The sequence below is a fragment of the Anomalospiza imberbis genome, chromosome 2 (genome assembly GCF_031753505.1).
Source record: "Anomalospiza imberbis isolate Cuckoo-Finch-1a 21T00152 chromosome 2, ASM3175350v1, whole genome shotgun sequence".
NCBI classification, from domain to species: Eukaryota; Metazoa; Chordata; class Aves; order Passeriformes; family Viduidae; genus Anomalospiza; species Anomalospiza imberbis.
In genome coordinates, this window is record NC_089682.1 from 7,074,521 (window position 1) to 7,218,699 (window position 144,179).

At 42.5% G+C, this 144,179-nt stretch overlaps 2 protein-coding genes across 3 annotated transcripts; one reads left to right on the forward strand and one right to left on the reverse strand.

Annotated features, from left to right (window-relative positions):
• Window positions 1-1,676: 1,676 nt before the first annotated feature.
• Window positions 1,677-47,827, forward strand: MAOB (monoamine oxidase B). Of its 2 annotated transcripts, none has more exons than XM_068179707.1 (15): window positions 1,677-1,817; window positions 19,136-19,230; window positions 20,084-20,221; window positions 31,135-31,239; window positions 31,729-31,820; window positions 35,086-35,227; window positions 36,491-36,640; window positions 37,221-37,380; window positions 38,127-38,223; window positions 38,975-39,028; window positions 43,083-43,140; window positions 44,057-44,154; window positions 45,235-45,346; window positions 46,915-46,977; window positions 47,379-47,827. In XM_068179707.1, exons 1-15 carry the CDS (start codon window positions 1,772-1,774, stop codon window positions 47,532-47,534), a joined length of 1,566 nt encoding a protein of 521 aa, XP_068035808.1. In that variant the 5' UTR covers window positions 1,677-1,771; the 3' UTR covers window positions 47,535-47,827. The 2 variants fall into 2 exon arrangements, with proteins under 2 accessions (XP_068035808.1, XP_068035809.1); XM_068179708.1 differs by lacking the exon at window positions 1,677-1,817 and adding an exon at window positions 18,458-18,485.
• Window positions 47,828-60,709: 12,882 nt separating this feature from the next.
• Window positions 60,710-94,911, reverse strand: LOC137468227 (amine oxidase [flavin-containing] A-like). Its single transcript, XM_068179709.1, has 15 exons — window positions 94,767-94,911; window positions 84,608-84,702; window positions 83,165-83,302; window positions 76,007-76,111; window positions 74,679-74,770; window positions 72,205-72,346; window positions 70,525-70,674; window positions 69,401-69,560; window positions 68,042-68,138; window positions 66,650-66,703; window positions 65,661-65,718; window positions 65,136-65,233; window positions 63,860-63,971; window positions 62,506-62,568; window positions 60,710-62,025 (listed from the first exon to the last, which is right to left on the reverse strand). The coding sequence occupies exons 1-15, from the start codon at window positions 94,810-94,812 to the stop codon at window positions 61,870-61,872; spliced, it is 1,566 nt and encodes a 521-aa protein (XP_068035810.1). The 5' UTR covers window positions 94,813-94,911; the 3' UTR covers window positions 60,710-61,869.
• Window positions 94,912-144,179: the final 49,268 nt, after the last annotated feature.

Consider the following 144,179-nt stretch of genomic DNA (forward strand, 5'->3'; position numbering starts at 1 on the left):
TCGGCAAATGTGTATCCCAATATTTGAGGATCTTGAAGTGCTTGACAAGCACCACAACATTGCAAACAGAAAAGCAAAGAGGGGAATACAGAACCTGTTTAAATGTACCATGGTGTGCTAGCTTTTGTACTGGCTGGGGTTACCATCACAAAGGGTGCAAACATTTCAGAAGCAGAAGCTACTGAGACAAAAAAAAGGATTTTTGAACCAGATTTATTGCAGGAGAGAGGAGGGAAAAAACACCAAACCTGGCTTTGGGAGAGGTTTGGCCTGCTCTAGACAGTGCTGGATTTATTCACTAGCAGGATTATATAATGTGTCCATGAACATACAGAAACAGACTTAATGACACAGATGTTTGCTCTGTTGTGTCTTAACAGGAGCCCTTTGAGGGCTTTGTGCCCTCCAACACTCCCATGGACCTTCATAGGACGTGCACCATATACCCTCAAATGCAAGCAACACAGCCTTCTGTTTCAAACACACCTATTAAAAATAAATAAAAAAAGATACTGATTCTTAGAGCAATAGGAAGAGAAAAATAGGAACCGGAAGAATCCCAGGAACAAGTGTTATATATTGGGAACATTAGGAGGTTGTGGCACTAGCATTAAATATGTAAATATAACCATAGCTACCCTTGACAAGAGTCCATAAAATTTCCCACTTCTGCTTCTGGAATAGCCTTCCCCAATTTTCAGTGTTTCATATGGGATTTGAAATGTCTCTGCAACCATTATTTCTGATAATTTGATAATTGTGTCTCTCTCAGAGGTCTTGGAGATTGATTTAATCAGACAGATTCTTTTAATCAGAGTAAGAATATGTATTTCTATTTTTATTCTGTTTCCTGCTCCTTTAATTTTCTTCCCTCCCATTTTGCCTACAAATGCAGAACTGTACCCATTGTAGTCAATATTTGTACTTCCATCACAGATGCTCCTGCCTCTGAACTCCATAAACTCTCACTTGAGGGGTTATGGAAGAGGGACAGGGAGCCCTCTCCAGACTCTCATGGCCTGCTTTTTGCAATGTACAGCTCCAGAACATGGAGAATGACAGAAACTGAACAAGTCTCTCTGGCTCAGAGGATGTCCTGGAGCTGGGAACCCTCTGCCTTGACTCTGCCGGGTGTGGGAGGTCGGGTATGGCTGGCACGACTGCTGGATGGGATCCCTACAGAGACACCAGGCTAAACATATTTCCGTGCTTTGACCATCCCCAAAGTGCCACCGGTGCCACCCTCACAGTAAAACAGACACCTGAGCAGCGCAAAGCCCTGCTGGGTGTGTAGGGGACCAGCCTAGAGCATCCCGGCGGATTTGATGACACTGTCGCTTCTCGACGAGCCGGTCTTTGCGCTGTGGGTGAGCCCCTCGGGGGTCACACTCAGCTCTGTGCTCGGAGGCCGGTCTGCAGGCGCACTGACACATGTCAGAGTCCCCGCCTCGGCAGCCGCAGGTCCCCTCTGGCAGCCCCAGGGCGGCTGCACAAGTGGATTCCAACAGAACCAAGCAGAGAGCCCGGACCGCCGCGCCTTGGGAGCCGCGCTGCTCCACCACGGCCAGACCGCCTCCGCGACCCGTGCGGGAGGCAGGAGAGACGCCCAGCCCGGCCGTGCCAGCGGCGGCTCGGCGCCCCGCGGCCGCGGCAGCGGCAGCTCCGCTCCGCCCGGCCCGGCCGGGCCCCGCAGCGGGGGCGGCGCCAGCGCGGGGCGGGACCGGCACAGCCCGGCCGGAGCCGCCGCGGGAGCAGCAGCGCCCGCAGCGCCATGGCCGAGAGATGCGACGTGGTCGTGGTCGGGGGCGGCATCTCAGGTGGGTGCGGGGGCGGCGGGGACGGGGCAGCGGCAGCGCGGCGGGGGATGCGCGACCCCCGCCCGGCCCGAGCGCATCCCCTCCGGCTCGGTAAAGCCGGCTGAGCACGGCCCCACGGGTCGAGAGGAGTGCCGTATGGTGCAGGCAGTGCTTTATTATCATAAACTATTAATCATGTTAATTGTAGTGTTATTTTAGTTGTTTTTATCTTATTTTTGTTTTATAATTTACTTCGTCTTTGGTATTATTATTAATATTTATTATTAATTTTATCATTAATTATTATTAATTATTAATTAATAAAATAATAATAATTATTATTTCTTTCCATCATTATTTATTTCCATTCTTATTTATTTTATTGTATTTTTATAATAATTTATTTTTTATTATCGTTTATATTCATTACCGTTCATTTTTACTACTACTGTTCATTTTATTTAATTTTTTTTTTAAATTCAATTTTATTTTATGGATTTACGTTTTATTTTTCTGGTTCTTCCACTGTCCAGTCCTGGCATCCCTGGAACATGTGCAATTCTTCCAGTACTCCTGGATCTTTTGGACAAGCGAGGCTAGAAGCACTCAGCATCCTCTGCACCCAGTCCAGGGGTGTGAGGTAGAGGCCCTCGGTCACATGTGATTAATTTGAATCCTTGGCTGCCTTTTGTTCAGTGCAGGTAGAGGCATAAAGGAAAAATGCCTGAAATCAGCTGGGTGGATAGGAAGTTTCCAGGTGCCCTTTCAGCACAGGTATGGGTTTGAGAGCATGAGCAGCCTGGCAGAATGGACAGACAGCACTGGGGCCCCGGAGCCTTCTTGCACTTGAGTGACAATCAGCTGGTTTTAACCCAGTCTGGGCTAGAAAACCTCTGTGCCTGCCCACAGTGAATCTCTGCCCTGTGCATTTTGTTCCGAGATATATGTGCCAAACAAATTGTGCATGGGCAGTAGATTTTTTCTTTCCCATGCCTTTGGCCTATCAATAATTGCTTTTTGGCCCCTTAGCACAGGGAGGTATGGAGTGATAGCTCCTGTCCCGCTGGTGATCTCCTCAGAGCATGAGGAGTGTGCACACATCCACAGATCCAGCAGTATCTCCTGCCAAACCACAAACAATTACTTGAGATTTGTTACAAAATGTGAGTTTGTCCATCCATTTTTCACATGCCTTTTAATTTCCACTGCTTACTTATATATAATTGTAGATGTCTGTTTAACCATCATGTTAAGGTGTGTAGCACGCAATTTGAATGATATACGAAATGCAGAGACAAAATCATGGGCATTTTTTCCTAAGGATGATTCTCTGATAACAAACTGCTGAATAATGTTTGAATGTTTCAAGTATGTTTATACAAAAAGCAAAAATTAACCATTGCTTTTTATAAAGCACAGTGAATTCTGAACGCTGTGCTACGGCTAATTTTTAACTTACACCGTGTGTCACAGTGAACCTCAATTAAGGTAATTAGCCCGTGGTAAATGTCTGTTCATGCCTTGTAAACAAAAACATTTCCAGTGGCTGGTTTTCTACAGCAGTAGTGCTACATTCCCTCTGTTGAATGAGTTGGAGTGCGACTCAGTGTAACATCTTTTAAACTACCCTTGTTATCCATGGTTGCCATGGGAATATTTTCGTGGCAGGCCTGCACAGCCCACTTAGGTTTTTCTGGAAGAGCATCAGAGCAGAGGAGCAGTGCTAAGCTCTGGTCAATCATGTGCTTTGTTCTTTGCCACCTGTAGACAGCAGCCAGTGGCAGGGGGAACCAGTTTTCTATTTACTTCTCTTTACACTAAATATCCACCAAAATGCTCCTGTTGCTGTAGCAACTTTTCTACTGTCTCCCCACAAAGGCTGGAAAATTACACAGGTACAAAAAGTGCTATTGACTGAGTACCCCTCTTCAGTCCCTTTCCTTTAGCTGTTGTGTACAGCTCCTGCTCACCTCCGATCCACACTTGTCTGTAAACCATTGAACTTGCAGCCAGGGGATGGACCTGTGGTTTTGGATCTCCTTACACTCATCTAAAACCCCTCCTAACATGCACAGCTGCTGCAGAGATCTCTTCTCCTGTCCACCAGGGAGTGAAGTGTGTGATTTTTAGATTGAGGCACCCCTTGGAGACAGGGGTTGTTGCTGCTCCACAATTCCTGTGTTCCTTCAGAAAGTCTCCGGATCTCTTCTGACCGAGGCTCCGTGGCTGCTGCCCGTGAAAACAGAAGAAGGTTTTTGTCACGTAGGTGGCTCGAGCCACCTGCTCCAGCCCCCAGCAAAGCAGGGAATTGCAGAGCAAACAATTGCAGAGCAAACAAAGGCTTGCTGTGCCAGCAGGAGGATGCACACAAACAAGTGTCACGGAGCTGCCACTTGGCCATTTCCTTTCTCTTTGTTTCTGCAGGTAAAACAAGCTGTGCATTTGCAGGCTCAGACCCTCTTTGGCAGCAGCTCTGCCTGTCTTTTTATCCAGATGTCATTAGTAGGGTTTAAAACGTAAAGACTGAAAACCTGATCACGAAATAATAGTGCAGGGGCCTTCACAACCCTGGCAGTCTCTGTTTATTTATCTGAAGATGCCACTTCCTTTGCTGAATCATTTTTAGTGTCCTTTACTGCAGGCTTGAGGAAAGGGAAGAATAAAACTAAGGAACTGGCCAATTTAAGTTTTATGTAATGAAAATCTACTCAAAATTAGTCTTCATTTCTTTCAAGTCAAAGTAATGGTCTGTGGCTTTTCCAGAGATGCCGTGTGATCTCAGTACTGATGATAATTAAGACTTTTGAGGACTAGGAGGATTTACTAAGGGTAGATTCTATTTTATGGGTAAAACTTCAGCAAAAGTTTTTGAAATTTTTGCAAATGGTGCAGATTAAAAAGAAATCCTTTAAAAGAAAATTTCCCAGAGTCAAAAAGCATATATGAAAATGCTTAGCCACACATTGCATGCAGTATGCCTGGTACTAAAGAATATTTAGATCAGAAGCATGACAGACCCTGTTAGAGCTGAAATGTGCATCGTGGCAGATTCTTCTCTTTGCTTGGAGTCCTGTCTTTTACTTTGAAGGGCTCCTCTAGCATGAGGGTCAAAACAACTATGAGAAAACTATAAAGTTGCATCATCAAACTTGTTTATCTTGATTGAGACACCAATGACTTCAAATAAAATCTTGAAATCTGTTCAGAGATTTTGGTTACAGACATTCTCCTTTTGTTTTCAAAAGTGTCTTCTTGTCCCTGCTTTTGCTTTGGGAACTACTTTCCTTGTTTGGTCTTCAAGTAAATTATCAGATTTAATCCTAATCTTACGCCAGTCATATTTAAGAAAATGCTTCTCTTAAATCCTGGTGCACAGATTTTACAATCAAAGTGAGGTTAATTGAATTTTTTCTTTCCTCAAATGTGAAGTCTTTTCTTAATTATAGTGTTATTTGAAGTATGCTTGGTGTTTTGCTGTTCACAAGCAACCTGCCATGTTCCTGTAAGCTTAGAACCAAAACATACTGTAAGATAAAGTAACTCTATTGTTATATTGGATTTTAAAAAATTTCCATGCCTATTCTTGCATTATATTGATGCCACTGTGCTCTCTACTCTTCTTAAACATCACTTTTAATTTGTGTGACAATTTAATGTGCTGTATAATTACAGTAGCTATCACTGCATCTGTGAACCACTGTCAAGTTACTTTAAAAATAAAAACGAAACCAAAACATCCCAAAGCAGACCAGGTGTTTTGAGGGCTGTTATCTGATTGTATTCTATCTGTTTAAAAATAGACTGATGCAGAGGGCAAAATTATTTTTTAAAACAAACCTGGGACACATTGTAAGAAAACTATAGATGAAGTACATAATTTTCAGTAGATACTTGTTTCTTTTTGCCCTCTGGTAGTAAATTACAATGTCCTAATACTCCTCCACTGAAAAGATGGTTTACCAAACAAACAAGGTTTTTGGAGAGCATTACTAGTCTGGGAGTCCTATGCTAGATGTCCATTTGGAAAAGAAAGAAACCCCACAAAACCAAAATGGGGGCATGGATGAAACAGCTGTTCATGAAGAACCAGATTGGTTTGGTCAGTGGGAGGACTCTGACCCTCTCCAGGGAATGTCACCCTCTCTGGGATGCACTCTGGCAAAGGGAATCCAGGACATTTTCCTGTCAGTTGGCATGAGGAAGCTCTTGGTTCACATTTTCAGTCACCTGTCTCTGTATCTGACAGCAGGAATTTATTCCTTTTGTACTCAACCTCTCTCATGGCTAAAGTAGTATGAGCCAGTTAGATGGAATCTGCATTTGACTTCTAGACATTTCACATAAAAAAAAAACTTGGCAATGCACAGTAAACAGAACAGAAAGCAGCTGCATAATGTTGTGAAATGGCTTGGTAGCCTAGGCAGCAGGGACAGCTCTTGTAATTCACTGTCTGAGACCTCCTAATTGGTCTGAGAGTTGATTTGATAAGAAGCTTTCCAGCCTACCTGCAGGACCCATCTCATCTCACAAGGCTCAGGGTGGCGCATCATTAAGGAAAGGTTTTTCATTAGCTTATTTAACCATTATGAAAGGGAAAGTTCATTCAGTCTGTTCAGCAAAATGTGAAAATTACTATGGAAGGGGGAAAAAGGTAAGTTAGGATGGCAAAACTTTGGGAAAGGAATTGCTGTTGTATCTATTATGGGAAATATGTTAAGCTATTAAGGGAAATGACTGTTAGGGAACCAAAGTTCATGTGCAGCATTGGGTGTTAAAGTTACAAGCTGGAGAGTCCATAGGATTTTCTTATCTGTGCTGCTAAATAGCTTTTTTTTTTTTTTTTTTGGACGAACAAGATTTTCAGGAGAGACTGAAAGCTCTTTGTAAGCAAGTTCTGTGCATTGTTTTCTTGGACAACCACCTGCAGTGGTGCTTTTAGTAGATGAGATTTTTCAGAGCTTGGTCTAGCACTTGACTAGAGCATAATCACACTAGAGGTGGTGATGGGTGTTTGTCTGCACTAGGGAGTTGGTTCAGATCAAGTGTTTGATGCTCTGCACCATTTTTTCACATAAACATTTCTAGCTGGTTGTCTTGGGAAACTTAGTTTCCCTGATGAAAGATAGTGACATGGAAAGAGTAAGTATTTCAATTTTGTGCTCTTCTTCCTTCCATGAAGACATAGTTAAAATGTATTTACTTGGTCATCTTGACCAGAGATGTGCACCTGCATGCTCTATGTCCATCCTCTGGCTGTTTTCTCCTTGCCTACTTCTCTTTCTTTCATTTTCTTGTAGCACCAAGAGGTTGCCAAAAGATCGCATTCTATGTACTTATGAATCATGATTTGCTCGTTTTACTCCCTGACAGCATCAAGTTCAGGAGTTATTTTAGAGAAATGCAATTCATTGTGCTTCCCCTGCTGTAAGGAGTGTACAGTATCAGTCTCCAGCAAGCAACACCATGTCAGACACCACAGTGACACAGGTCTGGGTCAAACCCTGGTGCCTGTGGTCCCAGTGGCTGTGATGAGCAGCCCTCTGCTCTGCCTCCATCCTGGGGTGTTCAGGCTGTCTAAGATTATCTCAGGAGTGTGTTGACAAGATGCTGTTGACTACTGGAGGTACTGTTGCTGGTGTGTGTTTGCAGTCTTATCCAAAGCTGGAGAGATGTGCCAAAAAGCTGTGTATTCGTGTTTGCAGCCTGAGCAGTGTGGGCTTTCACAGCCCTGATAGTCCCAGAGGTAAACTTCCAATGCTGCTTGTATTATTATAAACCAGCAGAGAGTTTGCTCTATATTCACTTAGCTTACACAGCAGCTAATGACAAAGAATTAGGCCTTACACTTAATTTAATCAATTCAGAAGGCTTTTCTTCTTCAGAAGTTATTATTCTGTATGTAAACAATCTGGGGGATTTTGGCACATTTCCCACTGCCACAGTTTCCTTCTCCATAGCACAACTGACAACTGTAATGAAATAGTTATGTTATTTCATGATAAAAAGCAGTGTCGTCTCCCTGCCCTTTCCCAAAAGAGGAGTTGTTTGCCTTTGTGTTCTGTCTCTGTTCTGTAGCAGTTATTTCAGAGTGCACTGATACATCAGTGAAGTTTGTCATGCTTATAAGAGTTTACTGAGCAGGGTCCTAGATTATTGAAGACCTTCTTTTGCTGACAGTGTGTCTTGATGTACTTACAAACCACTCAGAGACGATTCTAAAATCAGTCATCATTCCTGAGGAACTGTAGTCATAGGACAGTTTGGGCTGGAAGGGACCTCTAAAGGTCATCTATTCCAACTGCCCTGCAATGAGCAGGGACATCTTCAGCTAGATCAGGTTGCTCAGAGCTCTGTCCAACCTGCCCTTGAGTGTTTCCACCACCTCTCCTGTCCAACCTGTTCCAGCTCTTCACCATCCTCATTGTAAGAAATTATTTTCTTTACATCTAATCTGAATCTACCCTCTTTTAGTCTAAAAATCATTATCCCTTGTCTTATTGTGACAGGCCCTACTAAGAATGTCATTCTCATCTTTCTGATAAACCTCTTTAGGCACTGGCAGCTATTATGTGGTCTTCCCTGAGCCCTCTCTTCTCCAAGCTGAGCAGCCCAAGTTCTCTCAGCCTTTCCTCGTAGGAAAAAGTGTTCCATCCCTTGGATCATCTTTGTGAGCCTCCTCTGGACTTGCTGCAATAGGTCCTTGTCATTTTTGTGGTGAGGACTCCAGGGTTTCAGCCAGGCTTTGGTTTCTTGGGGAAATTCCATGAATCTCATTAAAGTTTCCATAATTTAATTTTTATATAGCCATTTTTGAACTTAACGTGATTTTCCTTCTGGGCTGATAACCTATTTCATCTTTGTAAACTTATGTCAGATACTATTATTGTTACTGCCTTTAAGGATGGTTAAAATGTGATCATCCATCTAATCCACTAGTTTTTTTTTCCCTTGTAGACTGATTCATGTCTAAGGTTTATAATTTTGTAATGCTGCATTATTCTTGTTTAACATTTTTTGGCTGGTTTTAGTGATCAGTGAGGCTGCACTACAGGCCATTGGTATTTAAACCATGAGTGACAAGCATTCTTCTAAATAACCCACCCATAGTCTTGTATTTTGCACATCTTTCTCTGTCTTGTCAGCTTTCTGTTCAAACAGCTTTCTTAAAAGAAAAATCAGTATGAAGTCACTTGGAAAACTGTATTTTCTCTGCACACCATTATTTGGTTTGGGGCTGGAAAGGAAGAGAAAGAAGAATGGTCGTCAGGGTCTCATTTGGGGAGACCCTGGGTTCTGGATAAGTTAGTAATAAAAGAGGTGCTGAAAAGTGCCTGTCAAGCCAGAGAGGAATTGCATTGACCTAGTCAAGAAACAGTGATAATATTATTTATGGGAAGAGCAGGCTTCTGTCTGTGTGCCATCCACACCCCCACAGGACTCAAATGTGTGAGTTTTGTGGGCTCTTAACAGCATCAGGAGCAGCAGGAGCAGCGGATGGAGGGCAAGGAGCTGCCCAGGGAAACAGTGAGCATCAGGATTTTGTAGGGGGTCTGTGTGTGATTGTGTAAGGGAAAGGATGGGGGAAAGCAAAGTGAAAACCATCCCTAGAAGAATAGGTGGTCTAGTCTAGAAAGTCTGAAACCTTGTAGGTTACTTCCATTAGCTGGGACATCTGACAAAATAAATCACAGATGCATTAATTTTTACCACTGAAGAGTCTGCTGTGGCTCATTAGAGGCTTGGGCATCTTGGAAAGATTAAGTTATGGTGGTGTCCTGGCTTCTCTTGGCACTTCATTTTCCAGGTGTTTGCAAAGTTCCCTGAAGTTTTGATTCATTTTAAAGCAGCTCATCTTACAGATATTACTTTGTACTATTCAACTTCTTCATGCTTTTCAGTTTCACCCAGCTGGAAGTGAGGAGGGTGGAAGGAAAGATGCCCCTGTAGCCTCCTGCCTCCCAGGCAGCTGCTCTTTATCTTGATGGTAGAATTCATATATAAAACATTGAATTGAGTCTGTTCAGTTGACTGCACACAGCAACAGCTGATCAAACAGCAGGTTCATGCTGTGCACCATGATTACCTGGATTACTAGGATAAGCTTGAGTATAAACTGGGCTCATTTTTGCTTGAGTGATAAACCTGTGTTTGAATGTATTAAATATTGGAGCAAGACACCTCTTTTGTTCCAATATGAATTAATTTTTTATGAGGTAGCTTGGCCAGAGGCTGAATCATTGAGTTATGATAAATAAGGAGCGCAAATGAGGAAAGGGTGTAAATGCTTTTTTCCCCCCACTTTAGATATTTCTCTTTTCTTCTATGCTTCCTTCACCATTTTTGCCCCTACACATTCTATCAGAATAGTACAATTCTAGTGGTAGCATTTTTTCTTTCATAGCAGTGATGTTTTTATGAACTGTTTGGCTCAAACTTCCTCCTGCCTGCACTTAGAGATGGATGGATGGAAGTCACAAGTCATCTTATTTAGTGGCTCTCTTTTGGGCTTCTCTAGATGACATGTACATTCTCAGCCTTTGGTATCTCATCTGGGGAATGGTTTGGGCTTTCAGCAGGGTTCAGTTTAATTTTTTGGTTGTTCAAATAAATAAAATGTTCACAAATCCTTGTAGGCTTTACAATTTAGCCTCTGTGTGTGTGTGCACACCTACTTGTATTTGTGGGCTTTGATGATGATAGAAGTTTCCAAAGAGCCTCTGGGGGTGGCTGTTTGGAAGTGACACTGAGAGGTGCTCAATATAAATCTGTAATTATTATGTGCTATTTGTGTGGAAATCATTAACTGAAGATCAATTAAAATGTGAAACAAAATGGGTAGCCATGGAATGAGGACATGATGAGTCTGCTGAGCTTTGCTGTTGCCCAGCCTGGCCTAGGTGAACACCTGTGAGTCATTAGATACTTAGAAACCTGGGAAATTACATGTCAATCTTTAATGTCAAGATATGAGAATGTTATTCTGTTTAAGTTCCTTTCTACCAGTTGATTGTGTTTTTTGAGCATTTACTTTTCTCAGAGGACTAAAAAAAAATGAATTTGTTGCTTGAGAAGAAGCAAGACTTAGCAAAACAGATGACCATTTCTCTTCTGAGGCAACTGTTACATAATTTTGCAAAATTTTCCAGATGCAGCTTAGCCTTTTTTTTTCCCACATTGCTGTGTATGGAAAGCAAAACTCTTCTTCAGAGTAAATCTGGCTGGCATTTTATTTCTTTGTAGATCTCTTCATAATAGTAATGCCTAAAAGGATGCCTTTAGGAAACTGCCTGTGTAGACCCTCAGCCAGTTCACTGTGCTCAGCTTTATTTGATCCAGTGCTATGATCTGTTTGCTGTAGCACTTTCAGTTCTCTCTGTCCCCTTTTTCCCCCTCTATTGTGTGTGTTGTGTTTTGAGGCAGCCCAGATTGTAAACCAGCAGAAAGGCATGACCTAAGCTAAAGGAGGCCCTGGGACTGTGGGTGTGTGATAATATCAGAATATAAATTATAATTATATTATTATTAATATTAACTTTTTCAGTATATCCTGGAGCCATAACAAAGGACATGCAGAATGTGTTTGGCTTTGGTTTCTTTACCTGACTGAAGCCTAGAAGAAGACTTCTGACATTTTAAAGTGTGAGCTGGCCATGGCTGCTCATGACAAGTCCATTAAATGAAGAGAGCACAGTAAATGATTGATACTAGAAATACTCAACCTTTGAAAATCTGGAGTGGCCAGTTTTGTTAATATGAGGTTTCAAGGGGAACTTCAGATGTAAAAGTGAAGAGGGAAGCCTTGGGCAGAAGAGCTGTGCCTTCAGTGCTTAAGCCTGAGTACCACTGTACCAAAGGTGTTGAGTTTCCACCCAAATGCCACAAATTGTCTTCAACCCATGCTTGAAGGGCTTGAGCTTAACACCCCACAACTTTGGTCATCTCACTGATATCTGCTCAGGCTCTGTATCACTTAACCAGCTGCAATGCTTGGGGCAAGCGTAGGCTGAATGTTTGTAATTCTGGTTTTAAGAACTTAATAAATGCTGCTCCCTGCACCATGGATGGATCATCCAGGAGCTCTTGCAGGGAGATCACAGAAAGCTAGGACTAGAGTTTATTCTCCCATGAAATCCCATTAATTTATGAGAACGCTCATACTGACCTCGGTGACAAAATTACAGAATTAGAGCTCAGACAGAAAAACTCATTGCCTTGGCTAGACAATGAAATGCCAACAGAAATAAATTATATTTGCTCGTAGAGTGCTGTATCTTAGGTAGAAATGTTAGGTCCTTTGTAGAAATATTTTAAGTAAATGTACATTTTAAGCAGATAGGTTGATAATGTCTCTTTTCGCTCCTTGGGGTTTCTGAAACTGTAATTTTGTTGTTTTCCTAAACTCTGTAATGTTCTAGGTGACTGATACTAATTTTAATGGCATTAATTGCAGCATGGTGATACAATTTAGGAAAACAGAGTTATCTCCCCCCATGGCCAAAATACTTGGGTCAAAAAAGAGTTGCTTTGCTTGTTTTCACTGTAGTGTTTAGACATGAAGGTAAGGCGTGACTGAGAGTAACAACTTACATTGGCCCAGCTCTACCATGGTTTTTAGGTTCTGAACTATACTTTTTGAATTTTCTTTGGTAAGATTGAGTCAGATATCTAAATTACTATTGTTAAGACGGCCCAAATTAGAGAACTTAAAAGGTTACTTTCTTACTGAAGGCACAATATTCTTCACACGTGCAAAATTCCTCAACCTTTCCATAATGTGAGGAGCCTTACAAAACAATCCTGTACCACCTTAACTCACCCAGACCCTGGGTTTTGCTTTTTTGTTGCTGTTGTTGTCTTGGTTTTTGTTTAATTTACAATCCATATCTATAATGCCTTGCAGGCATTACTGTCTCAAGCCATTATTTCAATTAAAACATTTTAGCTGGCTGATGATGAGTGACAGAGCCAGGTTCAATCTCTCAGCGGTGGAGCAGTAATCGGATTGTGTTCATTAGAGCACAGACAAGACCAAGGCTATTAAATTGCAGTTTCTAGCACAGCAATGCAATAAAGAAGCTGTGGAGCACGAAGGAGAAATCCCACTGGTGCAAAATGGCTGCTTGGCTGTGGGTGAGGTCTTTTCCCTGCTCCTGCCCTCCGTCCCTCCAGGGTCACAGTGACATGGAAACTGTAACTCATGCTGGTGGCACTACAGGATGTTGTGGGGACATTTCTTAGAAGGAGGTCAGGGAGCCCTGAGTATAAACAAGGAGGGGTTTTGTTTGAATATTTGAGTAATTCGATTTAAACAACAGCAAACTGGATTCTTCCACTAACTGGTCTGATTTTTACATGCTAGAAACTTAATTCCTGATCAAGGGAGTGGTTTTATTTTTTTCTTTCTCCCACAATTTACCTCACCTGCCTGGGGTATGTTCCTCTCAGTTTCTTCTTATTGACCTCATTCACTGCAACTGTGTTGACCACGAATGGTGCTGTTCTCCCCAAATGTCCTTCTGCAGCATTAACAGATGGATTTTGTTTCTTTGGGTACAGTGCAGCAGTTTTGGCCAAATTCTTTTATTTGCTGTATGGATTTTGCAAGTATTCCTGAGCATCAAAGGTGATAGGTCAGGGATACTGTACAAAGACATCTAATAGCGAGGAAAGTTGATTTTCCATGTGATCCTACATCAACAGCAGCTTCTATAACTTTTTATAGGTTTTGACAGATTTCCTGTTTTTTTCTTAACATTTTAGATACTTCAGGTGGGGATTTTTAAATTTATTTATTTGGGTTTGGGTTTATTTTTAGTGGGTTTTTTTGTGGTTTTTTTTTTTTTTTTGAGACTCATCACTTAAGAAAATAAGTTAAATTCATGACATCTCTGGTCAAAATGAGACATATTCAAGATCAAGAAGAGGAATACAAAGATTACTAAAATAACAGCTTCAATGTGTTAAATATCCATGGACATCCATCTGTTGAGTAATTGAATAATTGTGTTAAAAATACTTGAGTTCATCCGCCTTAGACCCTGAACTGAAGTCTTACTTGTCTCTATATAATCAATTGCAATATGTTTCCTTTTTTTACTGTCAGTCTTGTGAAGCATTTCTGCATCCCACAGTTACTCCATTAACCCCAGGGCAGAGGACTGTGCTCGTTCTGCAGGCTGTTATCCCATTTCCAAGGTGCATTTTTGGGCACATCCTGATGCTGATCCTGGTGCAGTGATTGTTCACTGCTCTGGACTGCACCAGGGCTGCTCTGCCCACTGGCTCTGTGCAAAGCAGTATCTGCTACCTGACATCTCTGCAGACTCATTTGGATGTGGCTGAACAGGTTGACAGCCAGGAAAAAAAAACATCCTTTGCAAACATATCTTTTGTGTCAAAATAAATACAGGGAGGAAGATGTTGGCAAATTCCATGAATTGGAGGAAGTTCTGCATTAAGACCTGCAAGTTAATACAGCGCAAGTACAATGACAGCATTTCTTCCTGCTCAGTGTACAATTTTAGTCAAAGGGAGGAATTTTTATGGTTATAAGGTGAACAATTTGTTTTTTGTGCCAGCCATTTTAGAAGCTGTTAATTGAATGCCTGTAGCTTAGAACTTTCTTTGCTCCCTCCTTGAATTAAAATTTAGAATTCGTAGATGATTTTTATAATTATATGAAAGAAGCAATTTTTTTCCTAGAAAGGAGATATTAATTATGGAGGAACATGATAAAGTAGTGAGTAATACAGAGAAAGTAAAACAGGAATGCTTTCAGAAATTTACAGCTTTTCAGTGGTGCAATTTCCAGTCATGTCCTTTCTAGTGTTTTTTTTCTGAAATGCTAAGATTAAAGGGTGTTTCAGTAAAACTGCTGATTCCAGGCAGAACCAAATGGTGTTATTAAATTTCATTTTTTTTAGAAAATATACTTTAAAATACTCTTTAGATAGTCAAAAATGTTTGATCATAGGGCTACATTATAGGGCACATGGGGGTCAGATGAAAAATGAGATTCTTCTCACATTTATCAATTCAAATATAAATATAATATATACAATATTTATATTATATATAATGCAAGTATATGGAATCCAAATATACACACACACATATATATATATAAGCAAACATGTATAATAAAGGTTGGACTCTGTGATCTTGGAAATATTTCTAAGCTTAATGATTCTATGATTCTATGAAATAGCAGTTTGGATTTTGCCCTAGCAAAAATATTTACAATTTTTCTGTTTTAAAAAAGAATTAAAAATCTGAACTAGTCATTCTCTCAGGGTAAGAAAACTGTTGATGTTAGGAAGTGAGGTTGTAATGAAGCTGTTTAGTGAAATGGTGCCGTTTAAGGTGTTTAGTAGGTACAGAGACATCAAACAAGAAAGAAAGAAGTTGGAACTGAAGATGAAATAATTACTGTGATGATTACATTTGAGTCCAATCTCTGTGAATGCAGAGTGCTGCACGATGGGGAAAGAAATGATTTTTGTGACTTGAACCTGTGTTATAAGATTCTGGGGGAGGCAATCTCCCACCAGCATCTCTGGGTGGCTGCTTTGGGTACCGGGTTGCCGTGGTAACAGATGGATGCTTGCCCAGTTAAGCATCCTCTAAACACGGTGGTATTTTCAGTCTAGGGCTTCAAATAATCATCTTTGCTTCTTTGTTGTTTGCATTAATTATCTGCCTATTGGTTCTTTGAGCACACCTGCAGGTGAGGCTGCATAACTGATTTCTGCTGTATCTCTCTCTATATATTTATATATGGCTCTCTGTGGCTCCTTGGAGAAAGCTGACCTGCCCTGGAAACTGCACCCAAATTTCTGTCTTCTGTGAAATGGTGGCAAAAGTGCCTGAGCCCTCATATTGCAATTCAGATCTGATTCTACTGAAATGCTCCTGGGGAGGAGGGAAAGCTGCCTCTGGGTGACAAAACACTGTGCATAGGAGCAGTAATAGCATCAGTCACAGTTTTGGATGGTTTTTGCATTTGAATGCAGCTCTCTGCCTTGCTTGTGAGGAATGGGGGCAATGTCAAAGATCTGCCTTTTGTTAGTGATGTGTTAAAGTGGCAGGTAAGCCAGAGGCAGTGCTGGAATGTGTAATGTGAAGGGTTAAACATAAAGGTCTTAAGAGGAGACCTTATATCACGTGTGACTGATTTTTCCAGGCTTTGCTTCACAGGTATTGTGGGTCTCTGTTTGCAGCAATCGAGGCACAGAGAGGCCACTCTGACTCTTACCCAGAAAAAAGGTTGTGGTTTGTGGGGTTTTCCGCAGCAGTTGTTAGTTTGTGAAATGCAAACCTCAATATTCACATTCTAGTGTTCATTTCCATTTTCATATGCTTTTGTTGCTCTTCCTGGTGCTTTCCCTGCCCTTGTACCACTTTGGCTCAGAGCTCTCCCTCCACAACATCCAGTCCCCTCACTGTTACTATAGTGGCAGTCCATGACTCCATTTGGGGCCTTGGGTCCAGCTCCAGGAACAGGTATGGAGTGATGTGGCACTCCTGGGATTCCCAATGTGTGAGGTACCAAAACCAGCAACATTCCCACCTGACACTTGCACTGTAATGTGGTATCTGTCACCAGCAGCCTTGAGTGTTCCTGTTCTGTGTGTGCTAAGAGACCTGCTTTGGTCCTTTGCTGTGCCCTCTGACCCTCCTGAGTCTCTGCCTTTGCTTCTTCCATCCTTTTCCTGTTATGTGTTTGTGATGATTTCTGCAGCAAACTTGGGACCAGAACAGAGCTGTGATGTGGCTGAGAGGAAAGGGGGGGCCACCAGCCCTTGAACTGATCAGATGATGCTCAGTTTGGGAACCCTGCAGACTGCATCTTCCAAGCCCCAGGGATCCATCCCTCCCCCTGCAGAGATTAGATCTGCTGGAGGATGGGCATGGATGGGCCAGTGAGATATAACGAGCCAGATCCTTCCCTCAGCACTCTTCTGGTTTTTGTTTTTGCTTCAGGAAAGAGGAATCTCTTGTTCATCTTTACCAGGTCCATGTGTGAATGTGGCAGGGGGTGGGGGAAATAAACATTGGGGAATAACTAGTGGGTAGGTGCAATCAGGTGGATGAAAGGCTCAGGAGGAAACGAGGAGGTGGTGCCTGGGCTGCCAGTCAGCTGCAGTTCAGTGGAATCTAGAGTTACCCTTTCACAAACTTCTCTGTTGGTTCAGCTCCTGGGAATAAACTGCTTTCGTTCCCAACTGCACTGAAATGTTTATTCATTAGATTTTAATAAAGAAAGTCAAATCTCATATCCTTTAATCAGTGTTGGTAACTGAATGCTATAATTGATTACTCAATACCTGTTAGCATGAAAAGCCAGCAGAGACCTTCAGTGACAACAGCCTTCAGTTAATGCATTCTTTCTGTAAATTATTAATAACTAATATTGATCCTCTCCCAACTGATGAAATATTTGTCTTTTTTTGAGAAATAGCTTCTTTTTCCTTTAACAGATAAGACAGATTTATTTAGGAGTTTTGTTGCTTATTTTTTCTCCAGGAGCCAATCTCTCCTTGCAAGTTGTTTGAAGGGGTTGTACATGTTTACATATCATGGCTGTTTCTGTATTATGTTCTTCCTTGGTATCTTCAAATATTTTTGAGTGTAGTCAAGGCCACGGATCCAGCCAGATGTTTTTGCAATATCATTTCCTCAGTAGGAAGTACAGAAAGACCTTTATCTGTTTCATTACTGGTTTTCTCACCAATACTTATGTGAAAACCCAAGATAAATAAGCCCATGAAACTAGGGAAAAAAAAAAAAAGCAAGAGGGTATGATGTTTTAGTGGAAACATCTGCAGCTGTTCTTCAGAAAATGTCAAATTCTTCAGATAGATAAGTCTACACTATTGTAACTTTTTTCCTTTTTTTAATTTTTTTTTTTTTCAGATGGGGAAAGAAAGAGCTTAACTACAGCACACTGCAGTAGTTTCACTTCAGGGCTAGGAACAGGACTGGGTTCTCCTACTCCCAGTCCACGAGTTGGTGACCAGAATGTTCTGTAGCCTCTCCCCAGGACTGCTATATTTTCTTCATTTTCATTTCATTCAGCTCTGCCATGTTAGCTTGGGCCATCTGTTTTTGCTGTCAGTTCTTTTTTGCCATTTCTTCCACGGCTGCTTTCTGCTTGGAACAATCTGTTTGGATGACAACTCAAAAACTGCATGTACTAGGACACACAGAGGGAGCTGATTGCATTCTCATGGTAACAAGGCAGGGAGCCAGAAAGAGTAGATAAATTATGATGTAGGAGTGTGGCTTCCAGCCTGGCCTCTTGCTGAACTTTATTCAACACATCCTGTTGGTTCAAAAGGATGATAAAACCTGCTAGGATATAACTCTTGTCCTACTAGAAATTCACATGTGGCCAAAGTAAGCACCTCGCTTTATTTAAATCTCAGCTTGTGTGCTGAAGTAGAAGGCAGAGATGATCTCGGGAAGTTGAGAGGTTGTGGGCTGGATCCCCTCCATGTACACCCTTTCTAGTTCTCTTCATTCCCACAGCAGCTTGACACACTTGCTGCAGGGCTTGACTCTGATATTTTCCACTGCAATTGTGAGGATTTGTGACATCACAACTAAAAAGAGATATTGCCTCCTCTGTTTTTACTGTTCCTCCACTTGAGTGTCTCAGCTTCAAGAGTTGCAAGATGGAAATAAAATGTATTTAAAAATGGATGAGAAAAAAACAATTTTTGGGGTTTTCTTACCCATACTTTTAATTTTTGTTGCCACACACAGCTGCACATTCTGTCTCTTAGCCAGATCACATGTTCTTCTGGATATGAAACCTCTGACCTGACTGTGTGGGAACTTTGCTACTGTACTTCAAAATATTCAGAACTGGAAAGCAGAGACATAGAACAAGTGTCAGGAAAACCTCACAAATTTAGGACAATCCTAATAATACTTCTTCCTTTTTTGTTGTTTTTGGGGTTATAAAAAAATTAAATGTTGGGGAGGACAGCTTTCTGTTTATGAGCAGTAAAGTTTGTAAGTTCTCTGCCTGGCTGGGTGACCATCATACCAAGTGCTGGCTGATGCATCAGAATTCCTGAGCATGTGGTGCAAAACTTGCTCAGCACATGTAAAATTGGACAACAAACTGTTTAATTATGTGTCTTCAGTTCCTTTTAATGATTATTGGGTTTTGAGGGTTTTAATTCCACCACCTCACCATTCTGGCATAGTGTTTGAATGAAAAAATCAGGATTTGGATGGACAGCTATGAGAGTATTTGCATATCAAGTCACAAGAGCTGTGCAGTGCATATACAGAAGTATTCTTTAATTGCTTTTTTTTTTCTCTTTTAGGTCTCTCAGCAGCCAAGCTACTGACTGAGTCAGGCTTGAATGTGGTGTTGCTGGAAGCCAATGACAGAGTTGGTGGAAGAACTTTCACCGTAAGGGTAATTATCCCCAGAGCCATTTATATACCACATACTCATGCTTACAGTATGTGCCATGTGGGGGAAAATTTCTAGGGTACCAGCAGGTGGGAAATTTCCTGATGTTTTACCAATAAGAGAAGGGAAAGATTGGCATGATGGTGGGGACAGAATATTTCTGTGATCTTTGGACTCTGGAGTCATCCATCTGGGAAGGAAAACACAATGAGCTAAGTTTCAAATTCATTTCCTGGGGAAAGACACTGCAGAAATCTCCATGGAAGAAACACCCACGAGGCCAACCATGCTATAAAGAGTCTTGAGCTGAACTGTGGCATGGCCCATGCAGAGTTGTGTAGAGCAGGGATGGTTGGGAACTAGAACAACTCCCTTCACTCCTTTCTTCTGCTCTGTCTTGATGTGGGACACCCCCCCTCACTCTCTGCCCATTAGAAAATCTTGCTTGTGCTGCTTCCTAGGATAGTGTGTTTTAAACTGGTCACTGGTGAGATGCCTGACTGAGCAAGAGCTGCACAGATGTCTCTGACTCTCTCCTCTCTCTGCCTGCCAGGCTCTTTCCTCTTTTTAAGGCTGTAATGTAACAATGGGTCACCTATTCTGGTTATGGACTCCAAATTATAATCAACATGCTGGTTTTGACCTCAGTAATCACCACACCAGAGCTCTAGCAAATAATTTCTTTTCCATGGGGAGAAGAATCTTGGCCAAAATGCTCTGGGAGTATTTAATTTCATTTCATTCCTCTGGATTGCTCTTTTAAATTGTGTGCTATTTACAAAGGGCTTATCTCTTTTGGTTTTGGTTTTTTTTTTTTTTCCCTTCCCTTTTGTGTGTGTTGTGTGTGATAAACCAGAATAAGCAAGTTAAATATGTGGACCTTGGAGGGGCTTACGTGGGGCCGACACAGAATCGTCTCCTGCGGCTCTCTAAAGAGTTGGGAATAGAGACGTACAAAGTGAATGAAGTTGAGCACCTGATTCACCATGTCAAGGTAAGAGATGCTCCCAAGCTGCTGCTGTAAACATGAACCTTGCAGTGCTGTCCTTTCTCCTTGTTTCCCACTCCTGCTGCAATGGATAATACCTGTTTGAGTATGCAGCATCTGAGTTTGTTGGTTAAAAAATAAGTGTGTTGATAATGAAATCACCAACAAGTTGCTATACTGGTACAAATTATGGCACACACACATATTTATGTGTGTACCCTGTGGGTGCATCCTGTTAGCTTATGCTGTGGTTCAGGTTAGATGAAAGCTCTCAAAAAACTTCCTTGTTTTTTTGAGAGTCACGGCAACTCTGACTCTTCTGTGCAGGTCAGCTCTGATATGCACTGCCCAAGGTATCTGAAAATCCCTTTGAAAAGTCCTGGATGTATCTCCAGGGGGGGCTGAAAGTCTCTCAGGATGGGCTTCCTAAACCAGTGACAGTAATTATGCCGATGAAAGAAACGTGAAAGCTGTGTCTGGTTGTGCTGATGGGGAGGCTTAACATGCAGAGTAGCAAAATAGTAACTGCAAAAGGCTCTGGGAATCAGACAGTCTTGTGGAGGCAGATCTGAGCCTCCACATGGTCTGAAATAGAACAGCTATGGCAAAGCTGTTAAAAAGCCCACGTATTCTCAGTAGTCATTCTCCAAAAGAGCATCCTTTCTCCTTTCCTGATATAGACCAATGCTGCACTTGCACAGAAAGGAAACTTTCCTTGTCAGACCCAAGGAAGTTAACTCTGGGTTTCATTATATGCTTAGGAAAAGCCATTGTGCAATGACTAGCAAAATATTTTAGTGGATGTTTGATCAAAGGTTAAAGACATTGACAGTTTTTAAAGCAGCAATAGAGAAAAGATGTCCTGTCATGTTTTCCATTATTTTTTTCCGCTCAATTGTTGTAAAAAAGAAGAGTGTTCTCAAAGTGACTGTCTATAATTACTGTGGTAGAACTAATGATACCTCCACACTGCTCTGTTTTGTGTGCCTCTGACATCGTCTTCAAAGCCAATTTTTCTGTTTGTTCACAGTATTTAGCCTTCAAATCCCTCCAACAGTGATAGGAGGTCATGCCACGAGGTGAAACACTTGACATGGCCAGTCAGGATGCCCAGCCTTTCAGGGCAACCTACTGTCCTAGCATGGTGGCATTCCAAAATACTGGCAGAAATCACTGTTTCTCGAGGTTGTTCCCAGTCAATTGTTAAAAGTCTCCAAGGAGAGAGATCCCAGCTGCTGGCTGAGTACTCCCAAACCATGCTAAGAGCCTAAAGGTTATATGGAAACAGTTTGTAGGCTCAATTGTCTGTAGGAGCTCCTGAAGAGAGGAGGGAGAGAACTGTGTGCCAGAACTCCCTGGTACCCAGGCAAGAGGTAAAGAGAAGAGATAATTCCACAGTCAACAGCACATCCTTTGCATTTCATGATTTCATTCATTTAAAGTCCTTTATTTCCATTTTTCTCCTGTGTTTATACAATTGTGGGGAATCATTAACATAGTTGAAGTATTACTCACAGTTAAATAATTGGCATGAGAGCACTATATAATAAACATATGCACTGGCTAAATCTTTAGCATTTCATGTATCTTCAACAAACCTTGCAGGGTTTTGAGCCATGTGACTTGTCCATGCTTTTCCTGAAAATGAGCAGTGCTCGTGTGCTCCTTGAAATCTGGGCAGTGCTCCCAAGTCGTGGATTCAAAGTACACAAAGGGCTGTGTCCCCTGTGTGAATTTGAATTCACATGCTGACCCAAGCTTTGTGACTGTGGTCAAATGTAATTAAATTCTGGACCACAAAATTATTTGAGCCCAGAGAGGCAATGAAACCTAAAGGTTTTAATTCTTCTTTTGCTGCACAAAAATCAGGCATCAGAGTGCATCTTGTAAAATCAGTCGCTGTTTTTACTTATACCCAAAGGCAAAATAAAGCCTTTCATAGTTAATTAAATTCATTTTAGAGGCTTTTTAATACAAGTAATATATGCAGCTTCTTTGTACTGCAAAATTAAAAGAATTCATTTTGTTGATCTCTGGGTGGGTCTCTGCTAATTAGGCTTTACCAACTTGATTGGGTTGCATGGTTCTTTTCTCCTTTAATCTTTTTTAATGCCAGGTTCTATTGTGAGATTATTTTTGGTCTTGCTTATATTACGTGTGATATCTTCACAGAAACTCAAAATTGTTTCTTGCCCTACATTTTTTTATTTTCCCTCCACTTGTTAAGCAGCCTTTTTCATGGTCTTTGAAAAGAGATTAGTATGTTCTTTTCATTTTTGTAAATACTGGTTCATCAGCCTTAGTGAGAAAATTAGTATAGCTCTGTAAGTAATATTTGGTAGGCAAATTGCTGCCTGAACACCATTGATTTTTCAATAGCCTAACTGAAATTAGGTTCATAAATCCAGATTTAAGAAGCAAAAGCAGAACTGCCTGAGAAGTCATCATCTCCTAACAGTTCTCCCAGTGGACAGGTAGGCAGATGTAAAATCTGTAAAAATGCTTCTTAAAATGAGATATCTGCCCAGGAGAGGATTCAGGGTCCTACCTTAGATATGCAAATTTGCAACTTTTGACTAGTGGTGTTTATTTTCCTCACCAAAATGACAGCTTTTGTCTTTTAAAAAAGCAAAGCTAAGAGCATATAGTCATGCTAATTTTTACCATGTAACAGTCTCTGGAAAGACTGAACTATGAAAACGTGCCAATTATTGTGGGGATTTAATTAACAAATTTTCTTTGTTAATTCAAGCTGTAATTCACTCCTGTGGAGTCTCATTAGCTGTGCCAACTTTCTGCATTTTAAAACGCAAATTTACCATGTTTTCAGTTGTAATGCAGGTTCATTCTCCAAGATAACTGTGGAACTGGTTTACTCTGCTATCCTAAATCTCTGTGAGGAAACATTTCTTTGTATGAATGGCTTGCCCAGTGAATGTTTTTACATGATTCCTTCATGTGTTGTGAGGATGATCCACTCTTTGTCCAGCTGTGGTGCCAACTGAACATCCTCTGATCCTATTTTCTGCCAGATCTTTTTATGGGATAATGCCATTGATGCTTCCTGCAAATTCCATATTACGAAAAATGGTAGAAACACTTGTTCCTTCTAATCTCTGTGTTGTCTCAGGGCATGCTGTGGATAGTGCCAACAGCTGGCTGAAGTAGCTGGCTATTTTCACAGCCTATTGCACCTGAAATATTCCTCATGTGGTTATAATTGAGTTGTTTCTTTAGCACCAAAAAGGCCCCATTGCCATGGTGGCATCCTGGGGGACTTTCAGGTTACGATGCTGGGGGAAACAGGAAGCATCCTCTCCCCAGTCACTGGAAGAGTTCTTGACAGCGACCTGCCACCACATCATGACCTCAGTTGAGTTTTCTGTAAGAGGATGGAGTTTCCTCATGCTCATCCCTCTGCCAGCAGCACTGGCTGGAGGTGTGTGAATGCATGACATGCCCACTTGAAGTTTGGCACCACTTTCACACAAAGATAAATAATTGACAGCTCTGGAGAGAGTGATAATGTGAACCCTGCCTGCAGCACCTCATGCAGGTGAATATTTAATCCTGTGCACAAAATACTTTTAACCAGGACCCCAAATTTGCACTGATTTTGCCAGGTTACCAACTGATCTATGGTAGACTTGCAGAACAAAATTTTACAGCCCTCTTGGGTGTCATTCATTTCCATCAGTATTGTGCTTATTAAAATGCACTTTGCAGTGGTCTTGTTCATGAATTAGAAATATGATGGTCACGTTATATTGGGATTTAATTAGCAGCTGGATAAGTGACTGCTGTGTCTAAAGCTACAGAATTTAATGGTGTTTCTTCTGTGATATCTGTGATACATGCACTGAAGCTAAGCAATATGATTTATTTAAGCTGCTCACCTGCCTTGTCTGCAAGTCTAAGGGCAGTATCTTCTGGCATAGTCTGTAATATAGAACATAACTGCTTAAATGCATTTTTGAATGACTAGATAAAAGTGCTTTCTTTGCTCTTTGTATATCTCAATTAGAGTGCAGTGAGAGAATGGAAAGACAGTGAGACTCAGTAGCTATCAGTTTAAATGAGGTGAAATAGCCTTGTGTTTTTTGTTTTCGCTCCTTTTTGGTGACAATTTGTGAACAAGAATTTGGGGAACTGGGAAGAAGGCATCTGAATGTTGAAGAAGCTGGGCATCTGGTGTCTTGAAAGGGAAGCCAAGTAAATTCAAAGACAATTAAATTGCTGCAGGGCCTTGATAGTGTCACGTGTCATTACTGGAACTCAGATCTATGTTCTTTTATCACTTTACTGGAGATGAGGATGCAGACATTCCTGCCACAAGATGCTGTGTCATTATCACACTCACCTGTAGCTTCAAAAGTGAGTCTGAGGTTGACCAGGCTTAAGTTGGTGAAAGCGTCTTCCAGACCCCCAGAAGGGATGTCCTCCAGATGGAGAATAAAGAGCAGCTTTTGGCAGGAGTATAGGAAAAGCTGGACCTGTTTGGTCTCACTGGACCTGCCCTGTAAATAGAGGGGCATCTTCCCTTTTCTCCAGATCAGCCAGCTAGCAGTATTTGCAAAAAGAAATCTCCTAATTAGGACTTTTTAAATTAAAATATAGATATTTGTATTAAAGCAGCTTAAAAGAAGCAATTATGGACAGCAAATCTGCAAAGTGATCTCTGTCAAGGGGGGCTGTAAAGCAAGGTCTTGCAAAGGGTGTTTATTGATCAAGAAGATTGAATGGAAGGCTGGAAGCTGTGACCTAATGGCAGCAAGAGGATGAAAGCAGTAAGAAGAAAAATGTACTGTGAATAAAGTATGCATTTCCTAATTAAATTTGAGGGGAAAAATTCTTCCTGAGTCTTAGCTTTCCCAGACTCCATGGGAAGTCTGTTCGTGAGGAGACAAGGAAAAGGACTCGTGCTTCCACCTAGATTATTTAATAGAGGCTGCTGGGAGAAAAGCTTCAATTCCATCTGATTGTAGAACTGATTTGTTTCCCTTGAGAAGCTGATTAATGTCTACAGGAAAACAGAATAAGGGAAATGTATACTTAATACTGGAACAACTGGCTGAGCATGCTGGGTTTCACATGGCTGTAAAATTTTATGTAAGCTTTCATATTTCTAGTGACCCCAAAGTCACGTTCTACGTAAACCCAGTGTTCTGGTTGTGGGACAGTGTGTCTACTCTGTGATACTGAGGGCAAATGCTCTTTTAAAGGCTTTCTTTCAAATGAATCCCCACTTTTCTTTTGTTTTCATTTTCATGCCCCATTTATCTGCTTTTTAGAAGGGAAGGAAAATTTTTCTTAAGACTAATTCTAGAAATACTGAATATTTTCTACTCCTTTTATCCATTTTGTTGACTGGTTTAATTCACGTGTTGAAAGCTCACATACAAGCTCAGTATCAAAGAGTATTTAGAAATAAAGTCCCTATATATCTGTTCTTCATAAGATACCTTAATGTTTTTTCTAAAGGTGTTTATAAATGTCTGAAAACAAAAAAATCTGATTCTAGTAGGAAGGCCAGTTGGTTAATTATTTTCAGAGCTGATTGGAACAAATAATCATGTATATATATAATTATATATGGACTTTAAATTCAGAGCAGATCCTCAAGATCCTCAGTTTCACTTTCCATATCACTTTGGTGGTGTTTCTCTAATTCTGCTTTTTTTCAAGTATGACAAGTATTTAACAGATTGCATGACCAGTGCAGCAGAGTGAAGATGGACTTTATTTCCATAATACAACAGAAACAAGTTGGTCCCAATTAGCTCCTTTCCTTTTCAAAATGTATATTTCAAGCCACTGTGTCTGGCTCTGCAGCACTTAAAATGGAATTAGTTTTCTTAATGAAATTCCCAAGACGTGTTGGCATCCACAGCTGATGAACTCAAATTAAATATTGAAATATATTTGGAGGACATTTTAGCATATCTTAATGTTCTAGCTTTGCACCATCAGTTGTAAGGTTTTTTTCTGCTGCAATTATATTTTCTAACCTATAGATCTTCTTACCTGTCAGTGTAGTAACCAGCCAAACATTTGAGATCCTGAACAGTTTTGCAATGACAGGAGATTTATTGAAGCTCAACTCTGTTACAGTTTCTAAGTAGGTTGTAAAATCCCTCTAATTTTGGTCCAGCTACTTGCCATTTTTTAATTGAGAATTATACATGAGGCTTAGTCTCAAAAATGTCTTGTTAGATGTTATGAATTAAAAACAAAAAAACCTCAAAAAACCAACAAACAGACACACACATCCCCCCAAAAAAAACCCAAAAAGTACCCCCAAAAAAACCAAACCAAAATTACGCTTTTCCATAAGGCAGCAGACGAAAAACAGCATCTGAGACAGGTACAGAGTTACAGCCTGAAGTGATGCTGTTCTGTTTCTGATTTTCCTTGTCACAGCTTGGGGTCTTATGATTCCTGAGCTTTGCATGAATGACATTACTGGGATTTTAAACTGAGAAAACAGTGTGTGTGCTGCACCAGTGCTGTGAATCAGCAGAGGGCACTACGTGCTAATAAACATGTGTGGCTGTGAATTAACATGCAGAGTGACAGTCTTGGTGAAGTGAGCATCAGTTAGTCCAAGGTTTAGATGGTTTAGCTGAGGGAATATCTGTGCTCAGCGAGAGCTGACTTTATTTATACGATGTTTATACTGTGCTATGAAAAATGCATGGATCATTGTCACCAGGGGCTTCAGTTCACAGTGCTGCATCTCACTCTGCCACTACCTGGGTACATAATGTTTAGGGGAGCCTGAAGTTGTCCTGGGCCTGCAAAAGCAGGTTTTCTCCTGAGAATCCCACTCTGCATTGAGATACTGATATTTCCTGGCAGTCCTTTCTCAGCCAAGTATTTTCTCACTGTCACCTTCACAGGAGAAGGCGTGTGAGATCTGGTCCCTGTGCCCCCCTGCGTGCTGGGGCTGATATTCAAGGAGCTACTGATATTCAGTTGTCATGTTATGGGATTTTTTCCCCCTTTAATAACCCATTTCTTATGTCAGCCATTTGAACTGAAAAAGACCTGATGTATAAAGAAATGTTATTTCTGCATGACTTGCACGGGTCCATTGTAACTCAGGCAAATGTTGGTTGACGTGAAGCAGATGGCTGAGGAAAATCTACTGGGAATTGTAAAGTTTGTGACAAACATTGGGTTTCTCATTTCCCTACTGGTTTATTCTTGGGACAGCTGGGTTGCATGAGTTTCCTCTCTTTAGTTTCATCTTCTTCAGTGAGCTTTAGCCCCCACTGCACCAACAGCATTTGTGGGCACCGAGTGGTCCCTGCAATGGCTGGTAGATCTGCAAGTGCTGATGCTGCTGTTGTGGCTTTTTTTGAAGAATTACAAGTGGCATCATGAAACCATTTCTAAAATTTTACATGCAAATAAAAAAGGTTAAGGAATACTTCTGAGCATCATAGAACTGGTGTTGAAATACCTTGTCAAATGATTGGAAGGGATGGTTATTGCTGGTGGTTTTATACAGCTCTGATTTAGGTATAAAAATCTTTGAAAAGGAAATGTTTTGTGTATCTTGGGGCATGCAAGTGCCTTGTTATTCTTTAGAGATTACACACCACCAGGAGGCACAGAGAATGCTATTCCCAGCAAATAAGAAAATTTTGCCTAAATATCAAAAAGGTTTTTGTGTTTGCAAAAATGAAAATTTAGCACAAGTGAAGCTGAAATGTTTTGGTTTCTTGGTAACTACTCAGAGCCATCTCTAGTCTTTCTTTGCTGCTGCTAATTTTGTTTCTGTGTAGAGCCTAGACTGGCAGTCTTTTCTCAAACAAAATTCTGATTGACAGCTCCTGGAGTTTTGTTTGTGAAAAATATAAGGATCAGGCCTTAGGAGCTCTTGAAAGTAACTTTGACAGGAAACTCACTAACTTTGATGGCTGCTTTTATTTTTTTCAGGTAGAAGTTTGTTCGTGTGCTTTATGAGACTTACCCCCCCAGATTCCTACACAAGAGACATATCCAAGGTTTTGCTTTTGGCAGTTCAAATGCAGTGAAATAGAAGAACAGTAAAACAGAAATATGGTTTGTGTGTCTCTTAGCCGTGCGCTCATGAGGAAGCACCGCAGGGAGTTCATAAGACTTGAGTTAACTCAGAGGGGATAACTGGGTTAGGGTTGCCTCTGGCAGACCAGGAAGCTCAGAACAAAATCAATAATTAGAATAACCCATTCTGATTCTATCCTGGTTTTCTTGAGCACAGCAGTATGTTTGTTTCATAAACCTAAATTTGGGACACAGATAAATTTTGAAACCAAACTGATAAGCTCTGGCTTTGGAATACTTACAGGATGCTGACACTAGTGAAGGCTCCAGAGTGCAGAAGAAGCCACAGTAAAACTGACTTTTTGAGCCATAGGGCCAGTTATGGAATTTTAATGGGCCCCAAATATCTAAAAGATAATTTCCAACATGGTTGAGATGTTATCACGTGGGACAGGAAGGCACTTGGTCTGAGAGGTTTTGTTCTTCTCTCACAGCCCTTTGGCAGCCAAGTATGAACTGATGTGTGTCCCAGTATAAATTGATTCCATGTGAAGAGACTCCATAGTAATACCCAGATGTTCATGCTGGCACCAAATGCCTCTGATGAAGCAAACTTTTTCTGTTCATCTCCATCTACAGGGATATATTTTCCTGATTCCAGATTTTGTTTTCCTGATTCCAATATTTTCATACGGTTGAGTACAAAAAATGTAGAAATGCACTTTGATTTCATGCTGAATGAAAAAGAAAAAAAAGACAACCCTTCATTTTCTGGGTGAACATGTGCCAAAATGTCCATCTTTAAATTGGAAGTGCTAGGTTTAGTGGAAGGTTTTCAGCCTTGGTGCCTCTGGCACATGACGTGACTGGAGATCTACTCTGGCTGTGACAAAACTTCTGGTTGAAAACTTCTAAAAATTTGATTTTGGCATTGTAAAAACCATAATTTGTCCCCCAAAGCACTGCAGAATTAAATTGTTGCCTTGTAGCTACTTCTTGTCCATTTATCAAAGAATTAAATCCTTTCATCTCCATTTTGCTTTCTTCCTAACTTGCATTGCCTTGGTGTTTTTGGCAATGATTCCATTAGGGTCTTCTGTCCATAAAGACTAGGTGAAAAACCAGTTTCTTCTTCACTTTCTCTGACCTATTTGGGAGTTTTGTAAACTAATTTTCTCTTATTCTTAGGTTTGATTTTTTTCTTACTGATTTTTTGAGTATCCTTCTCTTTGAATTGAAAGTCCTCAGAGTTATTAGCCATCATTTTTCAAAGTTATATCTCATTTTGTTACTTCTAGACCAGGTTTTGAGTGTTTCAGGATCCCTTTGTGCCCTTTTACTGTATCTTCTGGTGCTTGCAGACATCTGCAGATTTGAATAATGTGCTTTCTGTCCCTTCTTTCACAGTATTAATAAAGAGGCTAAATCAAATCAGGCCTGACATTTCTTTGAGTAAGTGGTCTTTGGTTATTTCATTTCAAAAAGACACTGTTGTTGTTGTTACCTGGTTATAAATATTAAATCTTGGTGCAGTATGATTTTGCTAAGCCAGTGTAAATACTTTTTAAATGATGGATTGGTGTGGCACTGCATCAAATATCTATAAAAATTAGCACTTCTCCTCTTTGACATTCATGCTCACGCAGTGCACACTTAAATACAAATTTAATATAAATTAATATAAATTTTGAAAAATAAGCTGTGGCCTGCAATATGGCTTTTATTATTTTTATATCTTATGGACTCCAGAATGCATTGTGAAAAAACAATATCCAAATAATGCTAATGATCCTTTCTTTGTAAATTTTTAAAGGTATTAGGCTGCCACCCATGTAGTCAGACAGGGAAATCCCATGCAAATAAAACAGCTCTACAAATTGCACATTGTCTTCCACTCTTAATTAAGCTAGACTTTCTGAACATCTAGTAATGGAGATTTAGATACCAAAAAATCTGACTATTAAACATGTAATTATGACATTGGTATTGGCAACACTGTCCCATTCTGTAATTTACAGCTAGGGGTCTTGGGCTGGAAGAATAAGTCTCATCAGTAAATGCTACATTTTCTGCAGTGCTGGTAATTTTTAGGTTAGCTGGGACTGTTTTTTCCCAGGAAGGTCTCTGAGCTATGATTTAGTATATAATAAAGCTTACCACAACTACTTTTGTCTGATTTTGAAAGGAAAAAAAAAAACCTAAACTGCTAAGTGCAATTAACAGTGAAATGTTTTCATGAACAGTTAGGAGGGAAAAATAATTAAAACAGATAAATAAATAAATAGATAAATAAACACATATATGTATCTCTCCTTTTCAGTAGCGAATAGCCAATTTTTCAACTCAGTCAAACAATGCTGTTTCATCTCATTTTTTTGGTCTGATATTTGTGGCTCTACTGCAGGGTGTTAGTTTGGTTGCCCAGAATTACCAAATGTGAAGCTTTGAAGGTAAAGTATCAGTTCTGCTCTGGCTTGCTAAAGTCTGACTTGCTAATTCAGCTGTGTATCACACTAAATTTCACGTGCAGAAGAACAGGAATAACAGAATAACCCCCTAGAGCTGGTTTCCAAGATCATGTTCAGGCAACCTTTGAGTATCTCCAATTGTGGAAGACACCACAACTTCTCTGGGCAATCAGTGCCATTGCTCAGGCACCCTCATGGTGAAAAAGCATTTCCTGAAGTTCAGAAGGAACCTCCTGTGTTTTTGTCCTGTGTCCTGCACACACAGACAGTGACCCATCAGAAGCTGCCACTTGGATTGATTAAATTTGTGCTTTTTGTGGACGCTTAACCTTTTGGTGCTGCTTCCCATGCATGGAACCCATGATTATGGTTATCTTTTGGGGTTTTTAATGATGTTTTTGTTTGGTTTTCATATTTTAGGGTAAATCTTACCCCTTTAAAGGCCCATTCCCTCCTATGTGGAATCCCTTGGCCTACCTGGACTACAACAACCTATGGAGGACCATGGATGAAATGGGAAAGGAGGTATGGCATGAGCATTGCAGCTGAATCAGCTCAACTTGTCTCCCTGAGGGGCAGAGGGAAGGGATCAGGGTGCAGACAGGCAAAGCTGCTCTGCCTTGAACAAACCCAGTGCTGGCAAGAGCAGCCACACATTTTGGTACCCACTGATGGCCAGAGCACATCTGAGAGTGGCCACCTGGAAGCTCTTCTGAATTCTGTGCTGCTGAGCTACAAAATTTAGAAGATGTTGCTCTTACTTGTCTAGATAAATGTGAGAGATATAGAATAACTTGGAGACATTTCTTAACTCTAAAACTGTTCTATATTTTTCAATCTAAAAAAAAAACCCAAGCAAACAAACAAATCCCTTCCCCCAAAAGCATTCTCTGTTAAGTTCAGTGTTGCCTGCCAGAAATTTGCAGGCTGAATTAGCATTTAAAGACAAGTTTATTTGTATTTCTTTGCCGTTCATTCACTAGCTGATAAATGCTTTTATTTATGTCTCCTTAGATTCCCAATGAAGCTCCATGGAAGGCTCCACGTGCAGAAGAATGGGACAAAATGACTATGCAAGATTTCATAGATAAAATATGCTGGACAAAGTAAGGAACTTTTTAATGTGAAATATTATGGTTTATATTTATATTCTTTAGAGCTCCAAATAAGCATTACTGCTTTGCAAACAGATATAGCAGTCACTAAAACACAACCCTTTTAAAGAAAAGGGGTGAGAAAATCCTGTAATAATGGGCTACGACACCTGTCAGCACACTCAGAAGATTCTGTTACATTTCCCTAACTTTTTAGACAAAAATAAAAAGAAAGAGAAATACATTTGAGAAGGCATGTTTCTGAAGAGATGGATTGCACCCTAATCTGTTATGTGCACTTTCCTGCTCTTTACTGTGTGTTTAGCCTTTCAGAGAAAAATGTTATGGTTACAGCAGGTTTTTGAATCAAACTGATGTGTGTTGATGGAACAACACACATTTATTCTGTGCTGGACCAGCTGATTCTACCAAAGTGCTATGAAGATAACATTTATCTTTCAGTAGTACTAAATCACTTTAGAACTCATCATTCTATTGTCTAGCTGTTGCACTATATGCCACGCAGGGAAACTGGAAATGCTTTCTGTTTTTATGTATACATCAAAGCAAGTTTTCTTTACTTGCCATTCAACAGCAGTTTGATTGTTTTTCTTCTCACTGTAGGGAAAAAAATCCCATTAATTCTGGTTGCTGTGGAGCAGATTGATTTCTACAGCAACCTCTTCAGAATTGCTGAGTACCCAACACATGGCTGCCGTGAGCTCGAGCTTGGTGAAGAAACATGTTAGTGCCCACTAGGGCTGGTGCTGTCACTGACATTTTTATGGGGCATTTCTATGGCTTCAGGCAGCCCCTAGAGAGCAACATGGCCTTTGCTGCTCGTGTTGGGCCTGTTGGAGTGAGTCCAGATGAGGCCACAAAGATAATCTGAGGGCTGGAGCACCTCTGCTGTGAAGATGGGCTTAGAGGATTGTTCAGCCTGGAGAAGAGAAGGCTCCAGAGAGACTTTAGAGCACCTTCCAGTGCCTAAAGGGGCTACAGGAGAACTGGAGAGGGACTGTGAATGAGGACATTAGTAACAGAACAAGGGGTTCTGGCTTAACACTGACCGAGGGCAGGGTTAAATTTGGTATTTGGAAGACTTTTTTTACCACGAGGTGATAAGGCATTGTCACAGGTTGCCCAGAGAAGCTGTGAGCTGTCCATCCAGGGAAGTGTCCAAGGGCAGGCTGGAAGCCACCTGGTCCAGTGGAAAGTGTCTCTGCTCATGACAGGGCAGTTGGAGCTGGAAGTGATAAAGGGCACTTTAAGTTCTTTCACCATTCTATAATTCTGTGGTTGTTAATGGGCAACAGGCTGTTGTCCAAAAACTTGGAATCTTCTGCTTCATGGTTTTGCTTTCACAAGAGTGACAATTGCACAGAAGCACATAGAAAACCTTTCTCCTTTGTGCCATGGTCCATATTGAGTAAAACCAAAGGGAAATGTGTGCTGACGGCTGTGCTGGCCCTCTGAGCCTTGGACAGGGTGAGGAACTGTGCAAGTGAGCAAAACACCACACACTGGTGCTCACTCAACATCCAATAGCTCCTGTGACTACAGTCATCTTTTTTCCAGCTCTGATGGAATGAGACTTGACATTTTACCTGAATATTGGCATAAACTGCAGATGCTTTTCAGATTTTATATGTGCATCTTGGCTTGATTTGCTTTGTTTGTTCAAGATCGAGGTAACAGGCTGCATAAACATCCCACCCTGGAAGGTAATGATCCAGAAGGGCAATCTTCTACTCTTTCCTCTTATCTAACAGACTGTACAGGTTTGCTTTTGGCTAGAGCTGCATGCTGGAAATATCCTGAGTGCTCTTGCTTGAAATCATACTGCCATTTCTAGATAAAACATCAGGAACTGAAAAGCAATGGGAGAAGGTGGCAGAATCCGGTGGAATGTAACCACCATGTAATAGTATCTGCTTATAAAGTATTAATAAATACATATACATTAGGCAAAATATCTCATAGAGTTGATAGTGTTTTACAGTATGTGTTTATACAGATGAAAAACTTACTGAAAATTCCTGTATTATTTTTGGCTGTCAGGAATGAATTCACAATGCACCCATATTTCAGAAAATGGACCAGTTTTGTACTTGAGTGGGACTCTGCATTTTTAGAAAGGAAAGAAGATTCCTTTTTATGTGTAGATCTAGTGTTCTATGAAGCAGTATGTTAGAGTTACTTTTTTTTTTTTTAAGCTTGAAGACTAAAAAAAAAATTAAAGAAGCAACCAGAAGGGGATTCTGCACTGGGTTTGATGCCTTGCATATGAAGTATCTATAGAATCTTCATCCCTATTAGTTACAATGCAGTTAAACTGAGAATCTCCTGGTCCTGTCCATGTCTCTTTAAACTCCTCCACAGAGTGAAGGCAGAGGGAAGTGTTTACTTGTAACAGGAGGAATATTTCCTTGAGTCTTAATTAATCCTCTTAGTGCACTTCAAAATCTTGTACAGGCTTATACAGTAATTTACAGTAGAGCTGCTATGAAAGAACAGCTTACAGGACATGAAGCAGTGATCCCTTTTCAGACACAGGTCAGTTTTCTGTGTTCATTGCCACTGGATACCAGGACACTGTTTAAAATACTGAGTTGAGCTACCAAAAGTATCCTTTCCTTTTTCTTGCCAGACTCTGACATGAATTCTGTCATTTCTGCTATGGCTTCCTACTTACATTTCTTTCCTTGTTGTGTTCCAGCTGCAAAACTCTCCCTGAGCAGAGGATTGGACAGTGAATGAATGCTGAATAATCCACCGATCTTAGATAATTAGCTTAGAAAAGACCTCTAACTTTTTTTACTATGGGTTTTGAATAATCTCTGTGCTGAGTTCTTGAGGGAACAGGCATTCAGCAGGGGCAGACAGGGATGCAGATCTGGTTTGTAACCCAGGAACTGTGGACAGGGTGGTTTTGGAGTCCAGTGAAGACAGGAGGGCTTCCTGTGCTTAATCCTGAAGCTAGGATGACAGGCTAACTTTGCATTAGTTGCATAAAGTGATATAATCTTGGTCTTTGTCTCTCAGTGTCCTAATTTTTATGGAATACAGGAGTGTTTCAGTAATATTTTTTGCAGGATTACTTGAAAAATGTTGCATAAAAGGAATTGATAATTCCTTACTTCAGCTGATGTTAAGGAATTCTTTTCCCCCACAGTGAAAGAAAAGGTTGCCAAAGAGAGGCTCCTGCCTACTCAAGAACAATCTTGTCAGCATTATTCTGTTTTTAAATTAACTAGCTTTCCTGTCTTTGTTGCAGAGCTGCCAAGAGTTTTGCAACTCTGTTTGTGAACGTGGATGTCACTTCTGAACCCCACGAGGTCTCTGCCCTTTGGTTTTTGTGGTACGTGAAGCAGTGTGGGGGCACAGCACGAATATTCTCAACGACCAACGGGGGCCAGGTACTGTCAGCCATCACCTCCTGCAGCTCTTGGCAGGCCTTGGTTTAATTTCATTCTTTTTCTGGTTTATTTTAGTCCAGAGACATCAATGACTTTTGAGCAAGTAGCACACTGATAACTAGTTTTATTAATTTACTCTTTAATCTGGATCTTGCAAAACTAGTGCTTAAGGTTGCTCCCTACTGATGGTATTGCCCCAGGGATCAGAAGATTTGTAGCTGGCTTTTTTTTTTTTTTGACCCAGATTAAAGCATTTGCTTTGCTTATCCTCATTGAAAAGAGAAAATTTTACTTATGCTTATTTGTGTCACGAGGCTGAAGCCATCCTAAGCACTGCAGAAGCACTTAATGGAGATGGCAGTGTCAGCTGCAAGTTAATACTAAAAATGTAGCCCTGAGCTGGGTTCCTAAGATGCAAATTTCCAAGCATTAACAACATTAAGATTTTAAGATCGGTCTAAAGAAAATTAACACCCCTGCTTAAATATGGTATTGCTTTGAAATGTTTGCAATCTGGTACATTAGAACTGCTTTTGCATTTGAAGAAAGTAAAGACTCTGTTAATGGTCTTCTACTTGAGAAGTGCAAATTTCACTAATTGTATTGGAAATGGCTATATTTTTAGAAATGCTAAATATTTTCTCATAAATAAAAATGCAAATACATTAACCATATTAAAATGCATAAATATGCATAGATAAGCAATTACTGTATATTATTTAAGTTAAATATGTTTAATTAAATATGATTTGAATTCTGTACTATGTTAGAGATTATTTGAGTTTAAGTTGGGTTGAATTATATAGTGCAGCAGACATTTTTGATGTGGGCTGTGTGACTTCTTACACCTTGTTATTTATTATGAAGATCAAGTTTCCTACTTCTGATACAAAGAGCTCTGCAGTGATGAGTGAGTCAGAGAAAGGTTTGAAGGTTTAAGCACTTTTCAGAAGTCTTGCAGATTCACACAGGGCTGTAGAATCTTTTTGGAGACCACATTTGGGGGAGGGATTTTCTTACAAGTCTACAATTACTTTTAGTTTTGACTAGAGTTCAAATGATGGTCAAATGTGGGAAGGATTTGTGAAGCTGATGGAAAAAGAAAGTAAAATGGGTGCATTTCCAGGTGAGACTGCAAAAATTCCCAAAAACGGTTCGATAACAATGGAAGAAGGGGGTTTGTTTTGAATGCTGAGAGAAATGCCTGCCATGGTACATGCTCCACAAGCGCTGCTCGGCTGAGCTGTCTTTTCTGTGCTTCAGGAGAGGAAGTTTGTTGGGGGCTCTGGGCAGATCAGTGAGAGGATGATGGAGCGCCTGGGGGGGCGGGTGCGGCTGCGGAAGCCGGTGGTGCGCATCGACCAGTCCGGGGACGGCGTCATCGTGGAGACCCTGGACCACGAGCTGTATGAGGTGATGGCATGTCCAGTAAGAAATCCTCAGTGGTGGGATGGGTGGCTACAAAACCTTTAGCTTTTCCTTTTTGGCCTGAAGTAACAGCAGTGTAGGAGCTTTAAAGTGCTGCCTAAAAGCAAAGTGTGGATTCAAACTTTTCCTTTCCTGGCATCTCTTTGTGTTCACTTGCCTTGTGAATTAGAGGGCAATTGTAAGGTGTAAAATGTAATTTAGCAACAAACTTTGAGTGAAAAACACTGCAAGCTTTGCTTCCAAGTTGTAACAGAGGAGTCCAGATGGAAGAGAGACCAGTGGACTCTTAGAGCACAGTGCTTTCTTTTAAACACCAGGGGAAGGGCAGCTGCCCATCATTTGAACAGATGGCTGTTTATGTAATGCTTGTTTGCTATTTAATGAGCACGATTTTGTGAGGGTTTAGTTTTGCAATTCTTATGCTAAATGCCAAAATTGCTTCACAAGATACACCCTGCTGCCTCCCCAGATGTCCTCCAAGACTATTAGAGCAGTACTAGAGCAGTACACACTTGGGCTGAAGTAGGGGAGAATGTATCTGGCTTATGGATAATTTCTTTTCCAGGGCAAATATGTGATCAGTGCCATTCCCCCAGCTCTTTGTTTGAAGATTCATTTCAACCCACCTTTGCCCCCAATGAGGAACCAGCTCATCAACAGAATCCCCATGGGCTCAGTCATCAAGTGCATCGTGTACTACAAGGAAACTTTCTGGAGGAAGAAGGGTATTGCATTTTAATGAAAGGAATATTAGTGACAGAGAGAGGGAAGAGAATACCTGGCTCTTTGTTCAGAGACAGACTCTTTGTTCAGAGCATGCTAAATCTTAGAAGGAGACTTCACGTTCTTCTATGCCTTTTTTGCCTTCCCCTGTGAGAGAAACTTGAGAGATCACTTGGGAAGAGAGGGTGGGTGAGGGAATGAAAAAAGGAGGTAGTCATGAAGGGAGAATTCATGCCTGTTGCTTATTGCCTTGGTTGTTCTGCTGTCCTCTCCTTGAGTGGCACTGGGTATGGGATGAGTCTCTCACTTGTGCAGGGCTGTAAAGGTACAAGTGATGTGTGATGGAAGGGTCTGCAAAAATTCTGCTTTCTGGATGGACTGGACAGCATTAATTGAAAGTGTCTGCACACAGACATCCCCAGCTGGGCTAGTCATCCTAGGCTTCTCTTACATGCTGAATGCTTCCATCATGACTCCTCTTTTGGAATTCACTGACTCCAAGGCGAACTGCAATGCAGCAACACCCACTTCTCATTAGTGGCTTTTATGAGCCCACATCTGTTTGCCTACAAATGTCATCCACCCCCCCACCTTTGTAAATGAACTTGGGAGTTCAGGATTCTGTCATGTTCTGGCTATTAGTCTTGGGATAGATCAGCAGGAGGTGACTGAGTATTTTACAACTTCTTGGAAGCTCCTGTGTTTTGATTCATGGATCATGGCTGCTTTTCCATCTTGTTCTCACCAGGGTATTGTGGTACCATGATAATTGAAGATGAGGAAGCTGCAATTGGTCTAACACTTGATGACACTAAGCCTGATGGCAGCTTTCCTGCCATAATAGGGTAAGGGACAAAGAAAGTGTCTTGTCTAGTTAATGCTTTTTATTTTGTCTTAGAGGTAACAATTGAAGTGGAAAATATGATACTTCTGAAAGAAAATTCTTGAAAATAATTAAAAGTTGACTTTCTCAGCACACGGTAATGTTCTATGATTGTTGTACTTCAGATTTTTCATCTATGATTTCATTGCTAATTTAAAAAAATTAAATCCTACTTAACTTTCTACTTTTTATCACTGTAATCTTTTGCCTTTGTGTGTGGCAAAGTACAAACTTGGAGAAGAGGAAAGGAAAGAGAAGAAAAAAGAGGATAATTACAAAAATGTAAAGTTTTCTCTAAGTACTTCAGTTCTTTAAATGAAAATTTGTTTTCTAGAATTAAATTTATTTTTTTCTGGTTATTTTAGCAACCAGAGAATATGATCAGTCTTAAAAGTTTTATTAAAAAATTATTTCCAGCTCAATCCCAGGTATAGTGTCATTGCTATATGCCTTCACCCAAGACTGTATAAAATTAAAGTAATTGGGAAACAGCTCATGCAAATATTCTAACATGAATTTCAGAGTGGTTCCTTCCTAAAAGAGTCTTGCAAGCAGCAGGTAGAGCATTATGCAGAAAGGTGAAATGGATGGTTTTATTTGAAACCCTGAAGCTATTACTGTGAATCACAGCATCTCATCATAAGTTATTGGCATTTTAAATAATGCAGGAGATGTAGCAGCATAATGGGAGTAAATTGTTTGTGGTCTTCCAGCTTCATTCTCGCTCGGAAGTGCAGAAGACTGACAGGTCTCACGAAAGAAGAAAGGTAAGTACAAACCTTGGAGATCTGTGTGGAATTCGAATCAAATTTTTTTTATAAGTGACCAGAGCAGGAAAAAAAATGCCCTGATTTGAAAGAAGTTGCCTGTAAGCTTGTGCCAGTAGGCAGACATTAAGTGGTTTTGGATGAAGGACCATTGAAGGACCATTACTTGCGTTTGGATGAAGGATCCATGGAATTCCCACATAGCTCTTGCCCTTTGGAAACTCTCTGGTCCTGGTTCTTATTTTCCCACAAGGCTTCTCTATTTATGTGACTCTTGCTAAGGAACAGCTCTAAGGTGCTCAATATGAAAGCAGTGTAGATATTCTGCTGGAAAGGGTCCAGGACCAGCCTCCTTTTCCTGCTCCTCCTCCCACTCCTGCCTCCCTGGCTTCCTGCAGGTGCCCTGAGCTCTTGGAAAGCTTGTCAGAAGGGAAAGGTTTGGCCTCTGCATTTGATTTTATCTTTATTTTCTGTTAACCCTGGAGGGTCCTTTCAGTGTCTGTAACTTAGTACAACTTGCACCTGTAGCTGCTATGAGCAAGCTTCAGCATCATGGAGGGATCAGAAATCTGCCTCCATCTCTGCAGCCTCAGTATGGGGAAAAATGCCCTTCAGGCACAGATGGAGGTCATTTTACTGTCTTCTTGAAACAAATCTCTGCATAGAGTAGTGCTCTTTGGTATATTACTAAAATGGAATTTATAAAGTAAAGAATTTTTATTTTCCATCCCACTGATTCACTGTATCTGATCAAATCAAAGCTGCACGTAGAAACTGGGGATTATGAGGAGAGCCTTGGTTTGACAGGGAGAAAATACATTTGATTTTAAGATATGATAAAGGAGCAGTGTGCCCAAGTAAACATTTTTACAGTTATAGCTGGTTTAACTAGAGAAGATGCAGTCATCTCAGGTAGTCTGGCAGTCTGGGGATAATGGGTCTCAATGGAGCTGTTCATGTCCCAGTCTTTTCAAATGACAGCCTGGTACCACTGAGCCCTTTTCATTTTGACAGGAATGGGCAAGCACTGAGGCTTAGAGATAGAGGCCCAGCAGGTGCCAGATGATAAAAGTCATGTAGGTGTTCTGAAACCCAGTGTGCCCAAAATTTTGAGCCATCCTAAACACCAAATGGTGTCTTACACTGTGTGTCAGTACCCTTGACACAAGTGAGCATTTGCAGTCCTTGAGAACAGCTTTTCTTTCTATGAAATTAGGGTCTGTCCTGGCTGTTTGCAAGGCACCATCCTTTTCCCTGGGCATTAAAAGCACTGGCACAATCATCTGACTCTGCTGCTGCCAGCAGCCAAGCTTCATACAGGAGTTTTGAACTCTTGTCTTTTGTGGACTAAACCTTAGACTAGGCAAGACTTTGCTTTGGCAAAGAATGGTTAAGGAATGTGCTGGCTGTACCCTGGAGCAGGGCTGCCTCTGGCTCCAGCAGTCTTGGCCACAGCCAGAAAAGACAGGAACAGCTCCTGTCCTCCCCAAGAGCACAGCTCTTCTTCCAGTGGAATTTGGGGTCCAAGAGCAGGCAGAAGATGAGCCCAGACGTTCTCCCAGTGTACACTCAGGGTGCAACCAGTTTGTATAAATTAGATGAGGGCTGTGGTGCTGCAGGGAGGGATCTCTTCTGAGCACAGGATTCTTGTGACACCCTGCAGAGGGTGAACCTTGCTGAGATGCTGTGCTTACCTACCAACACAACCTGGGCTCTCCCTTCATTGTGCTGAGGACAGGGTGAGGGTTTTGGTAATCCTTGGCTATGAAGAGTAGGGTGTAGAGTCTGTGGCAGCTATCCTAAATCACGACTTGGAAGCTGTGGGAGAGGATGGAAATCTTTTTACAGCTAAGCCAGACTGAAGGCAGTAAATTGCACTGCTGCCTCCCAGCTGGTCTTCCCAGGTCAGGTGCCAGTGGTGAGATTGTGCCCTGCCTTTCAGAGCTGTGCAGTGAAGGCCATGGCATCCCACACTGCTGGGGAGTAAGAGACCAGGAAAAGAGCTGAGTGCCTGCATGGGCACTTCTTCCACACTGGGCACAGTGTGACTCTCAACAGGAGCCTACCTTGGTAGCTCCAGGCATAACATTCCTCTTATTTAGTGCTTATAGCAATTTCACAGCTGAGCCCAAAGCTAAGAAATGAGGGTTTTACTCACTGCTATTCACGTAGTGCTATTATGTTCCATACTACCATTAACTATAAGTCCATTAATAAGAATTTCTTTTAACTTCTCTAGGACAAAAAGTACAGATCTAGCAGAGAGACCAGCAAGATGCAAAGATTGCTCTTATTAGGGTAATGTCCTCAGTGATTGGTTTGTGTTGATACAATTCAATCCTTTAGAAACTACTGGTTTGGTTTTTGGTTTTTTTTGTTCATTTGGGTTTTCTTTTCTTGTCAAATAATTCCTTTCAATGTCTACAGTTCTTAGGAGTCTGAAGATGCCCTTCACCTGAAGCTTAATATTTTCCTTTGCAGAGCTGTCTTAAGCTAACTAATCTGTTTGCAGTGTACTCAGCACACAGCTGTGAATTTGCACCTCCATGGAGCCCTGCAGTTGGCCACAAGTGACAATACCTACCTGTCACTGCTGTGCCATTTCCAGGCTCCCTGGAGGATCTGCAAGTCATTGTGGAAAAAGGACAGGGCACAGGTAGGTCTAGCAGGGTCTTTCTCATCCCTGCCATGGTGCTGGGAGGAGCAGATGGGTCTCAAGGTGATAACTGTCTTTCCTGTGAAGCCCTGTGGTGTTTCTGCTCTGAAAGGAGGAATTGATGGCATTTGTGAGACATCAGCAGAGGCTTGGCTGGATCCTGCTGTTAAAATGGTTTTGTTCTGTTCAGACAATGGGTAGGTGCTGGTGGTCTGCAGGGCACAGTGCTCACCTCACTTATGGAGAAATTGGGAATTCACTCTTTTCCTTATGGGTATTGATGGATTTGTGTCACCCCTGACTGCAGGGGAATGTTCATATTCAGGTCCTGGAGCTCTCTGAGCCTTCCTGGCCTGTCACTGCTTCTGGAGCAGGCTGATCCTTGTCCTGTGCCCCAGGCAAAAGGAAGGGGCTGTTTCCTTCCCCCTGCTGCTCCTGGGCTTGACACCAGCCAGCAGCAAAACCACCAGGAAGGCCACAGCTCTTCTGAACTGCAGCAACCTTCAATTTCTTGCTCAAGCTCCAACCTGCATGTGAGGACACCTTCAATGCCCTTCAAGTCATCCTGTTTCTCTTCATCCTCTTTCCATGGCATTCTTTGAGTTCAGCTGCTCATGGGTATAGCTGGGCTCCTGTAGAGCTGGGTTGCTTATTACAGCGATTATGTGTTTTCCTCAGAGCTTTTATAGCTGAAAGAGTAACCCTCACAGTTACAGAGCTGGGACTCCTGTGTTTCTGTGCCCAGCATGGCTTTTTGTGGAGCACTGGATTTTCTTCCAGAAGTAAATGTCTTTCCAGAGCTGTGTTTGCTTTCCATAATCGTTCTTTCATCCTGATCTTCTTGCTTTTGGGAATTGATGCAACGTGGATAAGAGTAAGACCCAAGGGCTTGTAGGAGCAAACTTAATTGCACTTGGGGTTTGCTACAGAATGAAGTATATTCAATGACTCATAGACTCATAAGCTTAAAACAGGAGGAAATTTTATATAAACAAAAATAAAGTGCTGATTCCCTGAGACCCGCAGTATATTGAGACCTGCATCTTTGTAGGAACAAACTGTAAGTTAGACTATGTGTGCCAAGACAAAAAACTGCAATGCCTTACTACTTTTTTTCCTGACAGGCTGGAGACCATTTGGGTAATTTGAGGGTTTGGCCTGCTGGAGTTATCTTAAGAGAATAGCTTGTAAAACTGATGGAAAACCAGCGCTTGTGCAGCACAGGAGCTCGGGTTATTTCTAGTGATCCAAAGGCTGATGAATTGGGATGGGTCCTAAAAAGCTGGAACCTCAAATTCAAGCAGATACAATACTTGTCTTCTTAGAAGCAGGGTATATTAGAAGTGATTTGTTTTCTCTTTCCTCACACTGAAGTCTTCTGTTGCTTTTCTCTCGCAGGAAGACGAGGCTGTGTGAGCTCTATGCAAAGGTTCTGGGATCAGAGGAAGCTTTACACGTAAGCACAAAATCTCTGGAAAGGTACCTTTGGGAAAGGTACCTGCTATGGGAGCACTTGCTGCCCTCACTAGAGGAGTAGAGAGAAGATTACAGCAAGCCTTGGGTTGGGTTTGACAGTGAGGATAAGAATGAGCTTTATGAACATTAATGAAACATTAAAAGGTGTTTTTGTTGATATATTCTTTGCAGCTCCATGGGTGGGATTCTCAGTGCTTGCCACCATAAACCTCAGCTGCTGTCATACATAACAGGCTTTCTTTGCTTTCTGTCCATGTTGTGTCTTCTCTCTTACTAGTTAAGATCCACTGCTGCATGTGTTGGGTTGTTTTTCTTTTGCCTTTCCCTTGCCTTCTCTTCCCTGTAAAGGTAAATGACTGTTAGGATTTGTGTGATCTCACACTTAGATTATGTGATTAATGCCACTTATACTTTTAAGAACAATTTTACAGAGCTAAAAGTGGCAGACACCAATCTGGGGAACACATGATTTTCAACACAATGATATTGTACACAGAACCATGCAAGTGCCACATTTTGCATTTTTAACAATGTATATTTGTACCCAATGCATACATTGCAAGTATTACAACTGTATACACTGGAGGTTAATTTTGCTTTATGTGGCTCAAAGTATGTGCACAAATCATAAATTAACATTGACAGATTAAGAGGATTATGCTCTACAATGGCCAGATTAGCTAGTTTTTTAGACAGTGCATTCCTGTTTTTTAAAAAATTAGGGCTTATTGTGTTGAGCTCATGCTGCATTAAGAGACTTGTTAAATGTGCTCATCTTGTCAGACGTTGACATGCAGCCAATGATAAACTGTTCTTCTCTGCTCTCTCCTCAGTTCTGTTATTAACTTCCTCGAGGCTTTGTCCTTTCCCTGAGTGAATTAATCTCTGTTTTACAGCCCGTGCACTATGAAGAGAAGAACTGGTGTGAAGAGCAGTATTCTGGGGGCTGCTACACAGCCTACTTCCCACCAGGCATAATGACTCAGTATGGAAGGTACAGTGTCTATTTATAGTGGGCTTTGGGGTGCTAAGATAAGACCAAGTTAATAATTATCCTCAGAAAGGATCATCAATCCTCTGTCACTGTTCGCTTCATACCTTTAAGATCACTGGGGGATGTTTTAAACAGATGGGATAACCTTCCACTTGTCTCTCTTGGGCTTTATGATGGATGAGTACAGTATCATTAGGGGCTTTTATCCATTGCTGTTTTTTGGTGAGTTCAGCTGAGGAGGTTCTGGGAAGGGAGTTGGGAAGCTTCCATACTCTGCTTACAAAAATGGCTTTGGGTATTTGAGATGTGTGTAGCCATTTCAAGCACACCTTTAGCTGATGATTTAAAAATACTGACAGAGACTTAGTTCTTGCTGACATTGATGGTAATGAGTGATTTCTTTGACCATTCCTTTCTTTTTAGCAGTGAAAGCTTAATATAGTGATCAGTGTGCCATTATATGCAGTCGTCTCCCACTTAAGTTTTTGCATGAAAATAAGGTTTACCAAGAAGAAAAAGACTTACTTCAGACTGGTGATTGGATTTAGATACACAGGTTTTAATGTGGTAGAAAAGCTGTATTTTTGAAGTTTAAGTTCTTATAATTTAAAAGTAACTTAGAGCAATAAAGCATTGTAACAAAGAGCTTATGGAAGCCTTAGTATTTGAAGTAATTAAAATTGTAATTGTTGCAGATTCTGGCAAAAATAGAGTTAAAACAATGCTTTTTGTTTATTATTGCTTCAAATATTATGGGGATGTATTTCAGAATGCTGCCCTGTGCCAGTAATGCCTGGCATTGGTACTTATGCCACAGGCTGGAACTGTGAGACAGTGTAAGTCTCATCCCAAAATAGTTTTACTTTTCACCTATGAACAGTGTAAACATTTAAAAAATGTGAACACTGGTGAACACTGTAAGAAATTAAATGCAACCCAGGCTCCTCCAGCTCCACTCACCCAGTGCTATTATCTTCAAGTGCTTGCTGTCATTTAAAACAATTTTATTCCAACATAAACCCAGGTATTTCAGTTCTTTCCTGATACAGCTGATGTGACTTTTTGCTTGTCCCCTTCCAGGGTCATTCGGCAGCCCGTTGGCAGGATCTATTTTGCTGGCACAGAGACAGCCACTGAGTGGAGTGGATACATGGAGGGAGCTGTCCAGGCTGGAGAAAGAGCAGCCAGAGAGGTACAGATGCTCAGGGGACATTGTAAAATGTCCTGTGGAAAATCAAAGATCTTGTGGTTGGAGGGGAAATGATAACTGAGTGTTGACAGCTTTGGGTGTTCTGAGTCTTGATGCAAATCCCTGCAAAGGGGATTGACTTCAAAAAGGATGAAGGTTTTGCACTTAGATTTGAAATGTTAGGAAGGGCTCTGGCTATTTTGTCAAACTCTCCCTTTGTTTCTAGGATTAAATTCTTTCTTCTTTTACAGAAGTCCCAGATTCTCCCTCAGTCATTTTTATCCCAAATCTGTTAATCATCATACTGAGAGATCCTGGCTGTTAGAGCATGGGAACAGCTCAGTCCTGCAGCTCTGCACACCAAGCCAGGCCCTTCCTCAATGTTTCCAACACAGTGATGTTCCACTGAGACAGCCTGAACAGAGTCACTAAACAAGGACTTAGATATTTTTCTTCTGAGAAAATGCCAATTGGCTGAGTATTTTCAGGAACATTACAGTTTATGGAGCAGCAAAAGGAATTTAATCTTTGTTTTATGAGGTGAAGGGAACCTTGTGGCTAGAAACTAGTCAAGGAACACAAATTGTCCTGGAAGGAATGTGGAGAGTTCATCTAGCCCATGCCCCTTCCCCAGGAGACAGAGATCAATTGTTCATAAATTATCCCATTTGAGAAAGTTATACCTAAGGTGATCCTGAAAAGATCCAGAGGTCTCATGACCTCTCTAATATAAGGACATTACTGCAGAGCCTGCTCAGCAGAGGACTAGATAGGTGCACTAGACTGGTAAAAATTCTGATGTTTTCTTTTCCTTATTTACTTATGAAAGGGAAATGTGTTGAAAATTCAGTGCTTCTCACTCTCCTGCATTGAAGGGTTGACAATGTCCATGAATCTTGTCTACACTAAAAGCCCCTTGTAAAAGATGTTAAATCTTAAATCTACAAGTGCCTGGAATAGAGAAAACATTATTATCACCATCTCCATCTTATTTCACTGTAGAAGAAGCTAATCTTGCTGCCTTCCCTGCACATAATTTCAAAGAGTCTTTGCTATCCTACTGATCTCTGCTGTCTTTGATACTTTGAACGGGATCTTCCCCATTGCAAAGGTTTTTGTTTTAGTTTTGCTTTTCTCTGGCTGAAAGTAGTGGTCTGTCATCACTCCCAGGATGCTGTTCCTCTTCCTACACCATGATAAAATTTGCAAAACAAGCTATTCCTTGTAGCTGGTGTCTTCATGCCTCACTTTGCCATGAGTGCCTGCTTAACTCTTAGTCATAATGACATTATCCTGTTCCCCTGGGACTTGCCAAATTCCAGTATCATGCATGGAGTAACTTAACATTAAGAGATTTTTCTGTTTCTATGTTCTGCTAGGGGGAGTGTCTTATAAAATATCAGCCCTCCCCAGAAATAAGTGTTAAAAGGTTGAGTTTTCTTCTAAAATTTGAATACTCTGTGATTTATGTGCTCAGTCATCATGCCATTTTTAAACAACAGTTGAAGCCAGCTTTTTTCTTCTGTCTGGAAGAATCAATTGTACTTATTGAGAATGTTATTTATTTTCAGATACTGTTTGCTATGAGGAAAATCCCAGACAGTGAAATTTGGAAGCCAGAACCTGAATCAGTTGTAAGTATTTATGTAGATAAAATGGATTGAGGGTTTTTTTTCTGCTGTTTTGCTGATAAGAGAATTTTTTTAGTCTCTTTTTATATAAGTTCACTGAATCAAAGCCACAATAAACTTCCCCTTATTCACCAAAATGTCCCTTCCCTAAAAAAGGAAGAGGATAGGAGCCCATCTGACAATCTTGTAAGGCAGGATTGGAAAGAGCTGCAGTTCTTAACTGGGCTCCAAATCCTTTCCATGTGTGTGTTCTTCCCTTTAACTGAGCAGAAAATCTGGATATACTGCTTCTTGATAAGATATTACTGCTTCAACCCAGCTCTGTTCCTGCTGCAAGAATCTCTTGATTTATATCCCTCCTCACAGTGGAGATGGTATGTGGATAATGGATGTTCTCCCCACAGGATGTGCCAGCTTTGCCCATCACTACAACCTTCTGGGAGAGGAACTTGCCATCTGTGCCAGGACTGCTAAAGCTGATTGGATTTTCCACTTTCTTCACCTCTGTGGCTGCAGCTGGGTTGTTTGCCTACAAAAAGGGACTTCTGGTTCGAAACTGAAAAAAAGGTGCCCAACTCAATGGCTCACAATTGAGGGATTTTCTCTTCTTCTTTTTTTTTTTTTCAGAGGTTATATTTTGTCATGTACTTTTCTGTCTCCAAAATCTGAGGAAGAGGTGAAAACAGTGGAGAAAATAGGCAAAAGGGAAAGGATATAGTAAAGGGATCCATATTGAAAACGAACCCCTAGGGTCCAGGCCTACTTCTAGCAGTAACTTTTTGGTTGTTGAATTTCTGGGGTACTAAGTGTTATCACCTTGAGGTTTTGATCCAGATCTCAGAACAGAAGTGACAAAATACCTCTCTGAAGCCTATTCTGATGAGATTTTTGACTGGTTTTACTCCTAATGTCGAACCAGACCCTGAGCCCCAAGTCTCCAGAGGACCCTATTTGTACTGTACTGTACAACAAAATCTCTAGTTGTGAACAAAGGATCTCTGCCTTCCTGTGGGGTAGACTGAGAAAAGAAGTCCACAGTTTACAGTTAGTGAAACTGTTAGTGTTTTTATTTCTTACCCAGATGTCCAGAGCCCAGGAAGCACCTAAGGGACAAGCCAGGCTAAATTTATCCATCTGAACGATGCAAGTGCAGCCACAGGTTGCTGGCATTTCCAGTGGCCTATATGTTCTACTGTGAGCTAAAGGACAGAAGTTCTGCTGTGTTTGGCAACGTGATGGAATTTCAGGCTCCCCAGATGTGTTCACAGCTGCCTGGCACAGCAGAGCTCCTGTCCAGTGGAGTCTGTCCCTGTGAGCACCTTGAGGCTGTCTCTTGCCTGCTAGGGCACAATGGGCTTGAAAATGTAGTGTTAGCATTAAACAAGCAAAATAAAAAACAAACAAAACAAAAAAAAACACCCCAACTTATCTGCCCCCAAACTCTTGCTTCATGCTGCACACAGATTTGCTGATTCTGAGTTCTGGTCTTTCCTAATAACCATATTGATGGGATTAGCACTTCCACTTCTGCCTGCTGTGCTGTGTTGCACTTACTGTGCACTTTTGATAACTAATAAAGGGTCTAAATGATAGTGAGATCAAAGAGAACTGTGGATTGGAGAGTCACATGCAAATGCTTCTGCTCTCCATAGCTTGGTATTGCTAAAAAAATAATAAAAAAAACCCAAAAACAATGAAAAGAGAGAAGATAGAAAGAAGACAGTATGCAGGGGTGTGGGGAAAAGTAAAAAAAATAAAATCCACCCACCAAAACTCAGTGCCGACTTGTCAGCATGTTGGTACCTTATTCTAGATATTTCTGCTGTGTTACCTGTGCACAAGATGAAAGAGGGAGACACAGGTATGGCTGAGAACAAGATCTGGTGCACATGAAGCTGGAGATGTCTGGAATTTTTCAGAGCCTGTTTGCTGCACTCCTCCCTTCAACGAGTAGCAATTTAAATTTTAAAAATACTGGGTTGCAGTAAAGAGGCATGGAGGGAAGTATAATAATAACTTCAGCAACTGGTGTGAGCAGACGGTGGAGGAGCTGTATCACCAGTCTCAGGCAGACTTTTTGGGCTAGCATCTGATCTTACTTGTGTAGAGCAGTACTTTGTTCTCCAAATAGTCCCATGGAAATGTACTGAACTACTTGGAAAGCTGTAATATTTGTGAGCAGCACCTCGCTTTCTGGCCCTTAGGTTTTGTTCTTTTTAACTTGATGTGCCTGTTAAACATCATCATGTAGCAGCAGCTTGGATTTTATCACAAATGGATAGCCTCATAACAGCCTTTTAAAATGCATGGGGGAACTTTTCAGGCATAAAGATCTTTAAGGCAGAAGAAGAGTGCAGCAGTGTGCATATGGCCTCTCTGGCTGTATCACATCGAGCTCTCATTTGCTGGGACATTTGCCTACTGCAGAGAGCTTCTATGTGGCTTTCTCTCCCTGTGATTTATTTACTGCATGAATTAGGAACTGAAAGCTGAATGGGAAGTTCAGAGCTTTGGCAATTCACACAATTCTCAGGCCAGAAATAAACACAGGAACCTAAATTTGGGAAGACATTTTTGAAGTCCTGGCCCCATTATTTGTAAGTGCTAGACAGTGAATACATATGTTAAATATAAATAGCTGATGTGTTTGCAGATGATTTTTCTGCCAAAACTGTTTGGAATTCAGGTCCTGCTTCTGCCGTAGAAATATTCCACATTCTCTAAACAGGAGAAAATTCATGAAACTAATGAGGATAAATTGGTTTTATTCACATCCAAAATATATTTCTTTCCTCTTTGCTCCTGAACCTGGTAGAAGTTTTTCCCAGTTTAACAAGATCATGTTGTGTGCCACAGGGGGAGAAATTTGGATCAAAACCAGAAATTAGGTAGTTAAAACTGAACTGAATAATAACTTAAGCTTTTCATGAGATTGGCCAATTAAAAAAAATATTGAGAAGTTTCTGTACTTATAAAAATTTCTTATTCTTAATTTCAACACAAAAGAAAAATGGAAAAAAAGCAATCCCACAAAGCATTTCTCATCTTATTCTGCAACAACTAAAGTAGGTGAGACAGGGATTTATTCAAAATAATTTATTAAAAATAAATTTGGATTCCCTGAGATTTCTAATCCAATCTGGTTGGAGCTGGGAGGTGTGAATTGTGACATTTGTATTAATACTATAAAATCTTTGTCTTCTTCCTTGCAGACTGCCAGAGCTTTTGGAAAGCTCTCTCTGTCTTTACAGCCATGTCTTGCTATGATTGTGCTGTGGACCTTACCACCACTATGGGGTTAAAAAAGGATTTGCCACTGTTTTCTCAACATTTCCACACAAAAGGAATACGTGGCACCTTGTGTACATGGATGCCAGCGTGATGAGGGAATTGACAAATGGAGGTAGAGAATCAAGCTGCTTCCCTGTGGGTAGAGGGAACTGTTAGTACTGGCTTACATTTTTGAAATTGAAATTCATGCCAACCCTTTGAAGAGAGGAATGAAGTCTGTTTTAATGGATAACCAGTCGTGCTGTATTCTTAATTTATTGACACATTTGATAAGACAACTGCTATCATGAAAGTTCCAAGGGTTTGCCAGCTTTGTAAAATGTACTATAGGAACAACCATGGAAATAACTGTATTTGTCTATTACAAACTGAACTGTGTTACCATGCATATTTTGTAATGCTCATAAGAGTTTACAAAAAAAAACCAAAAGAAATCTACTTTCTTGTACACTGTTCTGATAGCCACTGTACATTGCAAGGAATGAAGGGTCATGGCATAAAAATCTGTGTTAACCAAAGTACTTGAAATCTAATTGTACAAACTCCTCAACAATATCAAGGATGTGAGCAATCTGAGACACCCCCTTGTCTTCCCTTTAATTTGTGCGTTTTTTCCCCAGTGCAGCTCTTGATTCCAAATAGCACATCTGCTCTCAATATGAAGACATTAATCAAGTAAGTAACCTCCTCTCCGAGCATTGTCCATCACTGGAACCCATGGCCTGGACAAGAAACTATGGGGCTTAAGGAAATCTTTCTGTGTCCACAGTGGGACTATTGTTTCACTGAAGTAGGCTTTACAGATGTGCAGAAAGTTTAAGATTTTTCCCCCTTTTTTGAGACATGAAAAGGTAATATTTTTGAGGAAGAAGGAATTGTATGACCTCCAGAAATAATAGGGAGTCAAGATTAAATAACAGACCTGCCACTGCTCTTGGGCAAGAAGCAAACCCCCTCAAATCACAGGTGACAAACATTCACAAAAAAACCTATGTTCAAATGAACTAACATTCCCTCTCCTGTCTCCACCACCTTAAGACCACCCTGATCTTCCTTCTGTTGAAGAACAGAGTGTAAAAATGAGACAGCCAAAGCAGCCTGCCTTTCCAAGTGTCTCTCCAGTGAATTCGTTTAGGCGTTGTCATAGACTGCCGCTTATAGCGTGTCTGCTGTGGTCCTGTGCAGGTCAGTGCTCAGTGGTGCCTGCCTCTGTGTTTTGGAAAAAAAACAATTTAAAAGAGTGACTTCACTTTGCAGGAATATATATGCTGTGTGTGTGATGAATTTGTGCCTTTTATAACTGTAGCATTTTCTAAAGTGCCTCTGTGGTGACTGTCTCCCTTGGTTTCCCTCTTCAGCTCTCTTTTAAATAGGCTCTGCAGATATTTTTATCTGACAGCTGTGAAATTTTTTTAACCTTAATTAGAATCAATAAATATTGTCATGTCACTTGTGTTGTTTGAGGCTTTTCTTTTGTGGAAGCCCCTTTTGACTTGGTTGTGATATTACTTACTGGCACAGCATTTTGCACTGAAATCTGTGAGGTAACTTCAGCTTATCCTAGTAAAGAAAACTCTGTAAAGAAAAGGAGCGTATAAAAAAAAATACCAACCTACTCAAAACAGTGCAAAAAATCCCACTCACCCCCTTAAATACACAACTAGAAAAAAAAATCAAACCACATTTGATAGTAGTATAGATGACCAACTTTCTTACACTTAAGAATTAGTTTTTACTGTTAAAGGGCAGGTGGCTAAAACTGAACATAAGAAACAGACCTTGTAACAAATGCTGTGTGATGTAAACATAAAAACCCTAGAAGAAAAGAGGGACCAAAATCACTTAATTTCACCCACTAGCTCAGTGTCAGTGCTAGTGATAATGGAACTGAAGAACAAATTTGCTCTGGGGAAGGGACCTGTGTTGCACAAAACTGTTGGCCATGAATACTGGAGAAAGTGTAACCATCCATGTGAAAAACATCTAAAGTGTGCAGTGCTCTTTGTATAGGCTTAACTTTCAGCATTCCGAGTCATAAAGGAGCACAAGTACAATGAAAGCAAACACCCTCAACTAATCCTTCTCACACTCTCTAAAGCATCTGTCCCCTAAGAAACGTGTCAGAGCCAGCAATGCATTTCACAGCCCCCAAAGCAGCCAGCAAGTGGCTATGCCTCTAAAACACTGCTGCTGTGTGGGTTTGTACGGCCTGGTTTTGGGAGCAGGGGGGCTACGGGGGTGGCTTCTCCGAGAAGCTTCTGGAAGCTTCCCCCATGTCCAGCAGATCCAATCCCTGACAGCTCCAGGATGGGACCCGCTGCTGGCCAGGGTTAGAAAAGGTGGTATCACCTCTGGGATCACAAATTTAAGAAGGATAAAAAGTTGCAGTGCAGATGTAATTGCAGCCAGAGGAGAGCAGGGTGAGAACGTGTGAGAGGAAGAGCCCTGCAGACACCAAGGGCAGTGCAGAGGGAGGAGCAGGAGCTGCTCCAGGGGCTGGAGCTGGGATTCCCTGCAGCCCATGGTGACACCCTGGTGAGGCAGCTGTGCCCCTGCAGCCCAGGAGGGCACAGGGATGCAGAGATCACCTGCAGCCCCTGGAGGAGACCCAAAATGGGGCACGGGGATGCTGAGAGGAGGCTGGGAACCCATGGGAGACCCGTGAAGAGAGGAGCCCACCCTGGAGCAGGTTTCCTGGCAGGACTTGTGACCCTGTGGGGGACCCACACTGGAGCAGGCAGTGCCTGAAGGACTGACCCCGTGGAAGTGGGGCCCACGTTGGAGCAATTTCTGGAGAACTGTTGCCTGTGGGATGGACTCACCGTGCAGAAGTTCATGGAGAACTGTCTCCCGTGGGAGCGGTCCCACACTGGAGCAGGGGAAGGACTCCTCTCCCTGAGCAGTGGCGGGAACAACGTGTGATGAACTGACCATAACCCCATTCCCCATCTCCCTGTGCCACTGCGGGGAGGAGGGAGAGCTGGGGAGGAGGGAGGGGTGGAAGTTGTTTTTACAAATTATTTTTGCTTCTCATTATCCTGCTCTGATTTTATTACTAATAAATTCAATTAATATCCCCAAGTTGAGTCTGTTTTGTCTGTGATGGTTTTTGGAGAGTGATTTCTCCTGTCCTTAACTCATGAACCCATTCACTGTATTTTCTCTGCCTTTCCACCTGAGGAGGGGAGTGACAGAGTGGCTTTGGTGGGTGCCTGGCATCCAGCCAGGGTCAAGCCAGCACAGTGCTTTTGGTGCTGAAACCTGGGATCATGAGGATTTTGAGATAAGGATGGTGACTGGGGAAGTTTGGGCAAAGCGTGGACTGAGCAATGTCAGAGAGTAGAATATTCATGGTGAATTTTTGCTGTAACTGTGGTGAAAGCACAAGGGGTGGATTTTATGTGAATTGCCAATTTTTGTTCCGTGTTGTGATGATGTTATTTTGATTTTTGTGTGGGGAATTTTTCTCTTGCTTTGTTTGGTTGGTTTTGTTGATGTGAGTGCAGGTTGTGTGATGGATGTGGATTTTAATGATAATTCTAAAATAGTTAAATATGTGATTCACAGAGGTGAGGAGTAGAAAGTGGAGTCAGATTTGACCTACCTTTCTAACCCTTTGTTCAGACATATCCTGGAGCATCCCAAAGGACATAACTGAAATGGTATTATTATTAATTTAGTTATTTACAAAGCTTCAGTGTGCATTTCAAAGAGATTGTGTCAGCCAAGAGGTGCTTCATTATTTCCATCAGTCCAGCATACATAAAATTAATGTGGACAGATTAATACAGAAGAAATCCATTTTGTTTAACATCTATAAAAGATACAATTATGATTTCCCAAGGAACCAATTAGAAATCCCACTCATTGTTTAGAAGAGGATAGGATGTGGGTGCAAATTATTTGCCTAAATCATGCAAAACTCAGTGCTACTTCAGGAGCTGAGGATAATTTTTTCTTCTCATCTTGTTGTGTAATTATACCAATTGCTCATCTGAAGCAGATCCCAGAATGTTGGAGGGACTGATGAGTTTTGTCTTCTGGCTCAAGACAGGATAAATTCTCCCTCAGCCTGTGGAATTGCCTCAAAAAAAACCGAAAATCCAAGAATTATAGGCCTCAGGTGGTAGAACCAAAGTACAGTTTGGTATCTGCTGGAAAAAAGACACATTTTTTCTCAGGTTGGTCCTGCTCTGTGGTGTGGGTGTGGAATCTGCTGTTTGATCCCATGCAGGTGCTGTAGGACTTTCTCTGTGTCCATATAGGAGGGATGGATGGGATTTTGAAATTCAGTTATTGGATGGAATTTACTTGCATCTCACTTTTCCTGCAAAGAGCGCATATTTACCCACCTAGAGGGCAACTCATGAGCCAAAACTCAGTTGCTTTGTGCCTCTCAGACATTTGAGGCACCTTGTTCAGCCTCCAGCTGCTGCCCCAAAAGGAGGCAGCTCTTCCAGAGGCCCAAGGGAAACACATCCTAAACCAGCCCTGCCCTGTGGCACAGATAAACCTCTGGGTACCAAACTAGGCAGCTTCTACCAACTGCTGATGGCAATTAGGTACTTCTTGGGGCATTCAGCTTTGAAGAAATGCACCAGGGATGATGTGGGCTCTGTGAATCTAACACGTTGCATGTTAATAGGTAGCTGCACATATAATGTGTTAATACACAGCTGTCCTTCACCCAGGCAGGCTATAGATGAATTTGTTTATCACAGGAAACATATTCTAGTCATAATATTAGCAGAGTTTGCTAGAAAAGCCTTCAGTTAGCAGCTGAGTGCCAAGATAAGCTGTAAAAAAATACACCTGAGTAAGAGGCTTTGTAAGTTGATTTTAGTGTGCATGATTTGCACAGTTAGCAGCAATAAGCTATTCTGAAGCTAGGCTAGAAAAAGCTCAAAAATAATTTTAAAAAATAATCATAGAATAGTTTGGGTTGGAGGGGATGTAGAAAGGGGATCTTTCTAGGTCACATGGCCCAAACCCCCTGCCATGGGCAGGGACATTTTCAACTTGACCAGGGTGCTCAGAGCCCCATTCAGCCTGGCCTTGAACATTTCCAGGAATGGGTCATCCACAACTTCTCTGGGCAGCCAGTTCCCTTGTTTCACCCTATATCTAATCTAAATCTATCTTCTTGTATTGACCCTGTTGTTCTATCACAACGAGCCCTGCTAAAAAGTCCCTTTCCAGCCCTTTTAGGTACTGGAAAGTTGTCTGAGGTCTCCCCAGAGCCTTCTCTTCCCCAGGTTGAACAGCCCCACTTGTCTCAGCCTGTTCTTATGGGGGAGGTGCCCCAGTCCTGTCATCAGCTTAGTGACCCTCCGCTGGGCCCACTCCAGCAGGTCCATGTCTTTCCTGCTGTCAACATACCTGTGAAACACACACTGCTGCATCCTCTGGGACTGCACCCAGTGCCATGCTGGCTCATCCCAGTTCTCCATTCTTCCTGGCACTGCTGAAAGAGGCAAACCAAGTTGTTCTGAGTCCAAGCTGGTCTCACCCCATGTTTTGACAGAAGGTGAGTTGCTGTTTCTAATTTAGAAGCAAAAGGTATTAGCTTTCTTCCAGGGCTGTTTTTTTTTTTTGCTGTGTGCACAGTGAGTTTTCTGTTAGCAATGTTTCTAATCCTTTCTTAGCAGAACAGTCCTAACAAAATAATCCGTATCCATCCAGGTCCATTTACTCTGACATCTAGGTGGGAAGGCTGTGTAGATTCCTTCCCACCATCCCTCCAGCTTTATAGGGGAGAAAAATCCTCGTCCAAATCTAAGTGATCCATTCATCTGATCTACAGCAGAAAGGGGCTGAGCAAACACAGACCTGCCTCATCTGCCCAAGGGCATAATGTCATGGAACTTTAGCAGCATCTTTGAGAGGGGAAATGTCTCTGGGTCCCATTTCCCTGCAGCAGCAAAGACTCCAAGAAGCACTTGAGGAAGTGGTACCCAGCAGAAACACCAGCCTTTGGATGATTTGGTTTGCCAAGTGGCTCTGTTTGCCTCTCTGCCTACTGGGATTTAACACTGCACTTGAATATGCTCTGGTGCTTGGCTGGCAGGGAGCAGGGAAAAGGAAACATATCAATAATGCACTGAGGCATCCTTGTCAGCCCTCAGGCTGTGCCCAATTTGCATATGCTCCAAGCTGTAAGAAAACACTTTGCACAGCAGTGTTGCATTTAGCAGAAATTACATTATAATTTCAGATGTAGAAACTTCTATTCCAGGTCTGAGGCAGGGAGGTGTCCCATTGGGCTGTGCAGTCATTATCTTAAACAATTGAAATGCATGCTTGTACTTCATCAAAATCAAGGGAAGACATTACTCCAGCCTCTACTTGCCAATTCAGTCCAAAGTGGAACAAGACTATTTAACTAAATTAGAAACTATATTATTTCCCAATAATTCTTTATGAGATGGAGTTTGGCCAGAGCAATTTTTCAGAGTGTGCATATTTGAGCCAGCACCTCTATCCATCTCTGCAAAGCAAATTACCCCCACAGAAACTCCCTTCTTTGAGAAGGGGAATGCCTAGGTGCATTTAAGATCTGTGCTCACACTTTTCTTCCAGCTCCTTTATGCTGCCAAGCAGGAGACAGGACTCGAGTTGCCCTTTGGGGGAAGTTTTGCAGTGCTGGCAGGGGCTTGGTGCCTCGGCCATTTCACTGCCCTGATTTCTGTCAGGGACTTCACTGCCCTGATTTCTGCCAGGGACTGGCCAGGGCAGGAGGCAGAGGCTGCAGGGATGGAGCCTGCCCTTCTCTGCTTCCTCCAGTGTAGCACATCAGAGCTTGGAGATGGGTGAGAACTTATGCTTAAAGCTGGGGACTTGTATCATTTTCCTTTAGTGTGCTTCTCTTCCAGAGTTCAAAGGAAGGGTGAACACCAGTGCAGAAATGCCCACAGAGCCCTTTCTGCAAACCAAAGTGTAGAGCTCCTGATACATATTTTTTGGAAGGTGATAAAATACTGCTATGAGGTGGCCCAGAAGATGACAGCCTTTATTTCAGCCTGTGCCATGCTGCTGAGCTGGCCTTGCTTTGGCTCAGCTGCCTGCAGCTGATGTCTGCTGACAGAAGTCCTCTGCAAATGCCAGCCTCTGCCTTTTGGAATTCAGCCAGGTCTCCTGGATTTAACCAAGGTTTTGATGAAAATGATGGGGCTCAGGCTATAATCCAAGGAGTTTTCAAGTGGGTGATCTGGTCATGGAAGTCCAAATGCCAACACAAGCAATAATTACATCCTTTGCTTCATTTTCAATCTCATCTCAAGTGGCAGCTGCCCTCTTGTCCTGTGAGTGGCAAGCATATTTTATAAAGAACTGTAGGAAAATACAGATGGCAAAGGGTATCTGTCTTATATTTTCTTGTGCTTGGTAAGGTTAGAGACAGTGCAAATTCATGCCCCTGTCTGATCTGTTCATTATAGGCCAGGGAACACTACATCCCTGGGACTCTGGAAGAACAGATGTGTGGCTTGAAGGCACTGCTGATCTTCTCTGGCACCCAGCAAGGTGCCAGCACCACTGCTAAAGCTTCCCTCTCCTCTCATCTTTAATGGGCTCTTGCTTGGGAAACTTTTTTCCCTGCTCCTTCTATGTCTCCTGGGTTATTCTCTCCCTCTTATATAAGATGAGTCAAAAAAAAAAAAAAAAACAAAACCAAAACAAAGAGGGCAAGGAACAGGGAACAGAACCTGGAAAGCCAAGCACTACAAATAAAGAGCAGAATAGGAACTGCAGCTGGAGCCCGAAGCATTTGTTGCCAAGTGCAGGAGCTGAGTGGGAAAAGAAAAAGTTACAGTTCACTCACAAAGAGCACATTTTATTTCCCCTCCTGGATTTTCACCAAGATGAAATTTCCTTTCTGTGTGTGTGTGAAAAGCAACTGTTGCAAGGGAGAAACAGCCCACAAGGAAAAGAACTGACTACAGCCATGTTTCACAGTAGAGGACTCTCTGGTTTGTCTGTTTTTCTGTGTTAGGAGTTGGGAGCTGAACTCTGTGCAGAGAGCATAAAACCAGTTCCCAGCTTGACCCCAGCATGGTTTCTGGCTGAGGACAGCCCTTGCTGTCTGGCATCAGAACCTGGTCAGTGGGACATGGGAACCAACTGGTGGGAAAGCTGGATGTTGAGATGTGTCAGACTGTGTTGGCACATCACCCTGGCTGGAATTTTTGTTCAAATACGCAATGCTAATCTTGCCAGTAGCTGGGGAGTATGTTTGATTCTAGGAAAAGAGATCAAGTACAAACCTGGGGGCTGAATCAAATGCGAATTGAAAAGTACTGCTGGTGAAGGACTAGCAAAGAGACCAAGTGAAGGCAGCAACCTCTTGCTTCCCCAGAATGGAATTTCACAGAGTAATACAATGGAAGGGACCATAAAGAACAGGTTGGAGGGGACCTTAAAGATCATCCCATTCCAATTCCCTTTGATTAAAAACAAGCTGCTTGGGGGTCCACCCAGGGAAACCTTGAACGCTTCCAGGAATGGGGCATGCCCCAGTTCTCTGGGCATCCTGTCCCTCACCATTTTGAGGCTGGATGTACCTGTTTAGCAGCCTGGGTGTGTCTGGTCAGACCTCCCCCTTGTCCCACACAAGAAGCATGACTGGAGGGCCACTGTGTCCCTGGGGGACATCCACGTTCACTGCTCCAAAACATGGAGCCCCTGCAACCTGGCACTGCTTCCTTGGGGTGGTGGCCCCTTCCCAGACCTGTCACACAGTGGTTCCCAACCAGAGGGGTTTGGGTTGTCAGTTCCCATGCCAGGAGGTTGTGGGCTGGGCAGGTAATGAGGGAAGGAAAGCCTTGCTAGGCTGATGGTGCTAAAAATAATCCAGTGGCTCTTTTCCTGCACCTCCTGCCCATCCAGCTCCTGCTGACGCAGCAGCCCATCTGTTTCAGGGTCCCTGTCCCCTGGGCTGGTTGATGGCAGCTAGGGGGGAACAACCATGTCACCCTTTGCAGGCAGGAGCTGGAGCCAAGGGGAGCGGGCCAGAAAGGAGGAGGGAGAGGCTCACAGGAGTGTTTTTCCATCCCCAGGGCTTGGGCAAAGTTGCTGTGCTATCTGTGAGCAAACCCAGCAACTTGATAAAAAAGAGGCAGATCTTCTGACATACATCATCCCTGCTTGCTAATTTTGGACTGCCTGATCTATGTGCACAGTGGTGTTTCTTATTTCATTGCTACTAGGAGCATTAAGGGTCATTTTTCTCCTTCTGCCAGTGCTTGCTCTGGTCTTTGTTTTACTTCCAGCAGCCCTTTCTGCCTAAGGTTTTCCCATTTCCCTGAGGTGTCAATGCAATTTAGTTCCCACACTGGTGCTGAAGGACTTGATGTGGACCTCGGCCTCTCCCATCTCACCCTGTATGCAAAGAGGACAGAACATTTCCCACTTCTGCCAAGGGAGTGCAAAGCTCTTCCTCCAAAAACTGGGGCACTGAGCACCCCTGGTTAGGGAAGGTGTCCAAAGGCTTTCCCACTCCCCAGCCTGGGTGAGGGCTCTGCTTGGTCCTCAAAAGAAATAGCTGCTTCTTCCTGGTGCTTGATCTCACAGCTTTAATATCAGCAGCAGCTCACTTGGGGAGTTGTCAGTGGTAATAAACTTGGTCCCATTCTGTTTCAAAATTGGTTTAAGAAAGATGCCTGGCTGTTTAATATTTAAGCTAAATGTTTAATGTTTAAACAGGGAAATTGGTCTGATGGTCAGAAAGGGCATTAAAGCAGGATGGGAACTGGTCTATAATCTCTGACAAATGCTGCCCTTTCTCTGCAGCAGCCTGGTGCCTGGGAGCTGCAGGAGTTTCAGAAATGCCAATTTTAATCAATCTCTCTCATTTCACTTGCTGCCTGCCAATCCCACAGCAGTGAGATGTGCCTTTTTCTGGGAAGGGGCCAACGTTGTACCTGACCCTGTTTAACAGTCTGAGATGAATTCAGCTGAATTGCACTGGTATTTCAAACCCCAAACTAATTTCAATAGAAATGTGCACGGGTAAGGTGAAAAGTGAAGCTGGACAGCGTTGGCTCATGGGTGTATTGCAGATGATTTGGGGTCCCTTTTGTATGTGCACACAGAAGTTCTGATGTCAAGTCTAAAGTAAGCCTGAAAATGAATGGCTCTAATTGCTACAAATACACCTATGGATAAATTATTTTTAAACAGGTACAGGCAGTATTTTTCAGGTGGTGGAAATGTCCCCCTGAGGGAAGTGTGTGGCAGTGTAGAACTGTTTCACACCACAAAAGGCTCATCAGCAGCCTGTGCTCCCTCCCTGAGGAGGCAGTGTGGCTGTGCCAGGCTGCATGCACAGGGTAGTCCTTGTGCACAGGAATCCCTGCTCAGAATGGCTGGAGCTGGGGAGAGCACATTCAGCAGGGAGCCCTCGAGCCAACCAGCAATTCATGTAACTCACAAATCACCAAGCAAGACAGAATCTGAAGAAAAGTTTATAAGAAGATCAAGGTTTCAGGACTATTGAAAGGCACATTTCACCCATGTTGAACAACAGCTGAGTTCATGGACATATACAATGCTCAAAATTCATGGCAAAAAGACCACATAACGATGGCACATTGTGAAACATATATTCCAGACTTCAGTAAAACACTAAAGTGACTATTTTTAAGTGTATCATGTACATAATAAGAGCGGAACAGGCAGATGCATCCAATTACTGCAATTTACAAGGCAGTAATTCGAGCTTCAAATACATTCCTCCTTATTAGAAGAAGGGGCTATGGATTAGCAGCAAAGTGAGGGGCAGCAAATGGACAGGGAACCAGGAAGCTGCTGCCATTTGGAAAATAACAGCCAGCACCTGCTGCAAGTCAGGGGAATTTAACTTTGCTAATTCATTTTACTGTGCTGCCACAGCACAAGGCTGGGTTGTATGGATGCTCTCAGGGCAGGCACCCTGCAGAGCAGATGTGCACAGATGTTTCCTTGGCAGTGGGTAGGATGAAGTCCAGCCATGCCTCCTCTCTCCCTGTTCAGTGCCTCGTGCTAATTACCTCCTTTCATCCAGCTCGGGGTTAAGTTTCACGTTGCGATGATTAATAATTAATCAAATGCATTTGGAAATTAATTTGGCAATTCTATGACTGATTGGCATGCTAATCTCTTCTGTGCAGTGGGGATGGTATGGGAACAACCTCGGATGTTCTGAGCTGCTGACTGAGGGGAATGCATGAGGGCATTTACTATCTTGTGTGGTGAAAAATAAAACACTGAGTGGAAACAAAAGCGTTCTCTGAGACCTCTATGCAACTCAGAAAAGGTGTGATCTGCATTTTGCCTTGCCTGTATTAGGCAAGGTAATATATGTATGATAATATCATTGATATTATCATGTCCAACCAAAAAAAAAAATTGACAAATTTGAAGAATGCCCCCACAGCTGATTTATTTCTGTTTAGCTGGTAGCAACTGCAGTAGATTCGATGCATTAATTATGGGACAAAAAAGAAAAATCACAAGGAGAATAACTTTTGCTCTTTCCAGATGTCCATGCCACTTTTCTCCAAAATAACACTCATCTGGTAAAAGGGGAGGAAAGGGGGTGTGCAGCTTCCACTGGGCACGTGGTCCCCGCTAGTTTCGGGTGACAAGTCCCTTTTTACAGACGAAGAGCCCCGCAGCAGCCACGGAGGTGAGACACAGAGTGCAGCTCAGTAGGCACAGCAGCCCCGGTGCCGAGGGCAGGTTCCTCTCCCAGAAGGTGGTGGGGAATGGTCGGGCTGGGACATCCTGGGGGAGAGAGGAGATGGTGACTCCGCAGGGTCCCCCCTCACCACGTGAGCACACGTGGCAAACGCCCCCCATGAGGCTGAGGAGGTCACAGCTATTTCCCAAGGACCAGGTCATGCAGGGAAGAAGAGTCATGGTTGTGAGATGTGTTTTCTGTCATCCTGAACAGCCACTGGACAGTGAAGATGGAGTTACTTGTGGCTGGAATGAGGTTCTATTTGGCTTTAAACCATGGCCTGGGCCTGGGCAGAATTAGGCTGCATTTTTCAGTCCCCCAGGCTCTGAGATCAGTGTGCTTGGCTCTTAGTTATCCACGCTTCAGACATGGGTAACAATATTCCTTGGACAAGTCACAAGCCATCAGCATGTGAGGTGACTAAAGGCTTGCCTGGGAGCAGGGCGCATAGGAATCACTGAAATAGGGACACACCTGACTGAGGGGTCTGTGCCTGACTGAGTGACAGTGATGCTCTGGCTTACCTTTGACTCTGGCTCTGGCATCCAAATTTCACTCTTGGAGATCTTCCCCATACTGTGCAGTACCTAGAAGAAAAAATTATTTGTACCACATGAAAAAAATTATAACCCACAACACTTCCAGTTTCAGAGAAACAGAGGAATTCAGAGCAAGGTGACACTGATAAAAGGTGTAACTATGACTAGCTGAAAAATCTCTTGAACCAGAAAATGTACAGTGATTTCTACTAGAGCTTCTCTAAATATTTTTGTAGGAGGTTTTTAGGTTTGGGATTTTTTTTTTTTTTGGAGAAAAAGTAAAAAAGCTTTTTCTCAAGGCAGTTTGAGAAATACCAAGGTGAGGTTACAGCCATGCACTTGGGACACAAAACCTGTTAGGAGTGATGCTTCTGGGATATAGAAAGAGGAGACATGCAACCCTGAGGCTCTCACAGCATAGAATTATGGAGCTCTCCTTTGCCTATTCAGGCAGTACAAAGCTCATCAAGGATTTTTCTTGAGAATAAACAGATTGTAACAATGATGGGGATTCTGGGGGGCAAATGAATGCCTCCAGAAGACAGCTCACCGTCTTTGTAACTACTGCTCACAGGCATGGAGAAAAGAGAAATCAGGTGACTTGAAACGAAGAAAATAATAAAGATTATAAAGCATTATATGAATATGACATTCTGTCAAATGGAAGTAAAAGACTGATTTTCCTTTAAATAACAACTCTGTGGCTTTGCCATGCAGCAGTTGTAATTGTAGCGTGCACCCTTTAATGCTTTTTTGCCCTCCCTCCAGACTGTTGTAAAGGGATTTCACTGTGACTGGGAACCCAGCCCAATGTGTGTCATTCTGAGGAGATTTAGACATTATCAGAGCTGCACATTACAATTCCATAAAGCTCAGCTAACAGGACTGTCTTGTAAAAGGAGAAGCAGAAGGGATAATCAAAAACGAGAACAATGTTCAGATTTTCAGATTTCTGCACAGGAAATAGCTGTGAGCATTTGAAATTACTTAGACTAGTTTTAAAACATGCAGTGAATTATTTGTTGGAAACGGAGGTAGTGTATTTACAAGCAGCATCAGGTTGGAGGGTTTTTTCCTCTAGACATGCAGTACATGGCATAAGCCTTATTTTAAGTCTCCAGTTCAGTAATATTCTGATTTGGTTGAGATTCTTGGCTTCACTTTATTCAATAACTAATTAAGTAAGTTTAAAAAAATAAAAATACTTTGGTCACGTTGTTTTCTGGGATCCCTCCCCGTCAATTCTAGGAGCCTTTGCACTAAATCAGACTCTCCAAGCTGTACTTAATCCTCTGTAGCCTTTTGATAGAGATGTTGAAAGCAGAGCAGCGGTCTGTACCTCTCTGGCTGCTCTCTCTCCTGCCTGCACGGCCCCCTCCATGTATCCGCTCCACTGGGTCGCTGTCTCCGTGCCAGCAAAGTAGATTCTGTCAACAGGCTGGCGAATGATCCTTCAAAACAAGTGCAGAATGTCAGGTGACAAGTGGCAGGAAGGTGATGATCCTTCTAAAAAGCAATTTATAGCTTTGATGGAGCGCCTGGCTTCAGCTGTCCAGAATCCCTGCAGACCTGGGCTGAGGTGCAATAAGCTGTCCCTGCAGGACCACCTGCTTGCTTCTGCACACAAAATTCAAGATCTGAGAGAGAGAAAAACCTAAGGCATAAATCAGTGTTCCCAGTTTCCATACAAAGTAATACAGGCCTTATTTTAGTGCTGGGATAAGGGATAATCCTAACAGCCTCCAGCAATGCAGTGCAGCTGATAGACTTGTGTCTTCAGCATGGCAGCTTTGCTGTTTATCCTGCCATTACAGTGGAATGTGGATGATGTTTCTGCACTGCTAGATCACCAATATCAGCTTCTGTTTGGAGGCTGGACTTGCCTGGCTGCTGAAGGCCTGGCATTCAGGGAGCTGCACTCCCCCCATAGGGACATAAAGCCAGTCCCTCAGCCCTGCAGTGCTGCACAAGCATTCCAGCCAACCCAGCTGTAGGTACTGAGCTCTCTCTCCCACTGGGAGCGTGCCTGGTGTAAGGGCTCCCATCTAATCCCCCATTAGGTTTTCCCTGTCTGCTTGGCAGCAGCTTCCCCAGGCCAAACACCTCACCCATCACACCCAAGTGTTTGGATAAATGACAAGAGGAGAGACTGTACATGGGACAGCTCCTCCCACGTGACTTTGGCTCAGGCAGGGTGTAACCCCATGGACATGTTGAGGAGCTCCTGGGCTTCTCCTGAACCTGATGCACCACCTATACAGTCAGTGGAGACTCTTCATCTGTCCAAGATGTGTGTCCTCAAGGGCTTGGGGGTCACCAGAGGGATCCATTGCAAATACTGCATAGCACAAACTACTGTAAATAATCCAGAGGGGAGAAGTTTTGTGGCTTTAACAGGTCCCTTTGTGACTGTGTTTCATTTCCTTAAAAGCCACAAGAGAAACTCTGCTCTTACTGCAAATAGCAAGATCCTTGTTAGCTGAGGAGTAGGGGAGTGGAAAGAGGGTTGAAGTTCCCCTAATACTGTAAAGATGCCATGGGTATGTTGCATAAGGAATAGCATTGTACATGAGCTAAGAAATGTGAATTAGAAAGCAAAGCATTCTCTGTTTTACCTGCCATAGGAATGCATTATGCCTGGTGGGAAGTAGGCTGTGTAGCAGCCCCCTGAATATTGCTCCATGGCCCAGTCCTTCTCTTCATAATGCACAGGCTATGAGTTTCAACAGAGAAAACAGTGAAACACTGACAGAGAAGTTGGAAATAAAGAACATATTTCTTTTGAAGAGGGGGATAACAGGCTAAGAATACCTGACAAAGGAGTGCCATGTCATCTGGCTAATGCTATCCATCTGCACTAAACAAATTTTTGTGCTTTTACAGAAACACCAGTCTCCCATGGGCACATGACAGGACAAATAAACACATGCACTGCCTTCTCTTTTCTTGTACAGGGTGAGACTGGCAGTTCTTTTCTTCTTGTACTCAGTCCTCCCCTACCCTTGGGAATATGGATTGCATGGCCCAATATTCAATTTTAGGTACACATTTTAGGTGCCAGAAACTTTGGCCCTCATCATCTACAACAAAGGAGCAACATTATTGTACAACAGTGGCAAAACCAGGCATTAATTCCTTACTTGTAAAGCCTCTTTCATCCCCAGTGCCTTGGCATATGCCTCACTGATCTTCTTTTTCCTATATGAAAATAAAATCAGAGTCAGAAAAAAAAGGATGAGTGTGGAGGGAACCTCTCCACTCTCATTTTCCTTATAAAAAACCCCAAATTTACTGCAACACATTGGAAAGAAAGTTGGGTTAGGCTTTGTTTTTAAGTCAGATTTCAAGTTCTTATCTTAACATACATATTTCAAATGCTGATGCCTAAAAGTTACATCTAAAATGGACCCCAGGAATGGGAAATGAAGGTTGATTTTGGCAATGAGCTCTAAAAAAATAAATCTTTGTACAGCTATTTTAGGATGCAGAGCCAATTCATTCTCATGTTCGCTGGTGTAAGACCAGAAGAAAAGCAATATAAATCAATTAAATCCCTACAGATTTACTATAGCTGGGAATAAAATAAGAGCTGAAGAATGCTGCTCACATTCCTAAGCAGAGCTCCCCTTTCACTTGCACAGTACCAAAATTCTCATTTAGAAAGTACTGTTTGTTCATTTCACAGACTAATGGGGAAACCATTCTTTTATAAACACAGAAATTTAAAAATTTTTTATTAGTCAGTCTGAATCTGAAGGAGACCCAAAAGGAGACATGTCAGCACTGCTGTATCCCTGGGTTAAAGCATCATTGAGTGGAGATGTAGTCTGGGAACATGGTTGGAAAAATCTTCTCCATTCACACAGAGACCCAGAACTGGTAAATCATAACATGGGAGAGTGGGCAGAACTTGGAAATTTAGAAATATCCATAACTGGATGAATATTAGCTTTAGTGTCTCAGCCTGTTTATGCTAAAATCTCAATTTCTGCCCCAATTTCCAGTGTTGGTAGTTGCACTGAGCATGTATAAATGTGCACATTCACACACACATTCACACACATTCCTGTGGGGAAGCATCCCAGAGAAACAATTTGTTTCTGAGTATCTACAGCTTCTGAACTCTTACCTCTCTTCCTTGCTGAGATGGGCCAGTTTGACAGCCTTTCTGGAAAGGATGAAACTGAAAACAAAAATAAGGCATATGAACATCACCCCAGCTGATTCGCAGGCTCTTGCTCGAAATTACTCTAAAAAGGGATTGGCAAAGCACTTTACTGGTAATGAGCTTCATGTTTGCCATCACACCTCAACATTAAATAATTACAGGTCACTCAGGTGAAAAAGCCCATGCAGGGTAACCTTTCAGAGTTAACTGAAAGGGAGGGTGTGCATTCCCTATCTAGGTCTGATCCAAAAGGACTGAAATTCTGTGCTTTATTAAGCTTTTGAAGTCCAGCAGGCAGCTGCCTGTGCCACTTGGTGTTAGTAAGTGATGGCAGCCTGCTGCTCGGACAGGCACTGCACAGTGTCATGGATCACTCCTGCAAGAACTAGGATTAATATTTATTCATCTTGAAGGAAACAGATTTGAAAATTAGTTCATCTGACCCTAGTGGAGATATCCAGGGGATGAAGTATGTCCCTACACTCTTTTAGAAAGTCAAATAAATCCATGAGGAGAAAGAAAGCTGGAAGCTGTTTGCCATATGGGGTTTGGAGGAGGCCTGCTGCTCTCAGGTCATGGAAGCTTTTAAGCCTTGAACATGCCCATAAACATGTACAGTTCTGTAGAAGTGGTGAGCTTTCCCTGACAGACACTTAAGGAGTAGCTGCCTGACATTTATATTGGCCTCTTTTGGCAGTCTCATCTCAGATTGTGGTGGAAACACTTGTAAAGATTGTTTGTTCATTTGGTTTCAGCTATTTTAAAAGCCAGTCAATGCTGTCATGTATTTTTCCACCTGTTTGTCCACACTGTAACATTTTTACTTGTCAGTTTCTACAGAATCTTGATTTTTTTTCACTGCACAGCTGCCTCCCTGCTCCAGCAGCTGATGTTCCTTGTTCTGCCTCAGCTCAGTGGGGAGAGGAGACAAATAAGGATTTTTTGGACAATTGCATTGTCATTTTGGACCAGGCACTAAACATAAAAGCCCAACATAAGCTAAATACAGGCTCAAACAGACAGGTAAGAGAGGGATTTATTTCTAAATCTACTCCAGAGCAAAAAACAAACGTGAACTGAGTGCTTAAAAAAGACAGCTGAATTCAGCAACTCCTTCCCAGCCATATCCTTGGTGTCTGGGATCCCTAGGCTGTTTGTAGCAGAACCTTCACCAGAAAGTTTATATGGACTAGAGAGGCACAAGAGGCTTGGCAGAAGTGCAGTCCTCCATCTGTGCAAAGTGTGGAAGTTGGAAACACTGATGTAACCTGGTCATTTCCCCTCTCCCTCCTGCTCCCACTAACTCTTACAAGAAGAAATACACATCTGTGAGTATGGGCTAGCAGCTTTTACCCCATAATGGCAGGGAAAGTTCCATCAGGTTTTGTGTCATCTATGGTTATTCCAATTGGAGACTCTTCATCCTCAATGATGAAGGAACCACAATAACCTAAGGGGAAAGAAACCCCAAGATGATTGTTAGAGAAACTTGTTGATGATCACTGTTTCTGCTAGTAATGAGCAAGGAAAATTATCCATAAAAGGAATTGTACAGTATTTCTGTTATTACCAATAACACCTATGTGTCTGAAGTGTCTCTGTAACAGTTTCTCTCTTCTCTCTGACTCTGGGAAATTGTGTACACAGACTTGTAAAAATCTTTAAAATTCCATTGTTAGCTAACAAGGAATTTCTGTGGATTGCTGCAAGTCCCTCTGGCTTTCTATTTTGGGGAGAATAAACATTAAAAATAAATGGATCCAGTCAGAATTATGGTGATTCATTCCATGAGTAACTTTGACCAAAACAAAACCCAGTGCAATTACATCTGGTCACTGCAGGCTCAAATCTATAATATTTTGATTTTGCTGGTGATAAGATTGTTAGGAATGGTGTTCCATAACAGTAATGCAGCAGAAGCATGGGCTGTCTAATCTAGGATCACATCAGGACATGTTTCAGATGAACATGCAAAAAGTCTAATCTAGAGGACAATGTACACACCCGACTGTATTCCTGCCTAATCTCAATGGCCAGTTTATGCCCTGAAACATGCAAAAATTATATTACTTTGATAAGGAAATATTCTTACCACTCTCAATATAGTTAGGAAGAAAGTGGAACTAATCTGTTCATACAAATAGTTCTGAAAATAGTACCAGTTACAGCTGAGAAAAACAAGATATTACAGCATGGAAAAAATATCTTGAGCTAAACAAAAAGCTAACCTACTTTTCCCAGTCCTCTGAGATATCTAGTCTGCAGAACAGAAGATTAAAATCAGGGAAAGGTCTTGCTTACACCTTAAGCTCTACTTGTCATCTGCTGTAAATTCTCTTTGGCTGACCTAACTGTCCCTGGCAGGAGAAGAAGGAAGCTGATGCTGCAGGGAAGCTGATGCTTCTGTGCTCTGCAGGTTTCAGCAAGGTTTTCCCAGGGAAACATTGCTTCTTCTCTTGGTCATCCCATCTCAGCCAACTGCTGTGAGATTTGGGATCCAGTTTGGGTCTGGACTCAACTTTGGGACAAGGCATGCACTCAAGCTGAGAGAAAGATTTCTCCTTTCTAAGGAGCTTTACTTTTCACTTTTCTGAATGTTTGATTTTGGGGTTTTGCACATTTAATCCTCCCTTGGATTTATTCCCTGATGGTTAGACAGCAGAACTTCAAAATTTGCACAGAGTTCCTAAGTCCTCTGCTTTCCCCACCTACCCTTCCTCCTCCAGAAGGCTTCCCTGTAGTACATCATGGTTTTTATGACGCTCCCCATAGGCAAACGCTGAATTAACTGGTTTCTGTTTGGTGGCAGCTCTGGTTTGAAATGAATCTTTGTTGTCAGGATTGGAGGGATGGCACTGATCACGTACTTGCCCTGAAATGTAGAACAAAGTCAGCACAAGGCACTGCCTCCCCGCAAGCTCATCCCACAGGACAGGTTTGAGAGACACTCTTAATAGCTGCTAACAGCTTTCCCACTCCTGACCCTGCTAGGTGCCTTTCCCACACACAGATTTCCAGGTGACAAAAGGAATTCTGACATTTCAGAAACATGGAGCAGGAAAAAACACACCAGAGTTGAAACTTGGCTGGAGACAAGGAAATGGGGAAATGGGATGAGAGACATCCTAAGGCCTGGGTAAAACAGTCTTTATCATCTCCAGGAAAATAGGACCCACATATGTCCCAGTTATAAGATGCTAAAAAAATCTAATTTGTGCACATTCATGGGATGTTACTCAGGACAAGGAATACTAATGGTGATTCCAGGTTTCCTGAACGTGCTCCATTCCTCTCACAGGCCCTGGGTCTGACTGGAGCAGTGCAGGACTCTGTAGGGTGACCCTATATCACAACACTGCTGCTCTCAGGTGCCCTCAGGCTGGTGGGGCTGCTGCTGCCCCATGGGTGCCACCAAAGGTCATTGTGTGCCAATGGAGCATTTCAAAGAACCACAGTACAGAGGCAAAATCTTACTAAAGGTGTTTGAAATGCCTTTTCTTTTTTTCCTGTGCTGCAAACCACAAACTTAGACACTAACAGGAAGGTTATTTTTCCTTCCTTTGAAGTGGTCTCAATGCAGAACTAAAACATCAAAATAGATAAAGATATAGAAAGTTAAGGCAGAGAAGTCAGAGTAATGACAGAAACCAAGTAGCAGAACACCAAGAAGAGAGCCAGTCATAAATAAATCTGTAAAGCAGGTTCCATGGAGTGTCAGCATAGTCTAAAAAACAGACACACACAAATGGGCACTTCCTGATTAGAGCTGGCTAAGAGATACAGCAGATAAATTCCCCTACTAAATGCATACTCTACTTTTATTCTGATTGAATTACCTCATATAGCTCATGGTTTAGAGTCTCCACAAGGACATTATCACCTGTCTGATCAATACTGATCACAGGTCTCTCCAGTTTAACTCTGCCTTTGAGGCGTTCCATTATTTTCTCTGATATCTGACCGGAACCCCCTTTAAACTTCCTCTCCTAAAACAACAAAGAGGAAAGAAACACAGACAAAAAATCAACAGCATTAATCACAATGACATTGAATATGACTTCTGCTCACCATCACAAAATTACAGGCCAAATCTTCAATTCCTAAGGTGCATAAAGACATACAGACTTTCAGAAGAGCTAGGGCATAAACCTGAGCTCAGTGGAGGTTAACTGGCTAAACCACTTTTGCAATGGTTTCCCTAATGACCTGGCTTAAAGACTCTTTAAGCCTAGAGAACATGCACATATAATGCAGGCTTTCTAGCAAAAATAAACATATCACTTCATTCAAAACACGTTCTGAGTATTTTACCCACCATGGTGCCACCAAAACCCTCAAGTGTGACAAAGAAATCAACTGTACAGTGAAATCTTGTGCCAGCCCAGAAGCAACATTTTTAACTGAGTCTGGTCTCAAGGTAATGAGCTTTCTCCCTGTGTCTTCCTGGGAAGACACAAAGACAGTGCTGTCAGGAAAAAAGCATAATCTGTGACACACATTTCCCTGCAATGTCCATGCAGAGGGTCAGGGGAAGCACTAAAATCTCTTTCATCTACCAGCCACCAGTGGGAGGTAAAGCAGCTCACTTTTACCTGTAAGATGCTGGTACTGGCAGGGAGGAAAGGATCCATAAAGTTTTGTGCTGAAAGACTGAAATGGCTGCCCAAGCAGGTTTTATAAGACTTGGAAGGGCCACTAAGCCAGAAACCCTTAGTGCTTTTGCTCAACTAGAATTGATTGGGGTGAGAGAAGAAGGAAGCATGATGGGAACAAAGACAGCTTTTCCCATCCAGCTACAAAGAAAAGGAAGTGCTCTTCCCAGGTAGCTTTCCCTTCTCCATATGTTTCATTTAGCTATGAGTATCTTGAGATTAATTTTATTTTTAACTCTTGCTGCAACATCTAGCAGCTGCTGATGTGGGACAGCAAACATGACTGAGGGGCTCCTGAGGAGGAAGGCTCTTAGTCAGGTCTGTCTCCTACCACAGGACAGCATCAGCACTGTTTACATCCTTCCTGACACGTGGTTGTCTATTCTTACCACAATGGACAGAGGTTGATGGAAACTGTTGCCATGTGAGCTGACCCAAGAAGGAAGGGCCTTTTGCTATTTACTTCCAGCTCCTGTCATTTGAGGCTTCAACACTAAAGAAACATCCACATTTCACTCTGAAGTACACTTATTCTGAACTCTTGTAAACGTTGAAATATGCCAAATAACCCATAGAAAATAAATTGGCAAAAAAGCAACACAGCTGCAACAACAGCACTGTGCTGAAATGAATGCAGAAAACCCCCAGTTGTTTAAATAGTCCCAATTTATTCCACATCTTAGCTAATGAAGTCCTTCATTAAACAGGGTTAGTTGACAGGGCTGTATCACCCCATGAGAACACGTTTCTTTCTGGTGCCACATGTTCTCATCTTTTCATTAATTGCAGTGTTTTGCAGGGTACAACACTGCACTTGCTCGTTACAGTTTCAAGAGAGGAGGAAGGAAATGAGACATTTTGTACCTGGCCTCCATTGGTGATAGAGAAAATCCTGAATGTGCCCCCACACTGCCTCACATACCACAGGAACCAGAGGGCAGAGACTTGGTGAGGCTCAGATGTGATGTTGACGTTCACAAAGACTGTGGCGAAGTCTCTCACAGCTCTGTGTGAGACAGAGGACCAGGAAAAGACTGTGAGAAAATATGACTTCCTGACTGCTTTCAGGATTTTATTTGTCATACTAAACAAGGGATACTTTCCCAAAGTCAGAAAAGTCAAGTTGATTAATATTTGTTTAATTTTTCAGACTGTAGTGAGTCTGTTTAAATAGGTTTCTACCAGCACCTCCTTCTCTCCCAAGGTATTTACCCATTTAGTTTGAAATCCCACTGATTTTCACCTTAGTTAAATGGTTTCCCAGCTGCTATTCACTTCATCAGAACAAATATTTTTCTCAGCAGAAGAACATTTTTTGTAATCTGTCAGGGAAACCTTTCTGCATTTCTCAGGGGGACCTCATTGGGCACATCAGTTCCAGGGTCTGAGGGACTGAGCAGCCATGCAGCCTAGACATTCCCCACCTGTCATGTAACACTGCTGCACTGATCTTTTGTGAAATCAAGCATCAGACTTGGTAAATAACCCAGACAGAGAAACCAAATTGGCAATCATTGCCATAAAAATAAGGAAAGCGTCACCTGTCTACCACAGTACATCCTCTGAAATAAACAGAGAAACAGCAGCAGCAACAGAGGATCTGGCTATTCACATTTCTTGCATTTGTGGACACAGATTTGTAAGAAAATTGAGATCATTTTGCAAAGAAGTTAAAAGCACTTTGACTTCAGTGAAGCTTCATGAAACAACATGAATTTACAATCCTCTGATAAAGGAAGGAACTTTGCAAGTTATCTGGGCTAAAATATGTAACTTACAAACTTTTATAACCTCATTTCCTGAAGTATGAGGTCCATTCACCCCTATTTCACTAGCCATGATATGAAAACAGCCTGCACACAATGAACCCTCTGTGACAATTCTGAGAGCACCAAGACACCAAACGGTTGCAGCAGGTTCAGGCCTAAGAAATGTGAAAAAAGTCTCCAGGATCAGTAGATGCTGATCTGTGACACAGGGCAAACAAATCTTCTTTTGTAATCTTGGCCCTGAGTCATACAGAAAATACTGTGGAAGAGCTTTTCTGTTCAAGCACTGTTTTTTAACTGTGTGTAGAAAAATGTGACTTGGCTTAAAGATCTAAAATAGGTTTTTACTGAGTTTTTGAATGCATTTCAGCTGAGCATATCCATTAACACTGGATGCTTTACTGACAACATTGGCAGTAGAAGCTGCCCAGCAGAGAAGTCTGTTAAAGGAGAGATCACTACAAACCCAGTCCTGCTTATGCTCCACCAGGTTCATGGCTAAAAGCGGCAGTAAAAACTAGAAGAGGAAGAGTCAGTCCACTTGCAACAGCAGTTCAAACTAACCAAGTCTGCAGGAAAAAGGCTCATAAAACTAACTGCAAAGAAAACTCCAATGCCACAGGGAGCCTGAGCAAGTCCAAACGGCTGTACAGCATATCCCGTGGAGCTGGAGCAAGACCTAAGCCATAAAAATGATCTTCAGATGGAGAGGTTTGGTCAGGAAGCTGCAGGCACAGTGCTAAACTGCAGTCAGAATGAAAGAGCAAACAGAGCACAGCCACACAAATAAAGGACACTGAATAGGAGGGAGGAGAGCATTAGAGAACAGCACAGGGGCTGGCACAGCAAACGGGGACACGAGTACTCATAAGAGCACATTTCTCTTTGCCTTATAAAGAGAAATTATTGAAAAGATTGAAAAGAGAAAGGAAAGAAAGAGAATTTCCAGTTGTCATCATCTCAATGTATTGAACATTGTTCCTTTTTTAATTTGTACAGTGCAGTCTCTCACAGAAAAACCACTGGTCATTTTATAGATGATTCAAGAGCTTGAGCCCTCTTGCTACCAGCCATTGTGGATGTTCTGTTGGATCTGTTACTCACAAACAAGGAGGACCTGTGGGATGATGCAAAGGTGAAGGGCAGCCTTAGCTACAGTGGCCATGAGACTGGAGTGGAGTTTAAGGTCCAGAGGGGAGTACAGCACACAGCAGAATTGCAGCCCTGGAATTTGGAGGGGCAGATTACATCCTCCCCAAGGGCCTGAATGTCATTGTCTCATGGGAAGCTATGCTGTAAGGCAAAGAGCCACAGGAGAGCTGGCTGGAGTTCAATGATCCAATGGTTTGAAGTGAAAGGATGGTGGGAAGAGCCCACACCACCACTGCCGTGTGCAGGAACCTTCTGAGGCAAACCCCAGGCTTCCCCAGCACCTTTGATGCCACCTGCCAGCCAACCAAAACCCATCTCAAACATCTCCTGATCTGTACTCATCTGCACCACAGAACCTGCCAAAAAGCCACTATCATTCCACAGCTGGAATTTTAAAGCAGGTAAAGAGTTACGTACTTGGTCCAGCAAAGCTTATTTATCAGCTCTTTCATGGTCATTTTGTCCCATTCTTCAGCATGTGGAGCATCCCATGGTGCATCGACAGGAATCTGGAGACAGAGGTAAAATATCCAAGAAATTATTCAGTACTTCACCACTGCCTGCTGTGCTAGATAGTAGCACAGACTTAATTCATATTTTGGCCAGGAGTTACTTTTGTCCCCTGCACGTGGATATAAATTTGGAACAAATTCACCAAATGGAATAGTTTCCATTCACACCTTTGGGCATGAATTGTACCATGACCACCAAATCTGTCTTTGGCTGACCAGTGAACCATATCCTTGTGTTGGGACTCCTCTGGCTTTTAGTTGTCCAGCAGCAATTCCAATTTAGTTGTCTTGGTGTCCTCTAGAAATTGAGGGGAAAGTTGTTTTTCCAGTCAGTTCCAAGATGAATATCCAAAGGTCCCTAAGTCTCTCTGCTAATTGCAGAGTAAGAAAAAATGTCTAGATACTTTTGAAATATTTTAGGCAGTTAAATTCTTAATAATAATTCTTTGCATGTAAGTAACGTGATGTGGAGGATACTACCATATCCCTAATTCTTTAAAAAATGTACTATTGACAAAAAAATGTGCAGTATAATACATAAATTTGATTCTGCAAAACCACGTAAAACCAGTGGAATTTGCAGGAGTACAGTGAGTTATGCTTGAAGATTCTGATAAGGTAAAGCACTTGGTTTGTTCCATTTTATGGAAACTGATGAATGTTTGAAAGAGAGTATAATGCTCCAGGGGCTGCAGTTGTACTGCTTATGTTTTGAACTTTAAAGTTCAAAAAAGTTACTGTGAAGTCAAACTGGAGTCCAGCTTAAGCAGAGCAGCTACAAAAAAAAAAAAAAAAAATCATCTTTGCTCAAAATGCTGTCATGAGGGAAGGGGAAAAAAACCCTTCTAACCTCCCAGCTCGTGGAATATTTTTTCCTGTCATGAGAAAATACTTACACTGAGTTCAACCTCATTTTTTCAGATATCTTAGACACATCCAGATCTTTTTGTCTCCTCTCATAGAATCATAGAATAGTTTAGGTTGGAAGGGGCATTTACAAGTCATCTAGTCATCTAGTCCACGTCCCTCTCAGTGAGGAAAACCTATTATTTCTGACAGTTCCTGGGAAATATAGAAATCTTTCTGATGGATGCTTCCTTTCTATTTTGTTTTGTTGAGTTCTTTTTAATGTATATTAAAGAAGCAATAAAAAAGCCCTACCAGAAACAAAACAAAAACAAACTCGATTTACTCACAGAGCTTTGTAGGAAACACAGAATTTTGACAGCCTACCTCTTTTCCCATCTGGTCCATGGTTCTCCAGAAGTTATTGTAATCCAGATAAACAAAGGGATTCCATGATGAAGGGCAAATTTCTGTGAAATTTCGTGACTTTCCCTGAAATGCACATAAAAACACAAGCAACTGAGATACAACAGAGCAGATCTTCTTTACTCAAGAACACAAAATTGTCAGAGTCATCACATGTTTGCCCGTTTGCCCTAAAAGTCCTGGCTGGATTTTTGGTTTTTTTACCTTTTTTTTTTTTTTTCTTGCATATGAATGCAAGCAATGGAATGTGTGTTGCTAAGTAGGAGGGATAAAAACAGCTGGACTGGCATTAAAAAGGACAATAACATCTTTTTATATTTACTATTCTGAAGGGGTGGGGAGGAGTACATTTTTTCTGGGCAGACTGTCAAATTCTGGGCTAAGGATACTCTAGCCATGGCCAAAGAGGTAATATTCCTTGTTCCTATGCATCCTTCATTATTACACTTAAATGAATCTACTATTTGCCTGCTGCTGAAATGTGCATCCAGAAATTTGTGTGGGTCTAAAATTGAATGCATTTGAAAGTATTTAAGCACCTTTACGGTACACCTCACTTTAAAAGCAAACATACCTCTTTATTATTCCGTGGAAGAAACCTAGCCTATAAAAAAAGTCTGAACAGGAAGCTTTTGGCTGCAGGAAGAAAAATGTTGTACACTTGCAAAAATGGTGTCAGTACTTACAATGTGTGTGACACAGAGTTGCAGCAGTGGCTGAAACTGTTATCTGAAACTGACTGTTTCAGATAATCCTGTGATATAATGATAAGAGAAACAATCTAGCAGCAGCTGCTTCTTTGTGATAACTTTAATCTGAAAGAGGACAGGATGAGCAGGTAACATTTTCTCTTATTAATTTGCTTTGAACCTTTCCCCACCTCAGTCAGTGGTGAATTCCTCATCTCACCTCTCTGTTCTCTGCCCTTCCATCTGTGTCAGAAGTTTGTGTGAGGATGCAGGGAACACTCTGACCATGACAGGCAGGAGCTGTGATGCTAAAGCAGTTAGCAACCTGCTTTTCAGTGCCATGGAGCCCGTGCCAGCCCATCACACCTGGCAGGTGGGGGTCACAGACAAGAGAGAGGCTGCAGTGCTTCAAATGTAGGAAATGGGGACCCAGGGACAGAGGACACGAAGCAGGAGCCAAACATGCCTTCCTCACTCTTGCTGAGAGAGAATTTATTCATCTTCCCCACTGATAATTGTGTATTTGTGTGTAAATACATATGGGTTTCTGATATTCTGCAGAACATTTTTCTCTGCAAAGATTTTAACAAAGATAAAGGCTGCAAGGCGAAACTCAGAGATCATAGTGAGCTTTCAGACTTGGCAAAAGCAGTAAAATATTGAAATTCCTACACTTTGGTGAACTTTTGTCAGCTCCAGGATAGGTACAGTAGGGGAGGCAAATGTATGTGGGTAAGGGACCACAGCAAGCCCTGGCTGACACTGCCTGGTCCTGTCTCCTCTGGAGCCCATCAGGACACTCTGTGCTGCTCCTCCTCATCATCTTCAGTGAGGGCAGCAGCAAAGCCACTCTCCTGTTCCATCCATACTCACCAATTTCTGCTCTGGGCCAAGCAAAGCACCAGCTAGTTCAGCCTGAGATCCACAAGTTTAATGTTTTAAGTTTGTTTGTTTTGTTTTTAATTTCCAACAAATGTTGTGCTTTCAAGTCACCAGGAAGTGGTTGGTTACCTCTGGATTTCTGGGTATTTAATCTCAATCTTGTGTACCACATAGTTTTTTCTCTCTTTTATCCCTATTTTGCTCTTTTTCAGACTTACACTGAAGCAAGGTGGCAGGGGGGATGCTGCTCCAGCCTTCTGCAGGTGCACACCTGCATGCAAAACATTTCTGCCATGGCAAGAGCAGAGTAAATGCTGCTGTGAAGTCCCAGCAGGGAATCCTCCAAATGACACTGGCTCCTCCTTTACCCTGAGGACATTTTCTCACTGCCAGGCTGCAGCACTGTGTTCAGCCACAGAAAAGAGGGCCAAACAGTGCATGCAAAGGGATATACTACATCCTACAGCTCTTACTGTCATAAACTAATGCTGTATCAAACTAGGAAATACTGATACCAAGCAGTAGCACACTACCAATAATTTTACTCTTATTGCACAACCTTTTGCTTTTCTAAAAGATCATCAAACATTGCTTCTCAAAATTAATTTATTGCTAGTCTTTTTATTCTGGTTGGGAACACAGGTGCCATCCACATTCCTTCCTTGACACGCTTTAACCCCAATAATTCTGCCCTTCAGCAGAGATGGGGTGCAATCCTGTCAGGCCACCCAAATCAGGGTGAGGAGAAGTTATTACTGCTGTTCTGTCCTGTTGATACTGCAGGGGGGCAAAGGGAAAAGATAAGCCTATTCCAATCAGGAACAGCAGCAAAAAGTTCCCAGTTTTTCACTGTTCAGAGAAAATCCCTTTTCAAAAGTCTTTCTGATAAGTCACTGTGTTTGTACAGAGTGATGTAACTTGCAAACAGCTCTCCTATCCTTACCTTACTTAGCTTAAAACATCTTTGGTCAATGGCATGGCCCAGGCAGACCAATGGGAATACATGTTTTATTCCCTGAGAACTACAAAATGCCAACTGATAATTAAAAAGTCTAAAGTTGTGTTATTTGTTGCTCTCTTCTGCATGCAAAAAACCCACAACTTCAGTGAGACTGGAGCCCAGTGTCAGGAAAAGATGGAAAAATACAACAGTGCTAACAGACCTGGAAGAGGCTAAGTCTGAATTCAGAGAGGCTGAAATAGTTCACAGACACTGTGACCCTGGTGTGGTGGGGCTGCACCTATCGGAGATGGGATCAGAGGAAACCCAAATCTAGCAAATTCCAGGAAAGAAATTCCCATTTCCCATCAGGCAGCACAAGCCCAACAGCCTTAGACACATCAGTTCTCCAACTTTCTCTCTGGCTCGAGTATCTCCACAGTAGGGAGTAAATCCAGCCTGAGTGAGCTGGGCTGGTAAGTTATTAATTTGGTTTTAATATTGTCTCCCTGCTAGGCAGAAGAGCTCTGGCTGCAAGTTTCACAGAGGAGCTCACTGCAAACATGGGAGGTCTTGCAATATTCCATTTTTAAACAAATTTATAGTGTTCTGGATGTATCATTTTCAGAACTACTGTTTTCTTAACTGAAAGGCAAATAACCTACTGGCTTAGCTCCCATGCTAGCACACGGCAGCCTGACTGACCCACAGGGTTTATCTAACTCTTTTTTTCATTTCCTGCTGTGTCAAGTGGTTTCCTGCAGACCTCAGATCTGAGTCCTGCTGCCTGCTTGGATTAGTTACCCCACACCAATCCAAAGAAAACAAGATCCTCAAGCACCATCCCTCAGTGGTTAGAAAGAAGGCAGTGAGAGATGAGCTCTGCCAGGTCCCTTCCCTGTTCAGGGCTATGCTGGGGCTTGTAGCCAAAACTACAGGAATTAACCCCAAGCTTTGTCACCACCCCAAGTTTCAAATAGTGCCAGAGGAGCAGACAATTTTGCCAGACATGAGAAAGGCAAGTCTGTCTCCTGCCTGCTGTGCCAGGGACAGGGCACACATCAGGAAGCACAGGAGGAGCATCCCCCACGCCCCAGAGCAGGGGTTGTGATTGCCTGGGCTGTGCCCAGCACAGAGCAGCAGCTCCCCAAGGTGTGATCCCTCAGGTGAGAATCCTTCCCTGATCCCCACCTCCAGCAGGTCCAGCCCTGGAAGCAGTGCTGGGCCTGGGGCTGTCTGAGCCCTGCCTGAACAGCAAGTTTGTGGTGATGTGCAGGGTCTTAGTCACAGACCCAGCTGCTGCACCCTGAGCTCTTAATCTCAAGGCAGGATGAAGGAAAGAAGGACTAGAGGGCTAATCTGAGGCACTGTATAGAAATCCTCATATTTTATCAAGTGTTCCCTCCCTCTGAAAAATCATAATTCTTTATTAAGTAATATTATATATCCTGGAGCTCTGTGCTGCTGCCAGATATTGGAGGAGTGCAGTTACATGAGAAGGTTAACACCACACCAAGGCCCAATGCCTTTACTTTCTAGAGTCTTCTACTAAAAAGGTGAAAACAGCACAGAGCTTCAAGGACCTCTGTTAAAACAAAAAGCTGTCTGCCAGCTCAGGAAAGGGAGAACTCCAGTACATCTGCCCTTTCTCAGTCCAAAAGCATTCTTGCTGAGCTATGGGACACTAGCCACAGAGAAATTCAGCTGGAAAGAGGGCTCATAACAAACACTTAGGTTTTAAGTTACAGATTTATAAGGGCAGGATACCAAAAAAAAAAAAATCCTGACAGACATTAAAGGAGTCCATTTTACCACGCTAACTGATGAGAAAGAAGGAACAAATAAAATTTAAAAAAGATAAACAATAGTTACATATTCGGATTTTCAAAGAAACTGTAACTACAAAGGAAACCTGCACCAATGAAGCAATTTGGTTATTAAAGCTTGCAGTATGTGGAATTTTTCCACACACATATGGGAAAAATTCCTGTCACAGAGAAGAAGCTCATTAAATCCCTCTGGGGATTTTCACTTTCTCTTGGCTGCTTCCGCTGCTCAGATAAACCATTTTCCCACTTTCTCCCAGCTCAATCCAAGCAGTATCCTGGAAATCTTCAGAAAAAGCCAAGATGAATCGACTGTTAAGGTAAAGAGAAGACCAAAAATCTCTTAATCCAAGGGTGCTGGAGATTACATACAGATGTCACAAACACAGCTAAAGCTGTGCTTAGTCATTGCTCAAAACACTTCCTCTCCCCTCTGACAAAACCACACAACATTGCAGACATTGGAGAAAGCTCTTGGTAGCAGACCTTCCTGTCTGGCCCTGGCTCCACACTCCTGGACAGCCACCAGACAAACACCAGACAGCTGAGACACAAGGGGAGAAGATTTAATCAGACCTTTCAAACCTAAAAGGCAGCAGGTGGCCCATGGCTGATGGTGTATTAGCCCAAGAGACTGAAAACATCCATCTTTCAGATTAATATTTAATTTCTGGTGGATATGATTCTTTAATATCAAATAATCTCTTTGCTAACACTTTCTGCCATCTAGGAAATACCCCAGCCACTTGTGTTCCTGGAGCATCTTTAATGAATGTAAGGGGTGCATCTGCAGCTGGGAGAGCACAAACCCCTACCTGCACCTCACCATCCAGCCTGGCAACAGTGTGCAGCAGGCAGGTAAAAGAGAGAAAAGTAAAAGAGCCCTGGGAACTGAGCAGCCCAGCCAACAGCCAGGACTGCACAGATGGACTTTAATAAGCTTCTTCTAGAAGTGGGATATAAGAGAGGGTTCAAGAATACATCCCTAAATCAGAGGGCACAGGCATTTCACAATGTCTCAAGGAAAAAGAAAGGAGAAAAAGCTGTGGAAAACCTTAGGAAAAGAAAATGAAAAAAAAGGGCTACAATTCACTGGAAGAGGATGTGGGAGAAAGGAGATCTACAGGAAGAAAGCATCATTATTATTCATCCAGTGCTTAAATCTGGGAGACTTAAAGCCCCTTTGCTGTCACCCTGGTCCAACAATTATAGCTCCCTTGGGACCCTGAGTAGCTCAGCAGGACCACGATGACAAATCCAGAACTGATCCATAGCTTGTGATCCAGCTGAACAGCTTATAATGCTGCCTCTTGCTTAGAAATATGATTTAATTTCAAAGAAAACATACAAAATTACATGGTCATTAGCAGGGATGAGCATAATGCAGTGTGGGACAATAAAAAGCTGCAGCTTTGGTGTCAAAATGGATTAAGGGCTCAAAGTAATGTAACTCATTAGAGCCTTTTATTTAACATAAAGAAGATAAGTGCCTTTTAGGATGCTGAGATATTCACGCCTGAGCTTAAATTAGAGTGGGACAAACATTCTGCTGGTACAAACCATGCCATCCCTCTTTCTGTAGAATTACATCAATTTTGCATGAGGGGGTGACAAGTAAGTTTTTTAGTATTATGGAGTGGCTGTGCAATTATTTAAGATGTGCCTGTTTTATGAGCATGGCATCAATCTGCCCAATAAGGAGTGCTTGCAGAACCAGATGGTAAAACTTTGCAGCGTGAACACATTGCTCTAATTCTTAGGAAAAAAAAAATGGGAAGGTAATAGAAATGAAACCAATTAAGGATCCATCACATAGGATGGCTTGTCTATATCAAGTATGTCAACTGTGACTCATATAGGCTTCAAGTTCTGCCAGAGTCTGTTAAGTGCCAAAACTAAAGAATAGTTTTTTAAAAATTGAAAGTGATGGTGTTTGCAAATTAAAATAATACTTTCAGTTATGGTTACAGTCACATCTCACACCTGTGAATCTTAGGCCTTTCTTTGTCCTCCCTACTGCTCTCGCCCTGCACTGGTTTTGGCAGCAGGTCCTAGGTAGGACCTGTGCAAAAAAAATCAGTGGGCTAAAGATCTGGCACAAGGGCTGGAAATCTGCTCTGCGGACAGGTTTCATTCCTGTTCACTTCAGCCACACCAGTACTTGCTCAAGAGTGGCCACCTGGGCTCCTGCTGCCCCACATCTCAGAGGTGAAACTTTTGGTGACTCTTGGGAAGGGCTTGTGTGTCACCATTAACTGGAGAGGGAAGCTCAGAATCTCAGATTAGATTATTAACTTCCAAACACCCATTTGTGAGTTGAATCCCACTCTATGCAACTGGGAGAGATCTCATGTGAATCCAGTCATGTGGGCAAAATATATTATCCTACTGCCACTCTAATTCCATAATACTGTTGTCCAGTATCATCATTCAATACTATCCATCAAAACTATTATTTTTTACATTTAAATTTAGCTTTTATTTCTGAACAAATATTTCCTGAATTTCAGGAGTTCTTTGGAGGGTATGTTCCCAAACAATGTGGCAAACGCATCCCACGTTTTTTAGCTGCTGTCAGCTGCATTTTCTGAACACTTTTAAAAAGAAAATAAGAACCATTTGTTGCACTCCCAACAAGTTAAAACAGAATAACAACACTTCGAGCAGGTGCTGTCCGCATTACTAAGGGTGAGTTTTAAATGAAAGCCTTTTGATGACTGTCAGTAATTTCCAAGTTTCAGTGCTACCTTTGGGTACCTCAGCATAGAAATGCAACACTTACCCCTTTGTAATGGAACGTGTGGCCCTCAACATACACTTTATAGTTCTCCACCCCCAGCTCTTTTGCCAGTCGCAGAATCCGGTTTTGGGTAGGTCCCACATAAGATCCACCTACATCTACATAATTCACTTTATCATTCTGTGAAAAAGAATACAGGAATCAGAAGCTGTGCAGGAAGCTCCTCAATACAAACATCTAGAAGCAGAAAGAATTGTTCCAAACTGAATGTGCATGGAATGTATGTGTATGATATTCAGGAGGGATTTGTTCATGGGAAAGGTTGTTGAGCATTGAAATGGGCTGAACAGGGGGTGGTTGGAACCACCACCCCTGGAGATGTTCAAGAAATTCACATTACTTTTCTTGTCATTGCAGAACATTTCTGCAGCTGAAACCACCTTCAGCATCAAAGCCTGTTTTCTCTCTCTAGATACCTGCTTAGACTTAATGCTGCAGGTGCTGAGCACTGCGCTGCAGTTTTCCAGGAGATTAATCTCCTTTCCAGCACTGCACACCTCGGCTCCAGCTGCTGCCTGGGCAGGGACCCCCAGCCATGCCTGCCATGAATGGTGCTCAATGCACCCCTCAGACCAGCACCCCACTCACTTGGGAAGTGGGAAGGAAGCAGAAGGTTTCAGGGATGCACACTATTACAGCAGGCTGACCTCCCAAGACAATAACTCTTAAACAGTGTTTATAGCGAGTATTTTAAGGCTGGCATTCTCAGTGTCACAGAAGGATGGTGTTTATGCTCCGTGTTTCACATACAATGATTTCTGCTGGAACACCACTGTTTATCTCTGGTTCCCCAGCAATGGCACCTGATAATTTACACCTCCCTCAATTCCAGGGTGGGAAGCAGAGGTAATGTCTGTATTACATTACCCTGTGCCACAAGTGACTCTTCATTTCTTTCATTTTTTTTTCTAATGGAAATCAAGATGCAATTCATTTTTAGAAGCAGAAGTGTTATTTCATATAATTTTAAGACATTTTAAAATATATGTCTGAGTCATAATGATGCTTAGTACTGCTCAGGCTGCTTCTTACAGTTTTCATGTTCTAAGTTATCATGCCTGTTACAGTATGCAAAGGGAGATGGGAAAAAGAGGGGAAAATGCTCTGCCACTCATGGTCCCAGATGATGGTTTTCAACATATTATTGAAGTCTAGGTAGACAATATTCATTTTTCCCTTGTCTACTAAGCCAGTCACTGCACCTTAGAAGGCTGTCAGATTGGCCAAGCAGGGATTCTTCTTGGTGAACACATGCTGACTGATGACTTTTGGATTAGTTGCTCTGTCATCTTCTGAGGGATTGAGCTGAAGCTGTAGTTCCCTGGATCAAAATAATTGTAGTTCCCTGGGTCAAAATAACAGGAGTGACATCTGTCACATTGCAGACCAGCACAAATGGGAGTCCTCACATCATGAAGCACTTACCCTGATAGTGAATGTCCTGCCTCCCACTCTGTCCCGGGCCTCAAGGACCACCACGCTGACCCCAGCCTCAGACAGCAATTTGGCAGCTGACAAACCTACCAAAAAAAGAGAAAGTGCATTAAAGCCAGTGGCTGCAAGCAGACACATTCACGGTCAAAAACTGAACCAAAGCTTCAAGGTCAGAGATTTCAATACTGTTCTCAAAAATCCCTGAGAGAAGTTAGGAGCTTTGCATGGTATCTCACCACAGAAATCATGTGGCTGCTGCTTAGCTGTATTTTATAACCACTCACAGACTGAAATTTCCTCCTTGGATTGGCTTTTTGGCCTTTTAAAAGCAGCAAAACTTCAATTATTAAGGGACAGGCACACATCCTACTCTTCATTTTTGCAGCCTCTGGAAAGGCAGCACCCAGCCTGGGGGCCTTGCAGTGCTACAGTGACATCGATAATGCTCCTCTCCCACATCAGCTCTTGCTCCTCTGCTATCCCTTGGCCTCATTCACATGCAGAAGGAAAGTCTGCTTCACTGTCAGGATTCATTTTCAGCAACGCAGTTTGACCATGACAATCAAACAGGCTGCATGTAGATACTTTATAAGTGGAATTATGGTCTCAGCAAAAATCATCTAATTATGGGACTTTGTGATGGAGCCACTAGAGACAACTGAAAATTCAACAGGACAGGAGACCTCTTTGCTCCTGACAGATGCCAGCTGAAATTGTAAAAAGCAATCATGAGTTGGTGAAATCAGATTATGCCAGTGCCCTGCAGGCCAATTTGGCACTGAAGCATTGTTTCTTGGGAGTTGCTTCCCCTCCTTAAGTACACGAAAGGCAGCCCTATTGATCAGAACTTCCAAGATACCCTGCAGGCAGGAGTAACAATATTACCCTCGTGTTTATTACACTACCTGGAGATGTGACTAAAATCAACTTTCTGTGAGCCTACAAAGAAGGCATGTCTGAAAAGACCAGGGGAGAGGAATCATTCTGGGGAGAGTTAAATGTAGTCCTTTATTCTAAGGGCAATGCAGAATTGACCATAAACTCCTATGCATAGAATCTTCTAATGGGAAAGTGGAACACCATTCACTGGAAACTAGAACTGAGGAAGTTCAAATGTGTTTCACAGGCAGAAATTATATATATAATTTTTATACTCATCTAAAAGTAACTTTACACCCTTGCACCATATTCTTCAGATTGCTGCTGGAGCAAAAGAATACTAAATTCTTCCATCTATTTAATATTTCATTTTTTTAAATTGTAAGCCATTTTTCAGTGGAGTGGATATCTTATAAATTGATCTAATTTGTTTCAGTGATAATTTTTTTCCTCCATGAAACTCTAGAAACAATTTTTTTTCTAGCTAATTCTTTAATCCACTGAGAGATGGTTTCTCTTCCTCCCCAACATAAACGTAGAAGACACAAATCTATGATGTTGAAAACACAAACTGCAATATTTTCTTACAAATATATAATTTTTTTTATATGCAGAAAAATGAGATTTCTAGAGATACAGCAGGTTTTGTCCCAAAATAGTGGTTATCCTACACCTATAAAATAAAAGGCTGAATTCTCTATTCTGTATAAATACCACTGGACACTCAGACATGAGTGGGTAATTCTTTTGTAAGAAAGTTTATTGCAGATATACATGCCTTGAAAAAACTGAACATGAAACCAAAAGAAGTCCAGCCTAGGTATGAAAAAAAAAAGCAAATCTTTGGTGCCTAAGACCATAATTTCATGCTGAATACAACAGCTCTATTCCTGCCACAGTAGTTTAGGAAGAGTAATGGTTACACTGGACTGAGTTGGAAGTTAAGCTCACTACTGGATTATAGCTTAATTATGGGATGTATCCAAATAAAGAAGGGCTGCTAAGGGATGAAGAATGTGTTGTCTGAATGTGACTGAGGTTCTGTAACCTGTTTGCCTGTTAAACTGTACTTGCTCTCCAGACTTACAGGTGGTTAAGTTTCATTACTGTTAACCCAATGGTCATCTGAGAAACTGGTCCAAAAAAAAAAAAAAAAAAAAAAAAAAAAGGCTTTGAAGCTTCATAAACTGAGAAACAGCAAGAAATACATTGAGACAATACACTGAGCAATGGCTTACAGGGAATTGGGAGAGGGCATGACTCATAAGTATAAACAATACAAAATATGTTTATTTAAGATTACTACTACACATTTATTTGCTCAAAGCACGGAAACTATTTTCTTTCAAAACAGAAGACTAGGAACAAGACCCACACACAGCATCTCTATGTCCGTCTCCATCTCTGTCTGTTGGAGCCAGCTCTTTAGCTCCATCCTGGTCAGACTGAAGTGCACCAGGTCCAGGTGCTTCCACAGGTTCATCTGAAGCACCCCACAGGTGATGAAGCCTCTGTGCTTTTTTTACACAATTAACCTCTAAATTGACTGCATATTTACCCTTCATCTTCTCCATAACTTGAGTTTTCAAGACTTTTGTTGCTGTTCCCATATCCTGGACAGGACTGGACACCAGAGAGTGATTGATTGATGGGATAAGAATGAGAGAAGAAGGAATGAGACCACCTCCTTTCCTGCTGCTTGCCTCATCCCTGCCTGCTCAGCTCCCCTCAGGCTGCATGGAGCTATCCTCCCACTTCCTCTACATCATCTCCATCCCAGAGGACATCATGAACTTCAGCAACTCCCAGGGGGCAGGGAAGAAGCTGTGGATGTCCCATCCCTGGAAGTGCTCCAGGCCAGGCTGGATGGGGCTTTGAGCAACCTGGTCTAGTGGGAGGTGTCCCTGCCCATGCCAGGGGGTGGAATGAGATGGGCTTTAAGGTCCCTTCCAATCCAAACCATTCCTTACAGGCACACTATTCCAGGTCAAAGTGGGCTCAGTGCTCAGACCAGGCAATGCAAACACTCCAGAGCTTGCTGGTGTGACTCTGTGCCGACACTCCTGTCACAGCTCAGCCTGTGGCTGTGTCACCTCCACCTCCCCCGAGGGCAGCCCTGAGATAAAGCTGGAAACCACCCCAAATCACTGGACAAACTCCTTCCAGATATCCCCTAATTCCACGAATTAGAAATACACCACTTGCCTCAGCAAGATGGAAGGAGCCTGCCAAAAGCACGGCTCATTCGCAGTGTCTGCTGTGGAAATTCACTTATTGTAAAATGAGAACAAACAAGGCCAGACATCCTCCACAAGGGTTTCTATGGAAATCTCACAAGCAGCTCCCCTCCTCTGAAGATGCCATGCGGGAAAGCTCTGTTCCTATTGATTTTGCAGTGCTATTAAGGACTCAGAATTGCTGCTGCTACAGATCATACTGTGGCTGCTTTCATGCCAGAAAATTGTCATAATGCTACCACAAGCAAAGCCCTTTGAAGTGCATCAAAACACTGCATATACAGTAAAAAAAAAAAAAAAAGAAAAGAAACTAAGATGAATTGATGCCAACAAGACACACCCCATGACTGAAACATAAGGGTGTTGAACAATACTGAATTTTGTAATACAACAAAGCCCATCTCTACCTGACAGAAAAGTTCAATTCCATAGGTAGTGAACAACACTGGGACTTAAGAGACTTGAACTTGATTCCAGAGGAGTCCTGTAATGTGGAAAATGGTTCCTTGTTTTGTAGGGAAGTGTTTATAAGTGTAGATTTATGAGAATAATTCCAAGTTGCCTCAGTACTTGGGGGTTGATACAGGGCATATGAGCAGAGATGAGTTCTACAGCACAGTGAGAGTTTTTAAAAAGTTACTTTTTTGGAAATGTCCTAGTGATTGTATACTAACAGTGTAGAGTTATACTTCTCAAAATCTAGACTTTGTAAATACAGAACATTCCTTCATAAAATCCTTATTAATCCACCCTACTGTACAGAACATGGGATAGCCACATTGTGAGAAAGATGATTAACTTATTACTGTAGTGTTCTAGCATGCTTTCATTGAGAAAAAGGGGGAATATCTTCCTGTAAAATCCCTACATTTTTCTGATCTTGAGTGGGGAAATAATTTTAAGACTTTTTTGCTCATTTTTCAAGTACACATTAGTAAAATAAGAGAATTGGCAGTATATCATTATTAAAGTTCCAATGTAATGGCTTTCTAATGCTGTGATTATTTTTACTGTTTCATTGATGGAAACCCCAACTTTTTCTAAATACAATTGAGTAATTAAACCTGGCAATGACCACCTTAAAATCAGCTTTCATTTTTCCAGCTGGAAATCCCTTTGGCAAGTGAAAATGAACCTTTCAGTGAGAGATGCACAACACTTCTGCCATGACCATAGGGTAAAATCTCCCTTCCTCACCTCTTTATTCTTCTCCTGCAACCTTGATTACCCTTTCACTGGAATTTTTGTGTACATCACAGCATTTATTTAAGTCTTAAAATACAGTTAAAATGTGCTCAGTTACATAATTTTGACCAGAGAAGCCACTAATGGGCAACAACACACAGAAAGCTGAGAATGAAAAAACTGTTTCCTTTCAATGACTTGAAGATTTTAAATTGCCACTGAAAATATAAAAAGATCCCAAGCCAACAATGCTATTAATTCAGTAACAGCGTCTTAAATCCACACAAAAGAGCAAGAATGCACAGTGTGGATCACAAGTCTACATTTATTTCTACTTCAGTGTTGCCTAATACCATAACATCACTAATTTTCTGCTTGTCAGAAACCATGTTTTGACTTGTCATACTTTCTTTCATGTCCCTCCTTGTAGAATACTTGGTATTAGAAAGAGATTGAGTAAACGTAATTTGTCCTTTTCAGGTAAATTTATTTAATCTCTTTTTAATCACTATTTTTCCCTTCTAGTAAAAAAAAAAAATCCACTTGATTCAGCAAAGATCTTCACCAAAAGAGAATAAATATTTTGTATTACAGAGTACATTGTCCAAAGGAGACCAAGCCACTTACTGGTCTCAATGGCATCACTGTCTAAATGCTTTCTACAAATGCAAGCCTTGTTCTGAAGGGCACAAAGACAGTTTCTCATGGACAGTGTTAGCAGAAATGCAGTGGGCAGGAAGAGGGAATTCTATCCCAAGGATGAATCCACTCCACACACACCTACTGGGATTTTTCATGTCCACAGCTTCTTGCAGTAAACTTTCCTTCCCCAAAGTAATGTCCTCCCCGCAAACAAAGGCAGAAAAAAGTTAATGAGTATAAGCACAAGGCTGGAAATGAGGCATCTTTCCTCCAATTAAAATGAGCAGTTAAAATTATGACAGTTTGATCCTACCTACTAAAAGAAACAACCAAGGTAAGCACACACATGTTATGACTATTGACGATTTTTTTTAGTTAGTGTTGTGCAGAATAAATTCCTGTTACCTAAATGGTGACTTCAACTAAAAAAGAATGTCAAAAAATGTTGCTGCTAATTTATGATCAATGTCATCACCACAAATACCAATAACATCAGCGCTGGTATTCCCAGAAAAGACATAATGCCTGTCCCATGCCTGGTGTTGTTATGTTAAGGCATTTTTAAGGATCTGTCCAAACTACTTGGCTGTTTCTTTTGCTTGTTGAGGCAAATAACACTCATAAGATTTCAGTAGCAAAACAGCAGAACACATTATGAAGGAGGCAAATGAAAACTGGTACTTCTGTTTATTTGCAATTATTGTAGAAAGCATCCCTTACACGTTCTACTGGATTCTGGGAGTTTTGTTCCTGCTGTAAATTTTTGTCATAATGACAGCTTGCTAGGAGTACATTGGGAACTCAGAGCTCTGTGAAACATTGTTATTTATTTCTGCATCCCCAAAAAAAAGGTCTTTAGGAATCCCTGCTACTAAATGACAACTTTATCACTGATTACCAGCTTTCTAGTTGGATCTAGAAAGAAGGAAGGAAAGAACCAGGTAGATGGAACCCAGCACAGGGCAAATGCAAAGTGATAAACAGAGAATACATTTTATTAATCAAATATTGCATTCCTATAGGTCAAATCCCAGGTAAATACAGAAGTAACAGTAGGGGGAAAAAATTATTGAAAGCTACTCCAGATTTACACAGGTCAGACTGATTCTATCTCACACCAACAACTGTGTGTTTGACGGTTTATCTGACACCACCACCCACCAGCAGCTTGGCATGCTGTCAAAACAAACAGGGCAGTGTACAACAGAAGTTGTGCTGCCAGGATGGCAATCAAGGAAAATCTGCATTTCCTCGTTATTCAGTCTTTCACTCAGAGCCCACAGCCAAGGCGTAGGTAGCTCGAGGGGTAAGGCTGTCGATCACACACTGTGGAGCTGGAGATGCCAACACAGAGTGCCTTTCCACAGAGAGAAAAACAAAAATGTCTTCATAATATATCATATGCTTTATTTCTATATAAAGGCTAATCACTACCATTTTTACATCTCAGCTTTTCCTACAATTTGTGGCCCTTGGAATCCTCCATAAGTGCAGCAGAAAACAGAGCTGTTTCCTGCACATGGCTGGGAAATCTCAGCTTTGATTTTGTAGAACAACACAATCTCCTCTTTTCTAGATAAAAACAAACATCTTTTTCTGTGAAATAAAAACTATCCATGTCAGCAAATCATAGCCTTAAGTGCAAGATTCAATTATGTCTGGTTTTCTCTAGTGTTTTGAACATGGAACACAATGTGCTGAAATTTCTTCCAAACCATATTTCCATACAAGATTTTTTGGACTTCTCTGCTTCTGGACATACTTCCCCATATCTGCTGCCTCTCTGGTTTGTATTATGTAGACTAACATTTTTAATTCTCCATGTAATCTTCCGATAAACTTGGCTTCCACACGAGGTAAGGCTGGCACATGAATATACTTCCATGAAAAAAGTTAAGGTATTTTGCTTTCATTCTTTTTTTTTTTTTCTTTCCAGATTTGGAACTATTTAAGCTTGAATTTTCAGGGTGTGTTTTTCAGGGTGTGGTTTTTTTTGTGATTCTTTTCTGCTGGAAAATCTTGGTCAAAATTGACCGTCTGTTTCTAAATGCCTAGGGAAAACATATTCTTTGATTTTGAAAAATCATGCCCTTTTTAAATGCCTAATTTGGAAGTTGCAGCAGCTACTCGAAATTTGTCCGGGTAGAGTCAACATAGCACATTTTGTTATCCATGTGAAAATATGCCCCAATAAGGTCAGTTAGAAAGTTTTGAGAAATTACAGAAGTCATTCTCAGATCTAACAAGCTGAAGTATCTGAGGTTTCTGTCAAAACTCTCTGAGCACTTAATGCTGTCCAGCTGTTAATGAGCAGTGCCTGAGGAGTGACTGAGCACCCAGGCCCTCCTTACATTTTGTGCCATCAGCTTGCTGGGTTTCAACAAACACACAATCAAGTAAAATCAATCATGTCAAAATCAATCCAAAACAGCACTCTTCAGTTCAGTAGAAAACCCTATAAATAGAAAATGGGAGCAATATTCAAGCCATAGAAATAAAAACTCCCTGTGGGTATGGGGGAAGTCTTTAACTTCAGGCACCAATTTATTTAATATGCTTGGGTATAAAACACTATAATCAATATTAACTGGATTACAGGGGACACTATCTATTAAGAGTGACACAAATGTGCCTGGGGCTTTTACTGGCCATTTTTAACATGCAAGCCCAAGTGGAAAGATGAATCTAACCCAACCTCTGCAGCTCCCTTTCTGCAGGGTGCAAAGGCACTTGCTGATGCAGCCTGGACAGTTTGAGTGCAATTCCATGAGGTACAGCAGGAAAATCCCAGAGGTAGAAGCCACCCAGGCAGAGATTTCTTCCAAAAGCTTTTTCTTCCCAAAGCACTCTTTGCAGAAGCTCCCTCCACCCCTAGACTGCAGCTCCCTATAGGCAGAGGGGATTCTGTGTCCCTGGAATGACCACATTGTGGTGGGCATGCAGAGGCCAGGAGCAGGGATGAGCAGAACATATTCAGAAATTCATTGTTCAGAAATTGCCTCTCAGGACCATGCTTTGCTTTGAGGAACAGACAACTCCAGAGCTGCTTGTCAGGATTTGAGCTTCATTTCACAATTACTGGACAAATACTTTTAAAAGCCACAGCATCACCGCTGTGAAGTTCACACTTAATAGAACAAGCACCTTGCTTATACCTCATACAGCTTTCATGTATTTGCTTATACCTCATACAGCTTTCATGTATTTGTAGTAAAGAGCTAGTTTATCTCAGAGTTTCCTATCCTTTCCTGCAAGCATCAGGTAGTGAGTATTTAAAATACAATAGAAGGAGAAGAGACAGAAATCTTACCAGATGAGTCAACTGCAAATTCAATTTCAGAGATACAAACAGCAAGTCAACACTGGAATCAGAGAGATGTTGAGGGGAAATCCTGTCCATACTGGAGCATGATTTACTATGTGTTCCACCAGAAGCAGAACTCTAGATACAGATTATTTTTTTATTTTTTAAGACCAGAAAGCACTGTCTAACCTCTTGCAGAACTGAGGTGTAGGCATATTGGTGCAGGAATGGTAGTGACAGAGAAGCTGTGAGAAAAGCAAAACAGACCAGAGGCTGATGAGAGTTTAATCCCCCAGCTATGAATGGCAGTGTAGAATAAAAATGGATTTTTTATTATTAAATAAGGCATTTATTGTCTATTTTTCAATGGCTGTTTTCTTAAAATGATGCCTGTTCTAATTCATAACAGGCAGCCACCAATGCCTATGCCACTGGCATGGAGTTTCCATTGGTATGAAAACTGTCCCTGTACCCCAGGAGTGCTGTGACATGTTTATTTGTCTTCCTCATATGCCACCGACAAATTTTCAGGGACTGTGAGCACCGTGAAATTTTCTGCTTGGCTCCATTTCAATCCCCACAGGCTTTGGTCCAAGGCATAGGTGTTACAAAGTAACTTAGTGTTTTTGTAGGAGTGAGGATAGACACCACACAGAAATGCTCAAAGGATCTTCTGAAACACTGCAACAGGTTGGGGACCCGGAGGAACCGGGCACCCTGGAGAGAACAAGAGCTTGTCAGAGCTCTAAAAACCATATTAAGAGGATGTTGCCATCAGCTGCACACAGAATGGGTGGTAATTCCCTAAGGACACTCTGTGCATTACAGGAACCCCAAGGATGAAGACCAAATGTCTCATTCTAGCAGGAAAATTACCAGGCATCTGGTACAACTAAAAAGCAAGGAAATATACATCCACACTCTTCCTTTCTGTTCAGCGATGTTACAGATTATTTGCATATGTACATTTTCACCAATAGTTATTTAAACAAATACTGTTCTTTTACTAGTTGAAATAACATAATTATGTCAATCATTTGCTATTTTATGCATTAATTCACTGCAGATTACACCAAAGGAAAGCCTCTGACTCCTTCTTAATTGCTAATAAAACCTAACTTTACCCACACCAATAATGGCTGTAATATCACTGATATTATACAGTCACAAAACTCACCTTTTCTGAATCATTAGTGAAGTAAGGACTGCCTGAAAACTGAGACCTGGCCAAAGCTGCCAACACAAAAACCACCTGATGGACGACCTAAACACTAATTTTCTCCAACACAGCAACACTCTCATTGTAGGCAACAGAAAAATAATTAATTAACGGGGTTTTTTTAAGGATAAGGATGAGGGGCCATGATGCAATTGCTGGTGTGAAAGTAGATCTGAAGACTATTTTGGGAAGTGTTGCCTGGTGAAGTGTGATGAGTCCATGGCACTTGTGGAATCAGGCTGCCTCTAGAACAGCTCTTCTCACAGCAGCAGAACCTAACTTAGAGATACTCCCAAATGTTTATTCTTCAACATTTCCCCAAACAAAACATCTGCCAGCGCTGCACGGGCAACCTGAAAAAACCACCTCAAAACACCACCTTCGTCGGGACGCACCAATGCCAGCCTGCATCCCCGTATCCCTGCCTTGTCCCGCACCTGTGGGCAATGCCAAGTCACTTTTCCTCCAGCCTCCCTCCCGACGCGCACCAAGAGCAAACCAACGCAAGGAGCAGCGATTTGTCCCCAGCGCAGGGACACGGGTCATTTCCCCTCTCCCTCCCCGGGCGCACCTGAAGCCCCCGGGGCCCGGGCCCTGCGCTTCCATCGCCAGCCCCGCGCCACCGCCCGGCCCCGCTCCCGGCGGGATGCCCGGCGGGGGCCGCGCCGTTCCCCCCCGACCCACCAGAGATGCCGGCCCCGATCACGACCACGTCGTATCTCTGTGCCATGGCGCTGTCCCCGCTGTCCCCGCTGTCCCCGCTGTCCCCGCTGTGCCGGCTCCGGTCGCGGCCGCGGCTCCGTCCCGGCCCCGCGCTCCGGCGGCTCCGTCCCGCCCGCCCCGGCCCCGCCCCTGGGCGTGGCCCGGCCACGCTTCCACCAATGGGCGATGTCTGGGGGAGGGGCATCACCTGGCCACGCCCTCCGCGCCGCTCGGCGCGCGGCCCGACGGGGCGGGGGATGCTCGGGAGCACCGGGAGCACCGGGAACACCGAGAACACCGGGAACACCGGGGACAGCGGGAACACTGGGGACACCGGGGTCAGCACGGACACAGGGCATACAGGGGACACGGGGAACACCCGCTCCGTGCCGCACGGATGGAGGCAGGCGGGCGGCAGCGTGCCCGGTGCGGCATGCAGCGTATGAACCAGCCAGCGCTCGCTTAACCCCGCGCTAGTGACCCGCAGTGACTGCGGGGGAGGAGGAGATCCATGGAGCCAGAGGTTATGGCAGCCTGCAAGCCTCACCTCCGACTAGAAGCAAGTCGTGCTTGATCCATGAGCCGGGCAACAAGGGGTTAACCTTTCCACGGACGTATCTTCTCAAAGACAATGCCTGAAATAATAATTGGTTGCCAAAATTCGGTTTGTACTTAGCTGCCATTAGTGCTCTGGAATACATGATGGCTGTGATATTCCTTGTCATGTGTTTTACAGCTCGTACAGGTTTTATTGCCAAAGTGTAAATGTCATCTCTGTGGAGTGGAAAAAATAGAGAGCCTGTCCATTCCCTTCCAAATAAGTACAGGAGACCTTCATAGTCCACACAATTACAGGAAATCCTAACACTGTTTCATGTTAAATATTGGTATAAGTTCTGAGAGTTGCCCAATTCTGCAATCATATTCCAAACTTGGGTATGACCAATGAATCCAATGAGACTGTAATACTTTTTGGCTGGTGTTCTTTGAAATGAGTTGGTTTTCTTTTCTATAGGGAAAATATAGGACTTTTGGTTTCTGTTAATTGTCCAAATGAGTGAGATGTAGACCTGTTGGTGTGAACCAGAGGAGGGCTACAAAAATGTTTGGAGCACCTCTCCTATGAGGAACATCTGAAAGAGCTGTGATGGTTCAGCCTGGAGAAGAGAAGCCTCTGGAGGGACCTTATTGAGGGCTTTCAGTACTTAAAAGGGAGAAAGATGGGGACAGACTTTTTAGCAGGGCTTGTTACAATAGGACAAAGAATAACAGGTTTAGACTAAAAGAGAGCTGATTTAGGTTTGCTGTAAAGAAGAATTTTTCACAGTGAGGGTGGTGAAACCCTGTAACGGGTTGCTCAGAGATGTAATGGATGACACACCCCTGGAAACACTCAAGGTCAGGTTGCTCCCAGCAACGTGGTCCAGTTGAAGGTGTCCCTGCTCGTTGCAGGGCGAGTGGACTGGCTGAGCTTTAAAGGTCCCTTCCAACCCAAACCATTCTGTGGTTCTATGACAGCAGTGACTGAATGCAGAAACATCAATAAATCACTAAGCAACCGTGTGGGAGACAGAATAATGGATCTTAGTCACCAATAAGAGCAGGTACTTTACAAAGTGTAAGTGTGGAGCTCAGTAAGTGTGTTGCAATATCTGCAGACACAGAAGTGCCAGACACTGTAGCGAGGCAGAACAGCAGATCCCTGCTGCTCTGGGAGATCATCTGCTGACACAGAAGCTCATTATCCCTGCGATTGCCGCTGTTCCATGCCAGGGTAAAGGGAGCACAATGGGAAGAGACCAAGGCTGTGAGAGTGGTATGGATTTTGAAAGAGAAAACCTAATGTACCAACACCCACTTTGTGCTTAACTGAGAAAAAAGTCTCTGTTTCTCGAGGGAGATAAGGACATCCACTCCCAAAGCTCTGCTGGCTCAAGTGGGCAGGTCACAGGGAATCTGACAAATCAAAAGTTTCCCACAGGGGCACCTCCCTCATAATTCAGAAGCCAAGTTTGGAGGAAAGCAACAAAAACATCCTTTGTGATAACAGCAGGAAACTTGTGTGCATCTAGATAACTTGCTGATAGATAAGCTTGCCAAAAAATCCCCAGTGCTAAAAGGAGCCGTAAGAGTCTTGTTGAAGGGCAGTGGAGACTGAAGTGGTTCTACCTAAACCAGCTCTAAAGATGAGAGATGATATCCAAGTATGAATTTTACAAATTGTTGGCTCAACCTCTGTAGTAAAGACTGAAAAAATTCCTGAGGTGTTACCAAGGGTTACCTCAGGATCTGACAGATTCCAGAGGCAGCGATGCTCATCAGAGCCATGTGACTACTTAGTCCTTGGCATCAATAAGAGCACTCAGAATAATTCTCTCTCAACACAGACCTGCAGGGATCTAGGATTTGGGAAAAAAAATAAACCCTGAAGCCTTGCTTGAGCATAACAGGATAAACACAATAGACTTGCTGAAAATACAAGAAGTAGGGAAGGAAGACGGTGATGTGTCATATTGAGAGTGATCTACCTCTTCTAAATGCGATGACCATGCCTTTAAGTAAATATTTGAAAAGTGTCAGAAATCAACAGAAAATAAAGAGATGCTGTGAGTTCGCAGGCCCCAAGTTGGGCGACTCCCTGGGGCCTCCCCTGGCAGGGGAGACCCTCCTGGAGCAGTTCTGTGTCAGGAACAAGAGACACATTGGACTTTTTCAGTCTTCAGCTTCTGTTTATTGTTATCTTATCAAAACTTCAGCACGCCGTCTGCACCAGACACTGCGTGCAGGAAAAGCAGCACAAAAATGGCTAACAATCTCTTGTTACAAGGTCTTTTAAGTCTAATCAAAAACTAAGCTACCCAATTAAGAAGTGGCACCTAAATTATTTCTCTTTCTAACCCAATAACTGACCCCTAAAGACCCACAATGCGGATTTTTGTACCCAATTACAAGATACCACCTGAACCCAAGAAGAAGGAGGAAGAAGAAAGAAGAAAGGAATGCGAGACAACACCCTATATCCTCCATCTTGAACCCATCTGTAATATCCTAAAAATCCTAAAACCTAAATTTCTCATCCATGTGGCATACTATACTACTCTCTACAATCTCTACAATCTATTTCACACTTTTGTGGTTTCTAGTTTACCTTGAGGCTTTGGAAGTTTTCTCCATGAATGAGGGTCAAAGTCGGTGCTCCCCTGGGGGTCAGGACACCCCAGAGCAGACAGAGAAATATTCCCGGTGCCCTGGGTTTCCACATCATGCCAAACCTCACACTAAAGGAAATTCCAAGCAGATAAAAATTTTATTTGGAAATAAATCAGCTGTTGCTCAGAAAGGAGAGTTGATTAAGAAGGAAATGCTCACCAATGGGCCCTCTTTGTAATGCAGTATAAAAAACCAAGGGAACAACACCGAAGGATGAATATAGGAAGCTTCTGTTGCTGAAACCATTTCCTAGCAATCTCTCTAGTTGATTTATGTCTGCCTCAGTGATTGATTTGTAGCAACAATTTGCTGAACCTGCAGAATGTGCATGATCATAAATGTGAAGGTATAGAAACTCACAGACATAGACTTTCAAGTTTGCTGGGGAAAAAAACCACTGAAAACTGCTGAGAAATACAGTGGAATATCAAGAACATGTGAGATCATGTCTGTGTCAGCAACAACAAAAATTGTTGGATAGCCCCAAGAATGGGCAAAAATGCATCAATTTGTTGATCAAAGAACATGAAGAAAAGTATCCATAAGTAAGTGTTATGACCAATTCTTTTACTGTACTACCAGTGTTTTGCTTTCAGTTTTGCCAGCTACTGATGTGGGGAAGTCAAACTTCTCAGGTCATGCCATCAAGAGTCACTGTTATTTTGTGTCTGCTCAATACCCCAAATGATGAGTAAAATCAGTCATAATTGTGAAAGACACAGATCTTTTGCATTCCTTCCTGATTTCAATGTTACTTATTTTGCCAATGCATCCAAAAATTAGAACATAAACAGGGAAAATCTCTAGCATTAAAATAAATTGTTTTTGAAAAAATAATATGTACTATCTGTTGTACATAAATGTATATAGTACAGGTTTTTTAGTTATTTATTTGCTTTCTGAGTGTATTTTGAAAAATAAATAGAACCTAAGTGCTGTAAGCGAAGAGTGCATTATCCCTGGAAGACTGATTGCCATTACCAAGGTCATAATTACCACCACTTAGCCACCTCTAAAGTCATGCAATTCTTGTGTCTTAATGATACCAACAGAGCTCCTCTAAAGTACCCTAAGACCTGTCATCTTCAGTGTTACTGTCAGCTGAAATTTTGCCATTAACTCATCACGTGTGTTGATTAGCACTCTACTCTGCACACACAAAGATGAGCTTTCCAGGGAGCACCAGAGCCTTTTGCAAAGCCTAAATCACAGAAATTTGCATTCGCACACATTTTAATTCTGGTAATTATAGGGTTAGCAGTGTGGGTTGCATCAAGCTGAAATGTGGAAAAATGTGAAAAATAAACTCTCCCAGACGTCAGACTCAGTAGCTCTGTTTGCAGCCCCTTTGTGGGGCAACAGGGCATGTGATGGGGAGCAACTTCAGAACTCAGCTGTAGGTGATACTGTATTTTCTAAGACCTGTTTTCTATTTTTGAACAGTACCTTAGACTATCTTAGGCTAAATTTAGGGTAATAGGTAATTCAGGGTAATGGGTAATTTATATGGCTAATGATGTTTATAGGTGGTGGTTTTCTTCCCCTTTCCCTTCTCCTCTCCCTGCCCAAGGCCTTTATCAGTAACAGAAATCATGAAATACTATGTAGCACATGGCATTTGGACAGTGTCGCACAGCATAAGTAGGGAAAAAAAAAGTTCCATAAAATGCTTAGAGTATTTTCCTCTGAAACAAATTCCAAACAAATAGCAATAGATCATTGTCTCCAAGGGTTTGGTGCAAGAGAAAGGAGAGAAAATGTGTATTCACTAACAGCAAGGAAGGGGTAACCCATCCTTCTGCCCAAAGCGGATCCAGGGCTTGTGTAGGTTGAATGCACTGAAGGATGGAAAAGCCCTGAGCTCTGTGGGCTTCAGGGTCTGACCACCCTCAGAGTGAATTCTTTTTTCCTTATATTGTGCTGGCATTGTCTGTGGCTCCAGGCTGTGCTTGCTGGCCCTGTTCCATCACAGGTTTCTCGGGGTACTTTTGTGTTTTGGAACTTCTGCTGGAGGTGTTTCAAGAAGCATTAAAACTGCAAAGTAGGTCTTGAAAGTAAAACATCATGATACCATGCCCTCAAGTGAGTCCCTTAGGGAATATTCCTACAGTCCCTTCACCTCTCTCTGGTCCCCTAAATACAGAGTTATCTAGATCCACTGGAATGGTCCCAGCTGGGGATTCACAAACAGATTGTTCAACATTTTGGCAAAAATTGGTTAGGATCAAATTGGTAAAATGTGAATGGCATTGTTGAGTATTAATCTTTGTTTTTATAGACTAGGATGTATATTCTTAGTTTTTCAAGATAATTTTCTCCTTTAGATGTGTATTCAAAGCCATCTGAAAACCATCACCAGTGTGATGTTGCAGAACAGTCTTCAATGGTACAAAAAATGGGTTTGTACACAAAGATGGCTGTGGTGTATTTATTCATCAGTGTTCATTTTTACTGGCATGTTTTCAACACTGCTAGTGATCTCATGCTTCCTGACCAGCTCTTTTTCAGGCACTCTGCTGAGCTCTAATCAATGAATAAGCACCTTGAAGCAAATTATCATCATTCATGGCTATTAGCATTTGGTTAGTTCATTTTGCCTTATAATCACAACCAGGAATCTTCTGATACATAAACACAGACAACAAAAATTCACTGTCCACCCACTCCTTGACCCGTGTTTCCCTCTCACTCATTTACAGAGCATCCCACAAACCTCCTGGTGCAGTGCCTGTCCTGAGTGCAAGAGAGCGGCAGTGGGACACGGAAGGGGATGAGGGGAGTGGGATGCTCTGAGTCAGCCCCCAGCACTGGCTCCTGCTCTTCAGTCCCTGATTGATGCAGGACTTCCTTATCCCCTCCATCCCCTACACAGACCCAAAGCTCTCAGTTCCTCCATGGCTCTGGATGCAGAAGGCATCGTTATGTGACTGCACTGCATTTGAGGGCCTGGGAACTTTAAGTAGGGATAGAAATATTGCAAGGGGTGTACCATGAAGACAGATCCAGGCTCTTCTTGGTGGTGCCAAGGACAGGAGGCAATGAAGAAAATGAAAGAAGTCTCACCTGAACATGAGGAAGAATTTCTTTCCTGTCCAGAGACCGAGCACAGGAACTGATTGTCCAGAGAAGGGTTGGAGTCTCCCTCACTGGGGATATTCCAGAACCATCTGGACACAATCCTTGCCATATGCTGTGGGATGACCCTGCTTGAGCAGGGAGCTGGGACCAGATGACTCACAGTGGTCCCCTCCAGCCTGACCCATTCTGTGATTCTGCAGTGAAGAAAACGGGCAACTGCATGTCAGGAGTTTTCTTAAAGCCATGAAGAAAAGGACAGCTACTATGACTTCAGTGCCCCTAGGTGAATCTACTAGAATATGTTTAAAGCATTAATTCAAATTTCAAAGTGCTCCTCTACACTGGGGAAGAGAAAAAACAAAACACAAGCTTGAGTCTTGCTCTCTCAAGAGCAGTGCCCTCAGCTACATGCAGTGAAAATTTCTGTTCCCCCAGAGATACCTGTTATGTACTCACTGGATGAAATTTCACTGCCTCAAGATGCCAAAAGATATTCTGGCTCTACAGAAATGTGGAATACAATTTTAAGTTCTTTTTAGCCACCTAAGAATTAGGTAAATATTTTCTTTCTTTGCTAGGACAGCATCAATAATTTCATTTTGCAAAATATTTCCAACTCTTTACTTCATTGTGTAATACCACAGAATTAGGCATATGGGGTACAAAAATTCAGAAGATAGTTTGAGAAGGAGACTGAATTACCTCATTCAAATTTTTAAAGTAACTTCTCTGCATGGTTGTGCAGTCTGACTAAAACACTTGTTGATCTTTTAACAGCATCAGGCACTCCTGTTTGTATGTCTCAGAAATGTCAAATACTTTTAAATTAAGAATATGCTTCAATTTTGTTCAAAATTTGAGCATCCTACTGATGGCCATTAGGCAGGCTTCATCAGTGGCTGAAATACAGCACAAGTTTCCAGGTACCAGAAGCCAGGTGTGCTCAGGCAGGTCTCACACAGGGAAGCTGTTTGGTTCAGAGTGAGGAGAGCTTTGTTGCTGGGGTTAGAAGACATGAACACAATGCTCCAGGAAGTAGCAGGAGAAGTGCAACAAGCCCATTTTTCCTCCAGACTCAGCCTTCCCCCACACATAGCATCTCTGAAAGAAAACAATGATTTTTTTTTAGATGTCTGTACAATTTCATAGCTAGTCGAGTTCCATTACAGTGGCAACAACAGATTTCAGACTACCTCTTGACAAACATCTTCTGAAGGCAAAATGATCACAAAATACAGTTGTTGCCTTTAAAAATGTACAATTCCTCTGTGTGGGAGTGGGTATTTTTTTCAGAAGATGTGAAAGAAACATAGCTGCTGATACATCTCCTGCTAACAAAATAAATAGAGGTAATTCAAGTTAAAGTTATCACGTGTGACAGAAAAGATTATGCTGGTAACTAATTTTTAATCTCTTTAGCTCTCTATTTTTTTGTCTTTAATGATGTGCATTAGTTCAAATGCCAATGTCAAGATAGACATGAAGTCTTTCCCTTCCTCTCTAATTTATCTTCATGACTCATTTGCCTTTGAAAGGAGTTTATTGTAATAACTATGGGATAAAATATAGTCACTGACTGAAGTAATAAGGATTTAAAAAAATATATATATGTCTGTATTTGCTTTCAGGTTAAAGAAGCCCTGAGATGTTTTCCACAAGCTTAAATTAAATAAATATTTCAGGAACTTTTCTTTGACTGACACTTTCAGATCCAATATTATGTCAGTAGGGGAGATCCTGCAAGGGAGGTCCAGAAGAAGGGCTCCAGGCACTCCTTAAACCTCTGGAACTCCTTCGTCCCATCTTGATGGGGGAGGAAGACCTTGCTGGGCAGGACATGTGGTGCTTTCCATGCTGTCCAAATAGCTCCCAGGAGATGTCTGCAAGATTTTTGTCCAGAAGTCATGTAAAGAGCCCAAGAAGAGGAACAGGTGACAGCAAGGAGCGGCCATGGCAGAGCTGCCTGAGCTCTGGGAACTGGGAGAAATTTCTGTGTCACCTCTCCTGGACTCAGCCCCTCAGCAGGTCATGGGTTTAACACTCCACCTGCACATTTCAGGTCTCTGACTGTCCCTGTGTACCAGACTTACCTCCTGCTCTTTCTGAGGGCATGTTAAACTGATTTAGTTCCATTCCTAGTTTAGCAGCTCCTGTTGATTTCCCAGACTCTCTTTTCAGGTTTTGGACCCCCTGTGACCTTTGGAGGGGAAGGGTTGGTGTTGCACAATGAGTGACCCAGCCAGTGAACGGGACTTTATGTGAAGGCTTGAACTTTGCTCATGTTGTTTAAAGCACTTGAAGCAGATTTCTACTCTGCAGTGTCATTGGTGCATCAGGTTTTAAAATGAACTTTCAGTGGTATTAACTAAATGTCCCCTTAATTGCCAGCTCCATAAAAGAGTGGCTTGGATATAGCTCATGCATTGCAGGTATCATTTGAGGTTAGATCAAAGCTTGTATAAGAGATAACAACAATCTGAACATAATACTGCCTTTGGAGAACAAGGATTTGTTACACATCACAAAGCCTGGCTGCAGCTTGGATGGGATTTTAGAAGCAGAGCTGCCATTACAGGCATATGGGGACATGAGTGGAGATCATTAGTGTAGACATCAAAATAACAAAGAAGATTTGGTCTGGATGAGCAAAAAAGCGTGGTAGAAACACCAGCAGGAATAAATAATCCACTTACAGACATCAAACTCCAGCCAATAACAAAAACAAACAAACAAAACAAAACATCAAAAAGCTTTGCTATAACTAGATCAGAGAAATTTGACATCCCCTCTCACTGTCTATCAGGTAAAACAGCACTGGGAATCTACAGAAGCATCCAAAAAGAAATAAAGGTTTTTCTCCACTGCAAATCCTGTACAGAATGTGGTGGACTGAAGCCATGAGCACGATTTCATCTCTCTCCTGGATAACTGACTGCTTCACTGGACTCCTAAAACCCTCAGCACTCCTCCTGAGAAGCAAATTTAGTGCAGGGGTTTGGGAGCTGAACAGCCCTTTCTGCCAGCCCTCCTCTCCCTGCAGCAGCCCCAGCCCTGAGTTCCACCAGGCAGAAATCAGTCACACAGACACAATTGCCTACCTCTGTCAGGTAGATGAGCTGAGAAGAACAGAAAAGTAATTTCCAAGGTGCCATTTCTTCTTTTCTTTAAAGTCCTTCACTGAATGTTACCCTGTAGATGCAGGATGTTTTCTGGTGTCACCCAAGGAATCACATTCTTGTAATTTGTAAATAATGTTAATTGCTTGGTTTTTTTTTTTTTTTTTTGCAAACCCAAACAGAGGATCTCAGATACCCACATTATGCTCATTCCTAAAACTGACTTAGAGAGATGTGCATCCTTTTTCCTCACACATTCACTCAAATTTGGAAAATCAATTATTAGAAATTGGCCAGAGCAATGAATAAGCATATTTTGTAATTAGGAACTAACTGTAAATAAATTGGTTATGGTTAAATCCATGAGAATTGTTAGTAAGTTCATTGACCTCTGGTGTAACTATACTGTCTCAGCAGTATTTATGATAGTGACTTTTGCTTATCTGGTGATATCAAACATTCTCTAAAAGAATATTGATTATTTCTGCTTTATGCAACTTTGTAACATATTAAACTTTTTGACTGCTTCAGAGAAAACAATGTCTTAATCTGCATCACCATTTAAGAACTCCCTGAAACCCAAAATAATCCCTGATCAAGTCTGTCAGGGTGCTTCCTGCAAAAGCAAAACAACTGAGTGTACCCTGTGATGAAATCCATCAGCACCACCTTATGCAGTTTCTCAGAGCTCTGTTTAGCAGTAGTCACCAGCTTACATTAAAAAAAAAAAAAAAAATCCATACAGTCCCAGAAGGGAAATGGAAATCCCTGCATACACATAATTTCTTGATTAATAAATGTGGATGCAGCACTCACCCACAGAGAGCCGGCAGGGTGAGCCTGCAGGCCCCCAAAGGGTTATCCCCAATACGAGCAAAGCAATCAGAATTGAATTTCTAGTGCCAGGGCAGCAGGGGGGAGAGCAGAAGAGCTGCTCTCAGACTGAGCTGCTGCTCCTTGCCTCGGTGATTCATCTCCAGCCAAAATCCCCAGCACACATGTAAGTGAGATTTGCAGCAGAGGGAGGCAGCTGTGTTTGTGCTCTGCCTTTGGCACACACTCCAGGACAGGGCTGCACTCCTGGTGCCAGCACAGGTGCCCAAACAGGGTGGCAAAGTCTTTGCTGCCGCCAGCTCATGAAGCTGGGAGAGTGGGAAGCAGCAGCAGGCAGGTTTGTAGGTGCCTTGTGCAAACCTGCAGACTCAAAAACGTCATTAGAAAAATACATCGCCTGCTTCTCTCCTCCTAGTGAGTCATTTAAGAGACAGGGTGATCACTGCAATTTTCCTAATTCTTTTGAGATATTTCTGAAGGAACTGTAAAGGTGGTTCTCAGTCTTGTGAGCAGTGTTATGAGCCACACGTGTCATTATGAGTTCAAACCTCACCTTGCACCTGTGAGAAGAGGACTGAGGGAGAAAACACACATGGGAGTGTACATTTACTTTGTGCTGACAGGACTGAAGCCGCCTGATGCAGTCTGGACAGGCATCAGCAGTGTCCACCAGGGCTGCTCTCCCAGGAAACCCCTCTGCCCACCAGTCTGGGCAGGCAGTGCCACGGAGGCAGCAGGGACAGGGGACAGCAGCCAGTCCAGGGTGACACCATTTCTACCCCGAGGTTTGGGCATGGAGGCATCTGGCTGAGAGGAGCGATTCACAGCTCCTTTTCTTGTGTGTCTGCTGTGCACTCAAAAGGGGCTGGAGGAAAACAGTGTGTCCAAGAGCTGCTTTCTGCCCCTCCTGAGGAAGCTTGTGACTTCTCCACCTGCTGCAGAGTCCGGGGGATGCAGCACAGGCTGAAGCGTTCAGCCAAGACACAAGGTGAAAGCACCATCAGCAAGAACTCTCACTTAATATTTTTCTGTACTCTGACTTTCCTTTCTGGACTTTCCCTCTTTTCTACATGACAGAGCCACCTGAGACAAGTTCTTGCAGCTTCCCCAGCCTCTAACAATTGGGGGTGCTTAATGCAATGCCTCAGTGTAAAGATTATTTCTGTGCTTCAACTATACAGTGCTTCAGTAAGCAAATACCTTATTTGGTGCTCTTTGGATTTTGGCTTCTGGCAGGTCTGAATTTTATTATCTTGAACATCATAGAGCTATCAGAAGGAACCTACAGCAATAAACAATTCATTCTGATTGCTCTCCAGCCTCCTATGTGTGAGATTTCATATCTGCCTGAACTTTTACCTGCAGGACATTTTGTTTTTGCAGGTGTTGAAGTTTACACAGTGATGAATCATGGAGTTCTTTGAAAGGAGAATTTTACCTCTTATGCAATTTGAGTGGCCTTCAAATACATTTCTAAGGAAACAGTTCCTAGATACAATTTTTTTTCCTGAGAAAACATTTATGTGGTGAGAGAATGACTACCAACAGGAGATTTCTGAAAAGAGAATTAATAAACAAAGGTACAATAAAGTATTAGGCATACAAATGCTGTGTATTTGTGGGCTAGGACATGGGTATTAGTGTGAACCAGTCCCAGAACACTTTGTTATATGTTTTCTATGTTTTTTTCTATACCTATTTAAACCACCAGCTTGTGACACTTGCTTGTAATTTTAATAGCTCCTCTTTTCTAGTGTATGTTTGCCATTTCCTCAAAGTCCTTGTATACCTGAGGTGTCCTGATCACATCCAGATCTCTTAGTGACAAATCTGATGAGAAATAATGCCATTTATTAAATATTCTTCTATCAAGACTCTGCTACATATTTTTATCTTATTTTCCACAGAAGAAAAGTATCTGTTCATGTGTTACGCCACGTAATTTAGATACGTATGGAGTAAAACACATGGATTATCTGCATGGCTGTTTGTTGTTTGTTTGTTTTCATGGAGTTTTCCCTCTGCTGGGAAAGAAAAAAAAAAGCCACAGTGTTGCAGCCAAGGGCGAGCAAAGCAGGTTGCAGGCAAATGTGACAGCTGTTCTTTTCTAACAGGGCAGGTGCTGACCCACAGGATGTGATGGCTTCCAGGGTCTTCCTCTCCAAGCCTGAGAAAAAGCTGGATCCTCTGCTTGCATGGCTTTAGCCTCCTGTACATGAAAATACATTGCTAATTTATTTCTAGGACACCCATAACCAAAAGCATCCCTTATTGTCAGGCTAAGTAAGCAGGGAGTGGCTCTGAGCACAATGCAGCTCTCCTGATTCATCTCATGAGAAGAAATTTAAGTTGTCAGTACAGCACATGGAGTGGGGTGCATTTCACAGGCAGAATTAATTCTGCTTAAATGGCATTTCAAGGTAAATGTGTGGCAGTGGTAGGCAATATAAACACACAAAAAATACAGAAAAAATAAAAATTTGCTTTCGAGAAAACTGTAACCGGGCAGGAAATGGCATGGACCAGATGAGTTCCTGCACAGCACACAGGGCTGCTGTCCCCAGGCTCACTGCAGAATGTAGAATGATGAGATGCATGAGCATAAGAGACAGGATCACGGCTCCTACTTACGTTTTTATGCACTTCAGTGCTTCTTTGGCGTAGCTGAGACTTGCAAAGGGAATTGTTGAGATCCCAAGAGAAAAATTTCCCATTCCCTCACCCCCAAGACAAATGTGCTGACTGTGTTTGTTCCCTCTGGGAAATTTCCTCCTGAGCCCATCACTAAGTTTGTCTAAATGAAGACAGATTATCCGAATTTTAGTTTGAGACATGTGGACAGCTCAGGTGGTGATCTAGATCTCATGCTCCTAGTTTGACCTGCATTTTGATGGTTGCCATCAACCTGCTAAAATTACAGCACAAAAATCGCTCAGACAGGAGGATGTGCAGTGAGCTCTTGACAGTGATGACTGCATCCAAAAACTTCTCATTCACAGATCCTTTAACAAAGGAATTGTGTGCCTGTAATTTACTTTTTTAATTCATACACATGTGTACACACATGAGCACACAGAATCCTTGAGGCTCAAGCACACCTCAGCCTCTGCTCACCAGGAATTTAGAATAAATACAGTTCACATGCTAAGGCTACTTCCACAATCCATTACACCAGAAGATGGCAAAGCCTTTAAAATGGAAATGCTAATTCAGAATAGGAAAAACCTTTTAAAATAAACAAAGGCATTAACAGAATATTTAGGTAGTTAATAAATGTGTTTTCTGACAGACTAGCAGCAATTCATTCCAGAAGGCAGCAGGTATCTTTAAGTACCTTTAAGTGAAAGAGATAGAAAAAAAAAGGATGTTTTCAGTAGTATAGGATTATAGCTATGGTAGCATAAATATAGAAAACTTCAAAATCCTGGAATACTTGTTAAGCATTAACTGATAACTTAATTTTCTAAAAGTAATTTCTGAATTTTATGATATTTTTTTAGCAGTTTATGTACTTTTTTTAGTACAGTTAATGTAGCAGTTAGCTGAACTTTTTTTTTTTTTTCTTTCCATGAATAGCAGGTAGGTGCCTGCAACACCTACTGCAAAAACAGGCAAGCAAGGAAAAAAATAGTCTTCTCAAACATTTCTGGTTTCTGAAGATTGCATAGTATGGGCAGGGCTAAAATCCAACTATGGAGTAGGTTGTTCAAAACTGCAATCCAAATGATGCAGTGCCATAGGGCAGCATGGTTTCCTGTGCACTATGGCAAGCACAGTTCATGAAACAGTCCTTGGTTTGAACAGACAGGTGTCTGCTAAGGAAGGCAGGAGCCTCCCCTGAAATGGAAAATGTAAACCCCCTCCCTCCAAATTGTTATAATTTTGAAATTAAGGGGCTCTCAGGCAAAGATATGAGAATAAGAATAGCAGTTCTTTAATAGGAAAATTAAAAATACAAATGCAATAGTACACAAAAACCACTGACAGAGTCAGAACAGGCCCTGACACCCTGTGGGTCAGGGAGGTGGCAGCAGTCCCATTCCCTGGTGGCTCAGCCCTCCTGCAGTGCCAGCTGTGCTTCTGCTGGAGCAGGGATCCCGGACAAGGCTGGAGTTTTCCTCTGAAGCTCCAGGGCTGCTGGAGATGGGCCTGGGCTTCCTCTGGGAATGCAGTGGAGAAGAAAGCTGCTCCTCTGGGAATGCAGTTGGGCAAAGGCTGCTGTGGTGTTCCAAGGTCAGATTGTATCCAGGTAGGAATGCTTGGCTCCTCCCCTGGGCGGAGCCTCTCCCCATGGGATGATGGAATTTTCTCAGCCGTGCAGGGACACTCACTGGCCATGAACAGAAGAGATCTCCTGGAGGGAGGATGGGTGGTGGAAGAGATAAAGGAAAAACTGCCCAATGAACAGAAGATAACTGCCCCCCTTCTAACAGATAGGAATAGAATACACACCCCCATTTCCAACCTAAAACACATAGGTTTGATCCTGTAGGAAGGACAGGAATGATTTGGGGACAGACCCTGGCCACTGCTGTGCCCTGGCAGCAGCTGCTGCAGAAGCAGATGTGCAGCTCTGATGGGAGTGAAAAGCTGCTGGTGAATCCATCAAAATGACACAAAACCAGGCTTTATTATAGTTTCAGCCTTTGACATCAATAAAGCCATAGTTGTCCCTCATTACTTTGCATTTTCATGCATCTCTGGCCCTAGTCCACCAGTTTAGGATGTGATACAAAGATGAGATACTACAAGGATGGCTCTTCTCACAGGAACCAGCATCCACTTTTCCCCCCAAGAGGTGTGGCAATTCCAAACAGTGGGTTTGGTGAAGAGGAGGAGGATGGGGGGGACACCAGAGACACCTGATGCCTCAGAGGGACTCTGCATCCTCTTTACCTACTTCTCATCATGCTCTGGGAGTGATGTCAGGAGCATTTCTGAAGCCCAGCTGACTCTGCATGTGACATTCTCCTTACCCAAACACTCCAGTCCATCTGACATTTTGAAACCCCTGAGAAGTGACCTCTTCATGGCTCAGCAACCCATGAGGGCAAGGCTGAAGCCATCTGCTGATGTTTATGCCTCGTGACCAGAGGTGCAGGCAGATGACGTGGGCAGTGCTTACCCCCAGATCACAGGCTACACATGGTCTTATTCTCACAGCTTCCAGGACTGGGGGTGGCAGATAGCCAAGCACCATCAGACAGGCCCTGTTAAAAGGAAAAATTGGCTTAAAATTATTTGGAACAAAGAAGAACCATAGAAAGAAAAGAGGTATTTCTGCTATTTCTTTTGCTGTGTTAGAGAAGTTACAGGTGCAGTTTCTTCTCTGCAGCTCTGGACAACAGAAGCTCACTTCTCTAAACCAGCACAATCCAATATTTCCATAAATCTTAAGGACCTGCAATCCAAAGTTTTAAAGACAAAGTGCCATAACCGTGGGATTTTTGGTGGAGGCAGAAGAATTGGCAGTTTTTGCATCTCAGTTGTATGGAAAATCCAACAGTTGTAGTAACTTTGAGAAAAGCACAGAAATTTTGGGTATGACTCTAGGAAAAGAAATCCCAGGCTTTCAGTGGTTGTTTTGTTTGTTCATGTTTCTCTACAGTCAGGCCTGAGGCAGCTGGTACAAACCTACAGCATTTCCAGTAGTGTATTTGTGATTTCTGTCCAAGAATAATGATTTATGTAAAAACGTATGGCACCCTCAGGAACAAGCTTCTGGAGACAAGATGTTTTATAACAATTAGAAATACAGATCTCCTTTCACACCTACATACTGCTTGTACCAATACTCTCCCATAATAAATGCTTTCCCTCTTTTTCTTTCCACACCAAAACACAGGCTGGGTGACATATGAAGTATTTGTATCATGTTTGCAAATAAATTATGCAAAATCCAGTTAACACACAGTGTTGGCACTAAGATGTGATATAAATCAGGTGCTGCTTTCCTGACAGACAGCAGGTTGTGTCCCAGCAAGATCCAGGCCCCCTGGATGCTGAATTTGTCACTGTGCTCATTTATGTCCCTGTCCCTTACGTGCTCCTCGCTCAGTGCTGGGGGACAGGAGCCTGCCAGTGCCACCCTGCCACTCCTCTGCCCTGGCACCATGATGGAGACCAGGACAGGACACAAATGGGACTGGGATGGAGGACAGGTCTACCTACACTGATGTTACCACCTGAAGTGCTACTGCCATGAGTTTGGCCCCCCTCTGGTGTAGGACTCCTTTTCCCAAGCCTCATGAGCCCTTCACAGACCAGAGCAGGAAAGTCCCACAGCCACCAGCACCTTTCCTCCAGGTGCTTCAGTATCCTGGACAGAGGTGGTGGCCCAGGCACAGGAGAAGAGATGCTGGGGAAAGTGAACCAGAGGTGGAGTTCCACATCTGTTTTTGTTTGCATTCATTGAACTCTGAGCCATAGAAGTGGAATTTCTGAGGCTGCTGATCTCACCAGCAGCACAGCACATTGCTGGTGCTTTGCATCACTTGTTAATTGCAATAATGATCAGCTCCTTCACTTCAGTGACATTTAACAGAGGCATTTTGAAAACATGGCAACGAGCAGAAATGTGACAGACTTCACATTCTTGACCATGGCAGAAAGGGTTATATTACAAATATTTAGCCCAGATTACGACATTTCCCAAGGGAGTTTACAATCTCAGTTTTATCTGGACAGAGGAAGGGAAGAGGATGTGTACCCCTGTGACAGCCACCATTTCAGCTGAGACAGCAGTGGCTTACATGTAGATATTCAGAGATAAAACTGTAAGCTGGCTAAGCTTAACCTAAAGAATGGACGTCAGGGGCTGTAGGTGCTCCTTGTATCAGACCTCAAATAGCGGATTACAGATCTTTCACAGGCTAAGAAAAATAACATTCCTGTGGTCCCACACAGCTGCCTTGAATTCATTCTCCTGCTTCCAAACACAAATAAAAGACTTGGTGGTAATCCCCAGCTGCCAATTAACAGCAAAGAAGATATCTAGGCCTAAACTGTGACAATAAAGAGTCACACAGCAACAGGCTGTCACTCCACTGCCTCCTTCTCTCCAGCTTCTGGTACTTGACTCCTGCACGTGAGACAGATTTTTTAGCAGGGCCTGTTGTGATGGGACACACACAGTGTGTCTCTTTTAAAATAAAAGAGGGTCAGGAGCTGTCCCCACCTGTGCTGGCAGAGCTGCTCCCTGGGACCAGGTGTTTGGCATCACAGGAGTTATCTGATTGCTGCAGCAGAGAACACCTGGGGTTCCACATGCTCTGTGCTAATTGCCACTAATGAATTGCTGAACTAAAAAGGCTTAAATTCCATGATTTGGGTCAATGTCCACTATTCATTCATCAGTGGACACCACCAATAATTTCAAGCTTCATTAGGCATGCAGTTATGCTGAAACCCCTATTTCTCATGCATGATTCGGACTACCAAGAAAGGGGAGTAATGTAGAAAAAAACCAAAGCCTCTGACTTTGCACAAAGCCTTTGCCCAAAGCAAAATTGTCTCTGTGGCAAAAGAATGCAGAGATCAAAAAAATATTCCACAGACGTAGCCAAGCTGGGGCTTAAGATGCTTAAGATACAAGCAAAAGCACTAATGATGAAGATTCCTTGTTTAATTGAGCTATTAAATGACTTGAAACCCCAAGAAAAAACTGCATCAACATCAATAAGTGTAGAGGTGGTTTTTTTTGCCAGCTTGTTTATTGCAGGTGAACTCCTCCTGTGAGGATGTGGACTGGAGGTTAGTGGGTCTTGTTTTGTGATTGGCCTCTGTTGGAAGGAGTTGTGAGGGGAGAATCGAGGACAGGTCAGAGTTAAAGGGCAGCAGGAGCTCTAGAGACATGGCTAGCTCATGCAGAACTGGCTTGGCATTACTTCCTGAATTATTCTGCTGGAATTAACAAGCTGGACTGTGACAGAAAGGCTTCCTTAAACCAGCATCAGAGCACATCTAGTGGACACAGGGGTGGAAATAAAGGCAAAATAAGACAGGTTGAGAGAAGGCATGGTCTGACACAGTTGCTAGTGGGGTCCTTTTCTGAAATATGAAGAAACAGGATGAGATTTTTCTGTTTGTGTTGAGAGAAGATAAGTTGGGCAGTTAAAACAAGAACAGAATCCAACCTCTCCAGTGCTGGCAAAGAGACCTGGAACAATCTGTCAAGCAAACAGCCTTGGAGAGGATCATCAGGAAGGCACAAGGAGAGGAAGCTGAGAAGCTGACCCGAGACCTCCTTTTGGTTTTACCAATGACTGGACAAATTATTGCTTTGGTATTTTAATTGCCACTACCTCTGCAGAGGCCTGCTGGATGTCCCCTGTGCAGGGTGAGGTAGGATTTTGCTGTGGTTGTCCCACCCATGCAAGGCAGCACCTACCCAGAGCTCCATGGAAAAAATTGCTAAGGTAAATTATTTAGGAAATCTTAAAAATAACAGCTGAAAATTACTTTTACTTCTGAAATTTCCATCACTACATCCAAGGCTTAGCACACGAACATGTCTTTAACATGGGACAAGCAACACCCTCACTTATTTTCCTCAACACTGGCTTTGAAGGTCTTCAGGGCTTTTGTGGATTGTGACTCCTGGCATTGGAGAAGCTGGAACAACAGGCACAGATCAGAAGGCTGGACAGTCTGAAAAACCCATTTCTAAACTAGGAAGACAAATTGAGTCTATTTTTTGGGCCATATGGTGTCCACAGAAATAGAATAATAAATTAAATGTCTTTTAAATTACAAATTTCATTATTTTGGATGGATACTTGGCAATTGATGTTTAATGTTGTGAACAATATGAAAAAACAAAGCACCTGTGTAGCATGCACACATATACCTAAACAGAGTCAAAATGATCAGATTTAAAATATTGAATAATGATAAAAAAGGGATTTATGTTTGCCAAGTCTTTCATCCCTTTGTCCTATTATCTTTCTCATGGTGACCTCCCAGGCCTGTTTTCTCTGTCGTTCATGAAATATATGAAAATATATTTCACCTAAAGTGCAAATCCTGGCACTGAGTGTGGGGAAAAGCAGCTTCACCCTTTGGAGATAGACATTGTGGCAAAGGACAATTTTTAAGGTGAGGACATGATCACAAAGCTACATTAAAAACTATTAAATAAACTCTCATAAGGATTTGGAGCAAAATTAGGAAGGACTGAGTCTCAAACAGCCGCTAATGCAAATGCCCTTGACTTTGCTTTTCCTTCCCTGAAATCAGGAGAAGTGTGTTTGAACTGGAAGCACTTTGCTGCGCTGAGCCTATTAAAGGAACCACAAAATATCCAGGTCTGCTTCACTGTATCAAGCAGGAGAGAGGGAAAGCAATAAATAATGAACACCAAAGAGACTGAGACAGAGCAAACAGAATGTGAAGGTTCACAAAGAGGTGATCAGTGGCTCACTGCTCCCTCTGCTTATCCAGAAAATACGAACTCTGTGGATAATCACCACATGCACTTGCTGACTTTTGTTTCCCAAACATACCAAACTGTGCTAAAATGAGAATATATCGAATAATCATATCCACAGTGGGCTGGAAAGCAGAAACTTTTTAACCTTGCACCACAAAGAAGCTGCAGGGGAGATTTTAGTTGGGAGGCAGGATGGGGCAGGGCCCAGAAGTGTGTACTGAGTCCTCCTAAATTTGTAAGGAGAGTAATTGATTGTTTCATGGCCACAAAATGTCCAGGATATAATTTCTATTTTCTTGTCCAAAATCCTTCCTCTTATGTGCACTTTGAATCCCTTTCTCTAAAATGGATCAGCCCAAATTCACACAGATGTTCTCTGGACCAGGTAAAAGAAAACCAGCCCAAATTCACACAGATGTTCTCTGGACCAGGTAAAAGAAAACGTTGGTGCTTTTCACCCAGGAGGAAAACTGACATTCCTGATGAACTGAAGAATTGGGAGCTTGAGAAGAAATACTCAGAAGGCCCCAAAAGGGTCTTAGAGAAACCACATTATGCAATGGGAAACCTGGCTGCACAAGACTACGTTTATTTATTTATGCAAATACACGATTTATGGCCACACTGGTGATTTGTTGTTCAGCTGTACAATGATTAGGCAGAGCAATAGATTTTAACCAGAGTGTCATCTTGGGTCTTTCCTACCTCTGTTTGGCTATTATATCTAACAGGGAAGACACTGAAATAAATTGTTATTGCCTCTGATATGCAATCAAGTCCTTGGCAAGAGCCTCTGCACTTGGGGAGGGTTTGCTACGCTGACAAGTGAGTGTTAGTACTGGAGCTGTTTCTGTGGTGCTTTCTTACCCCTTACATTTGGGGAAAAGTAACTCAGTGAAAAATGCTCACAGGTCCCTCTAGTGCCAAGGTTAAATCCTCCAGATTTTTGTACCAATGCTCATTAATTTTTGGGTATCATCCTTCCAAGACCAGCAGCTCTGCAGTGCTGTTTCCTCATGCCCAAAATGCTGTCAAGCTCCAAGGAACAGCTGCACAGATGTGCTGGGAGATGGAGTGCTGGGCCCTCCTGATCCAAGGGGATTGTGAATAGCAGCAAATAAATAGGATTTGCCCTTGAGATGAAATCTAAGCAGCTCCTGGAAAGATTTTTTCATGGAAAGATTAATTTAGTGGAGAAAATTGTTGTCTACTCCCCTAGCCTCTCCAGGCTACTTGGTGCCCTGCAGTCGGGGGCCAGGTGAGGTGCAAACATCCTTGTTGCTGCTGGCCCCAGTTCAGCATCCCAGAGTTGTCCAGGCACTCAGGTCAAGTCCCAACAACAGGAACGTTGCCTAAGGCAACAGAAAAAACCTTTGTCAGGGCAGGGACACCCTCAGTTTTTCCAGCTTTGACCAGGTGAGGTCACAAGATTTAAACCATTGTCTGAAATCTCAGCCTGACTCCAGATTCCCTCCCTTGGGCACTTGCTACCAAAGGCAAAAGTTCTTTCTTGCAAGAACTGCTCAACACCACGTGCAGTTTGGGTCTGCAGGACAGCTTTGGCAGGGCTTTTTACTGTCTGAAAGTAGAGACGAAGCACTTTCTTCAGCAGAGCTGCCTGGGAAAACCAGTGCCTTGGCTTGGAAGGAAGAGCTCGCTGGCTTCATCAGACTCCTAATTAATCAGCAGAGCAGCCCCAGGCTTGGTTGGCCTGTGCTGATTGCCCCGGGCAGGAGCTTTCTGCCTGTGCGAGCAGCTGACCTGGCACCCACGTCTCCTGCCATGGGGAGCACATACAAACAGGTCTGGAGATGCGCCAGCGAATGTAAAATGGAGAAAAGAAACAAAAAACTGACGAGCGCTGCTCCTGCCAATTCTACGCCCCGCCTTTGGAAAGGTCGGGGTTTGCCTGGAGACCAGCGGGCAGCCCGGATTTATTTTATTGTTTTGTGTTTTTTTTTTTTTTTTTTTTTTTTTTTTTTTTCCATTTCCTACAGGAGCAGGGGAACCTGGAGCTCGCGAGAGGGCGGCATCGGCTCGGGAAAGCCGCCGGGAGCAGCGGCGCACCGGGGCCGGGAGCGGGGCCGGGGCCGCCCGCGGCAGCTCCGCGCATCCTTCCCCTCTCCCCCGCATCCTCCCGCATCCCTCCCTGGCACCGACAGCCGGCTCTTTGCAGAGCCCTTCGACCTTCACATGCAGCGTGCGCTCAAATGATAGAGGACACTGCATCCTCCGTGGTTCACCACCCCCCCAAAAAATTAATCCAGCTGGGTGGAAAGGAATTGCAGGCTTGAACCGTAGGTCCTCCTTCCAACAAGCGTGGAGAGCTCCCAGAGCCACGTCAGCCGCATTTGCGGGTCTGCGGGGCTGTAAGGGCAGAGCGCTGCGAGCAGATGAGATGCTGATGAAAAGGAAAGCATCCGCGCTCCCATGGCAACCGCCGGGAGGATGCTCCGCTCCGCTCCCCTCCGCTCCGCTCCGCTCCCCTCCGCTCCGCTCCGCTCCTCTCCCCTCCGCTCCTCCTCCCTCCTCTCCGCTCCTCTCCGCCGCGGAGGGACCCGGCACCCTCTGCTTTGCACATCCCTTGGATTCTCTGGATTACGACAGGGTTTGTTTAGAGCCGGACTCCTCCCTCAGGTGTGTTGTATTTAGTTTCAGCCAGCGGCACCGTGAGCTAATTGCAAATCCAAACCTGCAAATTTGCTGTAAAATATAAGAAAGTAGCTCTGTAGCTTTTTCACTTAGGAATCCGAACAGATAGATTTTTTTCCCCACCCCTCTCCCCTGGCAAGGACATAGAAAAGGAATTATCCCCATTTTATTATTCCTTCAGGAAAGACAATGGGAACCATTTGCTTTTCCAGAGACATCTGTCCCTTGATGACAGTCTTTACAAGGAAAGAACTCCAGTCTCAGCTAATTCCTTTGAAAAAACCACTGAACAAAAGGCAAGTCATTCCCCCCCCCCCCCCCCCCCCGATTCAGAAGGACAAAGTAAAGACAAAATCCCACAGACCTTTCATCACTTGTGATTGCTCAGTGCATTAGGACAATAGCTTGGTCTGCCTGACTCAAGACTGTGACTCCACTGCCTCAAGGTTTGGGTCTCTTTAAATGACAGTAGACTCCCTCCCTCACTCTTGCAAAGTGATTATCTGAATCGATGGGCTGTGTTCTTGACACAGGGACCCATTTCTTTTTCTTTTCTTGGTGTGGCTTTGTCAGGTCTCCCATTCCCATAAGCTTAGAGCATTTCCAGTGCACCCCTGGAAAGTGCAGCCCTTCTGCATCATTTCAGAGGCAGGCAATTTTATTTTAGTTGCCTGACTTTCTATATTTATATAATTCATATATTCTGAAGCTCTTATCTTGCTTCTTTTCTATTTTTTCTGCTCTCATCCCTGCCCAATCAGGTATAAAGAAAGTTTGACCTTCTAGTTTAGCTGGTGAACAGTGTGATCCTGCTGCAGAGTTCCTTGGCAATCTGTAGTGCCCCTCTGTGTACACACACATCCATGCACAGACCTCAACTCATTTTTGCATGCTCTACTTTGCAGTTTTTGTGATGCAAAAGGTGCACTGGCCTAAGAACTAGGTTTTACAGTCTTTTGTATCTATGGAAAATCAGCAATATATTAACCAAAGATCTAGATAGATTAATACCAGGGAAAATCAGAATTGGAAACTATGTCCGAAGAGTAGAAGAATATCCACAGATGTTTCCAGCAATTTCCATTTTTGCTGTAAACCACATGGGATTTTTTGATGGGTCATCTGATATTCTCACAAGATCCCCGTGTCCAACACTGACACATAGATAGAGACTGTTTGCTCTGGTTTAGTCGACAACATTACACTTAGATAAATGGCTACAAGGTTTTGTTTGCTGCACCCATCTGCATTACACCAGAGGACTAAATGAGTCTCCTTTGAGGACAAAAGAAGGTCATATGTCCCTTTAATTGAAATTGCTCTTTTGGAATGGTACAAACAACCAGAAAATGAACACAGAATTGTTCAATTTCTGTTGAGTAGAATAGAAAAATGCACTGCTTTTCTAAAATGTTGTAAACAATAATTACAAAAACTTTCCTTTCTTGTCCAGTTTCCATCAGTGTACTAGCAAAGCAGCTCTGTGGTCTTAAGTCAATAATTTTTTGATTAAAAATTATGATTTTGATAACTTTTAATTTATATTTTTAATATCTGTTCTCTCAGAAGAAATTTCATTTTTCTCATGGACTTAGAGTAGGTAATTTCTGTTGTTCCATGCAATATGGAGCAGGAAACAGGGAATACAACACAGCTGTCTGGTTGAGATAGCTGTAAAATCAGCCTTCTCTGAACCTTCTTTTAATGGAGGTGGCAAAAACCAGAGCTTGGGACTTCAGGATCCAGTGATGTAAGGTGTGTAAATCCTGTGCATTCAGAGCCTGGGCTCTTGGGCTCCCTGAAGTGCTTTCAGGCAGAGCCACTTTGCAAAATTCGTGGAGGAAGTTTTTTCCCCACCAAAAACCTGCTGAAAAACAATGGTTGTTTTGGGTGTTGTCTAGACAGTCCTACTGTCTGCTAGAGACCTACAAAACTGGGAAGTCTTTTGCTATGCTAGCAAAGCACGTGGGAAATAACACACAACGGAACAGTCACAGGAATTCCAATCAAATTAAGCCACGTGCTTACAAACTCTGCTAAACTGGAACCAAATTGCATTAGCTGGCTTTAACCTCTTCACAGATCACAAACACCAGGCTGGAAACAGCTGCCTCAGAGAGCAAGAAGCAGCAAAGCCCTGACTGGTGCCTGCTGAGGTGGTTCAGGCTGATACCCAGCTCAGAGCGTGGCTCTGGGTTTCAGCAGACCAAAGGGTTAATTCCGGCGTGATGTGTCCCCTGTGCTGTGATTTGGGCAAATGAAGTCAAATTAACCAGAGGTCTTGGCCAGCCTCTGTTGACTTTGAGAGGGGTGTTCCTGTCTATGGAAAAAGGGATCTTCTGCATGTTGAAATGGATGGGCACAGAAGGGTCTTTCAGCAGCAGCATCTTCTGAGAGAGGAGATGAGACAAATGTGAGCTGGCTTAGGGCCTGCAGTCAGTGGAGTGGCACCTGCTTCTGATGTGGGTGATGTGGGTGAATTCAGTCCTGTGTTGTTACTTGGGCTTGGTTTACACTAACAAGGAGCATTACCAACACTGCCTGAGCCACCTTCCCTCACTGCAACACCTGCCATTGCCACTGCAGCTCCTCACAGTGACAACGTGTGCTTTACAAGGATTTCATTGCTTAATCCCATTCTTTTAAATTGCTTTGTGGTTTTTTTTTTTTTTTATCTGAAATGCTAATGAGTGGTGTGCTGAAATTCTCTTCCTTCAACACCATGACAGAGCTTACATGAAACACTGGTTTTGTCCCATAAGGGTGACAAACTGAAAATGGTGTGAGATCCATGGGTGGTACACTTTTATGTGAGTAAAATTAAACATACTCAGCACTGGAAACCTGTCAGGGATTGTTGATGGCATCCATTCTGAAAGCCATTACAGCTGTATCTGGGTCTTCACTTTCTGGCAATTTGCAGGTATCCATGGACCAAGTTGAAATAGGCTTAGTTTTTCATGCTTAAAGCCTTTAGCCTAAGCAACTGACTCCTCTTCAGCCCATTTTCAATGTGCCACAACCCAATAGAGTTTTTTAAATTTGGTTTCACTTTTTTTGAGATACCCCTAATCATGTCCTGCCTTCATGAGGAGACTGAACATTTGCTTTGGGAAACCTCAGGATGTGAAGTAGATGTCTCCTAGGCAGTTGGTTCAAGCCAAAGCTCTCCATATAATGAATAAATATCTCCGACTATTTATGTTTTCTCATTGAAACATGGTCAGTCTCAATACAAGCCAATAGCATTTACTTATCAACACTTTTAAGAGCAACAAATGATAAGCAAGTCTCCTTTTTTATGTGCTGCAGGGACCCTTGAAATGCAATTTAGTGCCAAGCAGAAGTCCATGTTTTTCATAATTGTCACAAACACTGGCAACAGTAAAAATGTGCCTGTTCAGCTCACCCATAACTCTAATAGATACAGCACCAGGAAGCAGAAATTAGTATAACATAATGTAACATGATGCAATAATATGATATGAACCTGAGTGATAGAAAGGAATAAAAGAATGATTTCTGAAGACAAAGCAATATCCTGGCTCATTTTGCATAGTCCACTGGATGGCTTCTCAGTCCATCTCCCCAGAAACTGGCAGAACAGAAACAGATGACAAAAGGGAAAAGCACATCTGAAATTATAGGAAACATCCTATTTTACAGTCACTATCCAAATTACATTTCAAGACAAATATTTTCTCTTTTAAACTTGCTTATCACATCAAAGTATCCTCTGAAAACTATAATCTAACCAGGAAAATGTAGAAATTCTCAGTATTACTGCTTTTCTCTGGGCAGGGAAGAGAGGGAGGGATGAAACTGGTCAGACCTTTTGCATTTCCACAGTATTCAAGGACCCCTTCACCAGTTTACCTCATCTTCCATATTACAAAATTGTCTAATGTGTTACCAGCACAATAAAATAAAATAAAATAAAATAAAATAAAATAAAATAAAATAAAATAAAATAAAATAAAATAAAATGTAGTTTTAAAGATTAGTTTTGCTTGCTACTTTTTCCTATGGTTGCCTGCTACTTGCAATCTGCTCTTCAAACCCTTCAAACCCTTCAGTGTTATACAGTCTGCGTCACCTCAATCTATATCAGCAGTGGATCATTGAATTTCTGTTAGTATATTAGAAGAATAAAATACAATATCAAAAGTACTTTAGACTTTGTTTCATATGAACACTTTCAAGGATAAAAGCATCAGATGACCTGACAAAACTGCCATAAAATTTACATCAACATTCCTGGTGCAGAATCAGGCCCAGAGAAAATCTTGAATGATTTGCTCTGCAGACTTCAGCCTATGAACATCTCACAAGACTCATGTCACAGATAATACAGATGAAGTGTTATTTCTTCAAAATGTGGAAGTGAGCACTGAAGGAAAGCCAATACACAGTGAAAGTGCTCAGAGTGTGAATGGTCCATCCAAAATCTTTTGGCATTTTCATTCCTTTTTTTGGTCCTTGGGAGTGGCGGTCACTTTGGTGACCCTTCTTGTGAAACAGTAGCTTTGCTGCCCTCATTGGCACACAGCTGGTGTGAACTGCCTGCTATTCTCCTTTACATTAATGTGCAGACCTCAGTGCCCTGACAGAAGCCCTCGGAACTAGTTCAGATTTGGCTAGACTCCTGGAGAGCAGGATTTAACAGAAAGCAGAACTATTTCAGTAAATCTAAAAAAGTCTCAAATTTTTCCCAGTGAAATGGCACTGATTCATACTGTGCTCGTGGCAGTAACATCCCTTTGATAAACTACTGACATATTTGATAATTTGAAATAGCTTTGATGCCTCCAATTTTTATCTGCTGTATGATTACATCCTGCAACTCCCTGATAAAAAAACCCTCTTTATTTCCTACCCATGTGGATGTATTTGACTAAAATTACACAGCCATTGGGCCTCATACTACTAATATTCTTCAAAAGTTCAGTCTGAAGTCCAATACCACCCCAGTCATCCAGTGTCCTACTATTAAAAACCTAATGAATTTGTGTAAGAGGAAAAAAAAAAACCCAAACATACCCAAACCATTTGTGTCTATCACAGGGAGATCTAAAATGAAATAATTTTTGGTTTCTTTCTGTTCCAGGTCATACTCCAAAAAAAGGTGAGCTATAGAAATGGTGAGATACAAAAGAAGGATACATCATTTAATTGATTTTTTTACCATCGTTTTTATAATAAAATGTGATAGATTTCTAGTGGGACAACCTGCAAGGTCCACTTAGATGCAGGTGAATCCACCTACTTTTCCAGCCTGTGCAACCATTCTGAGCCTGTGCTAGCAGAACTTGGCTTTTCCTTTCTGACTTTCAGCAGGAGAAAACTTTCCAGAATTTCATTTATGTGATGACTGTCAGAGAGCATGAGTCTGTTCCCTGCAGTGAGATCCTACTTGGGCTCCTTTGAGTGCTTAAGTTTTACTTTGAGCTCCTGGGATCATCCACATCTGAAGAGTTCTCCCTTGAATCTGCCAGAGCTTGGACTGAACCTACACCTCCCTTATCTTCACCTGGAACCTAGGCATTACCCAACTTTTTCTGGTGGGTTGGTTTTTTTGTTTTTTTTTTGTGGAGTTCAATTACAGGATGCTTTATCCTTCTGCCTTTGTGGGACACCCACACACATGTAGTCCCTGTTTCAGCAGGAATGTTGATCCACTTAGCCAATGCTTTTTAGAAAATAACATACTTCTACAGGCAAATATTTATGGGAAAGCTGTCAGAAGGAGTTTCTCTGACTGGCTTCAGGTCTGAGTTACACTGAGGAGTAGAAAAATCTTGCAGTGCAAATTGGAGACAGCCCATGTTATTAGTGTATAGACACAAGCAGATGTATCCCACAAGATTCTTTTATTAAGCCAAACACTCCAGTGGTTTAAGCATCATGGTGATTATTTGCAAATTATTGACTCAGCCTCCAAATCCAGTTCATGCTAGGGAGCCTTCCTTGTAGCAGATTTTCCCTTAAAGCTGCAAAAGAAGGTGACATGTTCCCTTTCTTGCTTTTCACTTGCTCAGGAGTGAAGTTACCTTGTCTGCTCACCCCATGGCTGTATGGATCTGAATGTAGCACTCACAGCCATGGCTTTCTTCTCTCCTGGACAAGACAGCTACAGGTTCAGTGCCAGCCTTCTCCCATCAAACCCTAGCAAAATTTAATTATCTGTAACAAGCAAAGTAAAAACCTGCTTCCTTTTCAGTCCTGAAAGCTGTACTCTCACTAACCAGCACCCAGCCTGCTTAAATTGAAAGAAATCACTTGTGGCTGGCCATGGTCACACCTGGAACTGGCCCAGTTCTCCTTTAAACTTGAGTAAGCACTAGGAAAAGGTACTGCCTTGCAAAGGTAAGGTCCCAAATAATTTTGTTGAGCCAGACCACAATCCATGCAAACATCCTTATGCAGCTGCCAAGGAGTCTCTAGACATGCACAGGGGGCAGTGTTTTGGAAGCAAACATGCACTGCCAGGCTGCTCCTGGTGTACACACCATAACCCTTTGTCTTAGGTTGGAAATGGGGGTGTGCATCCTATTCCCATCTGTCAGAGGCGGGGAAGTTATCTTCTGTTCATTGGGCAGTTTTTCCTTTATCTCTTCCACCACCCATCCTCCCTCCAGGAGATCTCTTCTGTTCATGGCCAGTGAGTGTCCCTGCACGGCTGAGAAAATTCCATCATCCCATGGGGAGATGCTCCGCCCAGGGGAGGAGCCAAGCATTCCTACCTGGATACAATCTGACTTTGGGAACACCACAGCAGCCTTTGCCCACTGCATTCCCAGAGGAGCAGCTTTCTTCTCCGCTGCATTCCCAGAGGAAGCCCAGGCCCATCTCCAGCAGCCCTGGAGATTCAGAGGAAAACTCCACCCTTGTCCAGGATCCCTGCTCCAGCAAAAGTACAGCTGGCACTGCAGGAGGGCTGAGCCACCATGGAATGGGAGTGCTGCCACCACCCTGACCCACAGGGGGTCAGGTCTAGTCTGACTCTGTCAGTGGTTTTTTTTTTTTTTTGTGTGTGTTTTCGTTTTTTGGGTTTTTTTTTTTTTTTTGTTTGTTTGTTTGTTTGTACTATTACACTTGTATTTTTTTTTTTAGTTTTCCTAGTAAAGAACTGTTATTCCTTTTCCCATATCTTTACCTGAGAGCCCCTTAATTTCAAAATTATAATAATTCAGAGGGAGGGGGTTTACATTTTCCATTTCAGGGGAGGCTTCTGCCTTCCTTAGCAGACACCTGTCTTTTCAAACTAAGACACTCTCCCAGTATGCACAGGGTGGGACTTGGGGTGCAGAAGTGAGGTCATTTTACACAGGACAGACCCACAGGACTCGATTTACTTAAATGCATCTGGTGTTGAGGACTGTGTGCACTTGGATCTCCAGGTCCTCCACCCTCTGCTTCAGAACCAGAGCCTTGCTCCCTTTACCCCAGCAATCCATTTATATAACTGTTCAGACAAGGATTTTTTGCAGTGTAGAAAGGAAAATTACAGTGGCTGCTTGCTTAGAGCAATTACCTTCCTCCCCAGATAGTCCCACTTCTTTCAGCAAGGGGTCACTCAGTGCGAATGAAGAGGAAGAGGTTGCCCATTAATTATTTTGCACAGCTGAGTTTGTCCTTTCTGATTTTAGCTTCTTTTCTAATCTGAAGGTGCACAACCATGGGCTCTGTGGGAGCCAAGGCTGAAGCTGGCAGCAGTGAACTCACTGGCTGGAGCCAGTTTGTTGATCTTGCCTGCTCAGTGACATTTTTTTCCCAGTCTGTTCCATCTTTGGAAAGTTACCCTGCTCAGATTGGAAATTATGAAGAATCTTCTTCCCTCCTTTCTTGCAAATTGGCTTCGCTCCACTCCAGAAATCACTGCTTCCCTAATATATAAACAGAAATATGGATGGAAAGTTCAGATGTGTACCATTCAGGGGATGGTAATGAAGCCTATATTTATGAACTATGTCAAATTCTGATTTCATTACACTAAACTCACTACCCTAAGGAGAAAATGTATGTACTTATGGGCTTCAGAAACCTGAACATCTATAAAACAGTGGAACAGTAGAGGTAGCATGTTTTTTTCCAAGCCTTTTTCCAACCCTTAGAAGTCTTACACATCTTTAAGTCTACCTAAGAAATACATTGAAAAATATGTCTCCTTTTTATACAGTTCTCTTCCTTAGGAAAGAAAGAAGTTTAGGCACAAAACTGTTTAAGATTCAACTTCCCTTAACTATCAACAGATAGTGAAACAGATGCTGGCAGGCAGTTCTTCCACACCTGAAGATACAGAATTACAAGCATAAAAGGAATAAGAAATGCTCCCAGCATGCAGACACTGCTGGTAATCGAGAGGTCTCACAGCTGTGCATACATTACTCTGCAAGTAAATGTGCACAGAGTCTTGGCATATTGAGGCAAGAGCTGTATCAACCTTCACCAAGGGGTGATATCTGTGCAAATCACAACACACACACAGAGAAAACAAAATAAGAATTGATCTGTGAGCTTCTGAGCAGCCTCTGAACCAACACTGCTTCTAGCAAAAACACACAGTTCTTGACCTGCTTCAACTTTGGTCACTCCCTGAAAACCTTCCAGTGGAATCTGCTGAGTGCTGTTGCCGCTGTGTAAGGCTGGATACACAATAAAATTAAATACACACATAGAGAAATAATCACGGATATGATCAAATAAACAGCAGAAAATACTGCAAAATTTAATTGTGCAAAGCCTACAGTGTTAGAATGAACAATTCAGGTTGTCATTCTCAAATGTATTTGTGCAGGGAGGCAGAGGCACTGAATTAAGAAATCTGGCATCCTGGTAGTGTTCATTGCTCTTTCACAACGTTCTGGTATTGCCAGAACCAAGGCACCTCCAGAGGATGAACTGTCCCACTCTTGAGAAAAGTGCCTCAGAGAAACAGCATTTATCACCTTCTGAAGGGATCTCTCCCCATGAGGACAGCATGTAAAACAAGCTTGTAGCAGATGCTTGACTTTCACAAGGCTGAAGTTAAGGGAGATGAATTCCTTTCCTGTATTAGTCTGTCTGCTTGGAAAGTTGAAGATAATGATACTTCACTCTCTCAGAGTGCTCATCTGAAGATCACTAGTGTAGGTATTGCAGCAAAAGTACTCTGAAGAGGCTCAAAGGTTTCTGGAAGAAAAGAGTTTGAAATAAATAAGCCCACAGCTTCACAAGTTTTAGGAAATACATTTCCATAGGAGGAGAAAAGGCAGGAATTTAGAAAAAGCTTGTTTTGAACATCACTGAGGCACAAGGAAATGGATACCTCTTACCAAACATCCTAATGTTCAGCTCTGTGGCAAAAAGAAGCCTTGGCTGTTGATGCAGCCAGAAGCACATCAGTCATGCCAAAGTATCCAGCGTAATAAAAACATATCAAGTATTCCAGGATAATGGAAAACACAGACTGTCATTGGTTTGTAAGAGAAGTTACCACAGTGGAGCCTTGTAGGAATTCTCATCAGGCAGAAACGAGTGGGCATGGTACCAACATAAATGTTTATTATTCATAGCAGTTTTGGGAATATACATTTAAAAACCCTTCATCATTAGCCTCATTCACAAAAGCTGCTCATCTGCTCCTCTGTGGGTACTACAGCCCAGACTTTCTCCCCAGTCTATGTGCAGTCCAAATTTCTTTTTCTTCCTAGCAAAAAAGGCACAGTCTGCTCCATGTGAGGGCTCACTTTCAGCCATTTATCTATTTATCACATTTATTTCACAAATCAAATTATATAGGAAAAAGAGGCTTTGGACCTCAAGGATCATTTCCAACCTGTGGTATTGTTGAGGCAGCTCTAGTTAGTAACCAGAAGGCATTAGTGATTTTGCACTAAATAGGAGTATTGTCATTGGACAACAATTCTAGCACATTTCCTGTCCTGCAACTATTTAACTTTTGATTTTATGTTGGATTATTTTAAAGAACAAAAGATATGCCTTTCTATAGGGATATTACAGACAGAATCCTGCAGAAAAACTGCTGCATCTTTCCAGTAGAAATATACTCTCTCACAAATGATACTTTAATATGATAATCTAAACTAAAGCTTGCAAAAAGAACATGAAATTTCTGAAACTGTCCAACAATTCATCAAATCTCCCTTCACCCTGAAGAGAGAGGGCCCCACATGGAGAAGGGACAGGGTTGGATCCACGCCAGGGTGCTGTGCTGGACTCAGAGTGTGAGACAAGGAGAAAATTCTTGGCCAAATGCAGGCACGTGGCTGCACTCCCCGAGCCAGCTCCCTCCAGCTCACTCCCTCTCAATACCCCTGTGCATGTCCTTATCTTCTCCCTGCTGTGAAATACCATCCCTCAGCTTAAACCTCACTAAGCAGAGCTTAAGCCAAGGCACATGGCCTTAATTTGGGCACATGAGGAGCAAGTTCCTGTTATTGAGAGCAAACTGGGTCAAACACCCCATGTTTACCAGCTTTAAAAAATTATGAACTACTTAAAAAAGCTTATGAGCTGTGTGATTTTTTCTTAAGTAACTTTTACAAGGACATGAAATGAAAGGCTGGGTCTGAGGGACATTTGGCTGTCTTTGCACTCTGAAAGCAAAGGCACTCCAGGGTACATGAATCCTCTGGGAATAGGAATATTTTAATGTCATCCAAAAATGTCTTTTATTTTCCATTTGTCTAAGTGTGTGGCCAACTGCCTTCTCACAGCCCAAGACCTAAAGCTCTTTTATCACCTCTTAGCTTGTTCCACTAACAAATTGGCTTTGAGTTCCTCTGTAATTTGTGCCAAATCATCTCAAGCCCACTAGAGAGGCAAGATGGACTGTATCTTTTACATTTGTTTAGGGGTTCTCAGATGGGAAGGTTGTTAGGTCGATTGAGAACTATTTGTGGTCAACTTTTTTGTGAAAAATAATCTGTCAAACACATCAGCCTAATTATAGCGGCTCAGTTTCTGCCAAGATATAATTAACAATCTCACAGTGATATTAAGTGCTCTGAGAGTTCATTTTGAGATGAAACTTGGCCTGAAAGACCCATGTCCAGGCCTTTTATATTTGCAAATATGCTTTATAATAGGATAATTATACTAACTCTGAACTAATCTTTTAAACACATCTAATGCAAAGCATGGGTTTCTATCACTTCCAGCCCTGTAATTTGGGGTGGCCGCTGTTGTTTAGTCCCTCATGCAAGGATCAAGGGACAGGATCAAATGACAAAGTATAACTACAGAAAATTAAGCTAAATGCCAGATTGGATGCAAACAGGAATGGGATCCCTTCTCTTCACTTGCAGTCAACTCGGTCAGCTTTAAGCAGTTATTTGAGAGCAAATCTTTAAAGCCATGAGACAGCATGAGCCTCCACCCCTGCATTGCTGCCTCACCAAGAGCCAGGCCAGCAGGGTGCTCTGGGGGCACAAAAATGTCATTTTGAAGGCAGGGCAGGTCATTTTGGGGTCAGCCATGGGCTGAAGTGCTGACACTGGAGGGAACATGCCATGTGTGTGTAAATCTGTCTGTGCCTGTGAAGTGTCTGGCTCAGCAGCTCAGATCCTGTCTGCTACCTCTGTGATGAACAGCAGAGTCACTGTATGGTGACAGCATTCTGGTTTTTGGAGTCCTTCCATGACAAGATGGCACAAAACCCCACTCTGCCACCATTGCAGTGGTACCCAGTGAACTGAGTATCTTCCCAAACAGCTGCTTAGAAACAGACCAACCCAAAATGTTACATTTCTGACACAGGCTACACTGCTTCCTTTCCACATTTCTAAGTCAAAAAAAAAAAAAAAAAAAAAAAAACACAAAAAAAAAAAAAAAAAAAAAAAAAACTAGGAAAATAATTTTAAGTTCTTACTTTCAGCCTGCAAGTAAGTGCAAGCCAGGAGCAGTTTCAGCCCTTCTTAAGGGTAGAGTTAAGGATTTCCCTCGCTGGGCAGAAAGCTCTCTGTAAGTTAGAATTAATCTACATCAGAGCAATTTACAGAAAGATAAACTCAGGCATTTAATTCCCTATCTGGAGAACTGGATATGGTAAAGAAGCTGAGATTAATCTGCATTTATCATCTCCTGGTATTAGGGCTGGCAAGGTAACCTGCTCTTACGTAATTGGACCAATAGCTGTGGTTTATTAACATCATTAAATCAGTGCTGCCTAGTAAACTTTCCTTTTAGCTGCCTTATCTGCCCTGGAGAAAATGACTGGTTTCCTGGAAGCACATCCTTCCACATCGTGTGTCAATCAGGCATGGGCACAGAGTCGGGGGCAGCCCTGATTGTTTTAATGAGGAAGAAGCAGAGATTGCTGGGTTTGATGTGCAGGGTTCTAAAGAACTGCTGCACTTGGGCTGGGCTGGCTGCCAGCAATCCCTGACAGCACAGAAACCCCAAATCCACAGTAATGCTTGCTAATCTCACAGAGAGAAAACATTTGTAGCAAAGGAAAAGGGCAGCTTGATCTGCTTTGCCATAGGGTGTTCTCAAAGCAAATGAAGATTTTGTATTTATTTGTATTTATTGGCTTCTTTGGCAGTAAAGGATTACAAGGAGAAAGCACCACCTCGTGTTGTGCCTCTGCCATCCTGATGAGGCTGCAGTTTGTCAGGCTGCAATTTGCACAGACTACATTACCAAAGGAGATGCTGCACAAGGAAAGAGGGCTGGGCACGCTTGAAGGCACTGGATGATGTGTAAGATGCAAGTAAATAAATAAGAAATGGGAAAAGTAAACACAGGCCCAAGGACTGCTTGCCTCACTTGGTTTGTTATTTGAAGTCTGGTGGATCTTTTTCTTTTCTAACCGTTTGCCCTTGTAATTGGAGCAGTAATGGGTGAAGAGAAATCCCCAGTTCCTGCTGGTGCTGCCTCTGTTTTCCAGCTGTCTCTCCTGCCAAGGTAAAATCTTCTAAATTCCCCACACCTGAGTTTTGTTTTTGTGAGTCCTGAATACTTACTTCCTCAACAAGGGATGCCATATAAAGGGAGCATCAGTGTGGGTAAGGTAAAGAAGTGAAATTATGTAGAAATTGAGGAAAAAGAAAATCAATAAAATACAATACCTGTGCAAGCCCTGAGTGGAAAGTACAAGAAGAGGGGAGAAAAGCTTTCCTGACTTGAAAGGATTGGAGTGTGTGTTTTGAAGAGATGGGCCCACAAAGACCCAAAACACTGGACAAGAGGTCAGGAGAGGAGATGACCACCAGCAGTGACTGTTTGCCAGTTTATTTGATGTGATTTATTAACTGAAAAGGTTTTCAAGCACTGGAACAGGCTGCCCAAAGAAGTGCTTCAAGGTGTCGTGGTGTACTTGGCAGTGCTGGGATAATGGTTGGACTCCAGCATCTTAAAGGTCTTTTCCAACCTACACAATCCTATGAATCTGTGTTTTTCTTCTATCTTAACCGTGAACTCCAGGCATCAGACAATATCTTGTTAATGTTGTTGTAAATTAGACACAAAAAGTGCAGTTGCATCAGCGATGTGGCCATGAAGCCTTTTTTTTGTTGACCACAATAATGGAAAAAAAAAACATAATTATGGTCATGCCAAACAAAGTGCCACTTACAGCAGCCTTGTCAAAGTTTTTTATGTCACTTACTTTGATTAAAGGTTTGTCAGTGGAATTGCTGCCAGAACTTTCATTCTCTGAAACAGTCAGTATTGATATAACATAAAAATGCCTCTGTCTATATGTTAATGCCTCATCTCAAGGAAAAACAAAAGGATCATCCTGTTCTTCATCGGTTTTTCTATGAAGTTAATTTAAAAACCTGAAATAAGAGCAGCCCACTGAGATGTGCTTGTCTGATTGTCATCTGGAGAGTGACAAGTGTTTCAGAACATGAATGTGATGTCCTTCAGGACCCTGCTGAACTAGTGTCTAGCTGACAACATTTAAGCAGCTTGGCACTGCCAGGACTCAGACCTTGCAAACCAGAAGGCCAGGGGAAGAGGTGGCCCAGGGTGGAAAAATAAAGTCCCAGTGATTCTCAGTGTCCTTTTCCTGATACCTGGAACAGCTCATCCTCTCTCTTTGTTCACTGACCTATGCTGCCCTGTGGTGCTGTGATGATATCTCTGTACAGAACTATTTCTTTAGAGAGTTCATGGCCTACACCTTCAGAAGATGTTAATTTCATATAACATGACTTTCAGTCTCCAAAACTAGACTAATCAAGGATGCTCTTGTATCCCATTGGTGTAATAATAAATGAATACGTAGTCAAACTCATGTATTTGTTGTTGCAATCCATGACAAATGCCCAAGTGCTATGAGTGCCACATTAGAGGTGGCTTAACTCCTTTTTCAGGTATTTGCTTTCCAGTGTAGAAGACCTTTTCTTTCCATGCTTTCTTTCCATTCCTTTCATTAGCTATCATGATTTTATAGATCAATTTTACCTGGAGAAGATATTTCTGCTTTAAACTAGTATAAAAAATCCTTCCATTCCCTTCCCTTCCCTTCCCTTCCCTTCCTTTCCCTTCCCTTCCCTTCCCTTCCCTTCCCTTCCCTTCCCTTCCCTTCCCTTCCCTTCCCTTCCCTTCCCTTCCCTTCCCTTCCCTTCCCTTCCCTTCCCTTCCCTTCCCTTCCCTTCCCTTCCCTTCCCTTCCCTTCCCTTCCCTTCCCTTCCCTTCCCTTCCCTTCCCTTCCCTTCCCTTCCCTTCCCTTCTTTCTCCCTGAGCACATCACTGATGGCAAATGTGTTTCTGAGCAGGTCTTTCAAGTCACCTGGGAGCTGTTACGGAACTGTGAGAAGTAAAGGCTGGGTTGAATCAGTAGGAAATTCTCTTTATTATGGGCAACCCCTGGGGGCTCTGTGTATTTGTGTTTCTTCACTCGGTGCTCTCCATGTGCCACCTGCAGGCTGAAGCCACTGCATGTCCACATGGGACTGCTCCCAAAGTGCTCAATGAATTTCTTTTAATTCCTGAATACAAGCAAGGCTCAAAAGCTTCATCTGCCCTACAAATTCAGGTTCAAACCCAGCCTCCTTTTATTTTTGTCGTTGTCTATGTGGATAAGATGTTGATTCTTCCTTTTCTAGTAGGCACAGGTTTTAATTAATCCAGCTTTCCTCAGATCACATCCCAGAGCAAGAATTCCAGTTTCAAGGCTGTGCACATTTGCATGGCTTTGTCTTTTGTCAGAAGGGAAGGGGAGGAAGGGTGCTACTCCTATCACAAGCTACAGTGCGATTCACCCATGGGATAATTTCCACAGAGCAGTTCAGTGTGGAAAAAGCTGTCTGGCAGTGAATACTCAGGTGGTTCATTAAGGAAAATTCTGGTGGAGAAACCTTGTGTCTAGATGTGATGAAAAGTTAATGAAACATGCACAACATCCCTGTGATCTGCTGCTCATTTTGAGCAGAAGCTGATCTCACACAGGTGCACCTGAGGATTCTGGTAAATGTTTCATGGGCATTTGTGCATGACCCAGACCTGGAAGGCAGCAGGGAAGGGAGCAGCTAAACTGCGAGGTGCACAGAGGGAACCAGGGAACTGGGGAGGAAAAGGGGTCCCTCGATGTTTCTGAATGAGAAACAGGACACCAATAAGAAAGTGAACTCAAGGATTTTAAATCTGTAGTACCCTGGCTACCAGCTCTAAGCAAATGAGCAGCTAATTAGTTGAAAGAAAGTCTAAGTAAGGAATTAAGATACAGTGAAGAACAGGATCCTGTTTGCAGTACTGCTACTACAAGACTAGAATAAAATGTTGGTTACCACATATTTTACAGCCCATTGTTTGTTTGAGAAGCTTGCTGTGGTATTTGTATTAGATCTGGTCTGCAAACAAGTCAGGGAAGTGTAGAAAAGGAACTGGTAATGGGTATCACATAGCTCAATCCTAGTTTTGGTAGCAAATACATTAGAAAGTCAGATAGATGCTATCTAGGAAGCAGGGGTAATCTCCAATGATACAAAATACTCAGATTCTGCGAACTTGCAGATAAATTTATTCCAAAGCTCATACCACCATGTAACATAACCAAAACCAAGCTGTAACGCTGAATGCTTATGAGCTTACAATTGCTTTTCCAGCTATGTGAAATTATGAATGCATTTTGCTGTTCTGGATTGTGTAGTTAATAAGACTCAGCCTGCTTGGAAATTGGCTTGTCTGTTGAGAAAGGCAGGGTATGTGTGAAAGATGAGTGGATAACCAACAGGCTCACAGCTCTGGAAATAACACCTCCTGACAGTGCTCAGGCAGAGCAGCCCTTCACCCAGGGAGAGCCACTCAGCCTTGCTTATGCAACATTTCATGCCCTGACTGCCCTAGCAAGTGAGGCCCTTTTCCCTGTTGCACCAAGCCCAGTGAAACAGCCTTCCATGAGGAAAACACTTCCCACCAGGCTCCCTCCTCCCCTTGCCTTCCAGATTTTCCACATCTCAGATGCATCAGGTGCAGGTTTCCTCAACTACTCAGTCACTTACAGGCACAAGATAAGCTGGAAATAGCATGGAATGCTGAGATAGTGGAAAGCAAAAGTGCAAACTACAAAACCTGAAGCAAATTTCATTTCCTGTTTCTATGGCACGCTATCCTTACAGGATGAAAGGTCACCTGGAGTTCACACAGGTCTTTTCTATGCGCATTGTAGATACTTCTGGAATAAGATGGGCACTGACGTGAAGGACAGAATTCAAGATGTAAAATAAAGTCCTGATGGCTGTGTATTTCTTACTCTGTGCATAGCAGGGCCTGGTGTTTTTGCAGGGCTCCCTCTCCACTGGTGATTTGGCTTCAATAGAAACAGTGCATAAAATGGATGGTTTTAGTCTGTGTACTTAAGGATTAAAGAGTGGATCACAAAAGTAATTGAAAGGTAAGAGGAAGTAAGAGGTGGAAACAGAGTGACCAATTCACAAGTGAGAATGGACCTGCTCAGCAGCTCCCAGCAACACCTGCAAGAGCTTTGCTCCAGAGGTTTTCCCTTAAAATCCTCTTCCCCTGAAGGCCGAAGGATTCTCAACTGCCCCCTGGGCAGAACAGCTAGGTACGTGATTTTCTCTCCTGATGTTTTCCTTTTTCTTGAAATTCTCTTTTGCCTGCTGGCAATTATTTGCTGCTTCCAGACATGCTTTGTAAAGCCATGAAACCACTGGGGTGTCATTGGTGAAACAGCCTCAGAAGTGCTGCTGACCTGATTGCAAAGTACCACATTAACAAAAACAGGACTTTTTTCCCCCTGCTCAGCTTACCAGCAGGGTTTCTTCTCCATCACTCAGTGTGTGGGAGAGGAATCCAGACACTGCTGCATTACTCACTGGCCTGAACAGGGAAAGCCTCTTCGTATGTTTTTCCTAACGTGTGTGTACTGAACTCTCGAATCAGTTGCTCTGATTTTCTGGTAGTGATAAAGGGATCAGAGTAGGCCGACTCTGTCACAGGGAAAAAAAAATGGCTTTTAACATACTGATGTCTAATTTTTTCCTTGATATTCATGCCAACCTTTTTGATGGGCACACCAGCCTAGATATACAAAATTATTACATCCAAGTTAGCACAAATCACAAATCTACTCTAGAAAGCATTATTGTGGTATCTCCTTCCATCCTTCATAGTACTGTAATGTGTGTTCATGGCCTGTTTTATTCAACTGTAGTAGCAGAAACTTGAGATTCAAATGCCATTAATCCATTCTTATATAGCTATCCTAAACACAAAGCAATATTGTATTTAGGATACACTGTACACTCTCAAGGAATGTGTTTAATTACTTTCAGTAGATTTGAATAAAGCAGTAAGAAGGAGGTAATTGCTCAGGTAAGAAAGGAGCTGAGCTTTACAGGGGAAATACCTTTTTAATGGAAAAATGAACATTGGAGAAAGCCAAGAGTGCATTTGTTTGATTTGAAAAGCAAAAAGAAGATGGATATAATGATGCTGGATGACAAAGACCATTGCTCAGGAAGGAAACCTATTTTTTTCAGTATATGGAACACCAAAACTTATGGTCTGGCACTGATGTTGACAATGAAATGGCTTTCAAGTAATACATTTTCCCTGTGCAGGGTTTAAAGGCAATACCATAGGAAAAAGAGACATTAAACAGCATGGTTCCTGAGAGGCAATAGGTGTTGAGAGGGAAGAAAATGGGCAGTGGGATTCTAAAGGCAGTGACTCAGCTTTGTGAGCAGCTGCTGGTGCTGGGCAGGCTGAGAACATCCTGACAGAGGCTGGTGAGGTGTCCTGACTGCCAACCCCAGCGTTGCACACTGGATGGACCAGGCTCTGCTCCGTGGGGACTAGCAATGGGACAAGAGGAACAGCAGAAAGTGACGGTCAGGAAGTTCCATCTGAAGAAGACTTGAGGAAGACTTCCTCCATGAGGAAGACTTTCTTTCCCGTGCAGTGACTGAGCACTGAACAGATTGTCCAGAGAAGGTGTGGAGTCTCCCTCACTGGAGATATTCCAGAACCTGTGCCATGATCTCTGGGATGACCCTGCTTGAGCAGGGAGGTGGGAGTATATGACCCATGGTGGTTCTTTCCAAACCCATTCTGTGATTCTGTAAAAACCTTGCGAACCCCCAACTTAAAAATCAACCTCCAAACGGGCACTTGGGGGCAGTGGTTGCTCGGCTGTAAAGGAAGGCAGGAACAATTCCCCAGCTGCTGGGCAGGAACTGCGTGGGCAATTCCTTAGCCAAATACCTGGGATGTGAATGCTGCATGGGCCAAACCACGAGCTCTTCAGGTCCTGAAGGGCTTCAGTTTTCAGAAACACCTTAATGTGCTGCCACAGACCTAAATTACGAGGTGATTCTTTGGTTTTAACTTGTCTTCATTTCTCAGGGCAGCATATAGCCAGGGAAGGGCTCAGGAAAAGAGATGGGTGCTGTCCTTCAGAGTTTGTCCCTTCCTATTTATTTGTTGGCTGTGCATGGCTTTTTACAGAAGGAGAGGAGAAGGACTCAGAGAAGACTACACATGACATTTGTACCAGGACCAGCTCCAGTGGGTGTTGGGATGGACATTCTGGTTTTCAAGTATCTCAATGAACACATTATTTAATAGCATCTCCTTAAACACCATTGAACTCCTTTGTCTCCTTCAGACTGGCAAACACCAAGAAGAAGAGGACATAACCCTTTCATATGTCCTGGCACTCCTCAAAAAAGCAGACCCAGCAATAAGATAGGATGGCAGAGGAGATGGAACTGCATGATCTTTAAGGTTCCTTCTGACCCAAACCATTCTGTGACAAAGGGGACAGATCCAAAAACTTGCTAATGGTCTTCAGGAAGTCCTCTGAAGAAAGTGCATGACTCAAACTGTGGAGGTTCTTCAGCATGACTTTTCCACAGGGAAAAAAATATGTACTTGGCAAGGTTTCTGTGGGTAACAAAGAGAGGGGTGCACAGATGTGTGACTGCCCCCAGCCCCACCTCAGCTGAACCCAGCTGGCCACAAGCTATTTTTGATTGTCGGGGCCCTCTCCCTGGGCAAACATCACTCACTGCCCAGGTGAAAACACCTTTTCTTTCAGCAAGGCTTCCTTAGGAGAAGGACAAGGATGGAAGTAGGAAGTCATCAACCCTACAATAAAGAGGGATGATGCATAAGAATATGGGGCTTCCTTAAAACTTCTTGATGAAACACAGTAAAGGTGTTAGGATTTGGTCACAAAGGGTTTTATGAATTATAATTTCAAGGTTCAAAAGGACAACTTAGACAAATGTCAAGGTCCCACTCTTCAGAATTATTCCAAGGAGGGAAAAGCAATCCTAAGAAAATAATGATGATGATTTCCATGCTCCATCCCCATCACAAATTTGGGAATAATTTTAACACACCAAAGTTTAGTGGTGCAAACAAATAGCAGAGAGAAGATTTATGGTGTTTTATTATGCAATTTTATTTCTTTTATTCTATGCCAAATTGCCCAAACTCGGTGATGCATTAGGACATAAAAAAGCACAACTGACAAAATCAAAGGGCAATGTGGATGAAAAAAAAACTCTTTAAAATAATGAGATCTCTTTCTCCACCTCTTCTGAGATCTCACTTTCATAATCACAGAAAAATGACTGAATTAAGTCTTTAAGTGCAAAACAAAACTCCTTTTTAAAAAGATATTAAATTTGTCATGTTTTATGCACAATTATGGCTGCTAATTTTATGCATTATTCATTTTTTAATAATCCAGGTTTTGGCCCTGTCAGCTTGTCAGCCAAGGGAGACAGTGCAGTGTTTCCCATGAAAGAAACTCTGTAGAAGAAAGTCTGGAGAAGTGTGGCCTTTGGGGGTTTTCCTGACATGAGTCCTCATGGATCCTGAGCTTCCTGCTCCCAACATTTATTGAACAGGAGAGCACCTGGAGGGCCCTGTCTCACTTCAGGGGGTGCAAAAGGCAGGAGTGAGATGTGCTCCAAGCAGAAGAGCTGCAGGACATGGCTGCTCCTGCAGCCTGGCTTTGATGTTGTTTTTCTTCAGAGGCAAGCTCAAGTTGAGAGGTAGAAAAAGCTGAGAGATAACCCAGCATCTAATTTAAAGACTATTATTTCCAAAGGCTTTGCAGCAAATTGAAGTAGGAGTCCTGTTTGTTTGATCCAGGTAGTTCCAGGAGCTGTCCTCCTTGCAGGGTTAATTTTATTATATCTTTTATAATTTCTGAATGACATTAAAAATGAGACCTTCCTTTGGTCAATCAGTTCAGCACAGTCTTCAGCAGAGAACTAGATAGGAAAATTCATGGCCTAATCTTGGTAAATTTAATAGAGACTGCCATCAATGGGATCAATGCTAAATCTACATATATGTTGCCAGAGGCAGGTCCAGAAAATGGGTAGAAAAGCATGGAAAGTTTGTAGATATTCAACTATCATCCATTACTACTTGGCAACAAAGCAGAAAGAATGAAAGAAAAAAATCATTCTGACACAATCCTATTTTGTTGGCTGAAGAAAAATAGAGGCATAATTAATAATATATAATGCAGAATTAACAGTCCTTAACACTTTCCCCTGAAAATGCTGACAAAGATCTGGGTTTTATCAGTTTTGCCTTGTCCCAAACAGGCCATTTACCTGTGTGCATTGTAAAATTTACTTTTCTCAATTAATGCTAGTATCAGCTCTTTTTGTTCTAATCTGACTGTTCCAAAAAAAAAAACCAAAAAAAAAAAAAAAAAAGCAATAAACAATGTGGGATTAGCATCAGGGAAGAAAAAAAAAATAAAGAAAAAAACCCCAAACATATTATGCCTGCTGGATTTTTGCTGTTACAATTGCACTTCCACCTCCACTGTTAATAAGGTTCTGGGTGAAATTGGTTTCTTTGATGATAGAAAAAATAGTGACATACTGCTAAAGATTTTTTCCCCTTGCAGAAGCTGTTATAAGTAGAGCAATTGTATGGATGCAAAGAAAGGCAAATTTCAGAAACAGAGTATGAATCCTTCCCTCACAAATCATTTAACAATGGCAGTGCCCATGCAAAGAGTCATCCAAAACCTGGCTACCACAGTAGCCTGAAATCTTTTGCTTTGTGGTACATCAACTGCCTGGAGATGTAGATAAGAGAGCCTGGAGGAGCACAGAGATAAAGTGCAAGGGCCACCTCACATCTTACACACCCACAGAACACAGCACCTTCCTCTCAGAAGCTAAAGAAGCTGTTCTGAGTCGTGGCTGATTTCCAGCTATGGCTTTGACTGTCACAAAAAGTGTGAATTTAATCCCTTAAATTAAATGGCAGGGGTTTGTTGACTGGAGCCAGCTTTGAGGAACAGAGCTCTTGAGTGTTTTGTATGTTGATGTTTCATGCCTGGGTAGAGAAGAGATGATAAAACCACCACAAGTTTGGGTTTTACACGCTGGATGAAAAGCACTGGAGAGGTTCCATTATTGCTGTTCTTCAAAAGCTCTCTGTATGCAGCCTCACTGAATGCAATGCATTCAAGCCATCAGGAAAGAAGAGTTGTGATATTTCACACTTAGGGTAAGGAAATGAGTAAATGAGATACCACTGAGACCCCTCTCTGTACCTGAGAGGCTCTAAATTGTCCTCACTGAACTGTGGCAAGGAGAGAAAGTGAAGGAAAAACCTTCTCTCTACTCAGAGAAAAGGGGCAATGATAAGGACAGAGCCCTCCCTAGGCAGGGAGCATTCAGGTACTCTGGCAGGGGATCATCCCTGCTTTGCTGGGTCCCTCAGGACACCTTGCTCAGGTGCCTTGGGAATGCAGAGGACACCTGAGGCAGGGCCTTGGAGTGACAAGTGCATGGACTGAGTGTGAGAGGACCTTAAGGATAAAGCAGAAATGTGTTGTCTCCCTGTGAGCAGCCTCCGCCCTCAAGAGACTTTTGGGCAGCCCAGTTCTTCCCACAGCCTTTGCTGTGCCAGCTGAGCTCCCAGAGCACTGCAGCCCACACGGGGCTGGATCTGCTCCTGTGAAGGACTGCAGTCTGCCCTTACCTAGAACAAAATTAACTCTTCAGGAGAGTTGTTGCAAACAATATGATCCTGGGATGGGAGCTCTGTAAATGAGGTTTTGAAGAGGGCATGGCGTTTGCTAGTGCTGTAACATGAGAACAAATGAGCACATAAACAATTTATTCTCATCTGTCACAGGAGCTGCCCTACATAAAAACCAGATCACCTTTGGTCGGTGCCAGAAGTATTTGTAGCAGAAGTAATATGGACAGTCCTAGGATCACTGTGCCTCTTTTTGAAAGCACATGTGCTTATTTTTGTTCCCAGGTTTAGAACAGAGAAGTGGTTTGGAAACACTCACAGGACATCCTGGCACAAATGTAAGACCATGTTTAGGCAAATCAGAGCACAGTTAAATGTAATTTTGGAGGATTGTATGTTTGATTAATCAGTCTGGTGGCATTCTCCTGGGGAATGAGCTCCATGCTTAGACAGCGTTATGATTTACTACCCAAATACAAGTGCCTGCAGTCCAGAGCACAATGGTTCACTTCCAGTGAAACAAAATCCAACATACATCTTGGGACCCTGGCTGCTGGCTCCAGAGACATTTCCTGACAAGAGCCTGCCTCAAATACTTCATGTGATATGTGTGTGACAGGGAAGGAAAATTTTCTTCAGGTCGGTCAAAATTTTGGACCTGCATTCTGCAGAGAGATACATTGCTTGGCGCCAGTGCTAAAACAAGTGTGACATTTGTATATACCCCCTCTCTCTCTCTCTCTCTCTCCTATTGCCAAAGCATATGGGAAAAGTACTACAGGGAGCAGCTTTTTCCATACAGTTTTTCCAGATGCATCATCTTTAACGCTCCAGCATGAATCCTTTCTGCTCTGCTGAGGCTGCACCATCAGGTACAAAATGTCTTCTCTCTCTTAGTCCTGTGTTTATGTGCCTGGCCTACCAACAGCCTTATTGTTCCCTGACCATGCTAGGTGCTGCTGATTGACATGAAAATTAAGCAGAACAGTGCTCCAAGTGGTTCCCATCACAGAACCATTCCAAGGATACCAAGTAGGTCTCCAAGAGCAGGGGTCTGTTTTCTCCCAGAGGCTGTGATCCCATTAGGGGCTGCTCACACTGATGTGTTGCTTGTGTGCCGCTCACCAAGAGCACAGCAGGTTTTGGCTCTAGCTGTAGCCACAGAAGTAGCCCTTCTGGAAGGAGAATCTTCTCTGTGGCCTGAGTGATGCAGCAGGGAGAGGCTGCAGAAGAAATCTCTTCTGAGAGGTTCTTTGGCCTTGGTGTAGCATGATAGCAGGAGGGCTGTTCACTGCTCGTGCAGCTGGGCAGTGTAAAGATGTGATTTGATGTGATGGTGTCGTGCTACAGCACTGCAGGGCTTCAGCTTGTGGGTGCTGCCGGGGGGAAGGCAGGTGTGCCAAAGGATGTGCCCAAAGGCATCCCAAGGGATGGGCACTGTGTCACAGGATCCACCTCCAGCAGCTGGCTGGTGCTGGGAAGGAGGAAAAAGAGGCAAGAGTTCAACATTGTTTATTTCTGGAGTTCAACATTGTTTATTTCCACATGGTTTGTTTCAGGAAATTCTGCAGTGGCATCCCTAATGCATCTCTCGGATGCCTTTTGCTGTTAAATTATGTCAGTCACACAGGATCCAAGATCATCTAATTTCTTGTCAATATCAAGCTGTTACAGGCCAAATTACATAAAGGAATTGACACTTCAGGAATCAAATGATGAAATCAGTGTAATAGGTGAACACTGTTTGCATTCAGGTTGTGTCTCTGAAGGTCTAACATTGATTTTAAATTCTGCAGCCCGTGCCTCCTGCTTGGGCCTGGCAGGATGAGAAGCTGAGGCTGCTGAAAACCCCCCTGGAGATCCAAACAGCAGCACGAGTGCCTGGGAAGAGAAGGGAGGCAGCCTCCTGGAGGAGGGTGGGAGAGGGCTGGCACAGGAATAGAGCACCCTGTCCCCAACTAATGACATCAAAGTGCAGAGCAAAAGTGCCTTTCCTTCACCAAAACACCCTTTAAATGCCCTGTTTGAGCGCAGGTAAAAGACTGTTGTAGAACACACTTTCTTGAATCACAGAAACCCTTCTAAACACAAATTTTCTTCAGGAAGGTTTTCCATAACACCTTTGATAATGGGAAGTTGCTTACCTGAATGCTGGCAAGCATCCATTCTATCCAGAACTTTGCAAATGGTAATAAGATGGGGTTTGGGGAGAGGTTGTGGGGGATTTTTTCCCTTCTTTTCTTTTTTTTCCCTCAGGGAGAAACTACTTGTGCAGCAACCAAAGTAGTCACTAGTGTTCAGCCTGCTACACTTCCTGAGGCCAGACATTAATAGGACATTTGGCTGCACAACAGATGATTTGAATGCTCTTATTTGAAGGGCAAATAGTCACAATTAACTTTTTGTAGACACAGAGAATATTTTAAAGAAGAATTTTAGTCTGTGTTCTGTGTAGTACAGAATAAAGGACATACAAAATGCAGGATCCCTGTAGGTACAAAATTGTTCTTTTATGTTTTAGCACTATTATACTTAGAATTCACCTTGTTTTTCCTTTTCTAAAATTTTCACTATTTTTTTCCTCTTAGCTAGTATCAAGAGAGGATATATTGCTGCAAGTAAAATAAAAGCTTTTATCTAGGACTTCTCCATGCTCTCAAATTACAGTTCTGTAAGTCCAAGTGACGGTTAGGTAAGGGACTCAAACAACCCGTTAATGAGCAGTTCTTCATTAAATTCACTGCAGGAAGAGCATAAAGTTCATTTGGTTTTCCTGTCCTTCACAGATGAGGCCTTGAAATTCTGTTTTGAATAAATCTTCATTTTTTGTTAGTCTAAGTTTCTGTGGTTGTGTTTTTAAATTCTTGGTATCACAGTTGACATAGAGAAATGAACATGATTTCATGATTGCATTTTATAGTTCAAACAATTTGTATGAGACAAAAAGAAGTGGACAATGGAACAAAGTCAAACATCAGTCCTGTTTCACATCTTCATTCATGGTCTGGAGGATGGGGCAGCTTGTCCTCAGCGAGGAGGCCAATGACAGAGGACTGGGAGGAAAGGCTGATATTCCAGAGCCGTGTTGCCAGGGCTGAACATGAACCAGCAAAGTGTCCTTGTGTCAAAGAAGGACTGACAGCCCTGACAGGACTCAGGGCTGCACCCAGAGGGTGATGGCAGCAGGTCAAGGGAGGAGATCCTTCCCCCTTGCTCAAACACTGGTGAGGCCACACATGAAACACTTGGTCCAGTTCTCCCAAGTGCTAAAGAGGCGCAGACATACTGGAGGGAGTCCAAATGACATCCAGAGGTCTCTTCCAACCTCAGCTATCCTGGGACCCCATGATCAAGCTGCATGTTATGAACAACAATGGAGATTTTTGAGATACACACTGCCCCTACTCCAATATGCTTCCAAAGCATATAAAAACGAAATCATCTTGCTGTAATCATCGACTGTTCTGTCACTATTGTATGAAAGTTTTTAAGAAATAATAGCAGGGAGGTCTCACGAAGTCTTCACAGTCATAGAGTCATAGCAACATAGAATATCCTGAGCTGGAAGGGACCCACCAGGATCTCTTCAGTAAGTCCAACTCCTGGGCCTGCCAAGACAGCCCTGAGAGTCACACCATGTGCCTGAGAGCATTGCCCAAATGCTTCTTGAACTCTGGCAGGCTTGGGGCTGTGACCACATCCCTGGGAGCCTGTCCTTTTACTGCTGAAGCCACCTGCCACAGCAAAGGCCCTGGTTCAAAATCATCTTGTGATCAGCTCTGCAAAGAGCAGAATTCTCCCTAATGGATTCATGCCTTTAAACTCCAGCCCAGCTGCATCCCCTGTGCCCATCGCAGTGGAGTGGGAAGCTGTGGATTGTCCTTGCATGCCTTGTCCTTCTGACTGCAGTGGTCCTACGCTACTCTTTGGCATCTGGAGGCAAAACTGGGCACAGCTCAGCCTTTGAGGCTGTAGTACCACTGTTACACTCTGTGTGTTACTGCTGTGATGCTCCTTTCCAGGAAAGTGGAGAGCACAGAGGGAGTGGATCCACTCCATGAGTCACTTGGCAGGTTCCTGCAGGCCAAGCGAAATGGGGTTTTAGCTAAGAGCTGCTTTCATTGGAAATATGGAATGTGACAGTTGTCTGGATTGGAAGCTTCTCCAGTGACTCGGGGCCTAGTTCACCCAGGAGTGTATGAACTGCTAAACACCCCCTAGAAAGTGAGGCTGGAATGTTTCATGCCTTTTTGGTCAGGTGTTTGTCTGCCACAGAGCTTGCTAAATCTGCCTTTGGTGCCATGGGCATCCAGTCGTTTCTCTCTCTTCCTCCTGCCCCTTCTTATTAACATTTTCATAAGGTTTCATTTTTTTTTCCCCTAAGAGAGTTTGCAAGAAATGAGTAAATGCTTATGTTGCCATTTTTCATCTATTTATTTTGGCTGTTTGTTTTTTGCTCTGCTTTGGAGATACTGTGGTGCATAAATGAGCTATGACCTGTCATCCCAGAGGGAGGGAATGGTAGACTGTGCATGGAAAATCTTCTCTAGTTTTCTGCTCATAATTTCGGTAATGACATCATAGTAAATGATCAGACATTTTCCTGGAAGAAAGTTTGGTGTACTTCTTTTT

Bases quoted from the DNA above. Each gene is read 5' to 3' on its own strand.
- MAOB (XM_068179707.1), top strand. From the start codon at position 1,772: ATGGCCGAGAGATGCGACGTGGTCGTGGTCGGGGGCGGCATCTCAG. The intron at 31,821-35,085 runs GTAAGGAACTTT...TCTTTGTTGCAG, and splicing joins GATAAAATATGCTGGACAAA to AGCTGCCAAGAGTTTTGCAA. The intron at 44,155-45,234 runs GTACAGTGTCTA...GTCCCCTTCCAG, and splicing joins ATAATGACTCAGTATGGAAG to GGTCATTCGGCAGCCCGTTG.
- LOC137468227 (XM_068179709.1), bottom strand. From the start codon at position 94,812: ATGGCACAGAGATACGACGTGGTCGTGATCGGGGCCGGCATCTCTG. The intron at 74,771-76,006 runs GTAGGCTGTCAA...CTCTGTCTCCAG, and splicing joins TGGACCAGATGGGAAAAGAG to ATTCCTGTCGATGCACCATG. The intron at 62,569-63,859 runs GTACAGACCGCT...TTTTTCTTCTAG, and splicing joins GAGAGAGAGCAGCCAGAGAG to GTACTGCACAGTATGGGGAA.